At 40.4% G+C, this 144179-nt stretch overlaps 9 protein-coding genes, 1 long non-coding RNA gene and 2 pseudogenes across 10 annotated transcripts; all 12 read left to right on the forward strand.

Annotated features, from left to right (window-relative positions):
* Window positions 1–4688: 4688 nt before the first annotated feature.
* LOC101835760 (olfactory receptor 10) lies at window positions 4689–5624 on the forward strand. Its single transcript, XM_005071884.2, has one exon. It carries the CDS (start codon window positions 4689–4691, stop codon window positions 5622–5624), a length of 936 nt encoding a protein of 311 aa, XP_005071941.1.
* A 10817-nt stretch (window positions 5625–16441) lies between these two features.
* LOC101835499 (olfactory receptor 10-like) lies at window positions 16442–17377 on the forward strand. Its single transcript, XM_005071883.1, has one exon. It carries the CDS (start codon window positions 16442–16444, stop codon window positions 17375–17377), a length of 936 nt encoding a protein of 311 aa, XP_005071940.1.
* A 15819-nt stretch (window positions 17378–33196) lies between these two features.
* On the forward strand, window positions 33197–35288 carry LOC101835238 (olfactory receptor 10-like). Its single transcript, XM_005071882.2, has one exon. The coding sequence runs from the start codon at window positions 33232–33234 to the stop codon at window positions 34165–34167; it is 936 nt and encodes a 311-aa protein (XP_005071939.1). The 5' UTR covers window positions 33197–33231; the 3' UTR covers window positions 34168–35288.
* An 8793-nt stretch (window positions 35289–44081) lies between these two features.
* On the forward strand, window positions 44082–44837 carry LOC106021294 (annotated as a pseudogene).
* A 16601-nt stretch (window positions 44838–61438) lies between these two features.
* On the forward strand, window positions 61439–62374 carry LOC101834978 (olfactory receptor 2Y1-like). Its single transcript, XM_005071881.4, has one exon. The coding sequence runs from the start codon at window positions 61439–61441 to the stop codon at window positions 62372–62374; it is 936 nt and encodes a 311-aa protein (XP_005071938.1).
* A 14-nt stretch (window positions 62375–62388) lies between these two features.
* Window positions 62389–84995, forward strand: LOC121141313. The gene is made up of 6 exons (XR_005878186.1): window positions 62389–63111; window positions 69096–69174; window positions 72222–72350; window positions 81858–82003; window positions 84397–84458; window positions 84904–84995. It is a non-coding gene; the product is annotated as an uncharacterized LOC121141313 (long non-coding RNA).
* Window positions 73874–75160, forward strand: LOC101834718 (olfactory receptor 10-like). The gene has a single exon (XM_005071880.2). The coding sequence runs from the start codon at window positions 74135–74137 to the stop codon at window positions 75158–75160; it is 1026 nt and encodes a 341-aa protein (XP_005071937.2). The 5' UTR covers window positions 73874–74134.
* A 395-nt stretch (window positions 84996–85390) lies between the features above and the next one.
* Window positions 85391–86892, forward strand: LOC101834453 (olfactory receptor 10-like). The gene has a single exon (XM_005071879.3). It carries the CDS (start codon window positions 85391–85393, stop codon window positions 86324–86326), a length of 936 nt encoding a protein of 311 aa, XP_005071936.2. The 3' UTR covers window positions 86327–86892.
* A 3345-nt stretch (window positions 86893–90237) lies between these two features.
* LOC101836106 lies at window positions 90238–101805 on the forward strand (annotated as a pseudogene).
* A 12271-nt stretch (window positions 101806–114076) lies between these two features.
* LOC101834180 (olfactory receptor 10-like) lies at window positions 114077–115012 on the forward strand. The gene has a single exon (XM_040747978.1). It carries the CDS (start codon window positions 114077–114079, stop codon window positions 115010–115012), a length of 936 nt encoding a protein of 311 aa, XP_040603912.1.
* Window positions 115013–130119: 15107 nt separating this feature from the next.
* Window positions 130120–131399, forward strand: LOC121141128 (olfactory receptor 10-like). Its single transcript, XM_040747979.1, has one exon. The coding sequence runs from the start codon at window positions 130120–130122 to the stop codon at window positions 131047–131049; it is 930 nt and encodes a 309-aa protein (XP_040603913.1). The 3' UTR covers window positions 131050–131399.
* A 6145-nt stretch (window positions 131400–137544) lies between these two features.
* LOC121141129 (olfactory receptor 10-like) lies at window positions 137545–138824 on the forward strand. Its single transcript, XM_040747980.1, has one exon. It carries the CDS (start codon window positions 137545–137547, stop codon window positions 138472–138474), a length of 930 nt encoding a protein of 309 aa, XP_040603914.1. The 3' UTR covers window positions 138475–138824.
* The last annotated feature ends 5355 nt before the right edge of the window (window positions 138825–144179 follow it).

Genomic DNA, 144179 nt, shown 5'->3' on the forward strand with positions numbered 1-144179 from the left:
TTTCTGAGGAAGCTGGAATGAACAAATTCTATTTTATCTCTCTGTTGAAAGCAGCTACAAGTTGCAGACAGAAAATGCAAAATTTTTATTTGCATGCCTGAAATTCTAAGTAGTCAGGTCAGGGGGAACCATACCTTACGATGAACAAACCGGCAATGATTCTAGCATGTCCTCCCTTTTGTATCCACTTGCCTCAGTGCAAACGTGGTTTGGAACCTGTAAGTGGACACTGGTTAAACATAGACTGCTCCAGGAGAAACTTGTAGCTCTGCCTCAAGGATGAAAGGGGAATTCTGTATACTCTGGGAGACTACGGAGCAACCCATTTTCTCAGTCTTTTGTGCCCAAGGACCCCAAACAAAGTGTTCGGTGAAAACAATGCTGAAGGGGAGGGAGCCTGCTGCAGAACCCACAGAATCAATATCTCGTGAGACTGGAACATTCTCCAATCCACAAAACCCTAGTGCTTTCCCGTTCTCTTTTCTCCGATTTTCTACCTCTTAGCTCCAGTCACAGCCACAGAATGGAAGTGCATAGGAGAGAATTATAAAAAACGACCATATGTCTGTCTGGAGAGCTATGTGTAAACAGGTCTTTTTTGAACCACCAGCTCCCGAATAATGACACGGAGACTTCTTATTAAGTATGAAAGCTTGGCCTTAGCTTAGACTTGTTCCCAACTAGCCCTTAAAACTTAAATCAACCCATTTATATTAATCTACATTCTGCCATGTGGCTCATTACCATTCCTCAGTACCACACATCTGACTTCCTCTGCATCAGGCTGGTGAATCTCCCACCTCAGATTCTTTCCCAGAGTTCCTATCTCTGCCTGGAAGTCCTGCCTGTCCTCTCCTGCCTACCTTTTGGCTATCCAGATTTTTATTAAACAATTCAGAAAGTGCCTTAGGCAGGTGAAGAATGACAGAGACACATCTTCATAGGCTGTACAAAAAGTTTATTCCAACATCTCCCCTTTCTAGTCCAATAAAAAAGGCTCTGTCTCTAACATCAATAAACTATAGACAATAAAAACAATTATCAGGTAAGAATTATGTTCACAATATCCAGTCAATCTGTATTTGGCAATTTTGGAGAAAGTACTGAATTATCTATCCTATCTTGGTGAGTCCAAAGGTTTGTACCTAAATCACTTTCTGTCATATCTTGATTACCAACCTGAAAATATGTTTTTAGACCTTAAAAGATTTTCTTAGATAAACAACCTATGCTTTTATGTCTTCCAACCTTTATAAACTTTACATCTCTTTTGTGAGTTTCTTTTCTGAATTTGGTAACAAAGAAAACTGTATAACTCTAACTATCTAGTCTTCAAACCCATCAGAGACCTGAGAAGGATAAGTATTACCAGAGTAAACAGGAAGTGCACAGCAAGCAACTTGCAAAACTATAAAAACGACAGAGATAGTTGGCTGCCTGGACAGTCACCCAAGGTTCCTATGCATCATTGGAGAATTGATCTTTGGCCAATAGGCCTAGAATATCTGACAGACTTTCCTGTGAGGCAGAAATTTTAAAGAACTGGTCTACCTTGTCTTAGAAAAGTTCAGCAGTCAACTTCCTTTGTGTTCTGCTTGTCCAATTTGGACAACATACTGTCAGCAGTTGAGGCAAGGGAAATTTCTTGCTCAGTGGCTAGTTTTGCTGCATTTGAAGCAAACTCTGGAACTTTTCTCAGCTTTTCTGGTCCTATGCTTTGATATATGTGCCTCCATGTTTGATGCTTTGGATCACCAGCTCCCAGATAGTGACATGGAGACATAGTAAGTATAAAAGCTTGACCTTAGCTTAAGCTTGTTCCCTACTAGTTCTCAAAACTTAAATTAACCCACTTATGCTAATCTATGTTCTGCCCCATGGCTTGTTACCTCTTCTCAGTACTGTATGATAACCTTCCTCACATTAGGCTGACAAATTTCCTGCACCTCAGATTCTTTCCCAGAGTTCCTGTCTCTTTCTGGAAGTCCACCCTATCCTCTCCTGCCTAGTTATCGGCCATTTAGCTATTGATTAAACCAATCAGAAGTTGACTTAGGCAGGTGAGGAAGGACAAAGACACATCTTCACACAGTATATAAATAGATTATCCCAATAGCTATGTTTTCATAAGACTATGTTAGTACTCACAATTATGTTTTGATATTCTGAAACTGGACAATTCCAAATGGAGACCAAGAAAGAAAATAACTAGCCATACAACAAAAAGAAAATATTTAGACATTAACTTCACCCAGGAAGTAAACGATCAGCATATGAAAATCTATAAAATGGCAGCAAAAGAAATTAAAGCAAATGGAGATTCCATGACCATGAATTGGAAACCTAAATATTGTTAAGATGACAACAGTATTCCAAAGGACTCTACAGATTTAATTCAATTCCCACAAAAATGGCAAAAATCATCTTTATTGCAAAAAAGAAAGATGCCTAGCCTAAAATTCATATGGAATTTAAAGAGCTCCTGAATAGTCAAACTTCCTCAAAGGAATAAATACTTAGTTGGATCAGTGGCATATGTAATTAAGAACATAAAGATTTGATTAGAATTCTATAGAAACAAGACACCTGGATTATGGTGAGCATTGTAGGCTTGTATGAGACAGAATATGACCTAATTTTAGGACTAGCAGGACCTGGGTCAAGTTTGAGATATGCGAGCAATCTTTTATGAACCAAGTGAACTGGTATGTTCTAAGGATTCTGAATAGATTAAGTTAGACTGGGAAGTATGTGGGGACTAAAGGAGCTGGCATGGGGTTAGTGTGTGGGGAATTGGGGAGCTGAGACTGAGCAGTGTGTAGGGAATAGAGGAGGTGACACTGGGCAGCGTGTGGGAAATAGTAGGAGCTGAGGACAGCAAAAACATTCTGGAGAACCAGCCAGTCAGTTATAATTGCTGCATTGGGGCCTAGAGGTCTCAAAGGCCACAGTTGATAAATAATTCTGTTTCCACTGCTGTTAAAGAGGTATAGGCAATGTCCAGAGGGGAAAGGGTGGTTTAATAACACACCAGGTCTAGCTACTCTTGGTTAGGGTAAGTGAGCCAGAGTGCCTTGAAGAACACTTCCTTCTTCATAGTTGTGTGCCTGGGCAGTTTAGACTGTTAAGGAAGGGTCATACATGTAAAAAAGACTTATCTAGGATCACAGCAGGACTCCAAGTCCTCAACATCAGAGAGGTCAGGACCAAAGGGGAACAGGTCTCACATGATCTTCCAGATAGAACTAAGGGAGGTAAGCACAACTGTTTTCTTTCCCAGAACTCAGTAAGTACAGAGTTGATAGGCTATGCAGGTTTTACAGTCCCTTCCAAAACTCAAAATTTCTGAGATGCCTACTATCTAAAATGCAAAGCAAATCGAAGACATCAGGTCCAGGAGACAGAAAACAGAACAATGGCCAAAGTTGTGGAAACTAGATGAAGAACAATTTATTAGAGGGCCAAAGACAGATGAGGATTCTTCTTAATGAGGCAAAGTATTGTGTGGGAGGTCAGTGTTTAAAGAGCAATGTATTCCTTCAGACATTGAATTTAAACTGAGTAGACTGTACTCCTTTTATTCTACGGCCTTATGCTACAGAATGTTGGTGAGTTATTATTAAATATTTCATAACAGAGTTTCCACATTACCATAAATATTTACAAAAATGAATAAATGTGGTGTGATTTCTCTAGAGCAGGTGATGTGTTGCCATGAGAGAATGAGTCAGAGAAAATAAAGACTGATGCAGAGTGAGTGAGTACAGGATGATTTAGTGTCTGCTCTTCTTTCATTGAGAGTTCAGTTCTCCAGGGGCTAACGAGAAGCTTGCATATGCAAGCATAACAAGGGGAAATTGGGTTAGATAGAATATATTTTTATACATTTAAATTATCTTTTAATGACATAGTGTTGATCTAACTCCTTTTATCAGATGTCAAGTACTTAGGCACTGGCAAATCTGATCCTGCTGACACTCTATATCACAAAGACCAGTGAGTGTCTATGTTCATCTCTCTGTGTGTTTGTGAAAACCTCTGTATATGAATGGTCTCCGTAAACAATGACATATGTTTGCAGCTCTGATAATAAATCCATCACTTCCCCCAAAACTAGGCAGTTCCTGTACCACCTCTATGTCCAAGCCAGTAATGAAGTAATTGGATGAGAGTCTAGATACTGTCTTCATGCTGTCACAGTTGATGATGTGGCCCTATGATAAAGAAGACATGTTTGAGTCTGATAACCCACTGATGTTTCTGAGAAGAGGAAGGGGTTGTGGATGTTGGGGGTCTAAACTCCAGTCCTCACTTGCATGGACGTGCTATAAATCTGTGCCTTTGCCACAACTAATTTCACACCATTTTTAAAGCAATTTCCATGGTACTGGGTGGGACCAAATCTCATTGTAATGAGAACAGGACCTAGAGGCCTAGTGAAGTCTAGGAACAAAGAGGCAGCAGAGATATGGTTCAAACACAGATGATATCATTCCTAACCTAGAGGTATTCTGCCTAAAGTAGAAAAGACTAAGACTAGAGGCCTGGAGGGATGCCAACTGAGTAGCAGAACAGATAACAAAACTCATGATATGGGAGACCTTAAGCAACCCTGTAAACACTGTATGAACCTTGTTTTTCATAGGACACACTGATTTACCTTCTTGTACTTGTTCATGTCAAAGGCTATGGGAAGCTTCAACACCAGCTTGGGAGGAGGCTTCATTTTGCTGGGCTTCTCAGACTGGCCTCAACTAGAACTCATCTTCTTTATTTATATTTTGATTTTCTACTCCTTAACTCTCTTTGGCAACACTGCCATCATTGCTCTGTCCCGAATGGACCTTCGATTACACACTCCCATGTACTTCTTCCTCTCGCACCTCTCCTTCCTGGACCTCTGCTACACCACCAGCACTGTGCCCCAGCTCCTGATCAACCTCCAGGGATATGACAGGACCATCAGCTATGGTGGGTGTGTGACCCAGATGTTCGTATTTCTTGCCCTGGGCTCCACAGAGAGTGTGCTCCTGGTGGTGATGGCGTTTGACCGCTATGCTGCTGTGTGTCGTCCCCTGCACTATACAACCATCATGCACCCCGTTCTATGCCAGACACTGGCTATTGTCTCCTGGGGGGGAGGCTTCATAAACTCTCTGATCCAGACAAGCCTCATGATGGCCATGCCACTGTGTGGCCATCAACTGAATCACTTCTTCTGTGAGATGCCTGTTCTCCTGAAGTTGGCCTGTGAGGACACGGGAGGGACAGAGGCCAAGATGTTTGTGGTCAGAGTGGTGATTGTTGCTTTTCCAGCCATGCTCATTCTAGGCTCCTATGCACAGATTGCCAGGGAAGTGCTGAAGATCAAGTCAGTGGCTGCACGCAGAAAGGCTACTGGGACTTGTGGATCCCATCTCGTGGTTGTTTGTCTGTTTTATGGTTCAGCCACCTACACATACTTACAGCCCAAGGACAGCTATTCAGAGAGCAATGGAAAGTTCATTGCTCTTTTTTACAGCATCATCACACCAATGCTCAACCCTCTGATTTATACCCTGAGGAACAAGGATGTGAAGGGGGCTCTGTGGAGGGTGCTAGGGAGAGGCATAGACTCAAGGTAGGAAGGGAAAGCTGATCAATAAAACTTTTTTTTGTATTTTTTTGAGACGGGGTTTCTCTGTGGTTTTGGATGCTGTCCTGGAACTAGCTCTTGTATACCAGGCTGTCTGGAAATCACAGAGATCCACCTGCTTCTGCCTCTGCCTCTGCCTCCCAAGTGCTGGGATTAAAGGTGTGTGCCACCACCACCCTGCTCAATGTCCTGTGAGTCCAGAGGGTTTCAGTGGGACAGGGCAGTTGGGTGTCAAAGACATTACAATTAATTTTGTACGTTAATGAGACCCTCAAAGCACATAAAATTAGAAAAACAAAAAGAAAACCTGTTCTGGGCTGGCAACATGGCTCAGCAGATAAAGACACCTGCTGCAAAGCCAGAGGATCTGAGTTTGATGACTGAATTCCACATGGTGGAAGGAGATATTCACGTCCTCAGATTTCCATACTGGTAGGTGTGTGTGTTTACAATAAATAAATAGATATAATAAAAATTAAAACAAAAGTGTCCTTAGGAGACATTGGGACCTTAGTGCTGTCCTTGTTGAGAAGTTGGAGTGGGCATCTGCTCTCTGGGTTACTGTCTGTCATCACTGCTCAGCAGGATAAATGTGGACTCAGACACAAATCCCATAGAAGGAGACTGGGAGAGGTTTATTGTGAGCACTTGTGGAATGGGTTCTGGGCATGGAAGAGTGCCTGGTAAGCACTTGTGGGAATGGGATTAGTTCTTGGCAAGTCTGAGTGTCAGAGAGTTTTAAATTGTGAATTGCAACACTCAGAGTCAGATCCCCTATGTTGTGTCATACAGGCAGAGGTCAGAGTTCTCTCTGATTTTCTAGCCATTTTGTATTTTCATATCCATACATTCATATGCTGCATTTTGATCAAACCCACGCATAGTTCCTTCTCCCAGTTTCTGCCCTTTCCCTCAACACCACTTTTCTCTCCCATCTTCATGTCTTTTAAAAAATTTATAACTCAGTCTGTCCACGTAGGGCCACCTGCATGCGCATGGGTGTGGAGCATCAGGTCTAACTGGGGCCTCAATATCACCCCATTTTCAGTCATAAATCAGGGTCTTTTTTTGAAGGCCTCTTCTGTTAGTTCTTATCATTCTTTGCTTGGAATAAGTAATGTAGCATGTGAGTTTCTGACATGGGTTCATTTACCCTCTTGGAGAAAAAGGCGAAATCATTTATTACACACTCTGCAGCTAAGTAAGGCAAGAAAAATCTCCTAACAGGACTGCGAGTATCTGTTATGCCAACTGGCAATATTCCTGTCCTGTTAGATAGAGAAAAGGGAAAAGGATTATACAAACAATAAACTAAGAGAAATTTCAAAGAACTCCATAATTTATGTATGTACAGATGCAAACTTTCATACAGAATAAAAAAATCTATATTTGTAAGAAAATTAGTAATGGAAATTAAAAAGAAGTAAAAAAGAGGCTATTGTTTATCATTTGACCAGACATATGAAAGTTGTTTTGGGTCCCCATTTCACTTCTCTTTATCTCTGTTTTATTTGATTACCAGACTTCCATCAGTATCATTTATTGCCATGTATTTACATGGTGGTTTTATGTTTAAATGTGCAGGTATCTTTGCTGATAGACTTTTGTAAGCATGATAAATTTTGTATTGACTGAATCATGTTTTATTATAATGATTTCCACCAATTCTGCTTATGTTTGGAAATCATTTTCCACACAATGTCCTTTATCCTTTCTCAGCACTGCCAATTTTGTTATATTTATGTTTTGTTGTAATCTTGATTGATGCCTACATACAGTTTTCACCTCAAAGGGTGCTTTGTAAATTTTCATGGGTAGATGTGCACAAGCGTCTACTAGTCTAAGACAGAGCAACCATGACAAACCAAAGAAGTGTTTCACCCAATGCTAGCTTAGCAAACCAGTGAATCTTATGGGGCTACTTATAGAAGTGTGGATGGCTCCAAGGTGTCTGCATTACCAAAAAGCCCACCCCAGCATAGGTGATGACTCAGGAAAACTACCTTTCTGGACTTGCCTGCCCAACTTGCAGGAGTCTCAGCCAGTCGACAGAGTCTCTTCTCCCAGCAGTTTCTCTGCTTGTGTAAACTCGGGGAAGACTGTTGTCAATCTCGTTAGTTTCAGGAACTTCTTGAGACTTGTTACTTTCCTTTACTTCTGAACCTTAAGGAACCTCCCTCTGCCTACAAGGAGAAAAGTTTCAGCACAGAGGCAAGAGCTAAAGAAGACTACACCTCTTTTTGTGGTGTTTACATTCTTTCTGCACCCTCTTCTGTTACTGTCCCTGAACCTTGATACAGATGTTTGGAAGTTTTTCTCTACCTACACCTTAGTATTGGATCACTATGTAAGCAACAGCCATTTCATCTCAGACGCATGGGCAGTTGTGAATCTGCTTTGTACTTGTTGGGAAAGAGAAGTCTCCCTCCTTGAACAATTGAGGCTAATATTAGTAATGATCTACACACACACACACACACACACACACACACACACACACACACACAAGCTTGGAATGTAATTTGGCTGGTACTTTATAGTCACTTAAGAAAATAATAGTAGTAGCTTCCTCACTTGTACCTCTGACCTCTCCCTTTTGGCTTATATTACCATTTGAGTTCATTGCTGAGGAACTAACCTCAAATCCAACTGAAATGCACTTTACACATAACTGTTGTGTCTCTATTACATCCGTGTACACAGCTTGCCTGGTATATTGGTAATGTTGTACATGGGGTCAGTCATTGAATAGCACTACAGAAGGCAACTGAAAGGGAGGGAGCTACCAGTTTAGTCCTAGCTTCATTTCCCATGGCTGATAGCCATACCATATGATATCTTCAGTACTAAAGATGAAGAGTCTAGAGCTAGCATCCACTAACTCCATCAGCAATAGTGTCATAACTTATGGGGCCTCAAGGATCTTCCCTGGACAACAACTCAAGAAAGGTAGCCCATTCTTCTTATTGGAATTTTTACCCAACAACCTTAAGGTTTCTGGGAGTGTCTTTTCTCAGTCATGTGTAGTGTTTTTGTCTAGCTCTTTAAATGGTATCTGTATAGTTCTTACAGATGCTTTTACATATCAGTGAAATGTTCATAGTTTAGCAACATGTAATGAAACTTTTTTTACAGAGAGTGGGCAGGATCTCTGAAGACCTACTATCATGCATTTCAAGTAAGTTCAAGTTGATGTTGAGCATCTAGTGAGATATTTAAAGAGAAATATTAGCAAAGTGCAGTAAAGTACCCATGGGTCTCATCACTTCTACTGATCATATAGTTATTGGGGGCAGCAGTATGGATAGAAGACACCACCTCTCAAACCATCCCCATCATGGGGTACCTTGCTGACATAAGACCACTTCACATCACGCTTCTCCCAATGGTCTTGATGGTCTTGGAAGGGCTGGCTTGTGATGCTCAGGCTGGCTCAGGCCTGAGGGCTGCATTCTGACCTGTGTACCAGCTTGTTGAGCTGATCCTGCAGATCTGTCAGACCACATGCTAACACTGTGACCCTTTGTTTCCATTGGCTGCTAATGGGCCCTAGGCTGGACAAACAATCTATGACCTCCATTTCCTATGTACCATGTACTCTGGGGAGATCTGTTCATCTAAGACAGGCTTAGTATTATCTCCTGTGAACTATTGTTAGGCTTTCCATTTCCCCAGAAGCTTGCTAGCATAGCACTGGGCTCCCTGTCAACTTTCACCTTGGTATTCCAGTTGACACACAGTGATAATAAAAATCAATATTCTTAATTTTTAGCTTTGTTATGGGCAAAACCAGGGTATAAAATAGTAACCAGTAATTTTGGAGTAGAAGCTATGTGAGAGCAATGTAAAACATCAGAATTTCTTTGAACAAATTATCTACTTTCATGATAATGAACTTAAGACTGAAATTCTGTGGAAAGAAGGTATTTGGATAATGGTGACCTTGGATGGGTTATTTGAGACATGGAATATGGTCTGATGGAAAGACTGATTAGATTTGGCTCAAAGTAGGGAAAGTATGAGGAGTATAATAACACATATTTTCACAAGTCATATAAAAAGTTGTATTTAGATGTCCTGAATGGGTCACTTTGGATTGTGCAGTATATGAGGGATAAATAGAACTGAGAATATCAGATAGATCCTGGAGAACCTGCCAGTTAATTGTAATTGGTTAGGGAGTCACAGAGGTATCCAAGACCACACATGATTAATCAGTTATGTTTCCACTTCTATTAAGGAGGCCCCAACATTGTCCCAAGGGTGGGCATGGTACAGTGTGCCTTAAGGTCAGGTTGTATGATATAGCAGCTCCTGTGTAGGGTCAGTTGGAAACCAGTACAATATATTCCCTCCCCCTTACTCATGGGCCTCAGCAGGTGAGCCTGCTGGGGGACGTGGCTTAAAGTGAGAGTGATTTCTCCAGGCCCAGAGTTATGATTGAGCCTGCCATACTACAGATGCAGGTCTTTCTCAAAAACCTCTAGATGACATTGATGTGGAATGGGTTTCAAATTATCTCGGAGACAGCAGGATTGAGGGATATAAAACACAACTTTCCTCCCCAGGACTGTGGTGAGTACAGACTGGGTGAGATACCCTGGGTTCATAATCCTTCTAAAACTCAATTATTTGGTGGCTAGAATCTAAGTTACATACACAGGTGTAGCAGGAGTAAGATAATTGAGCTCAAGTTAAAAGGTGCTTTTGTAATGATGGTGATTAGCGAGAAATATTCCAGACTTTTCCTATCTTCAGACATAGGGTTCTGTTTGTTTTGTTTTTGTTTTTCTCAAATGTAGTTTTCCTACAGTCAGACATCCCTGCAGTCAGAAAGTATCAGCAACTCAGTGTATTGGCATGAAGGATGTCTTTTGTCATTTCTGATATCAAGTACTGTACTACTGACAGTGTAGATTGGTGGTAGAAACTATTCCAAGTGTGTGAGGAGCCTGCAAACTTTTTTATCATTTATGGGAGCCATGAACACACACACACACACACACACACACACACACACACACACACACACACACACCTACACATCCAGTCATATGCACCATAAAAGAAACACAAGCTCTTGGTGATCTCAGTCAAGACCAACATAAGTATCAAACATGCAAATATAAAGGATTTTTGTGGTTCTTAAAGAGATTATGAATAGGGTTTGCATTTTAAAAGATAATTTAAAAGTAGAAAAATGTGCACTTTGGGACTGCTATTCTTAGTATTTCTCAGGGTTTTTTTATGCCACTGTTTGATCTTTGTTACATTTCAGGCATCAGTCCTCATTCTGCCCTGTGGAACGGTCATCACCTTTTCTATATGAGAGATATTTAATCTTGAATATAAACCATAATATCTATTATTATGCATCCTGGCTTTTAATCTAAAATGTGCAATAAAGACATCCAGTTCCTATCCAGAATGCTTTTATATGGTTGGTTGGTGTTACAGTCCTTTAACCAGCACAGAAACATTGGATAGCATCCTTTAAAACAGATTTGAAAATACAGAGGGATCCTCTGTAAATTTTAAATGGCAGCTCAGGAGCCACCAGGAGCCAGTCATACCAGCCTGACCTAATTTTCTCCTTTTGCTGGAATGAGATATGGGAAATTCTCAATGAGATGGTCACTTTGAAACTTCCACCTCTACTGGAGGACCATGGGATCTGCTAAAGTTTACATGTTTTTTCCTTCAGTGCCGGAGGGCTGTCATTTTTTTAGGAGGGAGCCTTGTGATTATTGCGAATGAACCCATCAGGAGAACTTTCTCACCCTTCTCAGCTGTGTGCACTGGAGCTATTTACATGAAGCCTAACTGTGCGCATTTGCTCACTCATTTTGTCTAGAGCGGAGGCCACTGGGGGGCTCACACTCCTGGCTTGTGAGATGTAGGTTTCACTGTGTGGAACTTACCAGAGGCCCAACTCCATACAAATGAGGAGTAATGTACAACTGTTCCAGAAAGGTGAAAGACTTCAAAGGGAATTAATTGGTTAAGCTGAGGTCTTTGCGTGAGCAGTAGAAGTGGACGAGACATTCCAAGCCAGGGGAAGGGTGGAGAAACACTCTATGAGGCATAAATAACATGCCATAAATGCCACGACTGGTTCCTAAGCAGTAAAAGGGGGTCAAGTGCAGGCAGCGTGTGGTCACCTGCCTGTGTGGACACAGGGTGTCCTTGACATCAGTCTTTTGAGGGCTTTAAGATACTTCAGCTAATCTTGGATAGTTCTGAAGAGTCTCCTGTTCTCCAATTCTGACTTGTTTCTCTTGCAGTATCTCTCAGTTGCCCCGATGATGTTCCAAGTGGTGGGATCTGCTTTTGTCATTGCTGAACTGAGTTTTGTGAAGGGTGTTTGATAGTTGCAATCTTATCATTTGCTTGTGGGAGTATAGTTCTTCCAGCACTGCTTATGAAAGAGCTTATTCTTTATTCTTTGTGTCCTCCTGGTGTCCTTAGGAAATATCAGAAATCTGTTTCTGGCCTCTCTCATCCATTTCGGTGGCCTATGTGTTCTTTATAGTTCTTAAAACTACTGTTGCTTTGTAATGTACTTCAAAGTGTGACATATCCAACTTTGTTTGTCTTTCTAATGTTTTCCACATTAGAGTTAATGCAGCTATTAGGGGTTGTCATCTACATTCTTGTGAACTAGTCGGAAGTTTTGCAATTTTGGTATCCCCCATTATACAATTGCCCAACTATGACTGAGATAGATAAGATGATCCAGCTGTGTGTGGGTATTTGTCCAAGAGTAAAGTGCTGTTAATGCTAATAATAAATCTTTATTGTAAACACACTTAAAACTGCTTTCTTCTTTCAATTTAAATTTTCATTTGTGAGATTTTCATTCATTAGTAATGTATTTATATCATTTCTGTCTCTTCTCCCCCTCCAAAATCTTCTATGCGCCTCATTCCCTCTCAAATTCATGACCTCTTATCCTTTAATTATTGTTGTTTAACATACACACAGTACACTCTACTGGGTCTATTTAGTGTTCTTTGTATATATGTGGTAAACTTTTTCATGTTTTTTTGCTTTAAATAAGCAAGATATTGGATGCTGGAGAAATTAAAATCCCTAGTAGAGAGCTATTAGACCCTTTCCTAGATCCTAGCTTCCTTGAGCAGAGGACAATCAGCCGAGCTGTCACTCAATGGCAGCAGGTAAGACTTCTGTCAGGGCCGCTCAGCTGTTCTGAACGAACCACAGATGTTTTGAGGAAGCTACACTACCAATCCTGCTGCTTATTCCAGCTACAACTCCTTAAAGAACTTTAAGCTAGATTTTGGATTTTTTGTCATCATAAGCTTTGGAAAAAAATCTAGCAATCACTTTCACTCATGGTAGAAGGGAAGAACTTTCCTTGGTCACCCCTAAGAAGGGCAGCTCCAGCCTGATGCTGCCTCCCATTGCTGCTCACTAGTGCTGGAAGCCAAGGATTACATAGGCATGAAGTGCCAGGGACATTGTTAAAGCCCAGAGCACCAACCTTCCAATCATAGGATCTATAGACACAAGGTTGGATTCTTTTTCCATCCTTTATATTAGAAATAGGTTTTTTCTCACATAATATATCCTGATTATAATTTCCCATCCTTCTGCTCCTCCCAGTTGCTCCCCACCTCCCCTGCCATCCAGATCTACTGTACCCTTTCTGTCTCCCATTAGAAAACAAACAGGCTTCTCAGGGATAATAATATAATATAATATAGTATAATAAGATAAAACAAAACCTAACACATCAGAATAGGACAAAAAGATACATCAAAGAAAAGAGTGCAAGAAATGTAGACACAGAAACCCATTCGTTTGTACCCTCATGAATCCCATAAAAACACTAATCTGGAAATATATATATATATATACATATACATATATGTATATATATGACCTGTAGGGTAAAAAGATAGAAACATATATCCATGAAATAAAAAATAAGATTTTTAAAATTGCTCTGACATGACATTGGGTGTCAAAGAACCTCCAAAGATGCTGTTGAATTTGTTTTCTGTTAGACATCTACTGTTGGATGTGCAGCCAGCCTACCCTTAAGAGCAGTTTGTTTCCCTAGTGAGACTCCCTTGGAGAAAACTAAATTTTCACTTGCATGTGGTTACCAATTGGAGATAGCTTTTAAGTTTCCCCCAGCTCTAACCCAGAAGCCATAAGGTTGGCTTCTAAAGTCCGGAGTCCTTAGTTCTTAGGGTTTGGAGCTATATGCTTTTGTGTCTGTCCATTTAGTTCCTGGCTTCTCCTGGGTGTTTCCAGCCCTGAGTAGAGCATCTGGCTGCCAGCAACAAGTATTGAAAACTAAATTTAATGCCTCTGCTTCAAAATTATCCAAGCTTTTTATTTATTAAAATGATCATTACTGGCATAAGGCTCTGAGTTTCATCATATTGAAATACCTTGTATCATTGTTCATTTGTTTATCTTATTAGAATTGTAGCACTAAGCTTTATTGATTGAAAATATATTAATTGAGGGCTGGAGAGACGGCTTGGTGGTTAAACGCACTTGTTAATAGCTACTTTTCCAGAGGACCTGGGTTCAATTTCCAACACCCACAGTCGTCTGCAATTCCGGGTCTAGGAGATTCAATGCCCTCTTCTGGACTCTGTGGGCACCAGTCATACACAACATGCATACAGAAATGCATGCAGACAAAACACCCATACACACAAAATTAAAAAATGAATAGTACAATTCATTTCTATATTCCATGATATAAAATCATTGTAGAAGTATACAATAGGAGTGAATAAGATCCCTGTACCACTAAGTGAGGAATAGTGCACATTTGTGTACATCAGATGTGGTGCCAGGGTTAAAATGCATTCATTCATTTATTCATTCATCCATCCAGTTAGTCAGTCAGTCAATAATATTGTTTGTTATTTTCCAGCCACTGCAATAAGAGCTGGACATACAATGCTCAGTGAATTATGCAGCCTAATTTGCATGAGTTAATTGTTAATTATGAAGGCAAAATAGTATTAGCAGTGAGAACAAATTTTCATATTATACATAATATATTATTTCATATAACCACACCCTAAATTGCTTGAAGCAAGCTATTTTCTTTGTTTTACAGGTTAACTAAGTTGAGACTAACAGAAGCACATATTTCAGAGCAGAAGGCTCAGCTGGCCCATGATAGAGTTGATATTTGGGGCCATGATACAGACTTAAAGGCGTTGAATTCAGCATTGACCCATTGGTGACAATATTCCAGCTTACCTATCACACCTCCATCATTTATTGGTGTGTTAGCAGTTAATCTGTAGGCTTAGAGGAAATTAATTTTCATGAGCTCTAAAAAGGTAAAAGTATATGTTGCATTGAGGCAAGTTTATTCGATAGCCATGGTGTATCTTGAATGGAAGTAACATTCATTTGGCGCCCTCAGTGCCATAGAGTCAGGTGGAAATGTTTATTTGTTACTTATTATTTCTGTGATAAACACTAATGCTTATTTTTAAGAGAAGCTCCTAGTGAGACAAAGATGTGTGGCATGAATGTCATCAAGTGAACAGGAAGAGCTGGAAGGAAATAGTTTAAAGAGAGCTTGGATAGAGGGGAGTAAATAGCTTCTTCTGTGGAGTTGAGTTATGGGCATTTTTAGTTGAAGAAGCAGGGTCAAGGGGGCCCATCCTTCCTACTCACTACATTTCTTTGTACCCCCCACCAGAGAAATGAAACTACTTTTCAGTCTTCTGTGACAGTGGCAGATACTGTGAGTGGGTCTTCTATCCATAGTACAGAAGGAGGCAGATGAGGACCCAAGGGTTAAAATTGTGATTGCCACCTGGCTGAGCCTGGGTTCAAATTTGAAATGAGTTAACAAATAGACAAAAAGAAGGAACCAAAGATAACAACATAGATAGTCGTCAAGCTCATTATCAGGGAAGGGCATTTAAGGTAGCCTTCCCATCCAGTGGCTTACGGAAGCAGAGGCAGACACCCACAGCTAAACACTGAACTGAACTCCTGGAACCCAGTGGCAGGAGGAGTGATGAGCAAAGGGGTCAAGATTGGGCTGGTTTAACCCACAGAGACAGCTCACCTGAACAAGGGGGAGTTCTTGGACCCCAGACTGATGGCTGAGAGGCCAGCATGAAACTGTTCCAGACTCCTGAATGTGGGTGTCAGTGAGGAGGCCTAGGCAATATATTGGGCCTTGGGTAGTAGATCAGCATATATCCCTGGCATACAAATGGAATTGGGAGCCCATCTCACAATGAGGGATGCTGTCTCAGCCTGGACACATGGGGGAAGGCGTAGGCCCTGCCATGGATGAAATGACAGACTCTGGATATCTCCCATAGAGGGTCTCACCCTCTCTGGGGAGCAGAGTGGGGATTGGGAGGGACTGGGGGATTGGTGGGAGTGGAGGGGAGGAGGGGAGGGAGCTGAGATTGACATGTGAAGCAAGCTTGTTTCTAATTTCAATATTAAAAAGATAACAACACAGGACACTTACGGTATGTACGGTATGTACATAGACCTTAGATTTTTCAAAGCACTTCTTTACTTTTGAATAAGAAAGATTGGATCCATAAGTGTAAAGGACCAGGCTAAAGTCTTGGAACAATGGTGACATCCTTCCTAATCCAAAGAGGTTCAGTTTATAGAAAAGAAAAGTAGGAATAAAATACTGGATAAAATAGTGTTGAACAGTAAGACAGATGATTTAGTATTACTTGAAGAACACCATGAACAATGTTTAAACACATTTTTTCCCCGACAGATGCACTGAATTGTCTTCTGCTACTGTGCAGGTCAAAGGCTATGGGAAGCTTCAATGCCAGTTTGGGCAAAGGCTTCATTTTGGTGGGCTTCTCAGACTGGCCTCAACTAGAACTCGTTCTTTTCATCTACATTTTGATTTTCTACTCCTTAACTCTCTTTGGCAACACCACCATCATTGCTCTGTCACAAGTAGACCTCCGACTGCACACACCTATGTACTTTTTTCTCTCTCACCTCTCTTTCCTGGACCTCTGCTACACCACTAGCACCGTGCCCCAGCTCCTGATCAATATTGAGGGACACGACCACACCATCACATATGGAAGGTGTGTGGCCCAGCTCTTCAGTGTGCTTGCCCTGGGCTCCACAGAAAGTGTGCTTCTGGTGGTGATGGCCTTTGACCGCTACGCTGCTGTGTGCCGTCCACTCGTCTATACAACTGTTATGCGTCCACTTCTGTGCCAGGCATTGGCTGTCTCATCGTGGGTAGCAGGTCTCGTGAACTCTCTGATTCAGACAAGCCTCATGATGGCCATGCCTCTCTGTGGCTATCGACTGAATCACTTCTTCTGCGAGATGCCTGTGTTCCTCAAGTTGGCTTGCAAGGACACAGCTGGAACAGAGGCCAAGATGTTTGTGACCAGGGCCGTAATCTTGGTTTTCCCTGCGACACTGATTCTAGGATCCTATGCACACATTGCCAGGGCAGTGTTGAAGGTCAAGTCAATATCTGGCCGCAGAAAAGCTTTTGGGACGTGTGGATCACATCTCCTGGTTGTTTCTATGTTTTACGGCTCAACCATCTACACATACTTGCAACCAAATGACAGCTATTCTGAGAATGAGGGAAAGTTTGTTGCCCTTTTTTATACCATAGTCACCCCCATGCTCAACCCTCTGATTTATACCCTGAGGAACAAGGATGTGAAGGGAGCTCTGTGGAAGGTGCTAGGGAGAGGCATAGAATCAAGGTAGTAAAAGCCATTCTTTTTCTGTAATGGCTCCAAGATAATTGAGCCCATTGGTCTCTAGAAAACAATCCTTATGGGCTGTGGAGAATAAAAACTTCATTGTAAAAGAGGGAGGTGAAAGAAGATAACATGAGGTAAAAAGTGATCAAAATTCAGTGTATACATTCATGAAGTTGTCAAAAATAAAATACATTATGAGTAGGCACCAGGACTTAGTTGCTTTCCTTGTGGGAGGTTGGAAGTGAGGAGCTCCTGTGGTGTTTTTAAGGTCACTCTCTGGTCATTGCTCAGCAGTGGGTAAGTACTGTTGGTATCACAGTTTTCCAGAACAAAACCCAAAAACACAAGGTTGAGAAGAATACACTGTGAGACATTATGGAGAGATGGGTTGAGAGTGAGAGAATTAATTCTGAATGACTTTGCAAAATCAGATTCTAACATGTTGGCAGTATGATCCAAGACAGAGTTTACTGTTTTTTGTTTGTTTCTCATTTTAATGATCCTGTCAAATTCTTGTTGTATTAGAGCCCATTTCAAAGGTCTCTTGCAGGGTTTACTTTTCTGTGGTACTTGGAGAAAATGATTAGTTCAGGAGCAGAGCTGTTTTACAGACCATTTGACTTTCAGATGGGCTCATTTACTTAGGTGGAGAAACTTCAAAGCCTTCCTACAATAAGGCCACACCCCCTAATCCTTCACAAACAGTTCCATCAAACTGGAGACCGCATATTCAAACATATGGACCTATCGGGGCCTTTCTCATTTGAACCACCACACCTTCCCATTGATGGTTTTGTTATGTGTGCCCAGGGCTTTGCTATCACATATACATAAGTTAACACCTCACTGGACCTCTGAGTAGTCAAAGCATCTGCCTTACCTTAGTCTTGGTTTTCTTTTCTGTAAAATGAGCATGATATCAATCATTTATTCAGCATCTGATGTGTAGTGTATGTGCAATAAATGTTAATTCCCATTTCCTGTCCTTGTTGAAGGGAAGATAAGAGCCTAGAATGTCTTCTCTCTCTCTCTCTCTCTCTCTCTCTCACACACACACACACACACACACAAACATGAGTAGATAAAGTGAGTGTGATCATATTATATCATACACATGTTTGGAACTGTTAATAATTAAATTGAGTAATAAACATATTTAATATTTAAGTAACATTAAATTGAATAATCAAACAATAATTAACTAGAAATTCATAATAAATTATATTATAAAGTGATTATTCATACATTATATAATATAGCATTATTACATAAGATGTAATAATAATTTATAACAATAAACCAAATAGACCTAGAATTGGTAATTGAATGTCTTTTATTCTGGCCAATTCCAACTGAATTTCATCACATTTTCAAGAAACAAAACAGTTATTCTATTCCAATCCTTTTAGAGACTAGAAACTGAAAATTACCCAATCCACTTTCTCATGAATTTATAATCTCAATACAAAAAAATTAAGGGTACTAGTTACCAAAATGTAGATCAATTTATTTTTTCAATATAGAAGACTACTAACCAGAATGTAGGTCAATCTATTTTCAATAGAAGCAAGTGCCTAAATAAGATGTTAGTAAATTGAATCAGATGGATATAAACCAATTTTTAAAACATAGTTAATGTGTGATTTAAGCTTTAGTAGTGTTCCTTTAAAAATGTGACTGACCATGTATTTTGATTTTTCCTGTGATGAATATGAAATGTCCTTCTCTATCTATTTTGATTAATATTAGTCTGGGGTCTATTTTGTTAGATAGTAATAGCTACAAGAGCTTGTTTCTTAGCTCTATTTGATTGGAAAATCTTTTACCAGCTCTTTGCTCTGAGGTAATGTTTGTCTTTGAAGTTGAGGTGTGTTTCTTGTATGTATCAGAAGGATGGATTCTGTTTTCATATCCATTCTGTTAACCTGTGATTTCCTTTCTTTTTTTAAAAATATAAATTAGAAACAAGCTTGGTTTACATGTCAATCCCAGCTCCCTCTCCCTCCCTTCCTCTTCCCCCAACACCCACCCCCCATTCCCCGCTCCACTCCCCAGGGATGATGATGCCTTCCATGGGGAATTTTCCAAGTTTGTCACATCATCTGGGGCAGGGCCTAGGCCTTTCCCCATGTGTCAAGGCTGAGAGAGCATCCCTCCATGTGGAATGTGCTCCCAAAGTCTATTTGTATGCCAGGGATAAATACTGATCTACTATTTGAGGCCCTATAGATTGCCGAGGCCTCCTCACTGACACCCACTTTCAGGGGATCTGGATCAGTCCCATGCTGGCCTCTCAGTCATCAGTCTGGGGTCCATGAGCTCCCCCTTGCTCAGATCAGCTGCCTTTATGGGTTTCACCAGCCGGGTCTTGACTCCTTTTCTCATCACTCCTTCCTCTTTGCTACTGGGTTCCATGAGTTCAGTTCAGCGTTTAACTGTGCGTTTCTGCCTCTGCTTCCATCCAGCCACTGGATGAAGGCCATAGGAAGGCATATAAGATAGTCATTGATCTCATTATTGCGGGAGGGGATTTAAGGCAGTCTGATCTCTGAAAATCTCACTAGTGCCAGATCACTCCTCAAACGTATAATGACTCCCTCTATTATGGTAACTCTCAACCTGCTCTCCTCTATTCTTTCCCTGACACAACTTTTCTGCTCCCCATGTCATCTTCTCCTCTCTTCTTTTCCCTCTCTCTTTCTCCCAGCTCCCTCTCTTCTCCCCTCCCCCCTGCTCCCAATACCCTCAGGAGATCCCATCTCATTCCCATTCTCTGGAGTACCATGCATATCTCTCTTAGGGTCTTCCCTGTTTCCCAGACTCACTGTCAGTGGGATTGTAGGCTGGCACTCCCCTGCTCATGTCTAAAATCCATATATGAGTGATTACATACCATATTTGTCTTTTTGTGACTGGGTTACCTCACTCAGGATGGTTTCTTCTAGTGTCATCCATTTGCCTGCAAATCTCAGGATTCCATTGTTTTTTTTTCTGCTGAATAGTACTCCATTGTGTAAGTGTGCCACATTTTCTCTATCCACTCTTCAGTTGAAGGAAATCTAGGTTACTTCCAAGTCCTGGCTATTACAAATAATGTTGCTATGAACATAGTTGAGGAGATGTCCTTATTACATGAATGTGCATCTTTTGGGTATATGCCTAAGAGTGGATTTGCTGGATCTTGTGGTAGACTGATTTCCATTTTCCTGAGGAATCTCCATACTGATCTCCAAAGTGGCTGTACAAGTTGGCACTCCCACAATCAGTGGAGGAGTTTTCCCCCTTTCTCCACATCCTCTCCAGCATAAACTGTCATAGGTGTTTTTTATTTTAGCCATTCTGACAGGAGTCAGATGGTATCTCAGAGTTGTTTTGATTTGCATATCCCTGATGGCCAAGGATGTTGAGCACTTTCTCAAGTGTCTATCAGTCATTTTAGACTTCTCTATTGAGAATTCTCTATTTAGTTCTGTACCCCACTTTCAATTACATCATTTGGTGTTTTGGAAACTTGCTTCTTCAGTTCTTTGTGAATTTTGGAGATCAACCCTTTGTCAGATGTGGGGTTGGTGAATATCCTTTCCCATTCTATGGGCTGCCTTTTTGTCTTATTGACTGTATCATTTGCCTTGCAGAAGCTTGTGCTACTGGTGTTATGTTCAGGAATCGGTCTCCTGTACCATTCATTCAAGGGTACCTTCCTCTTTCTCTTCTAACAGGTTCAGTGTGGCTAGATTTATGTTGAGGTCTTTGATCCATTTGGACTTAAGTTTTGTGTATGGTGATAGACACAGACTTCTGCAGTCTTCTACATGTCAGCCTCCAGTTATGCCAGCACCATTTGTTGAAGATGCTTTTTTTCCATTGTGTAATTTTAGCTTCTTTGTCAAAATTCAGGTGTTTGTACGTGTGTGGGTTAATATCAGGGTGTTCAATTCAATTCCATTGGTCTACCTGTCTATTTTTGTGCTAAATACCAAGCTGTTTTCAGGAATATGGCTCTCTAATAACTCTTGAAGTCAGGGATGGTGATGCCTCCGGAAGTTCCTTTATTGTATAGGGTTGTTGTGGTTTTCCTGGGTCTTTTGTTTTTCCATTTTATGTTGAGACTTGTTCTTTCAAGGTCTGTGAAGAATTGTGCTGGGATTTTGATGGAGATTACATTGAATCTGTAGATTGCTTTTGTCAAGATTGTCATTTTTACCACGTTGATCCTACCTATCAAAGAGCATGGGAGATCTTTCCATTTTTTTGGTATCTTCTTCAATTTCTTTCTTTAAAGACTCCAAGTTCTTGTCATACAGGTATTCACTTGTTTGGTTAGTGTTACACCAAAGTATTTTATGTTGTTTGTGGCAATTATCTGATTTTTTTCTCAGCCCTTTTATTGTCTATATATAGTAGGGCCACTGATTTTTTTTAATTGATCTTGTATCCTGCCACTTTGCTGAAGGTGTTTATCAGCTGTAAGAGTTCCCTGGTTGAGTTTTTCAGGTCACCTATGTAAACTATCACATCATCTGCAAATAGTGAAAGTTTGACTTCTTCTTTTCCAATTTGTATCCCCTTGATCTCCTTTTGTTGTCTTATTATTCTAGCTAGAACTTCAAGTACAATATTGAACAGGTATGAAGAGAGTGGACAACCTTGTCTTGTTCCTGGTTTTAGAGCAATTGCATTGTAGAAACTCTTTCTTATAAGCATTGGAATTGTATGCAGACATGTTCCCTGTTATGTTGTCTGAAAAGGAACAATATAAGAAGTGATCCAGGGATTCTATCTCAGAACACAATGGTTAAACTCCAGAATTTTGATGCCATGAAATCCTATGCAGCAATTATCAAGAGAACTATCTCAGGGGACAGTCACTTTTGCTTACTGCTCCTTTCTCTTATTTTATCTGCATTTGTAGATATTTTTAGGAGTGAGTGGGAAAGATTTTCATGCTCAGAACAGAAGGTATCTCATTTTAATCATGGCTTGTCCTACTTACTAATTTCTTGATCACAGACAACTTAGAACATGAGCCTGTGCTTAAGAATCTAAAGTGTTTTGCCTGCATTCATGTCTGTGTGAGGGTGTTGGATCCCCCTGGAACTGTAGTTACAGACAGAGACAGTCAGATCTTTGTGAGTTCTAAGCCAGCCTGGTCTACAGAGTGAGTTCCAGGACAGACTCCAAAGCAACCCTGTCTGGAAAAACCAAACCAATCAACCAACCAAACAACAACAGCAAACAAACAACCCCCCCCCAAAAACGAAACCAAACAACCTAAAAGGGTTGTTAGGTCTCTCTCTCTCTCTCTCTCTCTCTCTCTCTCTCTCTCTCTCTCTCTCTCTCTCTCTCTCCTCTGTGTCTGTCTGTCTGTCTGTCTCTGAGACAAAGTCTTCTGTGTAGGGCCCCAGACTCACAGAGATACTTCTGCCTCTGCCTCTGCCTCCCAAACACTGAGTCATATGTTGCTAGGATTTTATACTGTGAGGCTTGCTCATCTTGAGCAAGGAAAAGGTTAGGGTATAATATGGGAAGATAAGTTTGATTTAATGTATTCATTAATGATTACGATCTATGAGCATTTCTTGGTAAGCCTATACTTTAGTGCCTGAACCATATCTCTAGCCTAATTTATGACCATTTTTATTTAAAATTTTCATACAATGTATTTTGATCATATTCTTTCCCCTCACCCAATGTATCCCAGGTTCTCCCCACCCCCCTGCTCACCCAACTTCATGTTCTTTGTCACTCTGAGGAAAAAATGCTCAAATCAAATCACTTAACCAACCAAACCAATGGCAAAAATACTTAAATAAAACAAAAAGTGTGTTCACCACCCCAAAACATCCCATGGAGTCTGTTTTATATTGGCAAACTACTCTTGGTCATGGGCCCTGGCCTGGAGTGTGGTTGATATGCCCAGTGACACCCCATTGGAGAAAACTGATTTCCCCTTTCTCAGGGGACATTCATTGCAAATAGCTTCTTGGTTAAGGTAGGACTTTGGACTGATGCACATATGAACTCAGAGACTGTGACAGCATACATAGGACCTGCACAGGTTCAAACCAGCCAAAGTCCCAGCACTGACAAGGGGAAGTAGACACAGAGTCCCACCCCTAACCAAGAAGCTATGAGCACCTTTTGATCAATGTCCTTTTTACTTCTTTTCAATCCAAATATGAAAATAATGAAAGATAATGCAGTATTTCTTCTTGGAAAAGACAGATTTTCCAAGATAACTAAATGTTATTCAGTAGCAATTATGCACAGGTGAGAATGTATCTCACAGTACCAAACTGTACATTAGGATCAGCCAGCTTCCCAGCCAGTGTCCAGCTCCCATTTATCCACAAAAGAGTATTCCTCAAAGTGCACTGAGTCAGTTTCCCTCAGGTGACCTGAGAGATTTCCAGAATACAAACACTTTTGTCCCCATTAGACACTTCAAAAGACTGCTGCATTAGAGCACTTTCTACTGTACTAGAGCTCTTCACTGTGTTTGTCATCAAGCTCACAAGTATGTACCCCAGATACAAATCAGATGGAATAAAACATGATAAGCACCAAGAGTTTAGCAGAGAAAGAGGGTCGTGGATTTACAGGTTGTGCCAGAGCTGGGATTGTCAACTGTTCAAATCCTAGCAAGCAATCTGTAGTCAACACAGTTTTTCACTCTGTTCCTGATGGGTTAGTGCACAGCCCTAAACAAAATGACCTTGCTATACTCAGTTCAGGGGACACTTTGTTAGTGTCTGCATGGGTGGCATTGTGTATGGAAGATTCATGGATTGTAAACAGCAATAACAGAGATCGCTGCTCTCCAATCCCGGGAGTCACTTACAGAATCATCTTTATGAGATAACTCTATGACACTTTCATTACTTTTGTGGGGCTTGCACACAGTTTTTGTTTTATTGAAAACAGATTTTTCCTGATCATTGTCTCCCTTCCCTCTACTCTTCTCAGCTCTTCCTACCTCCCCTCCCATTCAGATATACTCCCTTCAAAATGGATACCTACTCCTACACACACTCAGGAATCCCATGAAAACACTAAACCGGAAAAGCGTGTGCGTGCGCGCACGCGCGCGCACACACACACACACACACACACACAGGATCTGTGAGTCAAAGAGAAGAAATATATACATATATGGTATGTATATATAAAATAGATTAAAGTTAAAATATGAAGTGTCCTGATATGACATTATGAGACAAAGAACCTCCAAAGATGCCACTGAGTTTGTTTTCTGTTGGCCATCAAATTCTGGGCATGCAGCCTACCCTTAAGAGTAGTTTTTTTTCCCCAGTGAGACTTCCTTGGAGGAAATTAAATTTTCATTTGCAAGTGGTTATCAACTGGAGATCGCTTCTGGGTTAGAGATGGGGCATGTGTTCATTTCTCCTTTCAGCTCTAGACCCCAACTGGTGCAGACTGTGCATGCCGCCTCAGTCTCTGAGAGCTCATATGTGTGTGATCATGCTGCCATAAAGGGCCTTTTTCCTTGGTGCTCTCCATTGCTTCTGGCTCTTGCACTCTTTCTGCCTCCTCTTCTTCAGAGTTCCCTGAGTCCTGAAGGGAGGGCTTTGCTGGAGACAGCCTGTTTAGGGCTTGAAGGCACACGAATGTATGTAAATGTACCAGCTCTAGATAGAATGAATGCGATTTTACAAATCCTGATTTTGTTGTCAGTCTGTCTGTGGGTACATAGGATTCTGTCCCCACCTACTGAACTTTTTTTTAAAACATAAATTTATTTATATGGATGCTAGAGCAGGTTTTAGAATTGGCCTTGGAGGTACACCGTTGTCAACCCATCTTCCTACTGTTCATTGTCTCTGTTGGACAAATGTGACATACTTCATCCCAGCACTGTTGCTGTAATGCTTTAGTTTCTTACCCAAATGACACAAGCTTTGTCTTCAAAACATGGCGAGAACTGAACTAAGAACCAACTAGGAACCGAAGAAGGGGAAAGGGACAAGATCTCCTGAGCTAATTGGGAGCATGGTGGAGAGAAGAGGGAGTTAGGAGAAAGAGAAAGGGAGAAGAGGAGGGGAGTGGAGGACATGAGAGAGCAGAAAGATTTGAGTCAGGGGAAGAATAGAGGAGAGCAAGAAGAGAAATACCATAATAGAGGGAGTCATTATAGATTTAAAGAGAGATCTGACACTAGGGAAGTGTCCAGGGATCTACAAGGATGACACCAACTAACAATCTAAGCAATAGTTGAGAGGCTACCTTACATGTCCTTCCCAGATAATGAGATTGATGACTGTCTTATATGCCATCCTAGATCTTTCATCCAGTAGCTGATGGAAGCAGAAGCAGACACCCACAGTTAAACACTGAACTGAACTCCTGGAATCCAGTTGCAGAGAGGGAGTAATAATGAGCAAAGGAGTCAAGACCAGGCTGGAGAAGCCCACAGAAACAGCTAACCTGAACAAGGGGGAGCTCATGGACCCCAGACTGATAGCTGGGACACTAGCATAGGACTGTTCCACACCCCCTGAATGTGAATATCAGTTTGGAGGTCTGGGCAATTTGGTAATGGATCAGCACTTATTCCTAGTACAGGAATGGACTTTTGGGAGCCCAGTCCACATAGAGGGATACTCTATCAGCCTAGACACATGGGGGAGGGTCTAGGCTCTGCTCTAAATGATATGACAAACTTTTAAGATGCCCCATGGAAGGCCTCACCCTTCCTGGGGAGCAGAAAGGGGATGGGTTACAGGGTTGGTGGGGGGCAGGGGAGGAGAGGAGGGAGAGGGAACTTGGATTGACATGTAAAACAAGCTTATTTCTAATTTAAATTAAAAAAGAAACTTTAGCTTGGGACTGGAGAGATGGCTGGGGGTTAAGAGCACTAGCTGTTTTTCCAAAGGACATGAGTTCAATTCCCAGCACCCACATGGCATCTCACACCTGTCTGTAACTCCTGTTCAGAGGATCTGGCACCCTCACACAAACGTACATGCAGGCAGAACACCAATGCACATAAAATACAAATAACTTATTTTTAAAAATTTAAGCCCACAGGACACATACGCAAAATGTCTACATTATTTTATACATATATTATACTATATGAAGTTGAATTTTTAAAAACATCATGACTTCAATATTTGAGAAGCAGCTATGTATGTGAAGATTAGTTTCCTTGTGATACTGAAGGTAAAAATGAATGTGAGTATTGAAGATTTTGTGAATTTTAAAGGGGGCAACACGCCCAGGACAGAATCAAAAGGCTCAGTTTTAGGGACAATAGTTGACATGGCGGTATAACCACTTCCTGGTGTTTTGACATAGGCAGAGTGAGGGAGTGTTGTGAAGGTGACGGCTACTCACCCTGAGTTATATATAAGTCTCAACAACCTCCATTGTTGGTGGCAGAAACCACTTATTATCACAGCTTATAAAGGAAGAGCTGAAAATTACATAAGAGAGTGGTTCTTTCCCCTAAGACATTAGAGCAGACTGCACGGCAACATTTGTATACAGATTCAGAGGAGTTCTGTGAGTTGGACAAGAACGTCAACATTTGCTTCCAGCTCTCCTATGTTGCCCTAGATTTTCCGGTCTTTCTTGTGTGTCCTCTTCTTAAGAACCCAGGATAGGGAGCAGAGGATAAATGTGTTTGCATCCAAACCTTATGTGAGTTCAATCCCTGAGACCCACATGGTAGAAGGAGAGAACCCTCTCCTGTGAGTTGTCTTTTGAACAGTAGACACACACACACACACACACACACACACACACACACACACACACACACAAAGTAAAAAGAAAAAGAAAGAAATACAGTAAATAATTTAAAATCTTAGGATTGAAAATCAGAATGCCTACAGATGGAAATTTGTGTATCCAAAATGAGGCATGGTTCTGTGGAGACATAGCATGCTCTCCCCAAGGCTGTTCAGCTCCCATTTATTTAAGTGAGGCAATTTGGGCCTAGTATGTCCTGATCTTTGGGGTCTGAGCATTGAAGATACTGAATAGTAATTAGTTATATTTGAGCAGTACATGGGGAATAGGGAAAACCAAGGCCTGTAATTCAGTTCTTGGGGAACCCATAGGCTGATTTTAATTGCCTCATCAGGGCCTCCAGACCTCCAGGGACTTAACTCATAAACAACTCCCTTTTGTGAATTTTAAAGGGGGCAATGTCCCCAGGACAGAATTGAAGGGCTCCATTTTAGGGACAATAGCTGACTTAGGCTGAATGACGAAGAGCTGTGGAGGTGACGGCTCCTTACACCAAGTTATGAATATCAGCAGCCCCCACTGCTGATAGGAGAGAGCACTTATTATCACAAGCTCTCCAGGACAGTCTCTCTCTCTCAAGCTCTCTGCCGTACAGATGAAGTGAGGTCCGAAGTAACAAGTGGCTTTCCCTGGCTCCTGGGTAACACTGCCATGTGGGCCTCACCTCACCTTTGATGCCAGTAGAACGGAGAGGTAAGTGCAGTGGTTTTCTTCTGTCGGGTTGTGGGTGAGTAATGACTGGGAGGTATTTCAGCACCCACAGACAAAACCAGAAAACAATAGGCATTGCATTAGTCAGTTGTGCAAGGTTCTGTTGTGCCCCTGGCTTAAGTGTAGAAACATGGAACTCGGGCAAGAAGATATTTTAGCACTAGTTGAGTCTTTCCTTTTCTGTCCTCCCACTCAAGTATACACAGCAGGTTGCAACATACTTTTCACTAGCTTTCCAGTTACATAAAAATTAGGAAACTCATTAAACATCTATAGAACATTTGGTTTTCTCAATAAGTGTGAAGATTGGCTTAATAGTGTTTTGCAGAGTTTACCTTCTGTGATGCCAAGGCAATAGCATGTAAAATGAAGTACATACATCATAACTAGGAGACAGACTAGAGGCAAAGCCAGAGCTGTTGACATATCAAGGAAGACTTCTTGGAGTGGACAAGGACGGAGATATGAGAAAAGACAAAGTTCTACATGAGGAATCGGTGTGAAAACACAGTGTGGATTTGTTCATTCATCTTTTGGATGTCAAATGAGCGGACTCCATTCTAGAAAATGTCGATTGCTCCTGTCAGAAATGTGATGGAATCCTGAAACTCACATAAGAAAGATCTGGGATAGAATGAGATATTGGGTGATTTTAGCATGCCAAGGAGGGCTGAGTAAGCAACAATTGAGTCTATGGAGGAGGAGGCTATGGTGGAGAATGGGTAGAAGAATGCACTGGTGCTTAATTAAAGTTCCATGGTAAGAAGAGTCTTCTGTAAGCTAAGGAAAAATTGTCCATTCAGATAAAAAGAGACAGAGAAATATATATCACAATAATAATCAGAGAAGACGCTGTCAATTTGAGAATGTGGCAGACACTATATGAGTTGGGAGAAGGATTTGGGAGGGTCTTGAGGGGGTAAAGAACAGGTGAAAATAATACAATCATATCTTAATTTAAAATGTATTAAAAACACACCATGAGGAAACACTTTTGAAAGGACATAAAAGGTGAGAACCCATGCTACTAAAAACTGATTTATTTAAGGACGATTCTTGAAGACAATGAGGATGATTTAGAATCTCCTATGCCAGTCATTTCTGACTTGGATGTGGCTCCATTTAGTTAAAAATCAGTGATGTATTACAATGGCATGAAGAAATTGTAAAAAAATTAAAAATGGGGACTTTTGCTCTCAAGAATTTTATTAATTATAGAGATCATAAATAGTCCTATACACATATACATGCATACAGTCAGCAGTCAACTGTGTCAAATATGTAAACATAAAACTAGTCAAGGGGATTACAAGCATGCTAAGTTTTGAAAAGATAGTTTAAAAGGAGAAAATCTGGAGTGTCACACCTGTGTACAATGCTACCCTAACTTGCTGAGAGAATGCTGCAACATTTTACAATATAATGAAAGTTAAAGTTTCAGACTCTGGATGAGCAGGAAGCTTTGGAGTAGGCAGAAGCCAGGTTCCTTTCCAGGCAGTCTATCTTTAGTCTGTTTTCCTTTCTCCTGCATGCTCTTGTGTTCTGCTTTACCCCTGGTAGTCCAAGTTTTAGCTTTGGAGAAGAACAGAGGGAAGTTTCTCATAGCACAGTGACTAAAAACCATCAAGCCTATGCATTTGGACTTGGTTTTAGAATCTAAAAATGTAATTTAAAACGCCTGTTTCTCACAAAGGACATTCTCACATCTTTGTTCTAAGAACAAGACAGACATGGTCCTGTTGCTCACAAACCCTGGCATGATGCAACTAAAGGTCACAAATTAATGTCAAGGATGGTAAGCAATATGTGAGAAGATGAAGTGTCCATATGGCCATACAGCAAGGAGTTTTCAGTTCACACAAACATAGAAAAGAATTCTCCCAAGAAGTGAGACATTACCTTCACGTAATGGGGACTTGGTAATTCGTGTGTCTGTGGTAGTGATGATGGGCTATGTGCAAAAGGCACAGCACCACTCCTGGCCTCAGCAAGCAACAGAAATGTTTGGACACATCAGGGAATCTTCCTAAATAGATGGCTTCATCTCTTATCGAGAAATGTTATTGTAGATGAAGTGGTGCGCAGAGTGTGCTCAAAGAAAGTGTCAGTGTGGAGGCTGGTGACTAAATTTCTGGTCAGGTGACCAGGATAGCTAGGATGTGCTTCCCTGAGATGAGGCACACAGCAAAAGAAGCATTTATAAGCATCAAGGATGAGTTGCGTGTTGAATGTGCTGGTGTCCAGAGGGCTTCCAAGTGAAAATGATGGGCAAGGAGGTGTCAACTAACACAAAGGCTTTGCTATCGTTCATGCAAAGTGAGACTTCTGTTAAGGAGATAACTGGAATTTGATCAGTAGCTCATTGCTTAACAGTTCTCAAAAGGAAGAGGCATAGGGCATTTGGGTCCTCATAGTGAAATTCCAGAGCTTGTTAGAAAAAAGGAAAGTTGAAAAAAATACAGACAAAGCCACAGACTACAAGGCTGTGTACAAATACTGTGTTTTATAAAAACAATTTCAGCATGCTTTATGATATGACTAATTTTCTGGTCTTGTGTTAGAGAGGGTAGAAGCTGCCATGTTAGACCCCAGCAAAGGAACTACAAGGAATGTTGACTCTAGACCGGTGGTTTTCATGAGATGTTTCTTACAAGAAAGTGCTTTGCTTTCTGCGAGAATTTCTGTACCTAAAAGGGGAAGTCCCTTTATGGTCAATCAGACCCCAAACTATCAAAACATCAGGAATACATAAAAAGATTGAACTAGAAGAAGTGTGGAAGTCTTAAAAGCAGACAACAGATAGGATGGAGACATACTTGGGTGTTACCAACTCAAGTGTGACTCAAGCCCTGAAATGGGTGAATTTTAAAGAAATAGTTTATAGCATGGTATTAGAAGAGGATCAGCAATGTATAGGTAGAGGAGACCATGATGGGGGATGCAGGGAAGGAAGAAGGCATCCAGGAAGGGAGGGGAAAAGATTCAACAGAAAAGCACAGTTACTCGGCATGTTGAATGCTATAAGGATGAGACCCAGAAGAGGGTGATAACAGGAACTGGAGGGAGAAAGGTTATTTTAAAAATTGTACAGACTTGATAATAGATAATTTCTGTAGACAACTAGCCAGATGAGAAGGAGAGGTAAGACATATATTAGCAAGAATATGAATTTTTAGTAGTGTTGCTTAAGGCACTTGAATTATTTTTTTCTTCAGAATTTATCAGCCTGATTTTAGTGATGGAAAATATAAAAATTCCATTCATACAGAATCGGGTAGATCACTTTAATAGGTTTAAGGATATTAATAAGAAAATGATTGAAACAACGGGCCAAGGAATAGATGCATCAAGAGAAGCAGGGAACTCATGGCCTCGTAGGAACAAAAGGCTACAGATGATGACAAGTGGAGAGAGGTTGCCATCACTTAAGTAGTGGTTTGAGAGTCTCTGCCAGAGAATCAAGGAACAGATGACACCAGAGGCTGAGGAAATGACTTCCAGGTTTCCATATACCTGTAAAAGGAGGCACTGATGAGATTTTTGTTCAGTCTGAGCTTCCATTTGCTAAAATTCAGCAGTCAGAGGGCACTGCTGGCCTGTGTTGAGTCTCTGGTAGATATATTCCCAGGCCATCTAGTTTTTTAATACATAAACTTCAGGTTTTCAAGTTGAGTCTTTTGTTTCAAGATTTGAAGCTAGGTTCAATTTTTACTGTTTAATATTATCTTAAGCCAAATCATCACTTTACTGGGTTTCTAAACTTTGATTCATTTATAAACATATCAATATCACGGTAGCTATAATTATGTACAACATTGTTGATAACATATGAATAGGAATAGTTAAAACAGCAAAATTTTATTCCACCCACTTAGAAACAATGTGTGTTTATTCCCTTTGTGTCATACTGGAAACAAACATTTATATGACACGTATGTCTTCTAATGGAGGAGAATTCATTAATTAACTCATTTAACAATACTTGTTGACTTCTGTTCATTCTCTAGGCACTGTGTTTGTAAATGGGACCCTGTTGCATGGCCAAGATTAGTGATGTAGATACACAAATACTATAGGACCAGAAAGACAAGAGTTTCATGGTCTTTTTCATGTAGAATGCTGGTCACTAGAGTTTGGGAAGGTATAATATGGATGGGGAGAGGCTGGGTTCTGTAAATTGATAAGGGAGGTGGATTCTGTGAGTGTACACTCTGTGTATGTGTTGAATTATTTCATAGGCCCCAGTTATGTATACAATTTATATATGCCAATAAAATTAAGTAATTTAAAAATATTTCAAAAACTTCATGTAGCATATTCTTAATAGATTGCAGAATAGATGATACTCTTCAAACTTTTTAACATCGTGTTTCATCTATTTCATGATAGTTAAACTGAGACTCACAGAAGTGAGTGGAGTGAACATGTCTGAACAGGTGGTTCAGCTGGTCAGCGGTAGAGTTGATCCACAGGGACCTGGTAAGGATTCTAAATAAACCATACCATTCTAAGATGATGGACTTACACAGGCCAATTTTGACATTATACATTTGTAAGTATACATAAAAATATAACCAAAAAATATAACAATGACACCTTTGATATCATCACAAAGATATAATAAATGTGTTTAAGAAAGAGTTTTGACTTATTAATTTATCTACATTTGAATTAATACTTTATGTTTCATTCACATTTCCCCATCTTTTCCACAACAGCATCAAAGATGGTGTCTAAATGGCTTCCCAGCATCATTGGTCCAGTGCTGACTCATTAACCTTCTAGTTCAACAGACTTAAAAGAGAAAATATCAACAGCTGGTGACGATCAGGGCTTCTGGCTTTGTAGTGCTGGTCACAGTCACTGAGGAAATGGCACAATAGGGACAAAAGTGTGGTCTCATCCTGGTTAGTCCTGGGTCTTCGTCTACATGAAACACTCTGCCAATTGGACTGAAGAGGAGCCAAAGAGACCAAGAGAGAATAATAATGCTGAATTTGACTCTTTATATTTTTCAAAGAAACTCTGGTATTACCTGTTACTGGGTTAGATGTTAACATTATGATGGGAAGGTAGGAAAGATGCCATTTCTGCTATCAGACAGTGATGTATCCATGGTTTTGAGGGAGCTGAAGTTCAGGACACATACGGAGCAGGGTTATAGGTCAAACAAAAGATAATACTACTGCTCCCATGATTTCCAGTCTGAAGAGGAAACGAGTAAGAACTGAACTGGATAAAACTGAAGTAGCAAAATAGAGAACAAAAAGCTTGATTTTGGAATGTTTAAGGACTGGCTGGAATGATGTTCTAATCCATGCTTTTCATAGCAGATACTGAATTGTCTCCTGTTATTTGGGCACATGAAAGGCTATGGGCAGTTTCAACACCAGTTTTAGACAGGATTTTGTCTTGGTGGGCTTCTCTGATTTTCCTCAACTAGAACTCATTCTTTCTGTCTTCATTTCCATTTTCTACTCCCTAACTCTCTTTGGAAATTCTACCATCATTATCCTTTCACAACTGGATGTTTGCCTTCAAACACCAATGTATTTCTTCCTCTGCCACCTCTCCTTCCTGGATCTCTGCTACACAACCAGCATTGTGCCCCAGCTTCTGGTCAACCTCCAGGGATATGACAGAACCATCAGCTATGGAGGGTGTGTGGCCCAGCTCTTCCTTTTCCTTGCCCTGGCCTCCACAGAGAGTGTGCTCCTGGTGGTGATGGCCTTTGACCGCTATGCTGCTGTGTGTCGTCCCCTGCACTACACGACCATCATGAACCCCCTTCTCTGCCTCTCACTAGCTATTACTTCCTGGGTAGGAGGCTTCATGAACTCTCTGATTCAGACAAGCCTGATGATGACGATGCCTCTCTGTGGACACCAGCTGAACCACTTCTTCTGTGAGATGCCTATTCTCTTGAAGTTGGCCTGTGAGGACACAGAAGGAACAGAAGCCAAAATGTTTGTGGCCCGTGTTGTAATATTGATATTTCCTGTAACACTAATTCTGGGCTCCTATGCAAACATTGCTCATGCAGTGCTGAAGACCAAGTCAATGGCAGGATGCAAAAAGGCTCTGGGGACTTGTGGGTCCCACCTTGTGGTTGTGTCTATGTTTTATGGTGCAGCCATCTACACATACTTACAACCCAAGGGCAGCTATTCTGAGAGCAAGGGGAAGTTTGTGGCCCTTTTTTATACTATCATCACTCCCATGCTCAACCCTCTGATTTATACCCTGAGGAACAAGGATGTGAAGGGGGCTCTGTGGAAGGTGCTAGGGAGAGGCAAGGACTCAGAATAGAAGAGCAAAGGATAATCAGTACAATTTAGTTTAACAGCTCTTGGGTTACAGTCTCTTCCTGTCCTTGCAAAGTAATTGGTTAGTACAAAATAAGCTTCAACAGACCCTGTGGGTTTGATGCTTCCCTGTTTGAAGTTGGAAGTGGGAGCATCTTTTGAAAAGTTTTGTGGTTAAGTGTCTATAATCCATATGCCAAAGGGAGTAAGAACTGGTTTGTACCATGGTACTTAGGAAATGGGATATTGTCTCCTCTTGTGCAAAGTGGAGACTGTTTCTAAGTAAGCCTGGGGACAAGGAAACATTGTTCTTGTGGCAGCGTCTTCCAGATTTCTAGGATGGGGCTATGCAGACTTCCCTATGACAAAGTCTTGTAGCAATGCCTATGTTTCTAATCCCCATTACCCTGCCTATGTCCCTTCATATCACAGCACCTCTTTTTAAAGTCTACTGAAGTGGATGTCCTATGATATCTGGAGAACATAAGAAAATAATGATTAGTGCTATATTATGAAGTGTTGCAGAGGCCAGATATGAAAGTTGCTTTTCTACTTCAAGTCACATACAAACAAACACTAGGGAGGCATTCTGCAAGTTGGGGTGAGGGGCATTTCTTCTTCCTCAGCTGTACAGTGCAACTCAGAAATGATGCTTGGTGCTGGGAAGATGATAATGTTCATGAAAGAGAAGAAATTGGAGAGGAAATCAAACATGAGCTTAATTAGTATCCACCACTGTTTTGTCTGACTGATTCTTCCCAAAGTTCTACATTCTTCTTAATTACCTATTCTTAGGTAAAAGACCAAATAGTATGCTTTACAGAGTTAACTAATCTTTAACTGTTCTTGTTTCTATAACTCCTAACATAACTCAAGGCCTGTGCTTACAGAACATTCTGTGTTACTACATTTAATTATCTCAGTGTGGAATATAGGCAAATTCTCCCTTCATATTAGCTATACTTACCAAGAGACCAAATACTAGATCATTATTTTGTATTGTTATTTTCAGGTTGCCCAGATACTAAACATAAATTTATTATTTGACTATGTCCTATTTTGCTACAAATCTTATACAGCTAGCTGCTACCTAAGATTCTGTATTTTATATTTATTCACTTGAGGCACTAGCCAATATTGTAACAAAGAAATGTATTTTTCTCGTGTTTTGTTTATCAAGGCCTATATAATTCAAGTGTTTGTACAATCTATAGAAAAAAGCATTTATTTGGACACAGAATAGAATTCAATAAAATTGTTTTGTGGTTATTATATTTTATTATTTATCTTGCAGAGAACATAGCAATTCAATTGTATTAGTGGAAGCATATTTCATGTTCTAGAAAACTGAAGAAGCCACTAGTATATCTGGGCACACAGCCATTCATGGCTTTGCACAAATCTTGTCTTGTGAGAAGGAAATTGTATCTCCATGGAAACCTAAACCCCTCAGGATCTTCTCATTCAGGACAGTAGCTAATTGGTCATCAGAGAGCATGGATCCCTAAGCCACTCCAGAGTTAGTTAGAGATTCCCAAGTCTCTCTACTGTGATAGAGTAGTTAGGGGTGACTTTTTCCACAAGCAATGAATATCAACTTAACCTTTCCCTTTTCTTTTTCTAGTTTTGTTTTATATTTAGTTTGTTAGCTTTTAAAATAAAAATAATTGCATATGTTTAAGGTTTATCAAAGGACAGTATGGGTTCCATGGGTGAAGTAAGGCCACCAGTACCTGAAGCAAATTAACTTATCTGTTATCTTACATGATGCTTTTAATCTCTTTTTGGATTAAAGAAGATCTACTTCTTAATGATTACTTAATGAGGAAATGTTAAGCTACACAAAATAGGAATGTCCTGTGATATTTTATTGAGGGAGAAATCACTTACATGAGAAGCCAAGAAAGTCGAGAACCAAAGGTCCGCATGCTGCTCTCCGGCCCACAACCAGAACCCAAAGAGAGAGCGTCTCCTCCCACTAGCTCTTTTATCCCCTGTACATTCTACATACCTGTGAGTACACCTATATGGGTGTGGTCAGTGCTACGGGTATGTAGATTTCTCCCTACAATTACTTACTGAACACAAGTATTTCATACAATAAAATTTCATTAACTGTATTTTGTAATTGGATATCTAGACTTGTCCAGCTTAGATAGCAACAATGTTGTATTCTTTAAATCCACATCTCCCCATTTCTTCTCAGTTCACTACACATCATAGGCTTTATTTTGTTTTCTACATATTTAATAATTGTGTGAACTTTTCCTTGTAAGCCTATTTCTATTTGCCTCCACAAAGAAATCAATGATAAACCAAAGAAGAATTCTATCCAAGTCTAACTTAGTGAACCAGTAGTTTTGTTGGAGTTAATTATAAAAGTATGGGTGACTCCAGGGGAACTGCATCATTGGAGAGTCTCACTCAAGCATGCTTGTCAACTGATAAGAGTTATACTCTTGGAGTCCCCTGTGTAATATGTAGGCATATATACGACTGAAAAGTCTCCTTTTCCTGAGAAATTGCTGTTTCTTCAATCTTGGACAGTGGACTTATGAGTCATATAAGTTTCATGAGCCTCTGAGTCCTAAGAGCTTTATAAGTTCAGTGAGCTTTCCATTTTTGTCCAATAAGGAATCTTACAATTAACAAGAAACAACTACACAGCATTAACTTTAAAAATTATGAATAAACAGTTAATGTAATATTTTTCTTTCTAATTTATTTCACTTACTATGATGCACTTATAGCTTATCATACAATAGGATACAGCAATGTCTTTTTTCTGAGACTCAGTCATTACACATACACATAACAATTTCTTTATCCACTAGACCAGACCATTGGTGGGTATTAGGCTTGTGTTGACTATGATGAACTAAATACAGAGAACATGATTGTAGACATCTTGAGATGTTGGTAATTTCATCAAACCCAGAAGTTATGTATTCTCTCTCTCTCTCTCTCTCTCTCTCTCTCTCTCTCTCTCTCTCTCTCTCTCTCTCTCTTTCTGTGTGTGTGTGTGTGTATGTGTTTTAAGTTAAAGTGATTCTTTCCAAATATATATATATATTAATGTTTTGTCTGCATGTATGTCTGTGTACCATGTATGTGCCTAGTGCCCATAGAGGACAAAAGAAGGCATCACATACTCTAGAACTGGAATTACAGATGCTTGTGGGTCACTATGTAGGTGATGGAAATCAAACCCAGGCCCTCTGGAAGAGTAGCAAGTGCTCTTAACCACTAAGCCATCTCTCCAGCCTCATTTTGTATTTCTTAAGGAATCACTCTATTATTATGCCTCATGTCTATACCAATCTACAATCCCAGTTACAGGGTAGTTGTTTCCACTTTTCCATACTATCAATAACACTTACCTTTTCATAAACATCCATCCTATAGAATCTAGCTAATACCAAAGAGTGGTTTCAATATGTGTATTTCCAAGTGATTATTAACAGTGAACAGATTTCATATGTTTGCTGGAAAATGTCTAAAGTTTTCTATGGAGTAATGACTTTTGTCTATTTTTAAGAGTTAGTCATACATTTGGGACATTACCTTTCCATTAGTTGCATGGTTTTCAAGTAAATGTCCTAGTCTGTAGGAGGCTGTTTAGGTTTGTTAATTATTTATTTTTTCATTTCAGAAGTTTTTTTCTGATGTAATACCATTTAAAAATACTCATTTACTTGTTTTATAATCCCAAGATTTCATATGCTAACCCAAAACACACTGTCAATGTTCAGGAGATTTCCCTCTGTGATCTCCAGGGTTTTATAGTTGTGATCTTACCTTTAGGACTTCCATTTAGTTTAAATTGACTTTACATATACCATAATATATCAATACACACACACACACACACATACACACACGTGTGTGAACGCACACACTTAGGGCAAGTTTAAGAACCATCATTTTTGAGGCTGGGGAGAAATTTCAGCTGTAAAGAGCTCTTCCTGACAACCTGGGTTTGATTCTCAGCATCTATGAGGAGGCTTACAAGCAATTGGAGCTCCAGTTCCAGAGAATCTGATGCTCTCTTCTGGTCTCCATGGGCACTGTATATATGTAGCACACAAACATACATGCAGGCAAAAAATCCATATATACATATGTATATGTATAAAATGAAAAAGATTATTATATTCTATAAAGCTCAGTAAATATCAAGAGAGATGTTGTGGAGAGATTGCAAGAATTAGAGGAATAGTGAGATAGTGTCTTCTAGAGGTGACAGGGATGCTGCATCCATTAAAACTCAACAATATGGTTGACTGAATAAGGCCTGCATAATGACAACAATAATTGACATACAAATGTACATGAAAGAAATTTCACAATTTCATGGGATAACTTTAGCCAAGCAAGTGAAAGTTTTGCGTAATAAAAACTTTGAGAAACTGAGGAAAGGAATTGAAGAAGACATCAGAAATTAGAAAGATTTCCCATGCTAATGGATCAGCTGAATTAATATTCTATAAATAGCCTTTCTACTAATAGCAGTCTACAGATTCAGTGCAATCCCGATCATAATTCCAACATAATTCTTCACAGAAATTGAAAAACAATCTTCAATTTCACATAGAAATACAAAATTCAGAATGGCTAAAACAATTCTGAATAATAAAATAATTGTCAGAGAAACCACCATCTCTAATTTCAAGTTGTATTACAGAGCTGTAATAACAAAAACAGCATTGTGTCAGCATGAAAACAGATACATTGATCAATGGAATTGACTTGATGACCCAGGCATACTTTCACACAGCTACGGATACCTGACTTTTGACAAAGAAGAAAGGGCAGCATCTTCAACAAATGGTCCTGGTCAAACTGGAGACTACATTCAGAAGAATGAAAATAGACCCATATCTGAAGGCATGGATGTAAATATATCACTAGACCCAAGATAAATGATAAATGGGTGTTTACTGGGGACAATTACACAGAAAAAATACAAAGAACCACTGGAGTGTTTCCCTGCTCTTCCTACCAGATCTGCTGACCCAACAGAAAGAGCACGCAAAGGAAAGCCATGTCTCAAGCTCCACTCTTTCTGCTTCCATCTCCTGAAGCCACACCAGTGTGGCTTCCGTTTCAGGTCCACAGACCAGATGCCTACTATTCCCCCTTTTAGTCTAAAGAAGGTCAAGTATACTCCAAGAAAAGGAAAAATAAACATACACAAATTAAAACCTACTATCGGCAAGAGCAACAATGAACAATAGATACATAAGTACCATGAGAATGGCATATAATTCTGCCTTTTGTAGAGAGTTATAAGGGCTTTGAACCATTTTACTTATTTCTCCTGACTATATCCTGCCTTATCTGATTTGTTTGCATCAGTGTAGAATGTAGGGACTCCAGAGATTGATGTTTTCCTTACAAAGCGTGAGGTGATCCTAAGGTTTTCTTTATGAATTTTATTCTCTCATTTTGGGGATAATTGTTGCTAATCATTCCCAAAAAGTTACTGCAAGCTCATTGCCAATATTCATTTTCTTTCCATAAGGAGGAAATTAACTCATTAGTTAAAGGTACTATGATTTCTGCTGAGTCCATTCCTGTCAGTTGATGAAGCCTTAATTTTCCTTTTAATATTATATCAGGAATCATTTCTATATACATTTTTCTAATTTTCTATTCTGTTTATGTGGTAGAAATATCCATTCTAATACGGTATCTTTCCTCTGCATCAAAATCCCTGAAGGGTATTCCCTAGATGATAATATTAGCAGAATACAATTTAGCCTTGGATCCACATGGTCCACATGTGCCTCTAGTATTCTTTTTTCTACCCATTTTAATTCCTTCTCAGCTTCAGATGATAATATTCTTGGACTATTTAAGTCCCTGTCTACTTTTAGTGTCTTCTTTAGATTTTTTTCAATCATGACCTTCTACTCCAATAATAGTCTATAGCTGGGAAATCTCTCCTAGCAATTTTTGAAGATGATTAAGAGTCTGATATTGATCTCACCGATCTGTACTTTTTTTTGTTTTATGAGACAGGGTTTCTCTGTATTGTTTTGGAGGCTGTCAGTCCAGCCCAGCCTCGAACTCACAGATATCCGCCTGCCTCTGCCTCCTGAGTGCTGGGATTAAAGGTGTGCGCCACCCCCGCCGGCCGATCTGTACTTTTTGTGGTTTAATTTTCTGTAGATCTATTTTATATCCCAAATAATTGATAGAATCTCCTCTTTGCATTTTTTCAGGAGCAATTTGTAATCCCCAGCAAGGCAAAACTTCCTTTACTTCCTCAAACATTTTTTCTAACGTCTTTGCCTTAGAGTCGGCTAATAATATACCATCCATATAGTGGTAAATTATAGATTGTAGAAACTGTTTACAAATATTTACAATGGTTTTTGCATGAAATATTGGCACAGAGTGGGGCTGTTTAACATTTCCTGTGGCAAGACCTTCTATTGATATCTTTTGACTGGCTGAAAATTATTGTAATTAGACACCATGAAGTCAAATTTTTCCTTGTCTCTTTCTTGTAAAGGTATACTAAAGAAACAATCTTTTAAATCAATAACTATAATAGGCCATTCTTTAGGTATCAGAGAAGGTACGTGCATTTCAGGCTGTAGAGAATCTATTGGCTGAGTTATTTTATTGATAGTTCTCAAGCCTGTATGCATTCTCCATTTTCCAGATTTCTTTTTAATAATAAGTACAGAAGAATTCCAAGGGTTTGTAGATTCTGCAATATGTCCAGCATTTGGTTGTTCTTGAACCAGCTTTTCTAGAGCCTCTAGTATCTCAGAGGTCATAGGCCATTGCCTCACCCAGACAGGTTCATCAGTTAGCTACCTTAAGGGTACGGCTTGTGGTTCCTCTGTTAGTTTGGCAGTTGTATTCTATTTTTGTATGGCCAGAATAATTGGTATCTGTTTTCTATAATGCCTTACAATATTTTTCCACAACCATGAGTTTGTTTATGGTTCATATCTGATACTGTAGGAAAGTTAATCTGAGTATAAAATTGCTGCAATAGATCATGACCCCGTAGATTTATTGCTATATCAGTCATGTGACCTCAGCCTTCCTCTTTGTCCTTCTGGCCCTATAAATTCAACCCATCTTGTTCTCTGTTTTACCTGAGATAGGATTCTAATCCCTAAGAACTGAATGTTTACCTCCTGCAGAGGCCATGTTGGAGGCCAAAATTCTTGAGTTATAATAGTAACATCTGTTCACCAAGCCTATTAGCATAGTGCTATTTGCTTGTACTCCTTTTTATTTAACTTTTTACACATTACTCTCAGTTCCCTCTCCCTCCCCCCTCCTCCTGACATCCCAATCCTCCCATCCTCCCACCCCACTCCATCCTCCCTCCACTCCCCAGGGAGGGTAAGGGCTTCCATGAGGGATTTTCAGAATCTGTCATATCCTCCTGGGCAGGGCCTAGGTCCTCCCCCATGTGTCCAGGTTGAGAGAGCATCCCTTCATGTGGAATGGGCTCCCAGAGTCTATTTGTATGTCAGGAATAAATACTGCTCTACTCTCCAAGGTCCCATAGATTGCCGATACCCAGCAATCTTTGACACTCACGTTCGGGGTGTGTGTGTGGGGGGATCAGTCACATGCTGGCCTTTCAGTCGTCAGTCTGGAGTCTATGCGTTCCCCCTTGTTTAGGTCAGCTGCCTCTGTGGGTTTTGCCACACTGATCTTGATTCCTTTGGTCATCACTCCTCTTTAAACTAGGAGTTCAATTCGTTTTTTAGCTGTGGGTGTCTGCCTCTGCTCTTGTCAGCCATGGAATGAGGGTTCTAGGATGGCATATAAGGTAGTCATCAATCTCATTATCATGGGAGGGCATTATTATTTGTACTCTTAATTTCAGTCTGTTATCATTTATAGAAGTCTGCCAAAATATGTTTTTCTGTTTCCTCCATGCATGTTTGGCTCATCCTCCAAAGCTAATCTACCATCCAGAGCAGTATGAGTTTTTACAATAGGCATTGGGTTTTTTAATTGTTCTGGGGAGGATTGTTCTCCACAGTGACTGAGAATGACTGGACCACTTTCAACACAGGGGCCTTTGAGAGCCCCCCAACCCCCAAGGAGTTTCTCAATGGTAAAGGGTTTCCTTGCTTGTCCCTGGTTGATCTACATTCATTGATCCTGTGTCAGCCTTTGCCACATATTCTATATAATCCAGAAGGTTGGAACCTTCTGTTTGAGTTATTCTTATAAGGCATTATTCCTAGAAATGCCTTGTCTACAATTTTTTCTCTGATGTCCTATTCTATCACAATTAAAGCATTTGGTATTTTGATGTCTTGTGATACCTTTGGAGAGACCTTCTTCTACCCAAGCCTCAATGTCATAATCATTAGACTCAATATTGGCTGTGTGCAGGATCCATTCATCCAATGGTGCTGATCTGATCTTTAAGGGCCAAAGCACCTTTTTGAATAGTGAATTAGCATTCTCGAGAGATTCTATGAGTATGTGCCTAGCTTCTGGGTCTGCTACCCCTATTTGAATTGCTCTAGTCAATCTTTGCAAAAATGCACTATAACATTTCTTTGGGTCTTATAACACTTTAGTATAGGACTTAATTCTTTCCCCTAGTTCTTGAATCTTATACTAAGTATTTAGAGCTGCTCTATAGCAGATGGACAATATGTGTTCATCATATGCAGCTTAAAGACCCTCACCAAGAATTTATCTTGGGGAATCTTATAACCTTTCTTTTGGCTCTGAAGTTCAAGTGCTTTGCCTCTTCCCTCCATAAACCCCACCATTCAACTTGAGATGCAGGTTCAATGACAGCTGAGATTAATTGGCCCCAATCCTTAAGGGTCACCCTATTTCTTGTTGCCTATGGCTCTACTAATTGCTTCATGTATGGTGATTGCATGCCATAAGAGGCTACTGCTTCTTTTATGCCTTTTAAAACTTTCATAAGTATTGGCTCCCAATGGCATTCAGCAAATCCTTTTGGGTGCTTTTTAGTTGCTGATTTTTCAGTGACAATAACAGGGTAAACCATACGGGATGACTTAATGACCTTTGTTAGGTCATTCCCTTACTCTAAAAGACACTGCTAATGTTGAATCATTTTCATTATCTATGATTTGTACATCCGCTTCTGGTGTATCAGCCTGAAGGTGTTCTATGGCCTAAAATCTAGTCACCATTGTTTCTTTGAGTGTTTGAATCTCCTGGACAGTATAAGTTTCTAGGGATTCATTAAATCAGTCAGTTTCTTGTTCTCTTCATTTACATATGATTCTAAAGATTTAATATTCTCATCCTTAGAGATTATCTGAATGGCATGTAAATTACCTGACAAAAATAATGTTTTGTCTGCTAGCTTGTCATTAGTCTTAGACGAGGAACAAATTTTTTCTGTTAGTATTTCAATCTTTTTTAATTTAAATTAGAAACAAGTTTGCTTCACATGTCAATCGAACAAAGGGTTTTGTTTATTTATTTGTTTGCTTGTTTTTGTAGAATTATAGGAATTCATTATACATTCTGAATAGTACTCTATTGTCTGATATATGATTGAAGTTTTTTTTCTCCCAACTGTTGGGGGTATAGAGACCAGTGGCAGAGCACTAAATCAGCATGTATAAGGTATATTTATGTGTTGTGTTACATGTAATGATTTGTGTATATTAGATCAACCTTGCCTTCCTGGGATGAAACCAGTGTGGTCTTGATGTATGGTACTCAGTTTGCAGGAATTTTCATCTTTTTCATTAATCAATACTTTTATCTATGCTCATCAGAGAAATTGGTCAATAGTTTTGTGTTGTTTCGTTTTGTTATGTCCTTGTCTGATTTTTTGTATAAGCTAATACTAGCATTGTAGAATGAGTTTGGTAATGGTTCTTCCCTTTCTATTTTGTGAAACAATATAAGAAGGCAGTGGGCTGCATGAGCATGAAGCTGAATATCTCTTTCCCTGCCCCTGGCTGTCAGAAACTCATCAAAGGGGACGATGAACACAAGCTTCGGGCATTTTTGAGAAGTGCATGGCCACAGAAGTAGCTGCTGATGTTCTGGTGAAGAGTGGAAGGGTCATGTGGTCAGAATCAGTGGTAGGAATGGCAAACAAGGCTTTCCCATGCAGCAAGGCATCTTGACTCGTGGTAGAGTGTGCCTGCTGTTGAGTAAGGGATAGTTCTGTTATAGACCAAAAACTAAGCTGGAGAGGGGAAGTGTAAGTCTGTTTGTGGATGCATTGTGGATGCCAAGATGAGTGTTCTTAACTTGGTTATTGTAAAAAAAAAAACCAACGGAGAAAAGGATATGCCTGGACTGACAAATACTACCGTACCTCGTTGGTAGAGACCTAAAAGAGCTAGAAGAATCTGAGAGTGTTTTAGTTTCTAAAGAAGGTGATGTCTGCCATTCTTTGTCAGAAGGCCCTTAAACAAAGAAGGTAAGAAGCCCAGGGCCAAAGCGCCCAAGATTCAGCGTCATGTTACTCCTCATGTCCTGCAACACAAACTCTGATATACTGCCCTGAAGAATCAACGAACAAAGAAAAACAAGAAGGAGGCTACAGAGTATTCTAAATTTCTGGCCAAGAGAGTGAAGGAAATCAAAGAAAAGCTCCAGGAACAGATTGCCAAGAGATGTAGGCTGTCCTCGCTGAGAGCTTCTACTTCTTAGTCAGAGTCCAGGCAAAAGTAAGTCTTTAAGGGTAACAAATAAATAATCATAGCTTGAAAAAGGAGAATTAATGTTAGCCATTTCCTTAAAATTTGATAGGGGCTGGAGAAATTGTTCTCCTAGTGAAGTGCCTGCTGCATAAACATGAGGACTTGAGTTCAGATCTCTGGAAGCCACAAAGCTAGGGACTGTGCATGCATCTGTAACCCTGGTACTGAGAGAGCAGAGAAAGACAGATCTCTGGAGTTGGCCAGGCTAGCCAATTGGTGAGCTCCAAGATGAGTGAGAGACCCTTGATGCATGAACTCACAGAGGTAGTAAAAACCAATTTATTAAGGGATACAATAGAAAGATAAAACTCATGAATACAGAACAAAGCAGATGTCATTGATTCTGCATCAGCTCTGCCCTGGAATCTGACTACTCCAAGCAGGAGCCAGAGCAAGAGACAGAGCACACTTCCTCTTTCAGCCTTTTCTGTCCTCACATAGCATCCCAGGCCATGCCCCAAGGCTGGTACCCCAAAGCTATTTCTTGAAAGAATTCCCACGACAGACCCTGTCTTAAATATAAAATGGAGGATGACAGAAGAAGACAACTAACATGGACTACCCCGACACATAGGCACTCACACCCACATGCACACACACACACACACACACACACACACAAATGCACACTCATGCACATATGCATGACCCTGAGCTTCTCTCTGCAGGCAGACTTAATTACTGCTTCAATAGAATTGCTTGTTTAGGGAAACTATTTAAGTTACTTATATCTTCATGGCTTAATTTGGTAAATTGTGTATATTAAGAATGTATTCATTCAACCAGTTGTTCCGGCAGGACTTGGTACAACAAGCCCTGCATGCAGGCCTGTGTTCCAGTGCCTGGAGATCGCCTGGGAACTGCACAGAGCTTCCAATCCCAGCGGGAGCCACCACCCCAGACTCCAGGACTTCTCTACCACCAATGAGACCAGGAAACTAGCAGATCCAGGGAGACCAGGGGACCAGCTGTTCCATCAGGACTCGGTACAACAAGCCCTACATAGGGACCTGTGTTCCAGTGTCTGGGGATTGCCTGGGGACTGCACAGAGCTTCCAATCCCAGCGGGAGCCAAATACCCCAGGCTCCAGATCTTCTCTCTCACCAACAAAACCAGGAAATCAGCTGATCCAGCAAAAGGTCCAGGGGACCAGGTAGGAGGCTAAGCACCCCAGATTCCTGGTCTTCTTCTCCACCCACGGGACCAGAAGGACGACAAGGAATAGAAGAACTACCAGATTATTGGACTTGCTAGCACCCACCAAAAGGGAGCTCTGGTCCCCTAACCACCAGATCAGTAAGGGGCTCTTTCTGCACCCACTAGAAGAAGAGATGGGAAAGAGTCAATACAAAAATACACTCAGCAACAGAAAAACAAATATGATACCACCAGATTCTAGGGTCTCCACACCAGCAAGACTCCAACATTCCAATGCAAATGAAGCAGAAGAGAATGACCTTAAAACCACTTTCATGAAAATGATAGAGGCCCTAAAAGAGGATATAGGAAAATCCCTCAAAGAAATGGATGAAAAAACAAACCAATAAATGCAAGAAATGGAAGAAAAAACAAACCAAAAAATGCAAGATATGGAAGAAAAAGCAAACCAAAAAAGGCAGGAAATGGAAGAAAAAAAAACAAACCAAAAAATACAAGAACTGGAAGAAAAAGCAAACCAAAAAATGCAAGAAATGGAAGAAAAAGCAAACCAAAAAATGCAAGAAATGGAAGAAAGAACAAACCAAAAAATTCATAAAAGGCAACAAATGGACGAAAAGATAAACAGAAAATTGCAAGAAACAATGCAAGCAGTGCAAGGCTTAAAAACTGAAATAGAGACAATACAAAAAACCCAATCTGAAGAAAGGCAGGAAATAGAAAAGCTGGGCAAATGGTAAGGTACTACAGATACAAGCATTACCAACGGAATACAAGAGATGGAAGAGAGAATCTCAGGTGTTGAAGATACACTAGGAGAAATGGATTCATCAACCAAAGAAAATCTTAAGTCCAACTAATCCTTAACACAAAACATCCAGGAAATATGGGACACCATGAAAAGACCAAACCTAAGAATAATAGGTATAGAAGAAGGAGAAGAAAACCACCTCAAAGGGGCAGAAAATATATTCAACAAAATCATAGAAGAAAACTTTCCCAACCTTAAGAAAGACATGCCAATGAAGGTACAAGAAACTTACAGAACACCAAATAGAGTGGATCACAAAAAAGTCCTCTCGCCACATAATAATCAAGACCCCAAATATACAGAATAAAGAAAGAATATTAAGAGCAGCTAAGGAAAAAGGCCAAGTAACATATAAAGGAGGACCTATCAGAATTACACCTGACTTCCCCATGGAAACTCTGAAAGCCAGAAGGTCCTGGATAGATATTCTACCAACACTATGAGACCATGGATGCCAGCTTAGACTACTATACCCCGCAAAGCTCTCAATCACTGTAGATGGAGAAAACAAGATATTCCATGATAAAACTAGATTCAAGCAATACATATCCACTAACCCAGCCCTACAGATAGTTTTGAAAGGAAAAATCCAACCCAAGGAGGTTAGCTACAACCAGAAAAACATAGGCATTAGAGAATCCCTCTCTACCAACAGCCAAAAGAACAAAGGGGTGAAATTCCACACATAATTCCACCAACAACAACCATTCCAAATCAAAGAAGAATGAGCGATCAATGGTCATTAATATCCCTCAACATTAATGGCCTTAACTCACCCATAAAAAGACACAGGCTAGCAGAATGGATTTGAAGACAGAACCCATCCTTCTGCTGCATACAAGAAACACACCTCACCCTCAAAGACAGACATTACCTGAGAGTTAAAGGTTGGGAAAAATTTTTCCAATCAAATGGGCCCAAGAAACAAGCAGGGGTAGCAATCCTAATATCTAACAAATTAGACTTTAAAATAAAAATAATCAAAAGAGATGAAGGAGGTCATTACATACTCATCACAGGCGAAATCCACCAAGATGAAGTGTCTATCCTGAACATCTATGCCCCAAATACAAAGGCATCCACATTCGTAAAAGAAACATTACTAAAACTTAAATCACATATAAAGCACCACACACTTATAGTGGGAGATTTCAACACAACACTCTCACCACTAGACAGGAATACCAGACAGAAACTCAACAAAGAAGCAAAGGCTCTAATAGAAGTAATGGCCCAACTGGGATTAACAGACATCTATAAAACATTTCATCCACATAAAAAAGAATATACCTTCTTCTCACTACCACATGGAACCTTCTCAAAAATTGACTACATACTTGGCAACATATCCAACCTCAGCAGCTTCAAAAAAATTGGAATAACTCCATGCATCTTATCAGACCACCATGCTTTAAAATTAGAATTCAACAACAACACAAATTGCAGAAAACCTGCAAACTCATGGAAACTGAATAATGCACAGGTGTTGAAGATACACTAGGAACTGCACCATTCCTGGGTCAAAGAAGAAATAAAAAAAGAAATTAAAAACTTCCTAGCATTCAATGAGAATGAAGACACAACATACCCAAACCTATGGGACACTTTGAAAGCTGTGCTATGGGGGAAGTTCATAGCACTTAGTGCCCACATGAAGAAACTGGAGAATAGTTATACTAGAGAATTAACATCACAGCTGAAAGCTCTAGAACACAAAGAAGCAAACTCCTCCAGGAGGAGTAGACACCAGGAAATAATCAAATTGAGGGCTGAAATCAATAAAGTAGAACCTAGGGAAACAATACAAAGAATCAATGCAACGAAGAGTTGGTTCTTTGAGAAAATCAACAAGATAGACAAACCCTTGTCCAAACTTACCAAACAGCAGAGAGTGAACATGCAAATTAACAAAATCAGAAATGAAAAGAGGGACATAACAACGGACTCCAAGGAAATTCAGAGAATCATCAGGTCATACTTTGAAAACTTGTACTCCACAAAATTCGAAAATTTAAAGGAAATGGATGACTTCCTGGATAGCTATCACTTGCCAAAATTAAATCAAGAACAGATAAGCAATTTAAATAGACCTATATCCCCTATGGAAATAGAAGCAGTCATCAAAAGTCTCGCAACCAAAAAAAAAAAAAAAAAGCCCAGGTCCAGATGGCCTCAGTGCAGAATTCTACCGGAAATTCAAAGAAAAGCTTACACCAATTCTTCTCAAAGTACTCCATGCAATAGAAGCAGAAGGGTCTTTGCCAAACTCTTTCTACGAGGCTTCAATAACCTTGATCCCCAAGCCACACAAAGACACAACTAAGAAAGAGAACTTCAGACCAATATCCCTCATGAGCACTGATGCAAAAATAATAAAATACTGGCAAATCAGATCCAGGAACACATCAAAACAATCATTCACCACGATCAAGTAGGTTTCATACCAGGGATGCAGGGATGGTTCAACATAGAAAAATCCATAAACGTAATCCACCATATAAACAAGCTGAAAAACAAAAATCACATGAGCATCTCACTAGATGCTGAAAAAGCCTTTGACAAAATCCAACACCCCTTCATGATAAAGGTCTTGGAGAGATCTGGGATAACAAAAACATACTTAAACATAATAAAAGATATATACAGTAAACCAAGAGCCAACATCAAACTAAATGGACAGAAACTCAACACAATTCCTCTAAAATCAGGAACATGACAAGGATGTCCACTCTCTCCATACCTTTTCAACATTGTACTTGAAGTTCTAGCCATTGCCATATGACAGCAAAAGGGGATCAAGGGGATACAAATTGGGAAGGAAGAGGTCAAACTTTCACTGTTTGCAGATGATATTATGATAGTTTACATAAATGACCCAAAGAACTCTACCAGGGAACTCTTACAGCTGATTAACACCTTCAGCAAAGTGGCAGGCTACAAAATCAACTCAAGAAAATCAGTAGCCCTACTATATACAGACGATAAAAGGGCTGAGAAAGAAATTAGAGAAACATCACCCTTTACAATTGCCACAAACAACATAAAATACCTTGGGGTAATGCTAACCAAACAAGTGAAAGACCTGTATCGCAAGAACTTTGACTCTTTAAAGAAAGAAATTAAAGAAGCCCTCAGAAAATGGAAAGATCTCCCATGCTCTTGGATATATAGGATCAATGTAGTAAAAATGGCAATCCTGCCAAAAGCAAACTACAGATTCAATGCAATCCCCATTAAAATCCCAGCACAATTCTTCACAGACCTTGAAAGAACAATAATCAATTTTGTATGGAAAAACAAAAGACCTAGGATAGCCAAAACAACCCTGTTCAACAAGGCAACGTCAGGAGGCATTACCATCCCTGACTTCAAGCTCTATTATAGAGCTATAGTCCTGAAAACAGCTTGGTATTGGCACAAAAATAGACAGGTAGACCAATGGAATCGAATTGAAAACCGTGATATTAACCCACACACGTATGAACATCTGATCTTTGACAAAGAAGCTAAAAATATACAATGGAATAAAGAAAGCATCTTCAATAAATGGTGCTGGCATAACTGGAGGCTGGCATGTAGAAGAATGCGGATCGATCCATGTTTATCACCATGCACAAAACTTAAGTCCAAATGGATCAAAGACCTCAACATAAATCCAGCCTCACTGAATCTCTTAGAAGAGAAAGTGGGTGGTACCCTTGAACAAATTGGTACAGGAGACAGCTTCCTGAACATAACACCAGTAGCACAGACAGTGAGATCAACAATTAATAAATGGGACCTCCTGAAACTGAGAAGCTTCTGTAAGGCAAAGGACACAGTCAGCAAGACAAAAAGGCAGCCCACAGAATGGGAAAAAATATTCACTAATCCCACATCTGACAGAGGGTTGATCTCCAAAATTTACAAAGAACTCAAGAAGCAAATGTCCAAAACACCAAAGGATCCAATTAAAAAGTGGGATGCAGAACTAAATAGAGAATTTTTAATAGAGGAGTCTAAGATGGCTGAGAGGCACTTGAGAAAGTGCTCAACATCCTTAGCCATTCGGAAAATACAAATCAAAACAACTCTGAGATACCATCTCACTCCTGTCAGAATGGCTAAAATCAAAAACACCAATGACAATTTATGCTGGAGAGGATGTGGTGAAAGGGGAACACTCCTCCATTGCTGGTGGGAGTGCCAACTGGTTCAGCCACTTTGGAAATCAGTATGGAGATTCCTCAGAAAAATGGGAATAAACCTACCACAAGACCCAGCAACTCCACTCTTAGGCATATATCCAAAAGATACCCATTCAAACAACAAGGATGTCTGTTCCACTATGTTCATAGCAGCATTATTTGTAATAGCCAGAACTTGGAAGAAACCTAGATGCCCCTCAACCAAAGAGTGGATAGAGAAAATGTGGTACATTTACACAATGGAGTACTATTCAGCAGAAAAAAACAATGGAATCCTGAGATTTGCAGGCAAATGGATGACACTAGAAGAAACCATCCTGAGTGAGGTAACGCAGTCACAAAAAGAGAAACATGGCATGTACTCTCTCATATATGGATTTTAGACATAGATCTGGGGAGTGCCAGCCTATAAACCCATGGCCAGAGAATCTGGGAAACAGAACCTTCATTCAGCGGCTGATGGAAGAAGAGGCAGACTTCCACGGCTAAGAACTGAGCTGAACTCAAGAAAACCAGTGACAGAGAGGGAGGACTGATGACCAAAGGGATTAAGACTGGGCTGGTTTAACCCCCAGAAACAGCTGACCTGACAAGGGTTAACTCTTGAATCCCAGGCTGATCCCTGGGAATCCAGCATGGGACTGATCAAGACCCCCTGAATGTGGGTGTCAGTGACAAGGCCTAGGTAATCTATTGAGCCTTGGGCAGTAGATCAGTATTCATCCCGAATATACACATGGACTTTGGACTCCCATCCAACAATGTGAGATGCACTCTCACCCTGAACTCTTGAGGGAGTGTCTAGGCCCTGCCCTGGATGAAATGACAGACTGTGGACACCCCCATGGAGGGCCTCACCCTCCCTGGGAAAATGAGGGGATATTGGGGGGTTTGGGGGGAGGGCACGGGAGGAGGGGAGGGAAAGGGAGAGGGACCTGGAACTGACTTGTGAAGCAACCTTGTTTCTAATCTAAATTTAAACTTAAAAATAAATAATAAAAAATCAAAAAAGAAAGAAAGAAAACAATCTGAAAAAGATACATACTGAATAATGTCCAACCACAAGATGTTTGAAAAAATAAAAGTTATGGGCATGAATGTCAAAGCAAAGGGTTTTAGGACAATGATATTACTGTGTGATAGTGTATTATCAATAACAGTATCTCTCCATATAAAAAAGAATGTATTCATTTCTTTGGATTTTCAAGCTTTTGGAAATACAACTGCTTTTAATTAGTATGTTGATTGCCATCCTTTGACTCAACATGTTGTTGCCAGTAAGTTCTATTTCTTAGAGATAACAGAACTCTCTTACCATTGCATGCACTTTTCTATCTTCTTTATGTCTTAAATGGGTTTTCTTATTTCATTCATGTGCATATTTAAATGCTTTATGGACTTGTTGTATAAAGTAAGACTCTGAAATGTCTTGCTGGCATTTCCACTGTCTCATTATCTTTGGTTTTTGCTACTGGAGATGTATGAGCTCATGGGTTGGTTGTAATAGCTTTTCTTCCCACATCTTTTGTGTGTCTTTGTTGTGTTTCGTTATCTGTTGGGGTGCATTGTCTTCCTGTTTCTCCCACTTTCCCCCACTGTTTGTGTTTGTTTTGCATATGTCCCATTGAGCTATCTCCACTTGACTTTATGTTCCCCACTACCACTTAGGGGGAAGCTGACTATAGTAACAGACACAATGATTTGACAGCAGTCTCTGTGTTGACTTGGATTGGAAAACAGAATGTATTTCACTAGTGTCCCTGAACACTTCCAGAAACAATGCCATGGGGTGCTGCTTTCGGAAAATGTATTTTTATACATTTTTAGGCATCAATAAAGAGATAGTAAAAGGAAGAAAATGTGTGTGGGGAAGTAAAGTGTGGATGTTCAGTGAAGAATATGGGCTAGAGGTAACAGAAATAACAGAGAAAGTGTTGTACAGTAGAGTCAAAGAAAGAAAGGACAATCATAAGGGCTACTCAGGTGAGATGCAGAATAAAATATAATGAACAATACAGGCACAAAGAATGTAGAAAAATGTAATAAATTAAATGAAAGTGTATTCGCTATTTTTTCTGGGTGCTGTGATAACATACCGTGACGTCTATTTAAAAGAGGAAGGTTTTATTTTGGGCCATAGTATGAGGGTATAATCCATCATGGTGGCAGGAGCATAAGGTGGTTGGTAAAACTCCATCTACCGTCAAGGAACAGGGAGTGATAAATGCCAGTAATTGAGTTTGCTTTTGACATTGTTTTATCACAGGGTCTGATGCATGTTAGCACCATCTGAGGTTCAGCTGCTATTTTTCTTCCATAAGTCAGTAAAAGTCTCTTCTTGCTCATATAAACACTCTTATAACTGCAAGTATTTTGTGCCATTTACACTGTTGCCCAGCAAGCAAGATCCAGTAGAGCAATAATATTTCAACTACTTCGAATGCTTCCCTTCATGGCTTTATGCTCTTTGGGTGACAGGAATGATCATTGCACTTGTCATCTTGATTCTAGTGATCTCAGATGATGCCTGTCTTCTTAGACTGTGAGCCTCCTTGGAGTCAGACACTGTATTTCCCACTGAATAGATGTTGATGGTTCAATAACAGTATGGGCCCTGGAACAAATATCAGTCTCACATTACACACCCCAAATGCATTGCTACTAACCTTCAAACAGCGGTACATTATAGTTCCCACTAACATTATTTTACTGGTGAGGAAGCCAAGGCTGACACATGTCAAGAAAGCTTCTGAGTACTGAGAAGTTTGTAATAGGATATCAAATTTTCTCAGTGGTTGCAGATTAATGTTAATTGTTAGTTTTATTCCCACACTGTGTAAAACAGCTTAACTGTTCAATAAATACCTCTGGAATACACTGAAAAAATAAACTTTAAAAAACTTACAGGGATTAAAGTAAGATAAAATAAACACTAAAACATTAAGCATTATATGAGACCTAAATACAAATCATCAACCTTTACAAGTAACTAGATAATTGGATCAATGATAAACACACATGAGAACATAAGCATTGTGTGAATATTCCAGTAAGGGAAAAAACTCTCAGTGTGTGTTATAGGTGAGCCTGACTGCTGAAGACCTAGCTGTCAAGATGGGGATTGGAACAGAGAAATCATGAAAAACCCAAGCAGAGTCATAGAAGCAATTACAGAATTGTGTTCTGGAGATTCTGACTCCATCAGCTTGATTTGGTCAGTGTGTGGGGAGCAGAGAAAACTAAGGACTGTGAGGCAGATCTTGGGGACCCAGACAGTCAGTGATAATCACCACATTGGAACTCACAGGTCTCCACAGTCACACTTAGAAAATAATTCTTAGATAGGAGCCCCTTGATTCATTATAATTGCCATATTGAGGCTCAGAGATCTCCAAGGCCACACTTGATAAACATTTTTCTCCCATGGAACTTCTCAGTGGATTATAATTGCCACAACAGGGCCCAAAGGTCTCTAGAGCCACACTTTGCAAACAACAATTTTATGTTGCTATTATAGTGTAGGCAACATCCTCAGGGAATGTTGTGCCAAATCTTAAGTGTGGTGAGGTGGCTTGACAACATGGCAGCTCCTTCCTGTTCTCAGTAGGTTATGGCAGGTATAGGGTATACAGGGAGATTGCTGCTACCTTCTAAGTCAAGACTCCCAGTAACCTTTCTGCTGAGATAGAAGGTATGTGATCAGGATTTCTCACAGGAACAAAAGAAATCAGGACCAAGAAAGACACATCTTCCTTGAACATCTCTAGTTATAGACAGTACCAATTTGGTCCTCCTATTGACGTTGAAGCCAATAGAGTCAAGGGTGGTAATGGAGTAGTTATCTTTCCTGGTGCTGTGGGTTAGTGCTAACTGAATAGGCTCCTTTATCTTCAAAGTAAAAAACTAGAAAATCAATATTCTGTTATGCAGTTTGGCATTGGTTCTACTGTTGTTAGTTACTTCATTGATGCATAGAAGAGTAAAGATTTGCAAAATGTTTTGCTACTGATATTTTTTTCTATCATCCACACATCTGTCCACCTACCCAATGATACACATCACATCCAAAACATTCTCACTCACATCTCTTTGTCTACAACTGTATAAGGTTAGGAGAAGAAATATCCCTTAATAAAGTATGAATGCTGATTCAGAATCCTTTTTAACTCCTTTTTGAAATTCAACTCCAGAATAGCCACTAATATGCAAAGTAAAACTGTAGACTCAGAGCTAGGAGACAAAGACTAGAGGTGTGGTCACAGGTGCTGATGATAAATCAGCACTGACTTGTAGCAAGAATGTGCTGTGGAAGTAAACCCATTCTAGATTGTGTGGATGTTCCCTGTGTAGCGTTCCGGGGAAACAGGCACCTTGTTAAGTAATTCAGACTTTGAATGCCCACTGAAGTGAGTTGTTCCAAACCTTGGTTATCTTGATTTTATATTAAAAATGTTGTGCATTTTGGCTGCTTAGGAATCTTGAGAATAATACTCAAAGCTTGTGGGATAGATTAGGGTAACTGTCTGATGGGAGGGATGGTACCCATAGCAGAGGAAGAGTGAGTCAGTAGAAATGGTAGAGATGGAAAATGCATATGAGAATGCTTGGGTGCCTGGGAGGTTTGATAGGGAGGGAGTTCATCTCCCAAAAACTGAGAGAGCTACATATGTATGCTTAATGAACCGAAGTGAAGTTAGATCAAATTTTATGATACATAATAAATCAATGAATACGACTAGAAGGAACTTAATGATCTCTCTGTCTTTGCTCAAATGAAATATGCTATTATCTCTTAAACATTGTTCCACTATGGCCTGATGACATAATTAAGTTAGTGGAGTAATGTAGAAAATGAAAGATTAAATGTTATTGGACAGATTTAAACATGCTTTCTGATGAAGAGAGTTGTTAGGGAGATCATGCATGGACAGATGCTTGCACAATTCAGGAAGAAACTCAGACCTGAGCACAGATGGTCATCAACAGGTATCAAAATGTTTTATGTTTTCCAAAGAGGTCAGGGGTAGGGAATAAGCTTTCAACGTTAACCTATGTTAGGGAAATAGATATGGAAAAGGTCTAGTGTATGCTTCTAAACATTATACTTAATTCAACCATGTTTTTTACACCATCCCTAAATTTCGCCTTCCATGCTCATTAAGAACCCACTTGAAATATTGAAAGAATGAATGAAATGAATGTTTGGGGCATTAGAAAAGGGAGTGGAAATTGCCCATGTGTCATCTTCTCTTGTGGAATATGGGTCCCACTAGTACTTTCATGCCCTGATCTTTTTCCTAAGAAGGTCTGTGTTCACCTGTGTGCACTTTCATGGGGCATTCCCACACCTCACATGTATGTGTTCCAGGTTCTCTGCATTTCCTAATCCCTGAGCCAGCGTGACTGGGGTCAAAGCCTACCTGGGTATGGCATGTAAGATTAAGAATAATGTGTGGGGCTTCCCAGATGCCCATTCTTGGACTCACACACAGAAGAACTTTCTGTTGTTCTTAAAGATAGAAAGAGCTCCCAGGAGAGTTTCCATTTTGAATTCCCGGATGTGAGCATGTAGAAACAGTCTCAGTAACTGCCCTGAGAAAGAGTGGAAGAAAGTTCTTTGAGGGATGAGGGAGGTCCCATAACCACATTCGATGGTATATAAGTTATAGATTCGAGTACAGTGCATGGACAAGAAGGTAACTTGTGCTAAACATAGTTACTACCATCAGTGTTGGGACAGTATTAATGTGACACTTCAGGTGGATATAGCTGTTTGGTTATGTAGATTGACCTGTTGTCAACAGAGCCATAGGGTTTATGAAGCAGCACACATCCGTAAAGGAAGTGGCTCACTTAAAGCATTGAAGTAGGGAATTAAAGGTCTTCATTAGGCAGATGAAAGTCAATATGACAAAGTAGAATGGAAGAAGACATGGCCTTTGATGCTACACAGGATCTCTTCAAACACCAGATCACAAAGGAGAAAAAGATCAGTTCCCAGGAGTAAGGAATCCTTCCTCATCAAACATTCTGGACAAGACAGAAATTACTGCACAGTTCTGTACCATCCTAAGGACCTGTTAATGTACTTAAGCAGGTGAGTGACTCCAGTCTCAGAAGTATGCTGAGAGCAATTATATTAGGCACTAAAACCGCAAACCTGAATAAGAGAAATCAGTTTACTAATGTGATTTTAGCCAGGGAAACCATAGACTTTACAATTCTCCAGAATATGGTGCATGGGACGGAGTGAAATTAAATTAAGGGCATTAGCAAGAAAATGATGTAGATGAGGGGTAGTGGAGTAAAAAAATAGAAGTCCCCATTAGTAGAACTGGGGAGTAAGAGGTGGGGTGATTAAAACACAGAAAGGCTGTGGTTTGAGGTTCTGTATAGAGGAGTTATGGAAATGATAAAGCATACGAATAGCTTCTTTTTGGGTTCTTTAACTTGAGACTCTGACTTCAGCCTTGACCACAGAATCCAGGAGAGTGTCAAGTTAAAGAGCCCAGGAAGAAACCGTGCTGGTGCTGAGTGCGACACTATGAAAAGCAGTTGTCTGCTGTGGCTGTGCTCGCTTAGAAGCTATACCTAATTGTGTGAAATGATCAGATGTTGATCACACTTAGTTTTGTGGCTTGTGGACTGAACAAGTTCTTCTCATTTGCTCCGGAAACCCTATATCTCAATGTGTTTACCCAGAAGTGCCTACTGCTTCACTGAGATACACATTGTAGGAACGAAAAACATAGGGGACCTGGAACTTTGCAGAGCAGTGTTACTGATTCCAGGTCTTGCTCAGTAGGGAACCATGCTATGAGAGGGAGGAGACTGCAGAAATAAATGCCTAGATCTGAGTTCAAAGTTCTCAACCCCGTTGCTAGCAAACCACATGGAGCAGGTAGGGCATTCTAGAAGCTGGGCTAACAAACTCCACAGTCATGCCCACATGATGAGGCATGAATGCTTCTTGCCACAGTGATGAGGCCATTAGCCACCGTGCCTGCACAAACCAAACTGTGGTCAAAATTTCTTGATGTTTCTGTGTCCAACTCCCATCCCCTCTCCATGATTGCCTCTCGATGCTGTCTTCTACCTAGATACCTGTGGGATTCTCTGACTTCCAATTGTTTAGTATTTTTAGGCCCTCAAAGCAGCTCAATCTCACATAGGTCCCTTCTAACGACAGTGCTTGCTTAAAGTACTCTGAGATTGAGAGTGATCAAATGGACTTGGTTTCTAGTGCTAGCTTGCTATCCACGAGCAGTCGTTATCATCACACCTCCCACCCACCCCGTGCATTTGCTAAGAGGAACTAAGAGGTTTTCCTCTGGCTAAAACCAAGAGCATGTTTTCACCAGAGCTAGCTGGCTTGCCTGCTACATGAGACCTTCTCTACCATCACCAACACACCCTTTCCCTGCACTGCCACTAGGCGGCACTAGAGCAGTGGGATGTTCTGTACTTTGCACTGTGTGGTTTTTGTTTGTTTGTTTCTTTACATCTTAGCTTCTCTGTTGGCTTACATGACTCCTAATGGTTTTCCTACATCTCTCATTGGAATCAAGACAGTTCTTCAGTATTCTAACTCTTCAGATTCCTGACCACATAGAGAATTTACAAACCACTGTCTCACCTTTTTCTACTTATTAAATAAGTGACTATCAAAATTTCATTGTTCCCTCTAGTCCATATTTGGACAATGCAGTAGTAAGACTAAATTTGGTTTTCCCTCTTCAACACACTTATTGACAATGGTAGCCACTAATTGACCTATGATCCAAGTTTCATTATATTCAGGTCCTTTTGAGTTATGATTTCAGAATTTTTCATGTTCTTGAGTTTTCATTCATTTGAAAATCATCAGTGTGCCTGAATGTTGTTTATAAATAGCAATAAAAGTATAAACCATTGATTGCTAAAAATTCTTGTGTGACTAAACTCTGTGTGGGACAGTTGTATCACTTATTTCCTGTCTCATTAAAAAAATGAACATTTCTGGGCAACTTACATATACCAGACTTGGAGTCATGGTATATAATGGATCTATTACTTGATTTAATAACTTTTGTTGGGAGCCTTCCATGCCTTGGGAACAGTGCTGGACCATGGATGAGACACTGAAAAAAAAAAGTAGATCCAGTTGGATAGTACTTCCAGAAGAGTAGAATTGTCAGAGAGTGTTTAAAGTGTAACATGTTTTTGTCATTTAAGAATGTGACAGAGATAATATTTTTACTTATTCAGGGATATATCCCTTCCTATTTTTAGAAGTTATGGAACTATATAAATTATATGACTTTAAAGTAAAAAAATGCCTGAATCTGGAGGCTGCTTGGAGAATAATAATTTTTCTTTTTACATTTCATTCTGGATATCTTATAATGACCAAACAAAGATGTCTGTAATTTTCTGTAGATTCCATTCTATTTATCTACGACCTAGAATGACAAAAGAGCTTGCATAACCACCACACCACTATGATTATTTCAAAAGCAGGGAAGAACTTTCCAGATCCTAACTTTGCTTTCTAGTGTGCACAAATCTTAATATCCATTCCAAGTTTCAATTTGACTTTTGTATCAGTTTAAGGCACAGATCGTCTTGTGTGAGATGTGTCATGCCATGTGAAAGAAAGACAAGCAGTCATCAGGTTGCACTTTGAAGGGGAAAGACAGTATGCAATCTTAGCTTCACCCCAAAATGAATTATAATGATGCAGACTCAACAGTCATTGGATTAAAGTAATAGGTTTCAGCATGGGGAAAAAAGAATGTATCAGAAAAATTAACCTCCATCGAGATCTTGTGAACAAGATTTTTGTTGGTTAAGTGATCTGAGATTCCTGGAACAGGTGACAGATAAGTGACAAAGGCAACACACAGGGTCTGACTACAGAGTTTGTTACATATGTGTGTCAAAGGTGGCCATTCAAATCCATCTTAGGTATGCTCACTAAGCTACCTGTCCACTAACATTTGTCTTTATCATTCACCTTTGAAGCATGGAACCTGGATACCTTCCTGGAAACATTGACTCAGCACTGTGGCATTGATGACCTCCCACTGCAGCAGACCTAACACAGAGGGAAACATGCCAGCATCCCCACACTGTTCACAGTGTACACAGGTGAAACTCCAGTTGACTTCCATGTTCTTGTCTTAGCTCCCGATTAACTTTCTTATGTCTTATTTTGATTTTTACCACAGAAATATCAACACTGAAAGCAACTGTTAAGCATTTCCTAAGGCTACAATTTACTAAATGCATTTGTAGTGTAATCTCCTGAGTTCTTAGTTGACCTGGATTTTTAAGAGATTGAAATGAAGGGTCAAAATTTTAACTTTGACATCTACTGCAAGCCATGAATGAAAATAATATTAATTTGACAACCTCTTACATACCAAAAAGAAGAACATTAGTATTTGAAAACTCACTGTGTCTTCTGTCACCCAGCATCTCGCAGCTCAGAGAGAGGCACAGGTAGAAAAAAGACTCGTCTTGCATGACAAACACTAGAGCACAATCATATGAAGAGTTTCGTCTAGAGAAGAGAAAATAACTCTTCTTGGGAAGGCCAGGGATGGGTTTACGAGTTGGATTTTTTAAGTGAAACATATTTGATAAATAGTGACTTGCAATAAAAAATTGTTGTGAAACATTCTCCCCCAAATGACTCTGAAATTTTCTCAGTCCTTTGCAACAGATGCTGCTGATGGTGGGAGCCTTCCAGGGCTGGCACGCTGACAGCTCCCGGAGCTGAAGGAAACAGATGAGTGCTCAGAGGATGAACTTATGATACCAGCCTTGTTAGTCCTGGGTCCCAATCTGCAGCAATACTCCACCTTCTAGGAAAAGAAGAGGAACAACCAAAACCAACAAAAGAAGCAGAAACATGAATGCTACACTTTGCACACTCTGTTTTATCGCTTTGTTTTTAGCTTTTGGAGAACAATGAGGGAAGTTGAATCTAGCAAATTGCACATGCTAGATAAATGCTGTATTAGTCAGCCGCACCCTGAGGTCCACAATAGATCCTAAAGGCAGTCTCTGTGTTATTGCATGTGGACATTAACCTCATGCTGTAAGGGAGGTGATGGATACCTGGGCTTTTAAAGTTTAGACAAGGAAGCCTGGCCAATGACGCCAAAGGAATCCTTCAAAATGCTTGAGCAGTAAGAATAAAATCAGAGAACATCTAAAATGAGAGTTCAAACACAACCCACTCTACCCTAACCTAGTGATATCCTATATAAAGAAGAAAGGAGAAATAGTACTGGAAAAGTTGAATTGGGTAGTAAAACAGAGAATGTGATACATAATTCTGGAGTGTTGAGGGAATTGTGGGGATGTTTTAACACAAACTGCTCGTAGGAGGCTCTGCATGAATGTTCACTCTGTCCAACTGAAAGGCGATGGGAGTTTTCAATGCCAGTTTAGGGAAGGACTTCATATTGGTAGGTTTCTCAGATTTCCCCCAACTGGAGGTTTTCCTCTTTGTTTTTATTCTAGTCTTTTATTTACTAACTCTCTTTGGCAACACCACCATCATTGTTCTCTCAAGGCTGGACCTCAGATTGCACACACCCATGTACTTTTTCCTCTCTCACCTCTCTTTCCTGGACCTCTGCTATACTACAAGCACCGTGCCTCAACTTCTCATTAACCTCTGTGGGTTGGACAGGACCATCAGCTATGGAGGGTGTGTGGCTCAGCTCCTCATTTTCCTGGCCTTGGTCTCCACTGAGTGTCTGCTCTTGGGGGTCATGGCCTTCGACCGCTACGCTGCTGTGTGCCGTCCACTCCACTATACCGCCATCATGCACCCTCAGCTGTGTCAGACACTGGCCATCTCCTCCTGGGTATCTGGCCTTGTGAACTCTGTGATCCAGACAGGACTGGTTATGGCCATGCCCCTCTGTAGCCATCGACTGAATCACTTCTTCTGTGAGATGCCCATATTCCTGAAGCTGGCTTGTGAAGACACTAATGGAACAGAGGTCAAGATGTTTGTGGCTCGGACAATAATCCTGATATTCCCTGCAGCACTGATTTTAGGCTCCTATGGACACATTGCTAGGGCAATCCTGAGAATCAAGTCAATGGCTGGACGCAGAAAGGCTTTTGGGACATGTGGGTCCCACCTCATTGTGGTCTCTCTGTTTTATGGCTCAGGCATATACACATACCTCCAACCCATTCACCGGTATTCAGAGAACGAGGGAAAATTTGTTGCCGTGTTTTATACTATCCTCACCCCCATTCTCAACCCTTTAATATACACTCTGAGGAACAAGGATGTGAAAGGGGCTCTGTGGAAGGTACTTGGGAAAGGCACAGATGTAGTGTAAGAGGAGAAGAAGGACAACTACAGTTATAATCTGAAACCCATTGCTACTGGTCCCTAGTGACAAACTGCCTTTGAGATTCCAGAACTGTTCTTTGGGAACTCTGGAAGTGTGTGGGGTTCTCTTTCAGTGCTCTCTATGTTAGTATCTATGCAAGAGAGGAGACACTGATTTATATAATGACTTTTCACATGAATATCAGGAAGAGCTTGCATTTAAGCTGTACATGGAGAGTAGAGATGGATCACAGGCATTTCTGAGAGTGAAGGAAGACTTAAATATGACATCACCTTATCCAAGGTCATTGATTTCCAGTGTGATGTCATATAGATGACCCTTTACTCAAAGGCATAGGACATGAATTCACCATTGGATTTCCAAATAATTGCCATTCTAGCCACAGTCTCACACACCTTAGATTCTGTTTCTACATTCCCTGGTAATAGTTACATGGAGAGATAAGGAGGCCATGGCCAGTGGTAGAGCTGTATGAAAGGCAATGCCATTAGGATAGCTATACACAAAGCACCATATTCTCTCCCACTGCTCCTGGAAATCAACAGGAGACCGAATGCCATGAAGAGGAAAGAGACTAGAGAAGACAAGAGCATACATAGAACGATCCATGTGCGAGTGGTATGCAAAAGAAGAAAACAGAACCGGAAAGTTCCTGAAATAGGTAGATGTACGAACTTAGACACAAGGGGCTCTTGACATTCTACCATTGACACCTCCCCCAGGTATTTAGCCATTTGTTTTACATTTATATATTGATTTGTGTGTGTTTGTGGAACAGAGAATAGCTTGCAGGGGTCAGTTCTTCTATTGCACTGTGAGGATCCCTGGCAATCTCACCAGCCCTTTTTTCATGTATTTAAAGATTGAATTGCTAACATGGTGTATATGTCCTTCTAAATAAGCTTCTAAATTCCATTCCCAGATACTATACTGACTCAAGGCAGATCTTAAAACTTTAAGATCATATAGGATACTATGGCATATGGCCTTATCTAGGGGGTAGTTTATATTTTTAATTTAAAAATGCATAATAAGTATCCATAAGAAAGGAAGAGTTCCTAATATTTTTTGGTTATTTAACTGAGTATAGTATACAAATTAATAAAAGACAGACTGACAAGAGAAATCCCATGGACATTTTAATAAATTACTATATACACTGAGATCTTCAAAAAACAATAAAATCCTAAGAAAATCATAGGCAAAAATGCTTTCATATGTTTTTTAAACAAAGAATAAATAATACATGAAGGAAAGATAAAACAAGGGCATCTCTCATACAGACTAGGGATGTCCCTAAGAGACATACTAGGGGGTAGGCTCAAATCTAATGTATGAGAATTATTACTTCAAATAATTTATGCATTTGGATACATCAAAGTCTTATCTTCGACTACCTTGTGATTAAGGCTATTTTCCGATATTAGGGGAGTGATGCCAACACCCCCAAAGATTCTCTAGAATTTATCTTTTGTAGGAAAAGACTGTCTAAATGACTCTTGATGAAATTTTGTTTTCTTTAATGCTTTCAACTTGAAATAAACAAAATTCCTAGTCAGCATTTTTTTTTGCATAGCCCAACCTCAACTCCTTCAATATTTACAAAGCCCGTGGCAATATTGCAATACACAGACGTCTGTAATGGTTAGATCTGAGTTACTGGCATATCTATAACCTCAAACATGTACCATTTCTTTGTTTTGTCAGCATTCAAAATCCTCTCTACTCACTATTTTGAAGGAGGCAAAGGGAAACCAAAGTTAAGTTTCCATGTAGGGAGATGTTATTTCTGCCACCCAGGTAAACCCTAGTATCTATTAACCATCTTCTCTCCTTTCTCCCAGAGATATAGTTTGCAGTTGTAGTTCTAATTGTGAGTCCTCAAAACATGAAGAATGGATTAGGATTAGAGGCATGAATGAGTTCTCTCTCTCCCTCTCTCTCAATAATATAAAACGAACAAGATAGAGATGAGGAATGACAATGTGCACAATCAGTGTCCTAAAACTTTCAGAAAAGTACAATTATCTTAATATTATTGAAAAAAAACCATGAGCAGGTAATTAAAGAAGAAAATGAAATGGAAAATAAACCATGCAAAAAGATGTTCTCATCTCTGTATAATCAACGAAATGTAAATTAGCAGGACAATGAGATAGTTTCATACCGTCTCATTAGCAAGCACATAAGAATATATTTTTGGTGGTCCTGGGAACTGACATGCTAGATGCACTAATGCTGAGATACAGTCTCACCCCTTAAAGTGTTTTTAAGATGAAGTAAGGAGGTACATGCAAGCAATTAAAAAAGATATATTTTTTAAAAATCTAAGATCTGATTATTCATAATGGACTCTTAATATTTTGTCAACTTTTCAATCTCTTTTATATGCACCATTACGCACCAAGAGATACATCTAATTTTTTATTAAAATTTACTTTTTTCCAATCATTGTATAAATTATTTTTTCAAATTTGTTTTGGTTTTGGCTAACATTAATTTTACATGTTAATATGATATTTCAACACATGACTATAAATGAATTTATAAGCCAGGCAGTGGTGGCACACGCCTTTAATCCCATCACTTGGGAGGCAGAGGCAGGCTGATCTCTGTAAGTTCAAAGTCAGTCTGGTTTACAGAGTGAGTTCCAGGGCAGCCAGGACTTTTACACACAGAAACTCTGTCTCAAAAAAACAACAAAAAATGAACTTATAAAATCCTGCTTCCATCAATCCCCACCTCCACTTTTTTGTTTGTTTTTTTTGAGACAGGGTTTCTCTGTATTGTTTTAGAGGCTGTCCTGGAACTCGCTCTGTAGACCAGGCTAGCCTCGAACTCACAGAGATCCACCTGCCTCTGCCTCTTGAGTGCTGGGATTAAAGGCGTGTGCCACCAACGACCGGCTCCCACCTCCATTTTTTAGCCTACTTTAGTAATCACTAATATCCATTCAGGCTGATATTTTTAGCATCAACATATGAGACAATATGTGGTGCTTGTCTTTCTATGTCTGGCTTACCTAATACAGTACCATTCAATTCATCTATTCCACTCAAATGACAGAGTATCATCCATCTTTATGACTGAATTGCATTATATTATACATATATGGAGCATTTTCCTATCCATCCATCTACTGGTTTGGTATGTAGAGTGATTCTGCATTTTGACTACTGTCAACAGCGTCATAACAAACATAGTAAGTGTGTATCTTTTTGGAATGCTGATTCAGTTTCATTGGATATACACCCAGAAGTAGGACTCCTGGATTGTATGATATATCTGTTAGAAATCCAGTCTTTAGAAGAACACGCACATCATTCAGCCTAATGTCTGTACTAATTTGCATTCCTACCAATGGTCAGATTTCTCTTTTCTCTGTGTCTTCACCAGTATTTGATATGTTTAACTTGTTTGGTAATGTCACTAAAACTAGGGTGAGAGGGTGTCTCATTATGGTTTTGATTCAAATTTTCCTTGTACATAACGAAACCAAACTTTTTAAAACATATTTAACCTATTGTATATTTATCACTACAGAACATGTTCACCACCTCTCAAAATAAAACCTAAAGTAATAAATAAACAACCCAGGGAAAAAACTAAACACCGTTGAATTGTAGACTTTAATATTTGCATTTTACAATGGTCATGTCAAAATACCTTATCTTTGCCGGGCGGTGGTGGCGCACGCCTTTAATCCCAGCACTTGGGAGGCAGAGGCAGGCAGATCTCTGTGAGTTCGAGGCCGGGCTGGACCGATAGCCTCCGAAACAATACAGAGAAACCCTGTCTCATAAAAACCAAAAAAAACAAAACAAAACAAAACAAAAATACCTTATCTTTGAATGATTTTTATTTGTGTGTATGCTAATAGGTGTGTGTGTGTTTATACCACATATATGTATATCTGTGGGGGTCATAAGACTGTGTCAAATCCCCTGCAGCTAGAGTTACAGGTAGTTGTGAACTGCCCAGCATGAATGCTGGGAATGGTCCTCTGCAAGACCAGCAAGTGCTCTTAACAGCTGAAGGGGCTCAGGATGAAAGTGCAGGTTATTTTACTTCCTACCTTGGGGCAATTATCTCACAGGAGGTCTGAATCTCACTAGATTATTACTATCTTTGGAACTGGAGATAATATTTTCTGCACACTGCAGGCAAAAATGCACCACATTTTATTATTAGAATAACACTAACTACCACTGAAAAAGTATTAACTAAATACAAAAGTCACCTCCCATATGCTGCCATCAATTTATAAACAATATAGGTAAGCCACACTAAATTATTTACTAATGGGGAATCTGAGGCACACACGTGTCAAGAAAATGTTATATGGTTGGAAATTTTGCAATGATAGATAATTTTCTCTGTCTTATACTATGATTCCTTAAGTGAATACAGAACTTTTGATTTTTACATAATTAATACATAATTTTAGGATGCATTGGCAAATATTTTTTCAGTTTTGTTGGGAGTGAAAATAAATATTCACATAGCAATCATTGTAACAGTGATTAAAGCATCGAATCGTCATCAAGGAAATAGTTATTCATATCGATGATTCCTATAAATAGAATACATGAGTACTATATGAAGAACCCAGAGAAGGAAAAGATTTAAGTGAGGGACAGCCTATAGTCTCTCCCAAGTGAGTCATGGAACGTGTTCTGATGGGTCAAGGCTGATAGGACTTTTGCCAAAGTAGGGAAAGCATGAGGAATCTCAGAAGGCATAGTCACGTAAAAAGAGGCACACTGAGGATGCTGAATGCAATTATTTCATTTAGGCAGTTTATGAAGAACAGAGGGAACTGATGACTGAAGGTGGATCACAGAAAGCCCACCAGTTAAGTATAATTGCCTCAACGGGGCCCACAGGTCTCCAAGGCCACACTTGCAAATAATTCTTTCTTTGTTGCTACTGTGGAGACCTTGGCAATGTCCCCAGGGCATTTGTGGTGCACTAAAAAACCTCAGCATCATGGGGTGAATTGGTAATACACAAGACCCTTGCAAGTCTCAGCTAACCAACCAAAGGGAGCATGGAGGCCACTGCAAGGATGCTGTCACTCCCTGGGCTATGAGCATCGCAATCTCTTTTCTTGTGCGGGGCTATGTGAAATGGTGGTCTCTAGGACAGAAGCTCTTATCCAAGCCCTCTACTGCAGGAAAGAATTCAGGGCTACAAAGGGACATATCCACCTTGAACATCTCTATGTGTAGACAGTCCCAAGTGGGCTTCACAGTGCCTTTGAAGCCAGTAGAATTCAGGCTTTTAACAGGATGGTTTCCCTTCAAGATACTTGGGTAAGTACTGAGTTACTGTAGCTTCACAGGTAGAAATCAGGATATAAACATCCCATTGCACAAGCAACACTGGGCTCCACACTGATGGCCAAGTGACGTGGACATTGAAGTTATGTTTTATTGCTAATAGTCTTTCTTTGTCTATCACCCATCTACTTACTTCACTAGACACAGGATGCCAAATATTCTCATTTGTGTGTATTTATCCCAACTGCACACAGTTAAAGTAGAAAGTAATAAGTATTTTAATACAAAGAAATGTCCATTTAAAATAATTTTAAAATCTTTGATAAAACTCACATCTGAAACATCCAAGACTTTATTATGCGAAATAAATTGTACATATCAGAAGCAGGAGATGAAGAGCAGAGGTGTGGCAGCTGGCAATACAGCAAGGATGATTTGTTGTAAGAATTCACTGGGAATGTACTATAAAACAAACCATGTTATGTATATCTGATACAAGTTAAAACAATTGCTTTATTAACTTAGTCTTCGCATGTCTAATAGTCTACCTGGATTCAAACTCTGCTTGGCTAATATTTCTCTGGAAGTAGTTGTGATATTTTGAGTGTTCAGGAGTTTCGAAGATCACTGTTAAAGCCTGTAGTATAGAATGGACTACTGTGTGGTTTCTAGTGTGAATGAGTTATGGTTCAGATGACAGAATGACTCAGTTTACATATGAGCATATAGATGGTGATAGAGAACCAGTAGAGGAAAGCTTTGGTGGCTGGTAAGGTTTAATAGTGAGTTAGCTTCCCAGCCTTTAGTGAGAAAGTCACAGTACAGGTTCAAAAGGAAGATGTAAATTAGATTTAAATTATAAAATGTATCATCTTAACACTGAAGATAATTAGGGAATAATTTCTGGAACTTATGTTTAAGTATAAAATAACTGTTTTTTACTTGAATGTGATTCCAATAGCTACACATTAAATTCATGGGCAAATGAAGGATATAGTTCTGTGTGGTCTGGGGAAATAAACATGGTTCTGATCGGTGAATTCATTATTTACAGAGATCATGAGCAGACACATAGACACACACACACACACACACACACAGAGAAAGAGAGAGAGAGGGGTGGGGAGGGAGAGGGAGAGAGAGCATAGACTTGACCACAGGTAATCACTGACATTTGCATTATATAAAATCAAGTATGCAAGTGTCAAAATGTCTTATACTTGTCAGGAAATTAAAGAATAGGGATGAAATATTAAAGAATGTTTTGTGTCAATTAAAAACAAACTTTCAGATAGGTGGAATGCTCCAAAACATTACAGCCAACAATTTGGTTAATGTAAAAATATTTTTTTCTGAAACATGTATTTTAATCTAATTGGATATTATCAAATGTGTGCAGTAAACATCTGAAACATGTATTTTAGGCTTAACCTTGAAGTTTCTGACTTGCAAGCAATAACAAAACATCAAGAAGAGGAAATTAAAGAATTCCAGACAAATCAAGTAAGTCTATATTTACAAAGCCTATTTTGTATTAATTTCTGAAAGAGTGAGAAGAAAATTTCCTGATTCTAGCAGTAGTATACAATCACTCTTTAGGAGATATGAATATTCTCCCTAGTCATATATTTGATATATCCATATGTAACTGTTTTTAAATACTAGTTTAAATTTTCTGAGCTTGCAGAAGTTCTTTGAATTTGTAAAATTCATTACTCTGGGAATATGATTTGTTTTTTGAGACAGGGACTATGTAGTCTAGGCTCATACCAAATTCATGCTGTGATTTAGTTTACTTCCAGACTTCTGGGATTAAAACAAAAATATAAGCTACCATGTCCTACCTGTGTTACGCGATTAATGATAAATACTGTGATTATCTACAATCAATAGTTCGTATTTACCATAGTTGGCTTACCCAATTGCCCTTTGATGGACTCTTAATGTAAAAATATTTTTGACTCATCCTGAGACATCAGTTTATGGTCTCTGAGTCAGAAGGCAGAGCTGCTAGTTAGATAGAGCTCCAGTTCAGACAACTTCATTTTCAAATTTACTCCTGAATGACTCATAATCTCTTCTCTTGTAAACTTTAGTCTGAGTTTTGGCTTTTTGCAAAGAAGTAAACAAACTGGGCATCTTTGCCATGTGGCAGGTCTTTAAACATGAGCAAAAGTTATCATGGTTGTGTGATGTCGTTTTCTAATCTAGAGAACTCAATTTAAAAAACTTGCGTCTCAAGCCAGACTCTTGCCAATTGTTGATTGGATTGCTCTTTAATCCTTTAAGTGTGGATTTGTAAGGAGATAATTCATAAACACGTAATGACACCTGAGATGAAAAGCTGAGCCATAAGGACTTAGATATATGCACCTATCATACTTTCATTTCACGAAGATAAAAGATTTGGATAGTAATAAAGTGAAGACTTCCAAGGTGTCTCTGCATTGAGGAATATAGAGCTTGGTAATTTTCACACTTAGTGATCACTGTGCTCAGTATGTGTAGGACTGCCAACTGAAGGTCTATATCCACTAATGGGGCATACCCACTTCTCACCCTCATACACTAGACCCCCATGGGAAGGCTTAGTGCGGTCCAATATCTTGCCCAGCGTGGCCATGTCAAAGCCCAAGAGTGATATGAAATATCCATTAGATACAATGTGTGGGATAAGCCAGATTTCAATCATTAATTTTACATGTGAATGAACTCTCACAAGTGCTCTTGACACTCAAAGATTTACTTTCACAATGCCCAGATATGGACACAGTGAGGCAGAGCATGTCACCAAAGCTAATAAAAGAGTAGAGAAAACATCTATGAGGGATTAGAGAGGTATCATAAGCATAACTCTGTTTCTGATGATAGACATGTGGGAAGTCTAGAGAGGTGAACACCGAGACTCATTAACATCTTCAATTTAGGAGAGCCAGATGGGTGTTGCAGTTTTGTAGATCAGCCCAATCTTTACGTGAACCAGGAGTCTGGAGTACATAGTCCCCAAAGAATGACTTGTAATGTGGCATGTAAGCGTCATTGTCTTGATTAGTTGGGAGAAAATGGATATGATCATTATACTACGTTTTTGTTAAATTGCAAACATTTCAAGCATTTTTTAAGAAAATGCATTAACAAAGGCATAAAGCAGGAATGCTGACAATCTTTGTGCTACTAAATGATAAACAACACATATGAGAACATTTAATTCTGTTGCACAGAAACTAAGTGTGAGTTACTTCCTATCCACTAGGCATGTTGCCTGGGTACAGAATGCATTCACTAATCCATTCATTGGTTCCTGTGGAAAGACCAATCTTTCCTTGGTGTAACGTGCATTCTTCTCACCAGTTGCCTAGATCCTGCCACTGTCTCAGCCTCCAAAGAACATACAAGACACTATATTAATTATGAAGCTGTTGGCCATTTGCTATGGTTTCTTAATGGCTAACTCTGACAATTATTAAGCCACAATTACTAATATATATTTTTATAAGGTCTTACCTTACCGAGGATGCCAGACTTAAACCTTCTCCCCCTGGGAATCACATGGTGATCCTCTACTCTTGACTACATTTCCCAGAATCCTCCTTGACTCCTAGTCCCACCTATATTGCTTCCCTATTGGCCAATAGTGCTTTATTTATCAACCAATACCCATTGGGGAACTCACAATCTCCTGTAAATCCAAAACATTCTTCGGGGCTTCTTGGGTAACTACACTTACATGCACATGCCCTACACACACATAAGTAAAATATATATAGATCTTTTTAAAAGAATGGAAGTAGAGATAGACAACTGCTGAAAGTATATGTTATATACTCTTGTCCTTTCACGATTTATAAAACCATCCAGTGTCAATCAAGATCTAAAGATCTAGTGAAAAGGTATTTTTTATCTTATATCTAAGACTCACAGAAGCAATCCTTAAGAACAGGTGACATGGTAAATGACAAAAGGAATCTAACTGTGGACTTTATAAACTGATGTGTGCCTACCACTTTGTCACTATGAGTCACATCTTCCCATATTTCTTCAAAGGGCTTCAAGTAAAATACACAAACACTATCCTAAAACCACAATGGAACATGGAGGACCTTCTAGTAAATGATGAGAAAAAGATGCAAATTTGGACAATTTTCTCATATTGAACAGAGGTGTAATTTCCATTAATTAATTATTTTTAGTCTTATCTGATAAACTTTCTCATGTTTTATTTTTAATGGCTTATTTATTTTCAAGCCGTGTGTGTGTGTGTGTGTGTGTGTGTGTGTGTGTGTGTGTGTGTGTGTGTGTGTGTGTATAGCCACTGGTGCTAGTGGAGGCCAGAGGTATAGCTATCCCTGAATCTGAACTTATGGTTAGTTATAACCAACCTAACATAGATGCTGGGAACCAAACTCCAGTATTGCAAGAGCAATTAGCCTCTGATCCATCTCTCCATTTACAATTGTGATTTCTACTATGAGAAATCACAACCTTGAAAGAAAACAAACTTTTATGTGTATCCCACTGACATGTTAAAGTATGTTCCTGTTAATTCTCAGGGTTCCTCATGGAAATGGATTTTTGTGAGATTTGAAGGAGAATTATATGTTTCCATCAACGAAAATTACATAAGATCTACTAAATGTTATTAATGGAAGTAACACTGAGTGTTTCTTATATTCCATAAGGTAAGACACTACTTATTTTAGAAGACTGAAATTTATTTGACATGTTTGTGCCTACATGCCAAGAACTTGTATACAGTTAGTATTTCTGTGTATTGTCCCTTGACAAATAACTGCAAGTAATTAAGGTCTTAGAGAAGTCATAAATGTTTGTACTGGAGCTTTTTAAAAATCAATGATGGAGAAGATACATCTACAAAACTACTCCGATACCTAAGGCTCAGGGAACGTTGTGGTGGAACAGAGAGCAAAAAGAATATAAGAGCCAGATTTTTTGGTGCCCATTCCCTATGGTGGGATACCTTGCTCAGTATTGATATGGGGGTGGGGGGGAGCTTGGTCCTGCCACAACTTGGTATGTCAGACTTTGTGGACTCTCCAAGGAAGGCCTTACTCCCTATGAGGAGTGGATGGTGGTGGGAAGGAGGGGGACAGGAAAAGGGAAAGGAAGGAGAACTGGGATTGGTATATAAAATGGAAAATAAATTTTAATCTAAAAACAGAGTATAACAGCCAGAGAATGAGGGATTTTCCTGTGAGACTGTCAGAAGTTACACCCTAAAAGTCTCCTTAAACCTGAGATAAACGAGGACAACAATATACAAACATGGATTGGGGAAACCCCATGAGGCCTCAATCCTTCACAAAGAACCAGGAAACTCATGAATGATGACAGTGGAAGAAATAGTATTTTCTGGGGAAAAAATACTGATTGGTTATTCAACACCAAATGGTCAGTCCTGAAAACATACATGCAGGTAACATTATACAGATGAAGCAGGTTATGTTTAAGAATATATGCAGGCATACATATATTCATGTAAGAGCAATTAATGAAAAAGAAGCCATGAATTTGAATGAGAGCAAGGAGGGGATATATGTGAAGGTTTAAGGGAAGGAAAGGAATGATGTAATTATATTGTAATATCAAAAATAAAAGAAATACTCAAAAAAGAAATTCTAAAATGAAGACTGATTCACCAAGTTTTAAAAAGTTGATGGTAGGTCCTTCATTTTTAAAACCTATTGTGCTCTATCCCACCCAAGACCTCACTGGACAATGGCATGGAAGGTGTTCACAGAGTGTGAAAATTTCTGGAGAGAAAGTGTGCAAAGAAGTTTTGGCTTGAGGAGAGAAAACAGCTCTTCCTGGTATTTTCAGGAATGAATTAATCAGATGTGGAGAAATAGAGTGTGTCCTGCCGTACTGATTCGTGACATGGGACACAGGTAATAAAAGTGATCATTTCTTTTAAAGAGATCTACACTCTCCATCCTCTGTGGCAGATGGAAGCTGTGTGAGTCCAGAGCAGGTGCGACGGCAGTGCTCACTGTGCAGGAGGAAGCAAATGAAAATTTGTGATCTCGGCCTGGTTATTCGTGAGTCTTCAGCTACTGAAAGTCCCTGGCACATAGACCAAGATGATGAGGGTGTCCATATTAGATTTATTAATTAATAGTATTTTTCAGATCTCAAGCTCAGGGAGCTGCATATACTAGACAAGCATTTCACCTGTGAACTGCATCTCCAGTCCCATATTGGATTTTAAAAGCAGCTTCCCTGCATTTGGACCCATGCATCAGAGTTGTGACATTGGCAATACATCATTTCTCTTTCCATTGATCCACAGGGTTGAGTGGCTTCAATAAAATCATGACACAAACGATCAGAACTAGAACTCAAGCAAAGGAGACATCATCTTAACAGGGATGCCTCATATCTAAAGATGAGAAGAGAAAGATAACTGGATAGGTGGAACTTAATAGCAAAATGGAAAATACAATCTATGAATTTATACCATTTAGGATATAATGTTCAAACACCCCCTCCTCGCTGGAAACACTGGATCGTTTCCTGTTTGTGCTGGACAAAGGTTATGGGAACCTTCAACTCCAGTTCAGACAAGCCCTTCTTTTTGGTGGGCTTCTCAGATTGGCCTCATCTGGAACTTGTCTTTTTTGTCATAATTTCAATCTTCTACTCCTTAACTCTCTTTGGTAACACCTCCATCATTGCTCTCTCACGACTCGACCTTCGACTGCAAACACCCATGTACTTCTTCCTCTCGCACCTCTCCTTCCTGGACCTCTGCTACACCACCAGCACTGTGCCCCAGCTCCTGATCAACCTTCGTGGTCTAGACAGGACCATAAGCTATGGAAGGTGTGTGGCCCAGCTCCTTATTTTTCTTGCTTTGGCTTCCACGGAGTGTGTGCTATTGGGGGTAATGGCCTTTGACCGCTATTCTGCTGTGTGCCATCCACTACACTATACTACCATTATGCATCCTCAGCTATGTCAGGCACTGGCCATTTCCTCCTGGGTAGTGGGCCTTGTGAACTCTCTGATTCAGACAGGCCTCATGATGGCCATGCCTCTCTGTGGCCATCGACTTAATCACTTCTTCTGTGAGATGCCCATATTCCTAAAGTTAGCTTGTGAGGAAACAAAAAGAACAGAGGTCAAGATGTTTGTGGCTCGAACAATAATCTTGGTCTTCCCTGCAGCACTTATCCTGGGTTCCTACGCTCACATTGCCAGGGCAGTACTGAAAGTCAAGTCAACAGCTGGGCGCAGAAAAGCTTTTGGGACTTGTGGATCCCACATTCTGGTGGTGTCTCTGTTTTACGGCTCAGCCATTTATACGTACCTTCAACCCACTCACACGTATTCTGAGAGTACAGGGAAGTTTGTTGCTCTTTTCTATACTATCATCACCCCCATGCTCAACCCTCTGATATATACCCTGAGGAACAAGGATGTGAAGGGGGCTCTGTGGAAGATGCTAGGGAGAGGCACAGGCTCAGAGTAACATGGGAAGAAGGACCCGCTCATTTTTCTGTTATAGCTGTCATATTCTGTTCTAGGACCATTGTTCACTCGTAATCAGCCCTCAGCAGACATCAGTGTCTCTATTGTCTTCCTATTGGAGAGGTTGCCATCTTTTGAAGTTCTTTCTATGTCAGTGTCAGAGAATGAAAGTTGGCTTATATGACAACATTCTAGAGACTTGGGGAGATGAGATGTTCTAGCTTCATTATGAGAGTGTGTGGATGGTGGGCATCTCAGACTGAGGAGAGGCTCAGTAAATGTGTCATCTCCTTTTCCAAAATATGTCTTACTCAACAAGGTGCCACAAAGGGACACTGAGTCTTAATGCAAGGTACACAAGTTCACTGCTATGTATTTTAGTGGAAAATATGAAAAGAAAATTTCATACTCGGATTCTAAAGAATTATCTCTTAGTTTGACCTTTCCTAGGTACTCATTCCTTGAGCATGGATAATTTATTACACATTTGTGATTGATTCTACTGTCCCTAAGAGTGTGGTAAAAAGCATGACAAGAAAGTTACACAAACTCGACCCCCAAGCAGTGGAAATGTTTCACTGAGTCTAGGTGGATGGTGACATATAAAAAATTTGATTTATGATGATAATCTGTCAGTAACATTTGATCAATGTATCCATATGTCAGTTATTTTGTCATTGCTATGATCAAATTATCAGAAAACTCAAAACAAAGATTTATTTTGAACATGCCTTCAGGAGGTTCAGTCTCTTTTATGCAGAAGACATAAAAGAGAAAAGCAGCTTCACATCATGGGTGGCCAGAAAGCAGAGAGAGGGAAAATACAGGCACTGAGCTGGCTTTCTCCTTTTTCCCTTTTATTCTCTCCAACCTGCCAAGTCCATGGATCTTGTCACATGCACTCTCCTCAGGTAAACACATTCACAGAAACATCCAAAGGTGTCTCTCAAATTTGATTGCTTGCTGATTCTAGATCTAGTCAAATTGTCAAAGAAGGTGGATCATAGTAAGTCTACCCATGATCAATGTGAAAACTCTAGCATATATTCATCCTGTCTCCATGAGTCCCATTAATCTTACAATTCTAGAGTTGTTCAAAAGATCCATTTAAAATTCTCCAGTGAGACTCAAAGCAAACTCTTGCCTATGAGCCACTGTAAACATTGAAATAGAATTTATAGCCAGGAGATGGTTCCACATTCCTTCAATCCCAGAACTTGGAGACAGGGCTGGTGGATCTCTGTGAGGTCAAAGCCACCATATTCTACAGAGTGAGTTTCCAGACAGCTAAAAGCTATACAGAGAAACCCTGTCTCAATAAAAAGCTTTTATACAGTTCCAACATACAATAGCAAAGAATGAACATTCTTGTTCCAAAATGGAGATACGGAGCACAGAGGGGAGAGATGGGACCAAACCAAGACTGGAACCTAGCAGGGCACACATTAAAACCTGTAACAAGGTGTCAGCATCCTGGTCACATAGTGCATGATATGAATTCCAATGGGCATGGATTTTGACAACAGACGCTCAAAATTCTCTTGGGAATAAAGTTTCTTTTTAATTGTAATTTTTCTAACTCTCCCTTCCCACCTCACACAGAGGCAGCCTCTAGTCTGCTGTCTTACCCTAAAGTCCTCCTCCTAGTGAATTTCTACCATACCCAGGCATCTGCCCCCATTTTCATTAATCCCCAAACAGCATTATAGGACAGGACACATAATCATCTTCCCAATGGAGTAAATGAGTCTTAAATATGTTAAGAAAGATTCTCAGGATTAAAAAGCTTGTAATTGATAGCTGTTGCCTACAATGTATCATGATTTCCTTAAGTGTTTACAGATAATTTTGATTATTAAAATTTTAACTCCCCTAGGGATCTGGGGTGGGAAGAATTTACTGTGAGTCACTTGACGTTTCTAGGCCTGGCAGGCTGTGGAGGACAAAACCAGCTCCATCCCAGGCCTAGAGATCTAAAATTCAAGCATAAGCCTTCCAGGCACCTCTGGTGCTGGGCAGTCAGTCACCATTATGGTGAGTACAGGGTGCAAAAATGAGAGAGAGAGAGAGAGAGAGAGAGAGAGAGAGAGAGAGAGAGAGAGAGAGAGAGAGAGAGAGAGAATTATTCGTGTGCCTGGAAGAGAGGCAAATCTGAAGAGATGGTTAGAAACCAGCTCAGGTGTATCCCCTGCTTGACACCCAGGGCCATGGCCATGTCTCTGTCTGGGCTGCTACCAAAGACTTGGTCTATGGCCCGATGCAGCTGTGGAAGTCTATGTTGATGTCCATAGCTCCTGTTACCACCGAGGGTCCTATGGATGTCTGGAGTATGGGCCCCCTACCTGTGACCATGTTGTTGTCTGGGTCTGTGGTTCTGCCTCAGTCAGGGTGTACAGTGATTGATGTCTTAGTAACCTATTGACATGGAAGGCCATGTGAATGCCTGGAATCTGGCCCCCCTCCCTTGCTGTCTGTTATATTGGATCAGTTAACTGGGGCAGTCCAGAGAGCTCCCCTTGATGGTGATATGAGGGAAAGCAGATGAGCTGACAGACCGAACTACTACCCAGGCCCAGATCCAGGACTACGAGGTAGCCCATCCCAACCTCCACCTCATCTGTGAACTGCTGGAGCATGTGAACGGGCTGGGCCTGCAGATCCAAAACTACAGGATCTCCATGGCACCAGGCAACAATAGGATATCCAAGAGGGGTTCCAGTGAGGGCCCAGGATCAAGAATGTAGCAGAAGCCAGAGGCCTTCTACCAGACCAATGACTCCTTGCAATGAAAACTTGAAAGTAAAGATAAATGAACTAAAGGGTATACCGTGTGACTCACTGGACCACACTACAGCTTGCACACCAAGATTATTTTGTTTGCTTGTTTAGTTTGGTTTTACTTTTACATTTTGTTGAGTGGGGTACAGGGAGGTTGCAAAGGCAGAAGAGAAGGGACAGGAGATGAATGGAATCTGGATGCATGATGTGAAATCCATAAAGAATCAATAAAAAGTTTCTTCAAAGTTATTCATCTTGTTAGATATGTGTAAAAGATTATTTTAGACACAAAGAAATCCTCGTTTAGCCAGGTGGTGGTGGCGCACTCCTTGAATCCCAGCACTTGGAAGGCAGAGGCCAGCCTGTTCTACAGAGTGAATTCCAGGAAGGGCTCCAAAGCTATACAGAGGAAACCTGTCTCGAAACACACACACACACACACACACACACACACACACACACACACACACACACACACACAGGCTATCCCATTTTAGATTAAATGTATACAAGAAGTCATGGTTATAAAATTTAAGTACTTAGTGAAATATTGAAGTTTATTGAAAAATGAAAAGAAAATGACTCTCTACACTGTGTGGAACCATGTTAATTTTTTGGTACATAAACTGGGATATATTGATGAAATCTTATTTTTAAATTTATTATTAATGAAACCAAACAATAGGAAAACATAATTGTGCTTGTTGTGGTGCTTGTTTTGTTTTTGTCAACCTGACACAAGCTACAGTCATCTGGGAAGAGAAAACATCAATTGAAGAATTGGCTCCATCATATTGGCCTGTAGGAAAGACTGTGGGGGCGTTTTCTGGATTGGTGATTGATGTAGGAGGGTCCAGCACTGTGGGCAGTACCCCCGCCCCAGGCAGGTGGTCCTGGGTGGGATAAACAGCAAACTAAGCAAAACATGGGAAACGGGCTAGTAACTGGCATCTTTCCATGGCCTCTGCTTTAGTTCTTGCTTCCAGGTTCCTGCCTTGAGTTCCTTCTCTGACTTCCCTCAGTTTTGTTCTATAACCTGGACATTGTAAGATGAAATAAATTCCTTCCTTCCTAGGTTCCTTTTGACCACAGTGTTTTTCCACAGCTGTAGGAAGTAACCAAGGGCAATAGTGATTCATTATATTTGTGTGTGAAAGAGATACAAAACAAACTTTCCACAAGTAAACACTCAATTAAGTCCATGATGCATATAAACAAAAGCATGAGAAAATGGTGAGGTGTGGTCACCACAGTACACTTCTGATGGAACAGGAAATTTGGCCTGATTGGTCAAGAACATAAAGAAATAGATGGAAGGGAATGAAGTCTGAGGAATCTCAGATAGTAAATTCATCAGTGCAAAAGGGCTCAATAAGGGGGTACTAACCAGAATTTGATTTGGGCAGTGTGTCTGGAATATAGAGAACTGAGGACTGCATTTGACATCTCAGGGAGCCCATTCGTTAGCTATAATTGCCGCACTGGGACTCAAACATCTCTAAGGCCATCCTTGCCAAACAATTTTTCTTTGCTGCTACTAAGGAGTCTTTGACAATTTCCCCAGGGCATGTGGGATGCACTAAACTAAGAGAAGGTTGATAACATATCAGATCCTTCCATATCTCCCTGGTAAGGGGGACTATAGGGTACATTGTAAAGATGCTGCCATCCCTTAGATTATGATCACCAGTGAGAAAACTCTTCCCTGGAAAAGGAGTCATGAATAATCATAAAAATAAGTAAGCTCTCCAAAGAAGAGCTTTCATCCAAGGCCAGCATCCTACATGATAAATCAATTCTCCTTAGATCATCTCTACTTGCAGATGGGAGACACATCACCTTTGAAGCCAAGAAAATTGAAGATGGTAATGTAACAGTTTCTGCTCCTTGAGCTCTGAGTGAGTATTGGTGAGCTTTACAATTTAAAATCAGAATAAAAAATATTCCATTATATTGTTGACACCAGATTCCACTCTTGGTTTGAGAATATCAAATTAAAACAAGAACATTTTATCACTAATCATCTTCATCTAAGACCCATTTACTATCCACTTGTTTGACTACTCACAACATGTAAAAATGTTCTCAAAGTTAGAAGATAAAAAATTAAGGGTGTAGTCAAAAGTGATTTAAATGAATGAAGGGACAACTTGGAAGAGTAGAGAAACAGCAAAGAGTTGACCTTAGATAGAGCTGAAGTTTTGTATCAGGAGTCACTGTGAAAACAACTGTATGTAGTCATTGTCTACTAAATTGTCTGGACTCAAACCTTGGTGATCTGGTATTATACTAGGAAATTTCATAGCTACATTTGTGGTGTTTAAGATAATAAAGATCAAATCCAGGCATTGATGGCACACTTTTAATCCCAGCACTTAGGAGGCAGAGGCAGACAGGATCTCTATGAGTTCAAGGCCAGCCTGGTCTAGAGAGTGAGTTCCAGGACAGGTTCCAAAGCAATACAAAGAAACCCTGTCTCAAAAAAACCAAAACAACAACAACAAAAAGATAATTCTGGAATTGGAAGAGATGCTGCATAATTCTTAGTGTGGAAGGAATATGGTCCAGACCAGAAAATAACAGTTTATAGAAAAGTAGATGGTAATGGAGAGGTGCTAATAGGCCACTTTGGTGGCTAGAAAGGTTTGAAGGGAAGTTAACTTCTCAAATGGGAACAAAAGAGCCAAACATTCTTGTATAACAGGTGTAAGTGAAATCAGATTAAAAGTTAAGAAAACAGGGTTGAACAATACAGGTGTGGGAAGAAATGTGTGACACATTCTTTGTTGCTAGGTAGACTGAATGTCAGCACTTGAATGTCATTCTATTGTATTCTGAAAATGTCATGCAATTAGTTGGCAGCAAACTGGCAATGGTGGCACACGTCTATAATCCTAACACTTGGGAGAAAAGACAGGAGGATGTGAGGGCAAGGTCTGTCTTGACTACACAGTGAGTCCCTATTCTTTAAAAGGCAGGCTCACTGCGCAGGATGGATCATGAACCATGTTTCTGGCGGCTGATCATAAATGTTATTTATGGAGCTTATGCATAGGCACACAGACGTGTGCACATGCTCAGACATATACAAATTTTAACATAGATGACTACTGACTATTATACTTCAGAAAGTAAATACATAAATGTCAAAATACCTTATGTGTCCCAAGGAGATTAGGAGTGGGGAAATTCAACCTTTAAACACTTAAGATCAGAAAAATGAGGAAAATCACAGCTGAGCAGGAGGGTCCAACCCATCCCAATTATTCAGTTAATACAGAGATATTTTGATAACACCCTGAAAGGTTCAGCTTTCAGAATTTGATATAGAAGTTTTGGCTTTTGAGAATATAAAATTTTTCTAGGTAGTCTATTTTTATACTACTTTACTTTAAGAATGTCTTCACATTGAGTCAAAAAAGTGTAAAGTTATAGCAGGATAATTTTTTGAACAACTAGTGGGTGACTGAGATGAAATCATTAATAATTAGGATCTTTTTCGTTGGTTAGTATTTCATTCTTTACTGGGTGAAATATATATATACAATATAAAAGGAAATATAAATTGTTGAAATGTTTCTCTACATGTACACAGAATCCAGTAAAACTTGAAGGTCATTATTTTCCTATGTGTATGTAGGTTAGCCAACTGGAAAAGATCTATGTCTATATATGTGTACCCTAACAATTAGCCCCATCTTCACCTACAAGTACTGGGCTCACACAGGAAGGTTCAGTGCTGTCCATTCCCTGAGCCAGTGTGACAGAGGTCAAAATCAGACTGAGTTATGAGATGCGCAACTAGGAATGGTGTGTGACTTCCGCCAGAGGCCCATCATTGGATTCATGTGAGGAGTAGTTTAGAGGTGTTCTTTAAAGTTGCAAAAGGCTTCCAAGAAATTTTCTTTTCATGATTTCAGAACCTGTATATAATCAAGAAGACCCCAATTAACAGACTAAAAAAAAGGATGAAGAAAAAATTCTGTGAGCAACTGGTACCTGAGTGATAGATACACGAGTTGTATGCAGACAAGGGGAGCTGTGAATTGATGGCATCAGTCTCAAGGTAAACGGGACACTTCAGGTAAACATGGGTATTGTGGTTGGGCAGATCAGCGTGTCTTCTGCAGAACTCTAGGGATTAGAAAGCAGTACATATCCCCAAAGGTGGATCACATATAAGCAAGGTCTTGCTTATACAGAAGAACGTCAATAGAGAATGGGGTGGGAAAGCCTTCACCTATTGAATTACCTGGCATTGGGAATCTCACCTTGTACACTAGATTTCCAAATAGAAGAACAGCTCTCAAGAATATAGGATACTGTCACAGCCCACTTTTTAAGGAATACTTGAATTGCTGTAAGGATTCATGTTCTCCTAAGGAACTATTGAAGAGCTGGTATAAGGGAGTACTTCAGGGTCAATGACCTATGGAAGACTTTCTAGGCACTGACAGTAAAAAACTGAATAAGATAAATCAACATTTGGATCTAATTTCAGACAGGGTGACTATGCTGAATTACATTTTTCCAGAACTGGTTGCATGAGGTAGAGTGAGAATCAATGAAGGATTTTAGCCAGACAAAGTAGAAATGATAGACTGAGGAGTCAAAAATAAATTGCCCATAAATATGGCAGGAATAACTAAGCACATAGTGGGGAAACACGTAAGGCTGAGGAAATGCACACGGGTTTTATGGAGAAATCCTGGGTGGAAGAATGTGTACAGGTGTGGGAGGTGCACCATATGGAGCATCTGTGGAAATAATGACTTTCAGGTTCACCTCTAAACCAAAGATGTCACAGCTTTGTGTTATTTTTTTAATCTAGCCTGGATTTGCATTTGATAAATTAATCCATAGTTAAGTCAGCACGGCTGGTTTTTATTTACCTTTTGGTCAATACATTCAGGTTATTTTCATTTTCTACTTTTTAAATATCTGACTTAAAAGCTTTCAATTTAATCTCTTCCATTCTGTTTCTGTCCATCTGAAAATTTGCAGGTGAAGTGAATTCTGCCTTCCTTATGTGGTAGGAGCTTAGCCTTAGATATGTGTCAACCACTTAATCTATAGCACATACTTTTGTTTTGCTGAGATCCTTAGGAATTACGATTCCAGCACGTTTTTAAAAGTCAATCTAGTCATGCACTACAAGCATATTAAGCTGTCTACATATCATTATAGACATTATTGGTAGGATGGAGACAATTAAAATCCTTGTGCTACTAATTGAGGATGAAGATGAAAGCGTTAATTCTTTCCTACTTCAAGAAAACAACTATTCTGAAATAGTTATGATATCAGGCATGGTACCATATGTGGAATGTACTCATTAATACACCCAGCATCTGTTGGGAGCCCATTTGCCCCAAGCAATGAAATGAGTGGATAATGGAGAAGGCCCAAACACATGACACGTAGAGCTTAGCTGTGTAGACAGACCACTGATAGAAGTACATACTGTCAGTTTTTATCATTTCAGAATGTCTTATAGCACTTAATCCCCACCTAAATGTTGCAAAATTGATTATTTTATACTTATGTGAAACAAGTCTCCATAAAATGTGATAAAGTCCATATGTAGAGGTGTGACTGTAACCTTCACACACAGCTGTACTCAGCTGTCAGATTCATTCAAAACCCTTTTAGGTACCCTGGTTACACTGTGTATATTCACACTTTTTTTTCACAATTCACCCTTTGTTCATATTTCCCACAGGGGCTTCAAGCACCTTCCTGGAGTCATTATTCCAGCTAAGACACTGGTGATGACTTCCAGGATAGTAGACTCAGCGAAAAGAATACTGTGTTAATTTGCCAGAATTGCTTGTATGGAGCATAGGTGAAGGGTCTATTGGATATTGGCATCTTTTCCTGCTTTTGTATATTCTATTCAGATTTTTAAACTGTTATAAATGTTCACTTATAAGGGAAAGTAACTTTTATCCACATCCTGCTAATACAGTTTGTTAAAGTGCATTCATAGTTAATTCTCAAAGTTGCTAGAAGACGTGGATTTTAGTGAGATTTGGAAGGAGAGGCAAATGTTTCCCTCAAATTACTTAATATCTTCTACATGGCATAAGTGAAAGTATCATTAACTTAATGCCTTTCATATACTGTAATATAAGACACTACCTTTCTGCCCCCACCCCCTGTGTTTCTAAGTGCCTAGGAGCATCTCAGCTTGGAAGAGGACAAAGAAGTGTAAAATAATTTAGTGAGTTCATTATACGTACCATTGATGGAGCAGGAGAGTTAAAATCTTGTGCAACTAACTGAAAGGCAGTATGAGAGTACAGGTAGAAAGTACACAAAGAAATTTTGGCTTGAGAGGAGAATACATCTTTTCCTGAGATGTTCAGAGCTGGTTTGATAGTGGGATGAGATTAGGCACATGTTCCAAGACATATGGCAAGCCATGTATTTATCACAAGCCATTTTGTTTCCCTGCAGAGACAGATGGATGCTCTTCATGGTCATTCTGTCAGGAGACTGCTGCCATGAACCAGCCTTCTGTGAGTACTGCATGGGTCATGGACACTCAGCAATGGGAAGCAAATAAGCAAATAGGGGAGATCTGTGATTTTAACCTTGCTAATTCAAGATCTTCATCTCCTACTTGCAGAATTCTGCCTCATAAACCAAAAAGAGGAACAAATGAGAACAGTACTAAGCTATCTTTTTTTTCTTTAAGTTCTTGCTACCTATGTATATATTTTAGCTTTCTCGGGTGCTGAGGGTTAGATAAAGGATCTCACACATACTAGACGATTTCTTTATCAGTCATCTACACTACAAAACATACTTCAAATTTTAAACAATATTTTTATTAATGCTTTGAGAATTTCATACACTGTACTTTCTGCGTATTCACACCTCCCCTACACCACCCATAGCCACCTTCTCTACAGTCCATTTAACTTTAAGATTTTCTTTTATATTTTTCTTTCCCCCATCCAGGCCAGTTTGTGTTGCTGATCAAGTCTTGAGAGTGAGGCCTGCCCTTGTGTGTGGTTAACCTATCAGGGGTAACATCATTAAATAAAACTGATTCTACCTCTCCCAACAGCTATCAAAGGCCAACATTACATGTTTTAAATGCTGTTTTCCATGTGGCTGCATTTGGATTTGCATCTCAGTGCTAACAAGGAAGCATTATAGAATGTCTACCTTCAGACAAAGAAGCATTGAACCCAAATATTGAGTTGTCTGGAAAACTCCAGGCAGCAAGATTGAAGTTCTAACAAGGGCCACAACACCTTAATACAGATATTGCCTATGTGTAAAACAGAATAGAAAGAAGACTATACCTATGGGATAGAGTAGCAAATTAGAAGATGGCAAGCATAGTTTTGAGTATTTGTAGAATACTGAGAGCAGTGTTCTAACCCATACTCCTTATAGGAAACCACGGGGTGAGTTTTAGTATTTGTGCAGGTGAAAGGCTATGGGAAATTTCAATACCACTTCACAAGAGAGTTTCATTTTGGTGGGCTTCTCAGATTGGCCTCAACTACAAGTCTTCCTTTTTGTCATTATTTTGATTTTCTACTCCCTAACTATCTTTGGCAATACAACCATCATCGCTCTTGCAAGACTGGACCTTCGACTGCACACTCCCATGTACTTCTTCCTCTCCAATCTCTCCTTCCTGGACCTCTGCTACACCACCAGCACTGTGCCCCAGCTCCTGATCAACCTCCATGGACTTGACAGGACCATCAGCTATGGTGGGTGTGTGGCCCAGCTATACATATTTCTTGCCCTGGGCTCCACTGAGTGTGTGCTCCTGGTGGTGATGGCCTTTGACCGCTATGCTGCTGTGTGTCGTCCCCTGCACTACACGACCATCATGAACCCCTTTCTCTGCCAGACATTGGCTATTGTCTCCTGGGGGGGAGGCTTCATAAACTCTCTGATCCAGACAAGCCTCATGATGGCCATGCCCCTCTGTGGCCATCAACTGAATCACTTCTTCTGTGAGCTGCCTGTTCTCCTGAAGTTGGCCTGTGAGGACACTGGAGGGACAGAGGCCAAGATGTTTGTGGCCAGAGTGGTGGTTGTTGCTTTTCCAGCAATGCTCATTCTAGGCTCCTATGCACAGATTGCCAGGGCAGTGCTGAAGATCAAGTCAATGACTGGACGCAGAAAAGCTTTTGGGACATGTGGGTCCCACCTCCTGGTGGTTTCTCTGTTTTATGGCTCAGCCATCTACACATACTTACAGCCCAAGGGCAGCTATTCTGAGAGTGAGGGGAAGTTTGTTGCTCTTTTCTATACTATTATCACCCCCTTGCTCAACCCTCTGATTTATACCCTGAGGAACAAGGATGTGAAGGGGGCTCTCTGGAAGGTGCTAGGGAGAGGCACAGACTCAGAGTAACATGGGAAAAAGGACCCGCTCATTTTTCTATTATAGCTGTCATATTCTGTTCTAGGACCATTGTTCACTCATAAACAGCCCTCAGCAGACCTCAGAGTTTTAGTGTCTTCCACTGGAGATGTTGGGGATCTCTTGAAGTTCTTTCTACATCAGTGTCAGAGAATGAAAGTTGGCTTATATGACAACATTCTAGAGAAGGTTTGGGAAGATGGGATGTCCTAGAACTTGATGAGAGTATACCGATGATAGACATCTAAGAGTGAGAAAAGACTTAGTAAATGTGTCATCTCCTTTTCCAAAATGTCTCTGAATCCCAGTAGGGTCCCCCAGAGGAGGTACTGAGACTTACTGCAAAATACATGAGTTCACTGTTACGTATTTTAGTGGGAAATATGAAAAGAAAATTTTATACTCAGGTTCTAAAGAATTATCTCTTGATTTGGCCTTCCCTAGTTACTCATCTCTTAATCATGGATTATTTCTTATTACACATCTGTGACTTTATTGTGTCCCTAAGAGTGTGATAAAACAGCATGACAGGAAAGTTACACAATCGCTACTGCAAACAATGGAAATGTTTCACTGAGTCTAGAGGGATGGTGAAAAATAAAATAATTTGATATAATGATAATAATCTGTCAGTAACACTTGATCAATGTCTCTGTCAGTTACTTTTTCATTGTTGTGACCAAATTATCAGAACACTTGCATTGAAGATTGATTTTGCACATGGCTTCAGGAGGTTCAGTCTCTTTTATGCAGAAGACATAAAAGAGAAAAGCAGCTTCACATCATGGTTGGCCAGGAAGCAGAGAGAGGGAAAATACAGGCACTGAGCTGGCTTTCTCCTTTTCCCCTTTTATTCTCTCCAACCCGCCAAGTCCATGGATCTTGTCACATGCACTCTCCTCAGGTAAACACATTCACAGAAACATCCAAAGATGTCTCTCAAATTTGATTGCTTGGTGATTCTAGATCTAGTCAAATTGTCAAAGAAGGTGGATCATAGTAAGTCTACCCATGATCAATGTGAAAACTCTAGCATATATTCATCCTGTCTCCATGAGTCCCATTAATCTTAACAATTCCAAAATTGTCCAAAATGTCCAGTTAAAATTCTTCGGTGAGACTCAAAGCAAACTCTTGCCTATGAGCCACTATAAACATTGAATAGAATTTATAACCAGGAGGTGGTCCTACATTCCTTTAATCCCAGCACTTGGAGACAGGGCTGGTGGATCTCTGTGAGTTGAAGACCACCATGGTCTACAGAGTGAGCTCCCAGACAACTAAAAGCTATACAGAGGGCACTTTGAGGAGGGCCTGGCCCCTCCCTGGAATGAAATTACAGACTCTAGAGATCCCCCATGGAGGGCCTTACCTCCCTGCGGAATGGAGTGGAGATTGGGTAGAGGGCTGGGAGGGGAGTGGGTGTGGAGGGGAGGGAGAGGGAGCTGGGACTGACATGGGAAGCAAGCTTATTTCTAATTTAAATATATAATAAAAAAGTGTAAAAACAAAGGGACAATCCTAGCTTAGTTCTGAAGCCTAAAAAAAAGCTATACAGAGAAACCTTGTCTCAAAAAGAAAAAAGCTTTTATACAGTTCCAATATATAATAGCAAAGAATGAACATTCTTGTTCCAAAATGGAGATGTGGGAGCATAGAAAGGAGAGATAGGAAAAAACCAAGACTGAAACCCAGCAGGGCACACATTAAAACCTGTAGCAAGGTGTCAACATCCTGGTCACATAGTGGCATGATATGAATTCCAATGGGCATGGAGTTTTGACAAAAGTTGCTCGAAATTCTCTTGGGGATAAAGTTTCTTTTTAAACGGAATTTATTGTAACTCTCCTTTACCACCTCACACAGAGGCAGCCTATAGTTTGCCATCTTACCCTGAAGTCTTCCCCGTAGTGAATTTCTACCATACACAGGCATCTGCATACATTTTCATTTAATCCTCAGTATTAAAAAGCTTCTGATTGATAGCTGTTTCCTACAATGCGTTATAATTTCCTTAAGTGCTTACAGTTATTTTTTCTTTATTAAAATTTTAACTTCCCCTGATACCTGGGACAGGAAGAATTCACCCATGAGTCATTTGGCCTTCCTAGGCCTGGCCAACAAACTTCTGCCCCAGGGTTAGAGACCTAGAATTCTCCCTTAAGCAGGCCAGGCACCTCTGGTGCTGGGCAGTCAGTCACCATTATGGTAAGTGAGTACAGGGTGCCAAAATGAGAGAGAGAGAGAGAGAGAGAGAGAGACAGAGACAGAGACAGAGACAGAGACAGAGGAGAGACAGAGACAGAGAGACAGAGAGAGAAAGCGCACACATTATTTGTGTGCCTGGAAGAGAGGAAATCTGAAGAGGGTTAGAAACCAGCTGAGGTGGGCGCCCTGTTTGTCACCCTTGGCCATGTCTCTGTCTGGGCTGCCATCAAGGACTTGATCTATGGCCCTAATGTAGCTGTATGAGTCTGTGTTGATATCCATAGCTCATGTTATCATTGAGGTCCGTGTGGATGTCTGAAGTCTGGGCCCACACCTGTGACCATGTTGATATCTGGGTCTGTGGGCCTGACTCAGCCAGGATCTGCACTGATGTTTGAGGATCCTGTTGCCATTGAAGGCCATGTGGATGATCGGAATCTGGGCCCTCACCTGAGCCCATATGGGTTTCAATAATGGTGCTGTCGTTAGGGTCATGCTGGTCCAAGTGTCAATCACTGCCAGCCAGGACCATGATGACATGGCTTCTGTCAAGGGCCATGTCTGGGTCAATGGTCCAACCACAGCTGGGGTCTGTATTAATGTCAATGGCCCTTAGTGCCACCAAGGGCCAAGAGCATGTCAAGGGCCTGGGCGTCATCTAGGGTCAGGTTAGTATCAGAGGGGTGAACCTCTGCCAGGGCCATGTAGATCTGAGTAGCCTGCTGTAACTTATATTCTTTCCTGCCAGCTGGTCCCAGGGCCGTGTCAATCCCAAATAACACACGGAGACTCTATTAGCTACAACGCTGTTGGCCAATGTCCAGGGCTTCTCATTGGCTAGTTCTGTCTTAAGTATTAACCCATGACTACTAATATATATTTCTATAAGGATGACTCTCCACTCTTGACTACATTTCCCAGAATCCTCCTCGACTCCTAGTCCCACCTATCTTGCTTCCCTATTGGCCAACAGTGCTTTATTCATTAGCCAATAAGAGAGACATATACACAGAAGGACTTCCGCTGTCAGCCTGCAGAGCCACCCAGGGCTATGGTATCATCCAGGCCTAGGCTGATGCCAGGGGTCATGTCTGGGTCAGTGGCCCTTTCAGCAGCCTCATGTCAAGGGCTCCTGTTACCACAGAAACCAATAAGGATAGGGCAACACAGAGGTGACTCCATCCCTCACTTGCTGCAGCACTAGGGAGAGCTGGCCCTGCCTGCCCCTCACCAACTGCAGTACTCTGAGAGTGGTTCTGCACCTAGCTCAGGCAGCACAGTAGATCTGACCACATTGATGCGGCGCAAGAGAAAGTACATCGGAGATCTGACTCCACCCTTCAACTGTCATATGGTAGAACGGGGGAGGGAGAGATGACCTCCCTCATCCCTCGCCCGTTGCCACGGATAGGGCTTGTGAGCTGGCCGTGGGGTCATTAGAGTGGGAGGATTGGCACTGCCCCCATCAGCAGCAGTGCTCACAAGAGCAGGCCCTGCACCTTACCTGGGCAGCACACTAGAGCTGACTCTGTAGTCAGGGACGCAGAGGAGCTGGTCCAGGGCCATGAGAGTAGGAGGCATTCCCTCCCTTCACCCCTTGCCACCTGCAGCAGGTGAGAGCGCTGGCCCCAGGGCCACTGAGAGTGGGAGAGTTGGCCCTAACCTCATCAGCTGTAGCACATCAAAGAGAAGACATGAGACCTTGCCGGGGCAGCACACCAGAGCTGATCCTGTTGGCTGTTTCACAGGTGAGCCAGGCCTGAGGGTGTGAGGGCAGTAGAGCTGCCCCTGCTCGAAATATGTATTCCCTGCTTTGCTGGACTCAGGGGCGTAATAATGGAAGAGCTGGCTATGCCTCTCAAGAAAAGCAACAGTCTGGAGAGCTGGCTCTGCGCCTTGCCTGGGCAGTAGAGTAGAGTTGGCCCTGATGGTATGAGTGTGGAGAACCAGACCTAAGGGTATGAGAGCAGAACTGGTCCCAGTCTCCTCCTGTCTGCTACAGTGGGTAAGTTATCTGGGGCAATGCCAGACAGCTCCCCCTGGTGGTGAGATGAGGGAAAGCAGACGAGCTGACCAACCCAGTTATTACCCAGGCCCAGAACCAAGACTACAAGGTAGCCCACCCAACCTCCACATCATCTATGAACTGCTGGAGCATGTGAAGGAGCTGGGCCTGCAGATCCAAAGCTGCAGGATCTCCATGGCACAAGGGAGAAATAGGATATCAAGAGTGTAGGAGAAACCGGAGGCCCCATACCAGACTTAATGATTCATTGCAATGAACACTTGCAAATAAAGATATATGGACTAAAGGTTATACTGTGTGGTATACTGGTCACACTACACCTTCCGCCACAAGATTTTTTAAAATTGTTTTTGTTTGGTTGGAGGGTTTGGTTTGCTTTTGTGGTGTTTTTTTGTTTTGTTTTGTTTTACTTTTAAATTTTGTTTCAGAGGGGATGTTGCAAGAGCAGAGGGCAGAAGGGAGGGGACAGGGAGGTGAACAGGATCAGGATGAATGACTGATTCACAAATAATCAATAAAAAGTTAAAACAAAAGGTAATTCATCTCCTTAGATATATGTAAAAGATTATTTTAGACACAAAGAAATCCTTTTCTAGATTAATTACATACAAGAAATCAGGACTGTAAATTTTAAGTAATTGGTGAAACATTAAATTTTATTGAAAAATGAAAATAATGAACTCCTTACATTGTGTAGAACCATGCTAATTTTTTGGTACATAAACTGGGATATATTGATGAAATTAATTTTGAGTTTGTTGTTAATGAAACCACACAACAGGAAAACATAATTGTGCTGGTTGTGGTGCTTGTTTTGTTTTTGTCAACCTGACACAAGCTACAGTCATCTGGGAAGAGAAAACATCAATTGAAGAATTGGCTCCATCATATTGGCCTGTAGGAAAGACTGTGGGGGCGTTTTCTGGATTGGTGATTGATGTAGGAGGGTCCAGCACTGTGGGCAGTACCCCCGCCCCAGGCAGGTGGTCCTGGGTGAGATAAAAAGCAAACTAAGCAAAACATGGGAAACAGGCTAGTACGTACCATCTTTCCATGGCCTCTGCTTTAGTTCTTGCTTCCAGGTTCCTGCCTTGAATTCCTGTTCTGACTTCCCACAGTGTTGAACTATAACCTGGACATTGTAAGATGAAATAAACTCTTCTTCCTAAGTTGATTTGATCAAAGTGCTTTACTATAGCCATAGGAAGTAACCTAGGACAATAGTGATACGTTATGTCTGTGTGTGAGAAAGATAGAAAACAAACTTCTATAAGTAAACACTCAATTAGGTCAACAATGCATATAAACAAGGCCGTGAAAAAATTTGAGGTGTGGTCAATACAGTACTCTTCAGACGAGACAGGGAATTTGACCTGATTGGTCAAGGACAAGAAATGAAATGAAAGTAAATACAGTATGATGAATCTCAGATAGTAAATTCATAAGGGCAAAAAGTCATTTTAGGGGTATACTAAATACAATTTGATTTGGGAAGCACGTTGGGAATATAGAGAACTGAAGACAGCATTTGACATCTTAGAGAGCCCATCCGTTAGTTATAGTTGCCACACCGGGACTCAAACATCTCCAAGGCCATCCTTGCCAAACAATTTTTCTTTGCTGCTACTAAGGAGTCTTGAACAATTTCCCCAGGGCATGTGGGATGCACTAAGCTAAGAGGAGGTTTGATAACATATCAGATCCTTCCATATCTCACTGGAAAGGGGGACTACAGGCTACATTGTGAAGACGCTGCCATCCCTTAGGTTATGAGCACCAGTGAGAAAACTCTTCCTTGAAACAGGAGTCATAAACAATCATAAAAATAAGCAAGTTCTTCAGAAAAGAGCTCTCATCCAAGGCCAGCATCCTATATGATAACTCAATTCTACCTAGAACATCTCTACTTACAGATAGAACACACATCACCCTTGAAACCAAGAAAATTAAATAAGGTAATGCAACAGTTTTCCTTCCTGGAGCTCTGAGTGAGTAATGACCATGTGAGCTACACCAGCCTCACAATTTAAAACCAGAATAAAAAAATTCCATTATATAATTAACACCAGATTTCACTCTGTTGGTTACCTGGTGGTTGGAGGATAGATAAATGTCAAATTAAAATAAGAGCATTTTACCACCAATCATCTCCATCTAAGACACATTCAGCTATCCATCATTTGACTACCCAAACATGTAAAAAAATTCTCAAAGTTAGAAGATAAAAAATTAGGGGTATAGGCAACAATTACTGAAGTGAAATCAAGGAAGACTTGTTTGAAGATTAGACAGCAAGAAGGAGTTGATCTCAGAGTTGACATTTTGTATCAGGAGTCACTGTTAAAACAATCAACTCAAAGCAGTCATTGTCTTTTTTTATACATATATTTTATTTTTAAATTAAATTAGAAAATTAGAAACAAGGTTGCTTCACATGTCAATTCCAGGTCCCTCTCCCTTTCCCTCCCCTCCTCCCATGCACTCCCACCAACCCCCCCCAATTTCCCCTCATTTCCCCAGGGAGGGTGAGGCCCTCCATGGGGGTGTCCATAGTCTGTCATTTCATCCAGGGCAGGGCCTAGACCCTCCCCCCAAGAGTCCATCTCACATTGTTGGATGGAAGTCCAAAGTCCATTTGTATACCCAGGATAAATACTGATCTACTACCCAAGGCTCAATAGATTACCTAGGCCTCCTCACTGACACCCACCTTCAGGAGGTCTTGATCAGTCCCATGCTGGATTCCCAGGCATCAGTCTGGGATTCAGGAGCTAACCCTTGTCAGGTCAGCTGTTTCTGGGGGTTAAGCCAGCCCAGTCTTAACCGCTTTAGTCATCAGTCCTCCCTCTCTGTCACTGGATTTCTTGAGTTCAGCTCAGTGCTTAGCCGTGGGAGTCTGCCTCTGCTTCCATCAGCCACTGAATGAAGGTTCTGTTTCCCAGACTCTCTGGCCATGGGATTGTAGGTTGGGACTCCTCAGATCTATGTCTAAAATCTATATATGAGGGAGTACATGCCATGTTTCTCTTTTTGTGCCTGGGTTACCTCACTCAGGATGGTCTATTAAACTGTCTGAACTCAATCCTTGGTTATCTGGTATTATACTAGAAAATTTTGTAGTTACATTTGGGGTCTTTAAGATAATGGAGATCACACTAAAAAAACTTCTAGAATTGGAAGAGATGCTGTTTAATTTTTAGTGTGGGAGCAATATGGCCCAAACCAAAAAATAACAGTTTAAATAAAAGTAGATGGTAATGGGAGAGTAGGATAATTGGTGACTAGAATGGCTTGCAAGGAAGTTAACTTCTCAAACAGGAACCAAAGAGCCAAACAGGCAGGCATAACAGGTGGAAGTGAAATCAAATTAAAAGTTAAGAATACAAGGTTGAAAAATACAGGTGTGGAAAGAAATGTATGACTTCAAGTAGTGATGTTGAACATCATTTCTTGAGTTGACTCTCTTGTATTATGAAAATTCCATACAATTAGTTTACAGCAAGTTGCTCATGGTGGCAAAATCCTATAATACCAACTCTTGGGAGGAAAAGGAAGGAGAATATAAGGTCATGATCTGTCTAGACTACACGGTGGGTCCCAATATTTTAAAGGGTAGGCTCACTGTGAAAGATGTTGCATAAACACTCTTTCTGATGGCTGACCATAAATATGTGCACATGTTCAGACATAAACACATATTTTAATATGGATGACTAGTGACTACTATATTTCAGAAAGCAGGAACAGCTCTCAAGGATATAGGATACTGTCACAGCCCAGTTTTTAAGCAATACTTGAATTGCTGTAAGGATTCATGTTCTCCTAAGGAACCATTGAAGAGCTGGTGTAAGGAGTACTTCAGAGTCAATGACCTATGGAAGACTTTCATGTACCAGTCATTATTCTAGGCACTGAAAGTAAAAAACTGAATGAGATAAATCAACATTTGTATCTAATTTCAGACAACATTTGTATCTAATTTCAGACAGGGTGACTATGCTGAATTACATTTTTCCAGAACTGGTTGCATGAAGTAGAGTGAAAGTAAATGAATGATTTTAGTCAGAAAAAAATAAAAATGATAGATCAATGACTCAAAGAGATAACTACCCATAAATATAGCTGGTATCCCTGAAGGATATAGTAGGGAAACACGTAAGGCTGAGGAAATGCACACGGGTTTTATGGAGAAATCCTGGGTGGAAGAATGTGTACAGGTGTGGGAGGTGCACCATATGGAGCATCTGTGGAAAGAATGACTTTCAGGTTCACCTCTAAACCAAAGATGTCACAGCTTTGTGTTGTTGTTGTTTTCTTTTTAATCTAGGCTTGACTTGCATTTCTTAAAATCCATAGTTAAGTCAGCACGGCTGGTTTTTATTTACCTTTTGGTCTTTTTCATTTTCTACTTTTTAAATATGTGACTTAAAAGCTTTCAATTTAACTTAATTTAGTCTCTTCCATTCTGTTCCTGTCAAGCCTAAAATTTGCAGGTAAAGTGAATTTTGCCTTCCTTATGTGGTAGGAGCTTACCCTTAGATATGTGTCAGCCACTTAATGGTCTACAGCATCTTCTTTAGTTATGCTGAGATCCTTTGGGGTTCCAACTCCAGCATCTTTCAGATAGTCAATATAATTGTGTACTGAAAGTATATTAAGCTGTCTACATATCATTATAGACATTATGGATAGGATGGAGACAATTAAAATCCTTGTGCTACTAATTGAGGAGCAAGGTGAAAGCGTTAACTCTTTCCTACTTCAAGAAAACAAGTATTTCTGACATTTTCAAATACCTTCCTGGAGTCATTGTTTCAGCTATGGTACTGGTGATGACTTCCAGGATAGTAGACTCAGTGAAAAGAATACTGTGTTAATTTGCCAGAATTGCTTGTATGGAGCATAGGTGAAGGGTCTATTGGATATTGGCATCTTTTCCTGCTTTTGTATATTCTATTCAGATTTTTAAGTTGTTATAAATGTTCACTTATAAGGGAAAGTAACTTTTATCCACATCCTGCTAATACAGTTTGTTAAAGTGCATTCATAGTTAATTTTCAGAGTTGCTAGAAGATGTGGATTTTAGTGAGATTTGGAAGGAGAATCAAATGTTTCACTCAAGTTATTTAAGAGCTACTACATGCCATAAGTGAAATTAACATTAATTTAATGCCTCCTATATGCTGCAAGAAAAGACATTACTTTTTTATATGTGTTCCTAAGTGTCTAGGAGCATCTCAGCTTGTAGAGGGCAAGGAAGTGTAAAATAATTTAGTGAGTTCATTATAAGCATCATAGACAGGGCTGAGACAGGTAAAAGCCTTGTGCTACTAATTAAGAAGCAGTCTGAAAGCACAGATCGAAACCATAGGGGAAAATTTTGACTTGAGAAGAGAAGTCACTTTTCCCTGAGATGTTCAGAGATGGTTTTATCACTGAGATGAAATTGGGCACTTGTTCCAGGCATGGTGATGCATGGGAAGCCATATACTTATCACAAACTGATATGGACTGCAGAATTATGCAGTGAGAGTTCCGCACATACTCAGGTGTCATCCACTAAAGATGCATATCTCTTGAAGGATAAAACCTCATTTAGCAAGGTGATAAGGAATATTATCACCAGAGATGCACATTTGATGGAGATACCTTATCTGTAAGGTAATAAGGAATATTGTCTTCTAAATGTGTTAGCTGTCACCGTTGCATATTTCTTATGTGAAGAGCTCCTTCCCTCATATTACAGCTTGGGGATTTCTCCCACAGCACTACACTGTGGTAATCATTTACTGGTCACATTTTTCCAAATGCATTGTTATATTGGGTGACTCCCTCCAACAGGGCATGATTCTGGGAAGAAAGTAATCACAGTCAATACCCTTACTCTCTCAACCAGGTCTTTGTATAGACATAGAAGTCTGCCCCCTTGCAGTTACCTTCCTTGGCAGACACTTAGTGTTGGTGTCCAGACAAAGAGACCTCAATTGAGACATCCACAGATTCCCAAGGATAAGAATTACAGCATGTCTAAAGTTGTTGAGCCACAGCTCTCAGAGAGTTAGAGAACAAGAGTGTCCTAGATTCTCTCTGGCAGCAGATAGGACAGTGCTGTCCCAAGTTAACCTCACATTAACCTTAAAGCATGCCTATTCTTTCCTTGCCAGTGTTAACTAAACACCTACGTCTCAAAGCCTATCTCACTCTACCCCCTGCCCTCTGGTCACAATCTCATTCCTGGAACCCTAGACCCTTACGTTGACATGACAATGGCTTTGCCTTTATTGCTCAGCCTAGGAATGTGCTTCCGACCAATGAAAAAGCTGACTCAGTAACTCTTACCTTTTACCTCAAGCCTCTGGTGGAAAAGAGATTTTTGGAGAGAGGGAGAAGCTGGTAGAAGTTAGCAGATCTGTAAAAAGATAAGAATGTAGGAAAAGTAAATATGTAGGAAGAAGGAGGAGAAGGAATAAAACAGGGTTAGAATTGGAGTTATAATTGAGACATAGAATTAGAGCTAAGAAATTATAGACAATTTGGACAAATGAATTACATTGCAGACAAAGGAAAAATCGAGAACAATAAAGAGCACATGTAGAGAAAGAACGTGTTGTGAGAAGATTCTTTTTCTATAGCCCTCAAACTGAGATCCAATACTTATTGTAGTGTTTCTGAACCTTGATTGAAGACTTTTAAGGTAAGACCTTGAAAGCTTCAATAACAAGCCATATTGTTTCCCTACAGAGACAGATCTTCTCAGTCCTTCTGACAGAGGACTGCTGCCATGACTGAGCCTTCTGTGAGTGCTGCATGGTCACATGCTCTTCTGAAAGACACAAATAAACACTGAGGAGGGCAGATTTGTGATCTTAACCTGCTTAATTCTGGATCTTTAGCTGCTTGCAGAATTCTGCCTCATGAACCAAAAAGAGGAACAAATGAGACCAGCACTAAAGCTATCTTTTTGTACGATTTATGTTATCCATATATTTATTTTAGCTTTCTTCTGTGCTGGGTGTTGAATATAGGATCTTACACAAGCTAGACAACTTCTTTATCAGTCATCTACTCTACAAAACCTACATTATATTTTTAACAATATTTTATCAATTCTTTGAGAATTCCATTCACTGTACATTCAGCGTATTCACACCACCCCTCTGCCACCCATAACCACCTTCTCTACAGTCCATCCAATGTTGAGATTTCCTTTTCTTTCCTATTTTTCTTTCCCCCATCCAGTCTAGTTTGTGTTGCTGATCAAGTCTTGAGAGTGAGGCCTGCTCTTGTGTGTGGTCAACCTATCAGGGGTAACATCATTAAATAAAACTGATTCTCCCTCTCCCAACAGCTATCGAAGGCCAACATTACATTTTTTTACACTTTTTTATTATATATTTAAATTAGAAACAAGCTTGCTTCCCATGTCAGTCCCAGCTCCCTCTCCCTCCCCTCCATGCCCACTACCTCTCCCCAGATCCCCCCTCCACAATTCCCACTCCATTCCCCAGGGAGAGTAAGGCCCTCCATGGGGGAATCTCCAGAGTCTGTCATTTTGTTCCAGGAAGGGCCCAGACCTTCCCCAAAGTGTCCAGATTGAGAGAGCATCCCTCATTGTGGGATGGGTCCCCAATGGCCATTTGTGTGCCAGGGATAAATACTGATCTACTACCCAAAAACCCCATAGATTTCCCGAGTCTCCTCACTGACATCCACATTCAGGGGGTCTGTATGAGTCCCATGCTGGCCTTTCAGCCATTAGTCTGGGTTCCAAGATCTCCCCCTTGTTCAGGCCAGCTGTTTCTCTCGGATTCACTAGCCCAGTCTTGACCCCTTTACTCATCACTCCTCCCTCCTTGTCACTAGGTTCCAGGAGTTCAGTTCAGGGTTTAGCTGTGGGTGTCTGCCTCTGCTGTCTGTCTGTCACTGGATGGAGGTTCTAGGATGGTATGTAAGACAGTCATCAAAATCATTATCAGGGAGGGGCATTTAAAGTAGTCTCTCCACTACTGCTTAGTTTGCCAGGTGGTGTCATCCTTGTATATCTATGGAGTTCTCACTAGTGCCAGATCTACCCTCAAACCTAGAATGGCTCCCTCTATTATGGTATCTCCTTTCCTGCTCTCCTCTATTCTTCCCCCAACTCAACTTTCCTGCTCCCCCATGTCCTCCTCTCCCTTCCTCTTCTCTCCCTCTCTTTTTCCTGGCTCCCTTCCCCTCCCCCACCTTGTGATCCCAATCTGCTCAGGAGATCTTGCCTCCTTCTGCCTTCTCTGGGGTACCATGCATATCTCTCTTAGGTTCTTTCCTGTTTCCCTGCCTCTCAGGCAGTGGGATTGTAGACTGGCACTCCTCTGATTCATGTCTAAAATCCATACATGAGTGAGTACATACCATGTTTGGTTTTTTGTGACTGGGTTACCTCACTCAGGATGGTTTCTTCTAGTGCCATCCATTTGCCTGAAAATTTCAAGATTCCATTGTTTTTTCTGCTGAATTCCATTGTGTAAATGTACCACATTTTCTCTATCCACTCTTCAGTTGAGAAGCATCTAGGTTGCTTCCAGGTTCTGGCTATTACAAATAGTGCTACAATAAACATAGTGGAACAGATGTCCTTGTTGTATGAATGTGCATCTTTCGGGCATATGCCTAACAAGGGAATTGCTGGGTCTTGTGGTAAGCTGATTCCCAATTTCCTGAGGAATCTCCATACTGATTTCCATACTGGCTGTAAGAGTTGGCATTCCCACCAGCAGAGGAGGAGTGTTCCCCTTTTTCCACATCCTCTCCAGCATAAACTATCATTGAAGTTTTTATTTTAGCCATTCTGACAGGAGTAAGATGATATCTCAGAGTTATTTTGATTTGCATTTCCCTGATGGCTACAGATGTTGAGCACTTTCTTAAGTGTCTCTCAGCCATTTTAGTCTCTATTTAGTTCTGTAGCCTACCTTTTAATTGGATCCTTTGGTGCTTTGGAGACTTGCTTCTTGAGTTCTTTGTAGATTTTGGAGATCAGCCCTCTGTCAGATGTGGGGTTAGTGAATATCTTTTCCCAATCTGTGGGTTGCCTTTTTGTCTTGTTGACTATGTCCTCTGCCTTGCAGAAGCTTCTCAGTTTCAGGAGGTCCCATTTATTAATTGTCAATCTCAGTGTCTGGGCTACTGGTGTTATGTTCAGGAAGCAGTCTCCTGTACCAATTAGTTCAAGGATACCTCCTACTTTCTCTTATTTTTTTTTTTGGTTTTATGAGACAGTGTTTCTCTGTATTGTTTTGGAGGCTATCGGTCCAGCCTCGCCTCGAACTCACAGAGATCCGCCTGCCTCTGCCTCCCAAGTGCTGGGATTAAAGGCGTGTGCCACCACCGCCCGGCTCCTACTTTCTCTTCTAACAGGTTCAGTGCGACTGGATTCATGTTGAGGTCTTTAATCCATTTGGACTTAAGTTTTGTGCATGGCGATAAACATGGATCTATCCGCAGTCTTCTACATGCCAGCATCCAGTTATGCCGGTACCATTTATTGAAGATACCTTCTTTTTTTATTGTATAATCTTAGCTTCTTTGTCATAAACCAAGTGTTTATATGTGTGTGGGTTAATATCAGGGTTTTCTACTTGATTCCATTGGTCTACCTGTCTATTTTTGTGCCAATACCAAGCTGTTTTCAGGATTATAGTTCTAAAATAGAGCTTGAAGTCAGGGATGGTGATGCCTCCGGACGTTGCCTTATTGAACAGGGTGGTTTTGGCTATCCTGGGTCTTTTGTTTTTCCATATAAAGTTGAGAATTGTTCTTTCAAGGTCTATGAAGAATTGTGTAGGGATTTCAATGGGGATAGCATTGAATCTGTAGATTGCTTTTGGCAAGATTGCCATTTTTACTATGTTGATCCTACCTATCCAAGAGCATGGGAGATTTCTCCATTTTCTTCTTTAATTTCTTTCTTTTTTAATGCTGTTTCCATGTGGCTGCATTTGGATTTGTATCTCAGTGCTGACATGGAAGCAATTTAGAATTTCTACCTTCAGACAAAGAAGCATTGAACCCAAAGACTGAGTTGTCTGGAAAAATCCAGACAGCAAGATTGAGGTTCTAACAAGGGCCACAACACCTTAATACAGAGATTTCTAATGTGAACAACAGAATAGAAAGAAGACTGAACCTACGGATGGAATAGCAAATGAAAAGATGACAAGAATAGTTTTGAGTATTTGTAGAATACTGAGAGCAGTGTTTTAACCCATACTCCTTATAGGAAATCATGAGGTGAGTTTTAGTATTTGTGCAGGTGAAAGGCTGTGGGAAATTTCAATACCACTTCACAAGAGAGTTTCATTTTGGTGGGCATCTCAGATTCGCCTCAACTACAAGTCTTCCTTTTTGTCATTATTTTGATTTTCTACTCCCTATCTGTCTTTGATAAAATAACCATCATCGCTCTTGCAAGACTGGACCTTTGACTGCACACACCCATGTACTTCTTCCTCTCCAATCTCTCCTTCCTGGACCTCTGCTACACCACCAGCACTGTGCCCCAGCTCCTGATCAACCTCCATGGACTTGACAGGACCATCAGCTACGGTGGGTGTGTGGCCCAGCTCTTCATTTTCCTTGTTCTGGCCTCCTAAGAATGTTTGATTTTGGTGGTAATGGCCCTCAACCGCTATGTTTCTGTGTGCCGTCCACTACACTACACCACCATTATGCACCCCCTTCTCTGCAGGGCACTGGCCATCTCCTCCTGGATAGGAGGCCTTATGAACCCTCTTATTCAGACAGGACTTGTGTCCGCCATGAGACTCTGTGGCCATCAAATCAATCACTTCTTCTGTGAAATACCCATATTCCTGAAACTGGCCTGTGAGGACACAAAAGGAAGAGAGGCTAAGATGTTTGTGGTTCTAACTGTAGTCATAGTGTGTCTAGCAGTTCTGATTCTAGTCTCCTATGTTCACATTGCTCGGGCTGTACTAAAAGTCAAGTAATGGCTGGACGCAGAAAGGCTTTTGGGACATGTGGGTCTCACCTCATAGTGGGGTCTCTGTTTTATGGCCCAGGTATTTATACGTATCTTCAACCAGTTCACAGATATTCTGAAAGCAAGGGAAAGTTTGCTGCCCCTTTTTATACTATTGTTTCCCCCATGTTCAATCCCCTGATCTATACCCTGAGAAACAAAGAAGTAAAGGGGGCTCTGTGGAAGGTACTAAGGAGAGTAACAGACTCAGGGTAGGAGGTGAGAAGAAAAGGTTGTAAAATTTCTGTGGTGCTTCTCATATATAGAATCCCATCTTGATCTTTTGTTGGTAGCACAAAACAGTCCAGTAGTTTCAGGACTTTAAGGCCTTCCCTTTGAGTACATTATAAAAGGCTATTTGTTGAGGTGCTTTGTTGGTCAGTATCTATGGTATTCATGCAAAAGAGAGTAAGATTTACTTATATCTCAATTTTCCACACTGGAAAGTAGTAATGAGCCATAGATATTTGGGTCAGTGATGGGGGAAATAATTAAATGTGACATACTTTTTTATCATGTCAGTAACTGCCAACACAGATGACACTGGGCCTAAATATGTAAGTCATTAGTTCACCTATTCTAAGTAATCTGGGCCCTGGTCACACCCTCCTAAGATCTTAAGGCCCGTTTCTAATTTTCCTGACATTCGTGACCCTTCTAGTTTTCTCATGATTTCTTTTCCTTAGAAAATAAGGAAATAATGGTCTGAGACACTTCACTCAGCACATAGAGCTTTGAATCTTATGTAGGTGTCCTCCTGAGGAATCCTTGACAGCCTTGTTCCAATATCACAAATAGATTGAAGGCACTAATATAAAAAAGTAAGAGGATTGAGCTTCCAAGTCCCATTCTCCACCCACAGGACAGGTGAGGTAAGCATGGGTCTGTCTCCACCCTGCTTTACAGTGGCTTGAACAGAAACACCAGAGACCTGAGTTCTGTGCACAGCAGATCCAGATCCCAGCCCGATGGGATTCAGCCCACACAGAGACTGCCAGCTTTCAAGTCCTATTTTACACCCATGGGACAGGCAAGATGAGGGTCCAGCCTACCCAGAGTTTGCCAAAGTACTGATACTAGGGCAGCCTCCATCCATGCAAGAGGAAAGTTAACAGGGTATTGTACCTGCTCCCACCCACTGGAAAGGAACCGTGGTCACATACCCACCAAGGGAGGAAGAGACTCCTTCTGCACCCACAGGAAGAAATGATGTGAAGGAGACAGTATAAAAACATGTCCACCAACAAAAAAACCAATATGACACCACCAAAAACTAGAGAATCTCCACGCGCAAGACCTGAACAGTCCATTGCGGAAGAAGCAGATGAGAAAGACCTTAAAAATAACTTCATGAAAATGATAGAGGCCCTCAAAGAAGATATAAGAAAGTTCCTTAAAGACATGGAAGAAAAACAAACCAAACAGTACAAGAAATGGAGGAAAAAAACAATAAAAAATGCAAGAAATGGAAGAAAGACAAACCAAAAAATTCAACAAATGCAAGAAAGAGAGGAAAAGGCAAAGCAAAAATCACAAGAAACAATTCAAACAGTGCAAGGGTTGAAAGCTGAAATAAAGACAATTAAAAAAACACAGTCTGAAGGAAAGTTGGAAATAGAAAAGCTGAGCAAATGGTTAGATAAGTCCAACAAATCCCTAACACAAAATATCCAGGAAATAAGTGACACTGTGAAAAGACCAAACCTAAGAATAATAGGTATAGAAGAAGGTGAAGAAATCCGCCTCAAAGGGGCAGAAAACATATTCAACAAAATCATAGAAGAAAACTTTCCCAACTTAATGAAAGACATGCCAATGAAAGTACAAGAAGCCTACAGAACACCAAATAGAGCGGGCCACAAAAGGAAATCCCCTTGCCACATAATAGAATAAAGAAAGAATATTAAGAGCAGCAAAGGAAAAAGGCCAAGTAACATACAAAGAATCACACCTGACTTCTCCATGAAAACTCTGAAAGCCAGAAGGTCCTGGATAGATATTCTACCAACACTAAGAGACCACGGATGCCAGCCCAGACTGCTATACCCAGCAAAACTTTCAATCACTATAGATGGAGAAAACAAGATATTCCATGACAAAACCAGATTTAAACAATATATATCCATTAACCCAGCTCTACAGAAAGTTCTGGAAAGAAAACTCCAACCCAAGGGAGTCAACTACAACCAGAAACACATAGGCAATAGATAACCCCACCTTACCAACAGCCAAAAGAGAAGATGTGGAAATACACACATAATTCCACCACCATCAACTATTCCAAAACAAACAAGAGTGAGCAATCAATGGTCATTAATATCCCTCAATATTAATGATCTTAACTTGCCTATAAAGAGATACAGGCTAACAAAATAGATTCGAAGACAGAACCCATCCTTCTGCTGCATGCAAGAAACACATCTCAACCTCAAAGACAGACATTATCTCAGAATTAAGGGTTAGGAAAAGATTTTCCAATTCAAATGAAACCAAAAAACAAGCTGGGGTAGTAATCCTAATATCTAAGAAATTAGATTTTAAAATAAAATCAATCAAAAGAGATGAGGGAGGGCACTTCATACTCATCACAAGAGAAATCCACCAGGATGAACTTTCAATTTTGGACATCAATGCCCCAAATACAAAGGCATCCACATTCATAAAAGAAGCATTACTAAAACTCAAATTACATATAAAGCCCCACACACTTATAGTGGGAGACTTCAACACCCCACTCTCACCTCCAGACAGGACTACCAGACAGAAAATTAACAAAGAAGCAAAGGAATTAATAGAAGTTATGACTCAATTGGGATTAACAGACATCTACAGAACATTCTGCCCAAATAAAAAGAATATACTTTCTTCTCAGTGCCACATGGAACATTCTCAAAAATCAACCACATGCTTGGCAACATATCAAACCTCAATAGTTACAAACAATGGAATAACTCCATGCACCTTATCAGACCACCATGTGTTAAAATTAGAATTCAACAACAGCACAAATTGCAGAAACCTTACAAACTCATGGAAGTTGAATGATGCACAATTGCACCATTCCTTGATCAAAGAAGAAATAAAAAAGAAATTAAAGACAACATACCTAAACTTATGGGATACTTTGAAAGCTGTGCTAAGAGGGAAGGTCATAGCACTAAGTACCCACATGAAGAAACATGAGAATAGTTACACTAGAAAATTAACAGTACAACTGAAAGCTCTAAACAAAAAGGAGGAAAATCACCCTGGAGGAGTAAATGCCAGGAAGTAATCAAATTGAGGGCTGAAATAAAAAATGTAGAAACTAGGAAAACAATAAAAAGAATAAATGTAATGAAGAGTTGGTTCTTTGAGAAAATCAACAAGATAGACAAATCTTTATCCAGATTTACCAAATGACAGAGTATGAACGTGCAAATTAACAAAATCAGAAATGAAAAGGGGGACATAACAACGGACACTGAAGAAATCCAGAGAATCATCAGGTCATACTTTGAAAACCTGTACTCCATACAATTTTAAAATCTAAAAGAAATGGACAACTCTGGATAGCTATCACTTGCCAAAATTAAATCATGAACAGATAAGCAATTTAAATAGACCTATAACACCTACAGAAACAGAAGTAGTCATCAAAAGTCTCCCAACCCCCCCCCAAAAAACCCAGCACCAGATGGTCTCAGTGCAGAATTCTACCAGAAATTCAAATAACAGCTTATACCAATTCTTCTCAAAGTATTCCACACAATAGAAGCAGAAGGATCTTTGCCAAACTCTTTCTATGAGGCTTCAATAACCTGGATCCCCAAGCCACACAAAGACACAACTAAGAAAGAGAACTTCAGACCAATATCCTTCATGAACATTGATGCAAAACTACTCAATAAAATACTGGCAAATATGATCCAAGAACACATCAGAAAACTCATCCACCATGATCAAGTAGGCTTCATCCCAGCCATGCAGGGTTGATTCAACATATGAAAATCCATCAACGTAATCCACCATATAAACAAGCTGAAAAACAAAAATCACATGTTCATCTCACTGGATGATGAAAAAGCCTTTGAAAAAATCCAACACCCCTTCATGATAAAGGTCTTGGAGAGATCTGGGATAACAGGAACTTACCTCAACATAATAAAAGCTATATACAGCAAACCAACAGCCAACATCAAACTAAATGAACAGAAACTCAAGGCAATTCCTCTCAGAACAGGAACAAGACAAGACTTCTACTCTCTCCATACCTCTTCAGTATTGTACTTGAAGTTCTAGCTAGAGCAATATGACAACAAAAGGAGATCAAGGGGATAGAAATTGGAAAGGAAGAGGTCAAACTTTCACTATTTGCAGATGATATGAGAGTTTATATAAGTGATCCAAAAACTCTACCAGGGAACTCCTGCAGCTAATAAATACTTTCAGCAAAGTGGCAGGCTACAAGATCAACTCAAAAAATTCAGTAGCCCTATTATATACAGATGATAAGAGGGATGAGAAAGAAATCAGAGAAACATTGCCTTTACAATAGCCACAAACAACATAAAATATCGTGGGGTAACGCTAACCAAACAAATGAAAGATATGTATAGCAAGAACCTTGAGTCTTTAAATAAAGAAATTAAAGAAGACACCAGAAGATGGAAAGATCTCCCATGCTCTTGGATAAGTAGTATTAACATAGTAAAAATGGCAGTCTTGCCGAAAGCAATCTACAGATTTAATGCAACCCCCATTAAACCCCCAGCACAATTCTTCACAGACCTTGAAAGAACAATAATCAACTTTATATGGAAAAACAAAAGACCCAGGATAGCCAAAACAACCCTGTTCAATAAGGCAACATGTAGAGGCATCACCATCCCTGACTTCAAGCTCTAGTACAGAACTATAGTCCTGAAAACAGCTTGGTATTGGCACAAAAATAGACAGATAGACCAATGGAATCAAATTGAACACCCAACATTAACCCATACACTTATGAACACCTGATCTTTGACAAAGAAGCTAAAATTATACAATGGAAAAAGAAGGCATCTTCAACAATTGGTGCTGGCATAACTGGATATTGGCATGTAGAAGACTGCAGATAGATCCATCTCTATTGCCATGCACAAAACTTAAGTCCAAATGGATCAAAGAGAATGTGGGAGGTACCCTTGAACGAATTGGTATAGGAGACCACTTCCTGAACGTAACTCCAGTAGCACAGACATTAAGATCAACAATTATTAAATGGGACCTCCTGAAACTGAGAAGCTTCTGTAAGGCAAAGGACATAGTCAACAAGACTAAAAGGCAACCCACAGATTGGGAAAAGATATTCACTAACCCCACATCTGACAGAGGGCTGATCTCCAAAATTTACAAAGAACTCAGGAAGCAAGTCTCCAAAACACCAAAGGATCCAATCAAAAAGAGGGGTACAGAGCAACATAGAGAATTCTCAGTAGAGGAGTCTAAGATGGCGGAGAGATACTTAAGAATGTGCTCAATATCCCTAACCATCCTGGAAATGTAAATCAAAACAACTCTGAGATATCATCTCACTTCTGTCAGAATGGCTAGAATCAAAAACTCCAACAACAGTTCATGCTGGAGAGAACGTGGAGAAAGGGGATTACTTCTCCACTGCTGGTAGGAGTGATGATTCATACAGCCACTTTGGGAATCAATATGGAGATTCCGCAGGAAAATGGGAATCAGTCTACCACAAGACCCAGCAATTCCACTCTTAGGCAAAAAATGCCCATTCATACAAGGATGTCCGATCTACTATGTTCATAGCAGCATTATTTATAATAGCTGGAACCTGGAGGCAACCTAGATGCCCCTCAACTGAAGATTGGATAGAGAAAATGTGGTACTTTTACGTAATGGAATAATTTATTCAATGGAAAAAACAATGGAATCTTGAAATTTGCAGGCAAATGGACGGCACTAGAAGAAACAATCCTGAGTGAGGTAACGCAGTCACAAAAAGAGAAACATGGTATGTACTCACTCATTTATGGATTTTAGACAGGAATCAGGGGAGTGCCAGCATACAATCTCACTGCCATAGAGTCTGGGAAACAGAACCTTCATCCAGAGACTGATGAAAGCAGAGCCAGATACCCTCAGACAAACACTGAACTGAACTCCTGGAATACAGTGTCAGAAAGAGAGAACTGATGGGCAAAGGAGTTAAGACTGGGCTGGTTTAACCCACAGAAACAGTTGACCTGAACAAGGGAGAGCTCTTGGACTCCAGATGACTGTGTGGAAAGCATGGGACTGACCCAGACCCCCTGAAGGTGGGTGTCAGTGAGGAGGCCTAGGTATTCTATGGGGCCTTGGGTAGTATTTATCCCTGGTGTACAAATAGATTTTGAGTGCCCATGCCACAATATGGGAGACTCTCTCAGCCTGGAATCTTGTGGGAGGGCCCAGGCCCTGCCCTGGATGAAATGACAGTCACTAGAGATCCACCATGGAGGGCCTCAACCCTCCCTGGGGATCAGAGTGGAGATTGGGTGGGGGACTGGATGACCTGGTGGGGAGGGCAGGGGAGGAGGGGAGGGAGAGGGAACTGGGATTGACATGTGAAACAAGCTTGTTTCTAACTTAAATAAAAAAAGAATTCTTCGAGAGAAGACCCGCTGCAGGTGGAAAAGCCACACTAAACGTAGGCAGCGCCATCCCATGGGCAAGGGGCCGCTTCTGTCTTCATGCCTTCCCCACTTTGATGGACTTAATCCATGAGCTAAGGAGAAAAGATTTTTCTCCTTAAAAAAAAGTAAGAGTATTAAATTTTCAGAAGATCATATGGGGGATTATGTTGTGGCTTTATCTTGAAGATCAGTTTTGATTTTAGGTAAGTTAGTCTTCAAGGGCAGTTGTTAGTAGAGCTGAAGTCCTGTCTTCCCTTTAGAGGGAATGACTATTCCACTTTTGTGATTTTCCTCTTTACAGAGACAGCAAAATCTTGGTTGCTTAGAACCTGTTGAGGGCAGTTTTTTTACAGTGCCCTGGTTTTCCACAGTGGTAGCAAACATGTGATTCCTTAGAATCTCTCTCTCTTTTTTTTTTGCCTCAGTCTGTATTATCAAAGAAAATACTAATTTTTAGGTTTATTGTGGATAAAACAGGATAAAAATAAGAAATTATGATGTATAAAATATTGCCTGTCACATACATGAACACCTCAAGCTTTTTAGCAAGGAAACAAATGTTTGGTTAGATCACTTTCACACATAGGGGAGAATGATAGTGTTGTCTGAAGAGTCCATTGAGAGAAATGAATTCAGATGTGTGGTACAATTCCAAAGGAGATGTGGAATTTGGTCTGACTGATGACAGGACTTGGCCAAAGAAGAGTAAATATGAGGAATCTCATTATGTAGTCTCAGGAGTAAGTATAGTAAGTACGGGTAAGTTGTGAAGACACTGAATAGATCTGTTTGGTTCGGTCTCAGCATAGATATTAGATGGAACTTAAGCCTGTAGAGCAGCTCTTTGAAAGTCTGCCAATTGGTTATAATTGCCACATTGGGGCACAGAGGTCTCCAAGGCCATACTTGATGAACAATTTCTTGTCAGGAGGAATCGATAATGCCCCCAGGACAGAAGTGAGTGAGGTGTTCACACCCTGGGGGTCTGAGATGTCTAGATATCCCTAAAGTCCAGAGGTACCTCAGTAAAACACAGGCCCTACTAGGTCTCGGTTGGTTAGGATACACATCGGCTGCACAGTGGGGGGGGGAGTGCCTCTACCTTCTTGGCTATGAGGCTCACTTACTTCTCTTCTGGTCAGAACCATGTGTGATCATGCCTTCTCCAGGATGGGGGAGCCTATCCTAAGATCTCTATACCACATAAAATGGATCAGTACCTCCAAGAAACAAGCCTACCTTGAACTTCTCTAGATACAATCTCTGATGTGTCTCACAAGCTAACATAATTGAGGGTGGTGAATGAAGTGGTTTCTCCTGGAGCTCTGGGTGAGTAACAATTGAGTGAGATGCTCAGGATTACAGTCTAAACTCAGAAGATGATACGATTCCACTAGGCAGTTGGCACTGGCTTCCAATCTGCTGGTGGCCTGGTTTGAGCGCATAGAAATGTTAAAGTTGTGAAAAAGCATATTGGCATCTATCCTCTCACCTGAACATGTAAAAAATACTAAAATTTCAAATTTCAAAACTAGAAACATAGACAATGAGAGGGAACTCATCCTAAGACAGAGACAAAAATTAAGCAATTTGTCAATTTAGTCTTTCATGTCAAAAAAGAAAGCTAGCTGGATTGAAACCATGATTTTGTAGCACTGTACCGACAATGACATCATGTTGTTTGGAGTACTTATCAGTATTGAATATACCCCTAAAAAACTGTGGGATAATGGGATGCTGTACGGTTCTGATGTGAAGGGACACTATCTAGATCAGAAAATTATTGAGCATGGATGGCAGGAGGCTGCCTTGGTGCCTGGTTTGATAGTGAATTCATATACCAGACACTAATGAGAAAGTTTCCTGTGTGGCATAATAGGAAGAAGAAGTGAACTTACATTAGATTTTAAAATTCACAGTTCACAGTGATGATAATTAGGAATGAATTCTTGTGAAATCCCCACCCCTTGCCCACACAGAAAATGAAATGTAATGGTTTTAATAGGGTTACATGGCAGTCTGACAATATTAAATTAGTGGACCAGCTTGTAATGGTTTGAATAGGGTTACACTGCAGTCTGACAATATTAAATTAGTGGACTAGCATGAAGGATTAGATAACATGTGCACCAGTCCTGACCAAGAAATTAATTACTGAGATTATGCACAGATACACTGGCCCATGCACACACTAAAGGCACACAAACACACAGAAAGCTAACCTCAGGCCATCATCGACTTTTCTACAGTTAGAAACAAAACACAAACATCAAAAGTGCTTTGTGTGGCCCAAAGACTTGGTACAAGAAATAAACTTTTACATAGAGCCTTCATCCAGTAACTGATGGAAGCAGGTGCAGTGACCCACAGCCAAGCACTGGGCTGAGCTCCTGGAGTTCAGTTGAAGAGAGGGAGGACGGATCATATGAACAAGAGGGGGTCAAGACCATGATGGGGAAAACCACAGAGACAACCGACCTGTGCTAGTGGCACTATTTTCTTTTATATTTGGACATGTTTTGATTGAATGAAATCCATTATCCATGTGTTTCCCACCTCTCATCCACAGGCACTGGACTCCCACAGGAAGCCTCAGCACTGCTCAATCCCTTAAACTAGTGCAACCAGAGTCGTATCTTTGCCTGGGCTGTGAGATTCAGAACTCTAAATAATGTGAAGGACCTGCCAGCAGCCACGCACTGAGTTCATATTGAAGAAACTTGAATCTCATTCTGAAAGATAGAAAAGGCTTCCCAGATAGTTTCATTTTGTGACTTCCCAGTATGGATACAACAAGGCTGACCTCCACTTCTCAGCCCAGAAAAGAGTAGAGGAATGCTCTGTGAGAGATGAGAAGTTGTCATAACTACAAAAAGTGGTACCTAAGTGATAGGCTGGACACAGACAGTCAGTAGCATCAGTTTCAGAAGATACTTAGAATTAAACTTCATGGTAGCTGTTGCTGTGAAGATCAGGCCATTCTCTGCAGAGCCCTGAGGAATAGAATGGCAGACCCATTCTCCCAGAGAAGTGACCCACAAGCAGACGTGAATCTCCATGTGGCAGATGAACGTCAATACAGGGGAGCCGAGGCAGCAGAAAATTTAGCTTACAGTCAGTATAGTTGAGTCTCATTGCATATTAGATTCCAGATACAAAGAGCAGATTCCAAAGAAGTAGGGCTACCACTACACCCTGCTGTCTACACTGAAACAACGGCAGTTGTTGATGCCTAAGGACCTGCTCAAAACTGGAATAATCTGAGCCTGCAGGCTCAGGAGTAGATCAAGCACTCTAATGCATCTGCCATCATGCAGGGTACTAAAATTTAAAATCTGGATAAGGTTAATTTCCTAATCTGATTTTGTTAGGGAGACTACAAAAACTTGCATTTTTCATAATTGGATTCATAGGAAAGTGGAAGACTAAAGACATTTTCCAGAAAATAGTTGACGAGATAAATCAATGTGTCAAAGAAAGAAGCCCATGAAGACATACGTGGGAAACGATCCGTGGAGAGGGTAGCAAAGCAGTGTGCTGTGGATGATGAAAGCCCAGGGCTTCATGTAGCAAGTGATTTGAGAATCTGCACATGAAATTACCTTTGAGCTTCCTCCCAAACCGTTTTTTAAAAGGTTCTATACCATCATTTTTAAAATCAGATCTTAGTTTGCATTTGTTAAATATCCAATAGTCAAGTGAGCACTACTTCCTCACACTGAGTCTTTAGCCATTGTACTCCTTGGTCACTTTCTGGTCTACTTTTAAAATAAATTATTGGCAAACAGTCTTCTCAGTTCTGTATGTGCCCAGCTGAGGTTCTGAAGCTCAGTTTAAATTTTGCCTGTTCAGTATTGTTTTATAGACTGTAGTAGCCACTTAATGTCAGATAGCTCTTGGTTACACTGTGTTAAAATCTTTGGGGATTGGGATTTTAGGAATTTTCATATAATAATTCTTCTGATATTTTGTTGAGTTGTAGGTATGTTAAGAATGTCTACATGACAGTATGAATATAATTGAGATTGAAATATACACCATGAATGACAAGCATCTAGCATATCACTAATTAAGAACAGAACAGTGTTGATTCTTATTATTGCACAGAAAATAAACATGTCTGAGATATTTAGGTGTATCGTATGCAGTACCAGGGTGTGGAACATATTCATTAATTCACCCAACCATTTTCACTGAAAGACTTACATCCATCCAAATGCTGTACTATGAGATGAGGGTACAATGATAAATAAATCCAACAGATCCAGTTGGATGATCTTTAAAGAATATTGGTAGGACACACCAGTGTTAAAAGTTAAAATGACACATCCTTCATAATTTAAGAATGTAGAAGTACTCAATCCCCATCAAAAACTATCTTGCATGTACTGGTTAAAGAAACATACGTATATTAATACTTTGTCTTTATAATTCACATTTTCTCTGTCTTTTCCAAAAGGGCACTAGTGTGATACTCAAATGCATTCCTTGCAGCACTGCTCCAGCATGGTGCCATCACTGACCTAATGCATATTTAATGAGAAGGCAATATGAAGTTTCCGTACTTTCCCATATTAAACAGGGTTGAAATTTCTGTTAACCACTTATTTCTTTCTTTGTGATAAACTTTTTCATATACTTTTGTATTTTTACCACAACTAATATTAACCTTTAAATGCAAGCAGTTTTATGGATATCCCACTTTCATAATTCATTAAAGTGTGTTCATGGTTAATTCTTAGGTTTCCTGAAGGAATATTTCATGGGACTTGAAGAGCAAATCAAATGTTTCACACACAAGAAAGGTATTTAACATCTTCTACATGCCCTCGATGAACGTAACGGTATTTAGTACTTGTCAATGCTAGTAATGTTAATATGCTTAAGGGAAGACATGTCTTTTAAAACTCACTGTGTTGTTTGGCACCCAGGAACTCTGAGGTTTTGAGGAACAAAGAGATGTGAAAGATTGTCATAGAATACAACAGATTCTTGAAAATATTGATGCAAAGAACTTTGGGTTTGAGAGATGAGAACAACTCCTCTTGGGAAACCCAAAGGTGGATTGATAAGGTGATTGAAAAGGTACTGTATACCCCAAGCATAATGACTCATAAAGTGAAACAAATTTGTTATAAATAACATCCCCTTAAAAGGATAGAGTTCCATTCTTCTTAATCTTTCACATCAGATGGCAGTGTATGAGTGGCTTCCCAGATTGGTGCACTGACCATTTACACTGAGTAGAAGGTCACAGATATGCAAGCGGAGACAAACATGTGGTCTCAGCCTGGTTAGAGCAGAGTCTTAATAGGCAGAAACACTGTGCCTCATAGACTACAGAGGGCAAAAGAGAAGACCATAGAGCACTATGTGCATTTTTGCACAGTCAATAATTTTCATTTGTTTTGCTTGACTTTAGAAGGTCTTGGAATCAAAACCAAATTCTCTACCACCAAGATGAACGCTAGTTCTGCATTCAGTTTTCAAATGCAGTTTCCAGGTTAGTGCAAAAGGATCCAAATGTCAGTCCTATTAGGGAGGCAAGACATCACCCACACTTTCAGATTCAAGGATTGACAAACTTGTCTAAAGTTCTGGAACACACAGTCAACAGGACTAACGTTCAAACAAACGCCCTGTCATCCTAATGCACTTATCCCTATACTAATAAGAAAAGGACTACTCGGTAGATGGAACTGAGCAGTAAGATGAAAATCAAAGTACCTCGTTTAGGAAAAGTTAGGGAATGCTGGGAATGTTTTTTAGATACATGTTCTTTGTAGTGAGCATAAATTGCCCCCTGATGTTTGTGCACATAAAAGGCTATGGACAGTTTCAATGATAGTTTAGGAGGTAGCTTCATTTTGGTGGGTTTCTCAGATTGGCCTCAGCTGGAACTCATTCTTTTTGTCTTTATTTCAATTTTCTACTCCTTAACTCTCTTTGGCAACACTGCCATCATTGCTCTGTCCCGAATGGACCTTCGATTACACACTCCCATGTACTTCTTCCTCTCCCACCTCTCCTTCCTGGACCTCTGCTACACCACCAGCACTGTGCCCCAGCTCCTGATCAACCTCCATGGACTTGACAGGACCATCAGCTATGGAGGGTGTGTGGCCCAGCTGCTCATATCTCTTGCTTTGGGCTCCACTGAGTGTGTGCTCCTGGTGGTGATGGCCTTTGACCGCTATGCTGCTGTGTGTCGTCCCCTGCACTACACAACCATCATGCACCCCCTTCTCTGCCAGACACTGGCTATTGCTTCATGGGTAGGAGGCTTCTTGAACTCTCTGATTCAAACAGGCCTCATGATGGCGATGCCACTGTGTGGCCATCAACTGAATCACTTCTTCTGTGAGATGCCTGTTCTCCTGAAGTTGGCCTGTGAGGACACTGGAGGGACAGAGGCCAAGATGTTTGTGGCCAGAGCTATCATTTTGGTTTTCCCTGCAGCACTAATTCTTGGATCCTATGCACAGATTTCCAGGGCAGTGCTGAAGATCAAGTCAATGACTGGACGCAGAAAAGCTTTTGGGACATGTGGGTCCCACCTCCTGGTGGTTTCTCTGTTTTACGGCTCAGCCATCTACACATACTTACAGCCCAAGGGCAGCTATTCTGAGAGTGAGGGGAAGTTTGTTGCTCTTTTCTATACTATCATCACCCCTATGCTCAACCCTCTGATTTATACCCTGAGGAACAAGGATGTGAAGGGGGCTCTCTGGAAGGTGCTAGGGAGAGGCACAGACTCAGGGTAGGGGGAGAAAATAGGGCCACTGCAACTTTCTGTGGTAGGTCTCATGTCCTTAAGTCCATCTGTGTTTGCTGAATAAGAAATAACCTTCAGCAAGCCTCAAAAAATTGTTGCTTTTTTCTTTTGGAGTTGAAAGTCAAGATCTCTTTAGCTTCTCTCTGTTAGTGTCTATAGTCCTTTTAAAAAGGGGGTCAACTGAACCAGACCCCCTGAATGTGGGTGTCAGTGAGGAGGTCTAGGCAATCTATGGGGCCTCGGGTAGTAGATCAGTATTTGTTCCTGGCATACAAATGGACTTTGGGTGCCCATCGCACAATGAGAGATGCTCTCTCAGCCTGGACTCTTGGGGGAGGGCCTAGGCCCTGCCTGGGATGAAATGACAGACTATGGATATCCCCCATGGAGGGCCTCACCTTCCCTGGGGAAAGGAGTGGGGATTGGGAGAGGAGAGATGGAGGGTTTGGTGGGAGGGCATGGGAGGGGGAAGGGAGAGGGAGAGGGACCTGGGATTGACAGGTGAAGCAATCTTGTTTCTAATTTAAATTTAAAAGTAAAAAAGTCATAAAAAAGCTGATTTATCTCAAACATTGCACAAGAATGTGTGAGAAGATGATCTGTTTTCTACAGGCATCTAGGAATTTCTGGTTATGAGGGAAGGCTTAATTTAATGTGATACCCCTTTTCCAAAGCAAATGATTTCAATCATATGTTATGTAGATGGCACTTTGCACATACGTATAGAACACTGTTCACCACTGGTTTTTTAAGTACTTGGCTGCATCTTCTCATACTTCAGGGTTTAGGTTCTCAAGTCACCCCTGCCTTTCTAGTTTTTTAGTGCCCACTGTTAATAGAGAGAAAAAAGGAGACTGGTTAGAAATACATCATCACGATAGAGTTTTAGACGTAATGTCATTTCACCAATACTTAAGGAAAATAACAAAATTGGAGAAACACCATCTAAATCTTCTCAGATGGGCCACGGGTTTGTTTGCTGCCATGGTGAAGGTACTTCCATTGAAGAGAGAAAAGAATAGAAATGATTATTAAAACAATAAGCATTGTGAAAGTGGTATAACAAAAAGAAAGAGTAAAAGAGAGTGACACTAGTGAATGTAAAGAGTGGAGAGTTAGTGTAGGGAGGAGGGATGGAGACAGTGGATTCTACCACAGCTGTTTCTTTTCATGTACTTAAACAATGGTTTCAGATCAAAGTACAGATATCCTTGTAAATAGGCTTTGAAATTTTAATAACTTTCAGGTTGGATAAAAATCTTAATTCTAATAGCAATCACTACTTACATACTCTTGAAAATATTTCTATTTAAATAATTATGAGAAACAAATATAATCTCTAGTAATTCTCGATTAAACTAAGATTCAAAGATTTTGAGTTACTTATCTGTGTTATGAACCTAAGACACTTTTTGTAACCTTAATGCAACCCATATCATTGTATTTTATAATTCTTTTTCTGAGAAAGGATTGTCCTCCTCATCACACTTTTTCCCAAGGTCTTGGCTGTCAAAACTAGTGAGTCACCATGCTAGAAAATCAGTGTCGCTGAGCTGTCCAGACAGCCTTAAGAGTGAAATTTTGATAGTAAAGGAGTGGGCTTGGAAAGTTGGAAGGGAAACTAAATGTGAGTGGAAAGTGTATCACAAATTCCCCTTGTTCTGTTCTGACCTGTGTTCTGTATTCTTCCTAATTTTGAACATTTTTCCATGAGTGTGCATGTTTTTTCTTTATATAAAGCAAATGTATGTGATCATTGTTCCCATTTCTTGAATTTTTGTGTCAAGAATCCATGCTGAAGAATATACTACATTGTTATACTTAATACCTCAACATTTTAAATAGATATACCCCCCCGACTGCATTAGTTTTTTATTATTATGGCACTAATGTTTAAATAATTTTTGCATGACTTACTTCAAGTTAGCTAAGCATTAAAAGAAGAGTCAGCATTTGAACTTGGCTTATTATATTTTCTATCCTACTTCCTTAGCTACTACTCAGCCTTCCATACCATTACACCTCTTTAGCCCAAGATAATCACTAACCATATGTATGAAACAAATGCTTTCTCTTGCATCCTTTCACACTGTTTAAACAATTATGACATATACACATACTTGGTAGACAAAGGAAAACTAAAAATTTGTGACTAATGCATTACTCTTGTAATTGGCATTCAGTAAAAAAAAAGATGATCATTTAAAGATAGCATAATCCCAGTGAAACATTTGGTAGAGCTGGGCACATACAGCCATTGCTTTTTCAATTTATGTCTTATGGGATGCAGATGCCATCTCCATAGAAACCTCTAACCCTTGGGTATCCATGGACTTCTCATTTATGACAGTGGCTAAATGACTTTTACCACAAAAAGCAAAGCCATATCATTTGTAGAAGAAAATGAACCATACGAAGAGAATTAAGCCAATCTTAGACAAATATGTGTGTGTGTATATACATACATATATACATTTGTCTTATATATGATCATGCATATATAGTAATAATCAACAAAATGTAAAACTGGCTGTTAAAAAAGAACAAACACTCGTGTGGCAGTTTGAATGTACTTGGCCCCCGTAAGCTCATAGGAAGCAGTACTATTAGGAGGTGTGGCTTTGTTGAAATAGGTGTGGTCTTATTGAAGGAAATATGTTACTGTGGGGGCAGGCTTTGAGGTCTCCTTTTCTTAAGTTTTTCTCAGTGTCACAGACCACTTCCTGTTGCCTTCTGATCAAGATATAGCCAGTACAGTGTCTACCTGCATGCCGCCATGACCCCCACCATGATGATAACCGACTGTAAGCCCCCTCTGAACTTTAAGCCTCCCCAATTAAAAGTTTTTTCCTTTGTAAGAGTTACCACGGTCATGGTGTCTCTTCATAGCAATAGGAACACTAATGAAGACACCTTGACTAGAACAAAAAGAAAGATAAGACTGATCAAGAGACCTCTGGAAATCTCTCTGAGAAACCGGAAACCAATGAGTTCGATGACATATACAAAATGGACAAGTTCTTGGATACAATCAGCTTAGCAAGACTGAATCATAAAGAAATGTAAAGCTTCAGCAGAAACAAGATCAAATAAGTAATTCTAAAATATCTCACCAAAGAAATACCCAGTACCAGATTATTCCGCTGTTGAATACTACCAAACTTTTAACAAAGCACTATCGAAATTTTCTTGATTATTCCAGAAAAAAATGAAAAGCAAAAAATTCTTCCAGATTCATTCTGTAAGGCCAGAATTATCCTGATAGCAAAACTAGATAAGCACACACAAACAAAAACAAAAACCACAGGCCAATATCCCCAGTGAATATATGTGTAAACATTTTCAATACAATATCAGCAATCAAATCCAATGATAGATTAAAATGTCTATTCACCATGGCAAAATGTTATTCCCCCAAATACAAGAAAGCGTCAATACACACCAATCGATACAATGACGCACGCCAACATAACAAACAACAACAACAAAATGATGATCTCTGTATTGAGTTGTCTTGTCCAGCCTGGATATGAGGGCTTTTGCCTTGTCTTATCATACTTTTTGTCAATTTTGGTTGTTTCTTCTTGGAGGACTGCTCTTTTCTGAAGGGAAATGGAAGGGGAGTGGATCTGGGGGAGAGAGGAGCGAGAAGGGGAGCAGTGAATAGTGGAGGGAAGAGAAACTGTGGTTGGGATTTATTGTATGACAAAAGAATCTATTTTCAATCCAAAAATTTAAAATAAAAAACATGATAATCTCAATGGTTAGAAAAAATTTTGATAAAAATTCGCCAGTTCTCTAAGACAACATCTGTGAATAAATCAGCTACAGAAATGCAGCACAATGTAATAAAGTCATACATATTAAGTACTGAATAGGAAAACAACTGAAACTTTCATCTCTGAGATCTAAACCAAGACAACGATGAGTCCTTTTTTAATTTAAATTAGAAACAAGCTTGCTTCACCTGTCAATCTCAACTCACTCTCCCTCCCCTCCTCCCCCGCACCCCGCCAAGCTCCCCAAACCCTCCCCCCATCCCCCTTCTCCTCCCCAGGGAGGGTGAGGCCCTCCATAGAGGATCTCCAAAGTCTGTCATATCATCCCGGGCAGGTCTAGGCCCTCTCCCATGTGTCCAGACTGAGAGAGCATCCCTCCATGTGGAGTAGACTCCCTAAGTCAATGATGGCTCCTTTTACAACTTTTAACCCAACCCGGTCAGTACTAGAGATCTTAGTGAGACCAATCAAGCAAGAGAAATAAGTTAAAGCACATAAGCCAAATTGTTACTGTGGGAAGATGATACAACTTTCTATAGGTAAAGCTTTTAAAATTCACCAAAAGATCTAATAAACGAATCCCCCAGAGTCACAGGATACAAAGTCAATGTAAGTGGAGAGAGTGGTGCACATCTTATTAGCTAAGCCCTTCTCGTGTGTTCTTTCTTATCTCTGTAGAGTCGTTTCTCAGGCCTGAGCCCCCAAAGAGAAGTGTCTACCAGAGGTTGAAACAATGGTCACAGCTCCACCTGGCGGCTTCCTCATGCCTTGAATCTGTGAACTGACAGTTAAAGACTATTGCTACGTCTGGAAAGATGACAAAAGTTGAGAGCACTGGCTGCTCTTCCAGTCTACCTGGGTTTGATTGTCAGTACCCACATGGCAACTCCCAGCCATCTGTAACTCTAATTCTAGTGAGTTCGATGCCCTCTTCTGATCTCTGCTGGCATTGTACACACATGGCACACAAACAAATATACAGGCAAAACACCTATACCCACCAAATAACATTAAATAAGTAAATTATTTTAAAAGAATATTAATTAACTCTATTCTGCAGTCTGAGCTATACCCCCTTAACTCTATTCTGAATTGCATACTTCACATGTATGTAATTCTTTGATAGATGAATTATTCTGTGTGCACGGTGTTCAATGAGGGAGTTGGTGTAATCATGGTCAACCCAATGTTGAGTTTTACATGCGTATAAATTCTATGATTTCAAAGAAAAGCAAATAAAATACTTCGGTGAAATACTTCAGTGTGTGGTACCTATGGTGTATATGTGCATGTATGAATGTTCCTAGATACGTGGGCACACATGTGTTTGTGCAAGTACTCATGCGTGTGTGTGTGTGTGTGTGTGTGTGTCTGTGTGTATGCAAAGGCTTAAAGATGGGATTGGGTATATTCTTCAATTTCTGTCTACTTTTGTTTGTTTATAAAGGTTTGTTTTATCTTCATTTCTATATGTTTGTATGTATCTGTATATGTATGTACATGTTATGGCCTGGTACCTGAGGCCAGAAGGTGAATTTGGATCTCTTGGAGATGGAGTTATGGGTGGTTATGAGCCACCCGTTGTGGGTGTTAGGAATTCAACTCAGATTCTCTCTGTAGCAGGACCCCAGATCTTACCACAACTCACTCAATGATGGAAGCACCATTCAGGATGTAAAACTCAGCACATAGACGGTACCACCACCCAAATAAAAACAAAGACCTGATCCCATCAACATCGATACAATTCTGGAAAATTCTCACAATGTAATAAGTTTCTATTTTAGCTTCTGTAGTTCCACGTCTGGCTAACTGATCTTGTTACTTCAAGTATGCCAACCCAGAACATGATGGGTTTTGTGCTTAAAAACTCATCCTGAGAAATTCTCACGGCTATGATGGGATCCAAACACCCATTGTAGTCACTGACTGGCTAATAAAGAATTTCCACTGGGATAATTCCATGTGCCTTAAGGGTTAGGTTTTTTTTCTTTCTTTCTTTCTTTATTTTTTAAATTTATTTTTCAGTTTAAATTTAGATAAGAAACAAGGTTGATTCACAAGTCAGTTCCAGGTCCCTCTCCCTTTCCCTCCCCTCCTCCCGTGCCCTCCCCCCAACCCCCCCATTACCCCTCATTTCCCCAGGGAGGGTAAAGCCCTCCATGGGGGTGTCCATAGTCTGTCATTTCATATAGGGCAGGGCTTAGACCCTTCCCCAAAAGTTCAGGGTGAGAGTGCACCTCACATTGTTGGGTGGGAGTCCAAAGTACTCGGGATGGGCACTGATCTGCTGCCCAAGGCTCAATAGATTACCTAGGCCTCCTCATTGACACTCACATTCAGGGGTTCTTGATCAGTCCCATCAGCCTGGGATTCAAGAGTTAACCTTTGTCAGGTCAGCTGTTTCTGGGGGTTAAACCAGCCCAGTCTTAATCCCTTTGGTCATCAGTCCTCCCTCTCTGATACTGGCTTTCTTGAGTTCAGCTCAGTACTTAACCGAGGGACTCTGCCTCTTCTTCCATCAGCCACTGACTGAAGGTTCTGTTTCCCAGACTCTCTGGCCATGGGATTGTAGGCTGGCCCTCCCCAGATCTATGTCTAAAATCCATATATGAGAGAGTACATGCCATGTTTCTCTTTTTGTGACTGGGTTACCTCACTCAGGATGGTTTCTTCTAGTGTCATCCATTTGCCTGCGAATCTCATGATTCCATTATTTTTTTCTGCTGAATAGTACTCCATTGTGTAGATGTACCACATTTTCTCTATCCACTCTTCGGGTGAGGGACATCTAGGTTGCTTCCAAGTTCTGGCTATTACAAATAATGCTGCTATGAACATAGTGGAACAGACATCTTTGTTGTATGAATGGGCATCTTTTGGATATATGCCTAAGAGTGGAGTTGCTGGGTCTTGTGGTAGGTTTATTCCCATTTTTTTGAGGAATCTCCATACTGATTTCTAAAGTGGCTGTACAAGTTGGCACTCTCACCAGCAATGGAGGAGTGTTCCCCTTTCACCACATCCTCTCCAGCATAAATTGTTGTTGGTGTTTTTTATTTTAGCCATTCTGACAGGAGTGAGATGGTATCTCAGAGTTGTTTTGATTTGCATTTCACAGATGGCTAAGGATGTTGAGCACTTTCTCAAGTGCCTCTCAGCCATTTTAGACTCCTCTATTGAAAATTCTCTATTTAGTTCTGTACCCCACTTTTTAATTGGATCCTTTCATGTTTTGGAGACTTGCTTCTTGAGTTCTTTGTAAATTTTGGAGATCAGCCCTCTGTCAGATGTGGGGTTAGTGAATATTTTTCCCATTCTGTGGGCTGCCTTTTTGTCTTCCTGACTGTGTCCTTTGCCTTACAGAAGCTTCTCAGGAGGACCCATTTATTAATTGTTGATCTCACTGTCTGTGCTACTGATAGTTATGTTGTAAACAAAACTCTGATGTATTTTTTAAAAAAATTTATCAGTCTCTCCAAAACCTCCTATTATGCATAACTAATAAAAAGCAGTCATATTCTACCCAGGGAAATTTTTCTATAGCATTTTAAAAGCTTGTTCAGTAGTTGTGAATCTTGATTGTCACCTTGGTTGGATAGAGAAACACATGGGAGACTTGTAAAGCTGTATCTGTGTCTATTATAATCAGTCCTGAATGTGGGAAGCACCAACTGCAGGCTGGCAGCCCAGAAATGATAAAATGAGTAAAAAAGAGAGACTTCTACAAGAACAAACAGCTGTGGAGGAGAACTCTGACCAGCCACTGTGTAGAGAAGAGGTCCTAGGACCTGTGGAGCTGATGCAAGCTATGAAGAGTGCTCCAGGGTTGAGCTTTCACAAGGCTTCACCCTTGCTGGTGTGGATTTCTCAGTTATTCAGTTGATTTTGAATCACCCCTGCTCCTGTACGTATGTCCTCATCCATAAACTCCTGTTTGAGGCCCCCATAAAAACCCACTGGTTCATCAAAAAGAATGCCTAGCATATACTTTTTCCTGTTTCCTAGATGACACATGTGAGCTTCTCTTTTCCTTTGATTTTGAACTTCCTTGGAATCAAAGGTCATATTTTTGATCTCCTTTCAGTCAATATGAAGGCCTAAAACTTGATATTACACTAATAGTATCAGTGAATGGCTGTCTGCCATATACCAGGAATCCACAAACAGTGGAACAAAACAGGTCATGATAACATCATCTGACAGGTGGGGAAACTAAGGCTCAAGCATGTCAGGTCACAAGCCTAGTAATGGCAAAACTATTTCCTTAAGTCATATTGTGGCTTTTTAAGTGAATATAGGTAACTCTGTGTGTTAACTCCTTTATTTCCCATAGTATGAAAGTGTATTATTCAGTACATTATTTTAAGTGAATGTGTGAATTTTTAAGTTTATTAGAAATAAAAACCAGACACAAAACAATGAATATTAATATGTTATACATTTTTTCAGAAAAATTAAAAGTATTATACTCCCCAAAACATAAATACTAGTTGGATCCATTCCTATTTGTAAACATATCTGGAAATATATGAGCACTACATGAATGGTACAGAAACAAATCTGAAGTGTTGTGAACATGGCAGGCCTCATGTGAAACACAGTATTTGGTCTGATTGGTGAAAGTCTAGTAGGATTGGGGTCAAAATAGGGAGGTAGAATGTATCTCAGGCCACAGAGTCCCATGATCAAGTAAGAAGTTGTATTTTGAAAATAATTAGTATAGAAAATTAGTCTGGCAGAGAGCATGGGGAATAGAGAGAACTGAGGATCTGCAGGGCCAATATTACAGGACCATTCTATTAATTATAAGTCATGCAATGGGTCCCAGCAGTCTCCAGCAATTCCACTCTTAGGCATATATCCAAATGAGGCAAGTTCATACAACAAGGGCATCTGCTCCACTATGTTCATAGCAGCATTATTTGTAATAGCCAGAACCTGGAAGCAATCTAGATGCCCCTCAACTGAAGAGTGGATAGAGAAAATGTGGTACATTTACACAATGGAGTATTCCTCAGCAGAAAAAAACAATGGAATCTTGAAATTCGCAGGTAAATGGATAGCACTGGAAGAAACCATCCTGAGTGAGGTAACCCAGTCGAAAAAAGACAAACATGGTATGTACTCACTCATATATGGATTTTAGATATGGATCAGGATAGTGCCAGTCTGCACTTCCACTGATAGAGAGTCTGGGAAACAGGAAAGAACCCAAAAGATATGCATATATGCATAGTACCCAAGAGAAGAAGATTGAGACAAGATCCTCTGAATGGATGGGGAACACGGCGAGGGGTGGGGGGGAGTGGGAAGAAGAGAGGGGGTGAAGAGGAAGAGAGTTGGTCATGGGGGAACAGGAAGTTGAGGGGGTGAGGGTAGAATAGGGGGAAGAGGGAATCATAGGATCGAATACAGATCAGGCACCAGAGTGACCTCGAGTGATCTAAAGGGATAACACCAATTGGCAAGCTAAGCAATAGTGGAGAGACCACCTCGAATGCCCATTCCTGATAATGAACTTGATATCTATAACCATCCGGGAGCCTTCATCCTGTGACTGATGGAAGCAGAGGCAAACACACAATTAATCACTGAACTGAACCCAAGGAACCCAGTGACAGAGAGAGAGAGGAGTGATGAGCAAATTGGCAAAGAATGGGCTGGCAAAACCAGCAGAGACAGCTGATCTGAACAGGGGAGAGCTCTTGGACCCCAGACCGACAGTTGGGAGGCCAGCATGGGACTGATCTGGACCCCCCCAAATGTGAGTGTCAGCGAGAAGGCCTGGGCAACCTATGGGGCCCTGAGCTGTGGATCAGTGTCTATCCCTGGAATACAAACAGTCTTCGTGTGCCTATAGCACAAAGAGGGATGCTCTCTCAGCCTGGACTCTTAGGGGAGTGCCGGGAACCTACCCAGAGTGAAATGACAGACTCTAGATATCCCCTATGTGGAAGGATTTGGCAATAGGGTGGGAGGGTGGGGGGAAGGGGAGTGCGGGAGGAGGGGAGGGAGAGGGAACTGAGATTGACATGTAAAACAAGCTGTTTAAAATTAAAATAAAAAATGATAAAAAACAAAAAAAAAAAGAATCACAAATACAGACAGAAGGAGAGGAAGTATGACGACATTCGACTCCCAAACAAAGTCAAACAACAAAGTTGGTTGAAGAAATTTGTGGAACCACATTTGTTCAGAGAAAAGAAGAAATTTCATAGCTAGATAGCAGTCCCAATATAGTTGAACAAAATCATTTAATTGGTACAACTGGCTGAAAGGTATAGAACTGCATTCTGTAAGAAAATAATTTAAAGCTATTTGTTGTCCAAAAAGTTTGCTATTTTTAAAGATCATGTATAGGTGCATTGAAAATACATTTGTGCCTAATCTTGCTGTATCTGGTTATGCTATGTTTGGTTGATATCTCTGGGAGGCCTTTCCGAACGGAAATGGAAAAGGAATGGATCTGGGGGAGAGGAAGGAGGGGTTACTGGAATGAGTGGAAGGGGGGAAACTATGGTCAGGATGTATTGTATGAGAAAAGAATAATAAAAAGAAAGAAATAAGGAAGGAAGGGAGGGAGGGGAAAGGGAGGAAGGGAACGAGGAAAACTACAGGGATTTCAACACAGGTAATCACTGTCTTTTGTAATATAACTCAGAAATCTGTGCACAAAATAAGTCAATAGTAGCATATAAAATTTCAAAATATAAGTAAAAGTATAAAAGTGGAGACCACCAGTTCTGATGGGAACACACCAAACCACCAACAAAATCTTTGATCCATGCAGAAACGTTTTATCATATCCTGGACAGGCAACTTGCACCCTTTGAGACGGCAGAAGCTTTAAAGTTGCCTGAATATCACTTCCTTTCCAGGCAAGTTGCTTTTAGAAAACTTCATTCTTTTTCAAGTGTTCTTGGTGAGTGACATTTTCCTTCCTGTAAATGTGGTTAGCTGTTCTTGGCTGTGCCTGCAGGAAAAAAAGCAAGGCAAATTCATGGCTTTTCCATAAGACACATCTTTAAACTCTGCTACAAATGATTACAGTTATCACTAGACATTCTTTTTTTAGGTTCTAATGTTCAATTAGGAACACCTGTTTCCCAGGAAAGGCATTTAAAGATGGATTCTCAGTTTCACTATCCTTTGATTCTAGATGTTTAGTCAATGTTCTACTCCAATTCTACGGTCAAGAACTTGTATAATAGTTGATATTCTATCTGATGTGTTCATACAATCCACTAAATAATAACTTGTAACATCTGGTGATGGCTAGGGTTAACACACACATTATTTGGAGTTGGTTACATCCATTTTCCTCAATGCTTGGAGACTCATCAGCTTGAAGGAGAACTTAGTATCTCTGTGTGCTTTCTAATGTGTCCTCCCCACCACCACTCACCCACATGCACTGGACTTCCTTAGGGAGGCTCAGTTCTGCCCAGTCCCTGAACCAGTATGACCACAGTCAAAACATAGCTGGTTTACACTATAGAATTAGAAAGAATGTTGGACAACTGAGTACAGCTCATATAAATGCACAGAGATTGAAACAGCAATCGCAGGGCCTACATAGGGCTGCATCAGGTCCTCTGCATATATACTATAGCTTTCCGTTAGTTTTCCTGAGTGTGTAAATGAGTGGGTCTCTGATTCTTGTGCCTTCTCTTGGGGCTCTTTTATTTTTCTGTTGGCTTGTCTTGTCTAACTTCAATATGATGGTTTTGTTTTATCTTACTATTTTTTTATGTTTTGTTGTTATCTCTTAGAAGCCTATCCTTTTCTAATGAGATACAGGGTGGAGGTCTGGATGGGAAAGGAAGTAGGGAGGAAAGAGAGGGGAAACTGTATTCTGGTTATATTATATGAGAAAAGAATCTATGATTTATAAAAGGGGGGAAAAGAAATAATGCTTGAGATATACTAGAGGCCAAATTTGTGTCCATGTGATCAGTAAATTGCAGTTACTGTTCAAATTAGAAATGTTTCTAGGGATTCGTTTTATTTACTCCTTTGATTATCTTGATTATTAAATGTGAACATGCATTAGACCCTGGTTACTGAGAAAGGGAGAGAGGGGGCAATATTTGAAAGACTGGGAAGGTGTTATAAGTCCCAAATGAATTCCTCCCAAATTCACTCATCCTATGTTTCTGTTCAGAAAAGGTCAGGGCCTCTGCAAGTATCAACAAGGCATGGAATATCAAGTTTCAGTAGACTAGGCTCCTCTCCTTGTATTAAGGCTGGGCAACATAACCCAGTATGGGGAATAGGTTCCTAAAAGCCAGCCAAAGCGTTAGGGACAGCCCACAAGTAGATCAAGCTACACAATTGTCACATATACGTAAAGGGTCTTGGTCAGTCTCATGCAGACTCCCTGGTTGTTGGGTCAGATTTTGTGAGCACCATGAGCCACGGTTAGTTGTTTTTGTGGGTTTCTTGTGACATCCTTAACTCCTCTCTGTCATACAATCCCTCCTGTCTCTCTTCAGCAGGATTTCCTGAGCTCAGCCAATGTTTGGCTGTGGTTCTCCTCATCTGTTTCCATCAGTTACTAGATGAAGGCTCTCTGATGACAATTGGGATAGCCACCAGTCTCTGAGTATAGCAGAATATAATTAGGCATCATTACGTTGATATTTTTTTCTTCAATCATGTTTGGTTCTATCCTAGGTCTCTGAACCATCCAGCCTCTGGGGTCCTGGCACTGCAGGCAACGCCAGGGGTGGACTCACTCTCATGGTATGGGTCTGAGGCTGGACCAGTCATTGCTTAGCCACTCCCACAGACTCTATGCCACTTTTACCCCCAACACACACACACACACACACAGAGGCAGGATCTTCATGTAGATTCAAGTTGGACATCTGCTTCATTTTGCTTTTCTCCAAACAACTTCTGCTGCTATTTCGTACAAGGTTAATTATTCAGAAGCAAGTTGTCTTTATTTATTGTTTAGCATAGAAAAATTGTTTACATATTTATTTCTTGTATATTTTTTCTTACTTAAATGTTAATTTTTCCTTTAACTGTTAAAGTAGATATTATTTTAGAGCAGTTTCACTCACAGCAGTGTTGTATGGAAATTGCCCATTTATTCTCTGTGTGTCACACACCCCCACTTGCATAGCCTCTCAGATGATCAACCACCTGAACCAGACTGCCCACAACTAAACACTGTACCTGGAAACACCATTATTTTCCACATTCCACAGTGTGTTTCACTGTCATTTGGTTCTGTGTTTGCTGTCATTCATAAATATTTGTCAGCCGGGTGGTGATGGTGCACAAGCCAGGCTGTGGTAACACATGCACTTGGGAGGCAGAGACAGGTGGTTCTCTGAGTTCAAGGCCAGCCTGATCTACAGAGTGAGTTCCAGTACATCCAGATCTCTTACACAGAGAAACCCTGTCTTGAAAACCTGACAAAAAATTCCCAAGACCAACATCAAAGTTCCCTATGTTCAGTTAATATTTACATGTGCTGTGGGCTATGGGTCTCTTTCTATCCTTCTGCATGTGCATATCCAGTTTCCGCAGGACAGAGAATAAAAGCAACCGCTGCTTTTGAGAGGCATGATAACATGAACAGAATACCCTGAAAACACAAAAGCAGCAGCAGAAAGAGACAGAAATGATGAAAGAACTGATGCAGCTTACAAGATACAACACACACAAAAAGAAACTGCGTCTCCAGATTCATTCAGCTATCAGGAGAAAGAATAACACCACTGTTCCGTGCAGTAAAAGGACAAAGTATCTTGGGATAAAAATCAAATGAGCAAGTGAGAAACCTGTATGCAGATACCATAAAACCTTACAATTATGTTTAGAATTTCACCTCAGCAAATAACCTTTTAAAAGAATCAAATTTTAGTACTTTTCCTCCCTTTTAACGTGTGAAAGTGTGCAGCTAATCTAGTTTCTCAGAGAAAAATTAATTTCTATTGATTTTGTGGTGAGAGTCTAATGTTTTGCTCAACAAATTGTATTTAAAATCGCCATGGCATGAAAGAAAGTGATATGTATGCATCATCCCTTTATTAGACAGTAAGAGAAGCCACTGATATCTGCCTCTACATTCACTGCATTCTCTACTGATGAAGAGTCCCAGTATAAAGAGGCACGAGGCGTATTTAACAGAACTCTGATGAGTATAAGAAGAGAGAGAAAGAAACCGTATAATGAAGACAGGTCTGGTGAGAAGGAACCATCTCATCACAGGGGAGAGGGGGGAAAAGTGGAAAGATATTCATGGTAGGGAGACTCATCATAGGAGACATATTTGTGATTGTATTTTTCCTACGATGTAGCTATAGGTTCTCAGTCCTTTGTGACAGATGACAATGGGTCATGGGCAGGACCTCAGAGACTGTTGTACTATCCATATACAGTGAGTTGCGTGAAAATGAGCAGCCAGGGCCAAACCAGTGAACAGAACCTGGGTACTCCTTCCTCCTACTCTACTGACTGCTCAAGACTAAGAAAAGAAGTAAGTGAAAGAAAAGGGGGTGGCAATGAGAATATAACAGCAGATTCCACATTGGTGCTCTTGCATCCTCAAGTCAAGACTATGAGGAAGGCAATATGATCCCTACAGGGTTGAAAATATACTATCTAGAGCATTGGTGGCCTGAATTAAGTCACAAAACAGACAGGTGGAAGGAATGTGATTCAAGCAAAGGCCACATGACTACTGCTCCAATCATCTCTTCACTGGGTAAAAACAGAATGAAGAATAGGCCCAGAGAGTACAGCTGAGTTGAGTAGCTAAATATAATATGGAGACTATGGTTCGGGAAAGTATATAGAATACTATGGAATAATGTTTTAATTCATGTTCTTTGCAGTGTAGTGGGTTTTGCTTTTTTACTTCCAAAGCCCTAATCCCATCAGCACCAATAGCTACACTCAGCTGGTGTGTATCTCAGATCTTTATAGCACTATTGCTGTTTGCTCCTTGTGGTTTTCATCACCACAGTGTTCACCACCGATAACAGGAAATCCTATCAGACGATGTGATACACAATGTAGACAATTCATTGTAGATAACTGGGTGATAATCTGTCCTTCTTGTAGGTCCTGCTGTTCCTGGAATCCAACCTGACTGCAGGTATAGAAGAAGGGCTCTCTGTATCTTCAGGCTGTGCCACCACAGCAGAGTCAAGAGTCACCAGGAGACAGACCAGAAAGAAGGCAAAGAGCCAGGCTTCATTCAGCTTTGGGTTACTCTGTGGGTTCAAGTGACTTCAATGTGCCCTCTGTGATACCAAGCATTGAGTTGTCTTCTGTTTTGTGAGTGTGAAGGGCTATGGACAGCTTCAACACCAGTTTAGAAGGTGGCTTCGTTTTGATGGGCTTCTCAGATTGGCCTCAACTGGAACATGTCTTTTTTATCTTCATTTCAATTTTCTACTTCCTTACCATCCTTGGCAACTCCACCATCATCACAGTCTCACGAATGGATCGTCGACTACAAACGCCAATGTACTTCTTTCTCAACAACCTCTCCTTCCTGGACCTCTGCTACACCACCAGCACTGTACCTCAGCTTCTTGTCAGTATTTCTGGAATTGACAAGACCATAAGCTATGCTGGGTGTATGACCCAGTTCTTCACAGTGCTCTTGCTGGGTGGAACTGAGTGTGTGCTCCTTGTGGTGATGGCTTTTGACCGCTATGCTGCTGTGTGCCGTCCACTACACTACACTACCATTATGCACCCTCTTCTCTGCCAGGCATTGGCCATCTCCTCCTGGGTGGGAGGCCTCGTGAACTCCCTGACTCAGACAGTCCTCATCACGACCATACCTCTCTGTGGTCATCACCTGGACCACTTCTTCTGTGATATGCTTGTGCTCCTGAAGCTGGCTTGTGAGGACACAGAGAGAATAGAGGACAACGTGTTTGTGGCTGGAGCCATAATTTTGGTTTGTCCTGTAACACTGATTCTAGGGACCTATGTACTCATTGTTCATGCAGTGCTGAAGATCAAGTCAATGGCTGGGCGCAGGAAGGCTCTGGGGACTTGTGGGTCCCACCTCATGGTGGTTTTCCTTTTCTATGGCTCAGCCATGTACACTTATCTCCAACCTGTCCGTGGATATTCTGAGAGTGAAGGGAAGTTTGTTGCCCTCTTTTATACCATAGTTACTCCTATGCTGAACCCTCTGATTTATACCCTGAGAAACAAGGATGTAAAAAGTACTCTGTGGAAGGTGTTTGGGAAAGGAATAGACTAGGAATAAGAGAAGAAAGGTGTGTGGATAAAATACTGTATAACATCTCTCACACTGTCAAGAATTCTGTGCCCACCATACTTCCCATTAGAAGTGAGACATAATATTTTCTGGGGTGGGGGCAAGTCTGACTGAATATATTTCCCTAGGGATTTCTGTTATAATCTATGCAAACTTGGCTCTACCTCTTGGGAACCTGGCACCCATGGCAGGCAGTACCCTAGCTCTGTACGCAGGTGCAAAGGTCCTGCCTACTTTCCCTCTGTCTCTGCTGTTTCCAGGGAATCGTGGGTACGGACATGGCCCGTGTCCATTGTCCTGGCCAATGTTAAATAAAGCTTGCTTTAAATAAACAATCATGGATTTGTTCTTTCTCCTTGAACTTTTTAGGGCTAACAACATGAACACCCTAAAATACTGAGACATCAAAATAATAAAATCCTGAGGTCTTTTGACAGCATGGATGAACAGGAATGCCATTCTTCTGAGTGAAATAAGCCATGTATACATAGACAGTGCATAAACACACTCACATGGAATCTAAAAACTGTTCTCATAACATGGTAAGTTGGACCAGTGAGATGACTCAGTGGACAAGGACATCTGCTGCCAAGCCTGATCACCAGAACTTGATTCTGAGAGTCACATGGTGAGAGCAGAGAACCAATTCCCTCAAGTTGTCCTCTGAACTCCACACTCACAGCGTGGCATGCATATGCACTCACATACATGCACATACATGTACACACACATACACAAATTAGTAATTTTTATATTAAAAAAACTTTAAGTTAGCGGTTAAATGGTGGTTACCAGAAAGAGTGGAATGTAGAGGGAAAGGGTGGGAAATAGACACTAATCAGTTGATAAACAGTTGCGGTTAGATTGGAGTAAGAAGTTGTAGTGTGTTATTACATAATAGTGTAAGTATAGTTAATCATAATGTACTATATCAAAAAGCTCGAAGGGGGCTGGTGAGATGACTCTGTGGGTAAAGATGCTTGCTGACAAGCCTGATGACCTGAGCTCAATCCGAGGATTTACATGATGAAAGGAGAGAACAACTCCTGAACGTTGTCCTTTGATCTTCACACATATGTAGTGACATGGCAGGCATGCATAAACACACACACACAATAAATGTAGTAGAAAATTTTAAAGCTATAAAAAGAGATTTTTTAAAGTTATCAGGAAGAATAATAAATGTTTGAGGGAATACACGTACTTAACCTGATTTAGATATTATGTAATGTACACTTGTACAAAAACATTATACAACATACCCCTAATATGTATAATTCAAGCTTTATTCTTTATGTATTATACAAATTGTCATATATATTCTAAGTGTTTGTTTGCCAAACCTTCATAATGACAGTCACATATATTCTAGATGTGTGTTTGCCAAACCTTCATGATTATGGGCAGTAGTTTTCTATCAAAACCTTGAGGGGAGCTTTAAAAACTTCTCTTTCCTCTGTATCCTCAGCTAAATAATAACTAGACCTATTCTGTGACTTGAATGTATATCGAACCCATCTTCTGCTCATCCTTTTGGACCCTAGCATCCTTTGATAAGCCTCCCTCTCAAGCACACCATAGTGCCCCAAGTTGTACTCACAGTTACCTTTTCTATAGACTAACGTATAAGATGCAATAATAGAACCTTACAGGCTGGTGGACTACTGTTCTCCAATTAGTCCTAGACCCCCTCATTCCCCTACTTGTAATCTGTGCTCTCTTCCTTGACTGATTCAGCCTCAGCTTTGTTAAGGAAAGATCATGCCCATGGCAAGATCCAGAATACATTCAAAGCAGCTCTGCTGCATGAAATGTGAGATATTAAATATCCACCTAGCAATGTTGCAGGAATATCTCTGAAAAGGTCTAACAAATGAATCAATCATATGCCATTCTGGGCCCCTAATGCAAAGACACATCCCTTTCTGCTTACCAGATACAAATATCACATTGCTAATGGACTCTGGTAGACACTTGATGCATAATCAAGGGACACTGATTGTGTCACCTAACCTGCCTGTCACAAATGATACTATCTTAGGCATATGTGGGCATAAGTGAGGACTGTATGAAGAGTCCAGAAAAGGAGCAAATTTGAGATGTGAAGAATGTGGTAGTCTCTTAAGTGAGACACGGAATTTGTCTGATTGAGGAAGGGCTGGTTAGGATTGAGATCAAACTAGGGAAGTGCAAGGAATCTCAGGCTGCAGAGTCCCATGGGAAAATAAGAAGTTGTGTTCTGAGGCAACTGTAAATACCTCAAATTGGTCTGGCAGAGCATGGGGAGAAGAAAACTGAGGGCTGCAGGGCAGATCGTAAAGGACCAATCATTGGATCATGATTTGCCACAATGGGCCCAGTAGTCTCCAAGGCTGTGCTTATTAATTAACTCACCCTCCACTACTTTATAGAGTCCTTTAGAAGAAGTGTATTGAGGCCTTAGGTCAGAAAATGCGGGTGATACACCAGCTAAGTCTTGGGGTCAGAAGGAGGCAAAGGAGTTGGAGTTAAGAAAGCAGAGGTTGGGTCAGAAAGATGCCTGGCTTTGGCATCAGCAATCTCTGCTCTTGGTAAGAAATTGGACCACATGCTGTGGTAATTTCTCTAAGATAGTAACTCAGGGTAAAGATGGCATCAGGAGCCAAGTAGAAATATCTGTTTTATCACAAGTGGCTCCCACCAGTGTATAGTAGATCTCATCTATCCTTGACGCCAATAGAATTGGAGAAGAGAGCAACTGTTTTCTGTCCTTGAGCTCCAGGTAAGTGCAGAATGGGTGGCTAGTCAGTCTTGACTTTAAAAATCTAGGAAATGAGAAATAGTCCACAAGGTAACTAGCACTTAGCTCCATCACACTGGATTCACACAGTTAACGTCCATCAAAAAGCATGTTGTATCACTCATAGACTAACTGGATTTCCATCACTTGTTCACGCCCTCTCTATTCTGTACAAGGCATCAAAAACATTCCCTGCATCATTTTCAGTTTTAAACTTTATCAGTTGTATAAAGTTTTTTAAAATATAAAGTATAAGTCTTGATATAAAATTGTTTTGAACTCCCTTTCAAAACTCCAATGCTACAATGCCAAAGCTCAAGTAAATCAGAAGCATCACAGTCAGGAGATAAAGGAAAGAAGCATTGGAGGAGTTTTTGGAATACAACAGGAAGAACTTACTAGAAAGGGCACCTAAACGGAAATCTATCACAAATGGAGACAATGTTGCGTGTGGAGAGTCACAGTAAAAACAAGACATTTTAAATTCACTCTCAGTGTCAAATGCACACACTATAGTCAATCTCTGGTTTTATGAATTATATTTGAAAATGGAGGAGTCATTTTTGGGTATTTGATGAGTCTTATAGAATACCTCAAGTCTACTGGGCTAAAAGGGGACACTGGGTAGTTTCTAATGTGGAACGGATGGGGTCCAGATCAGAAATCAACTAGATCTGTAATAATGGAGATGGGTAGAAGGATTGGCTCATGTCTAGTAAGATTTTATATCATGGTCTTTCTCTGAAACATTAATGCGGGATCTATGTGCACACACATCCATACATCCATACATACTTAAAGGCGATGAAACCAGTTTTAGTATCAAGAAAACATGGTCTGAGTGTTCCAAAGTCTGTCATTCTTTGCACAGTGTCAAGTTGTGCCTCGGCCTTCTTTTTTTAATGTAAATTCCTTTATTAGGTTATGTAACACTCTGTTTGCCTAAGGAACCAGCAACTACAAATATTTTGGCAGTGACATGTACAACCACAGAAAGTACAGTTTTGTATGGACACTAATGGCAGAGAAGCAGTAACAAAACCAGCAATTCTCTCTTTTATTGAGTAACCACTGTGTCTCTTGTGTTACTTCTTGTCTCCCTCTGGCTTATAGCAATCTCTTCAAAACTAGGCTATCTAGTTTTCCTAAACTTTCTAAATATTTTGTACTTTCTAATGAGTGGGCCTCGTCTTTCTTAACATCACCTTGGAGGTTAGATTTCACATTATGAACTGTGTGACCAAGGACCACATCAGACCAAGAGGAAATAGCTTGTTTGCTTTCCTGTAAGGATTCAATGATATCCAATGTTCACGTTATTGCACTACTGCTGCCAAATTCCTTGAAACTATTACCTACTGAAGTGATACTGCTGTATATTAGTTATTGTTCCTTTTTTCTACAAACAGCATCATTTATAAAGCAATATCTGTATGTTGTGTCTATCATTTCTGTGGCTATTCATTTTATAAAACTGCTTTCAACTTGTATTTTTCCAGTAAATGATTATCAGAACACACACACACACTCCAAACCCATAACCAGGAATCATGATATGAGAAAAAAATCTACAAAACATAGCATTTAGTTTGTTTAGTATTGGGTCTTCTTATGAGGCATGAGGTTGTATTAAGTATGGCTTATATATGCAGTGAAATTCAATTGGAGAAAAGTAATTTTTCCTTCTTAAGCGGTTATCAGTTGACGATGTCCTCTCAATTAGGAATAGGAGCTTTCTTTCTACTCCCCCTTTCAGATCTGGTACCAGCCTGACTTGAACCTGTGCAGGCCCCATGCATGCTGCCAAAGTTTCTGTGAATTCATGCATGAGTCAGTCGTAGTCTGTCGGGAAGGCCCTGTTCCCTCGGTGTCGTCCATCCTCTCGACTCTTACAATCTTTCCTCCTCATCTTTCCCTTATTTTCCCTGAACCTTGAGGGGAGGGGTTTGATGAGGACATCCCACCAGGGGGGAGGGAGGACACCGCGTGAGCAAGGCCCTCTAAATCAACAGAGCAAAGTGCATTGCATATGAGTTCATGAAGCCTGAAGCAGCAAGCACAGGGTCTGCGTGGGTTTGTACCGGGTTTGTACCAGGTCCGCTGCGTATGTATTATGGCTGCTGGTTTAGTGCTTTTATGAGACCCCCAAGAGAGGGAATGAGTGACTCTCTGATTCTTGTGTCCTCTCTTGGTCTCTTTTCCTTCTGTATGTTTGCCTTGTCCAACTGCAATTTTTAATTTTATCATATTACATTATATATTTTATGTTTTGTTATCTTAGAAGCCAGTTCTTTTCTAATGAGAGACAGACATTAGTGGATGTGAGAGGCGGTGGGGAAGAACTGGGAGGAGTAGACAGAGGGGAAACTGTAATAAGGATATATTATACAGGAAAAGACTATATTTTAAATAAAAGAGTGGAGAGTGTGAGTGTGTGAGAGAGAGACAGAAGAGACAGAGACATGGAGAGAACATTACTTGCCTTGGATTTCCCAGGTAATCAACTTTTGCAACCTAAGCTAATGAGCAGCTTATGGTCCCTTCCATGCCCTGACCCAGAGTAACTGTGTGTGTGTGTGTGTGTGTGTGTGTGTGTGTGTGTGTGTTTCACGTGCTTGTAGTTTTATTTGTCTGTTTTTTTAAGGAGAGAAAGTAGTATGGAGTTGGATGGATGGGGAGATTGGGAGGAGCTGGAAAGAGATGGGGAAGGAAAAACTGTGATCCAAATATATTATATACTAAAAATTATTTTCAATAAATAAATGAAAGAAATACATGGTTTAAGTAAGAAGTTAATTTGTAAGGAAAAAAGAAACTCCTCATTTTCTCCAGAAAAATCAACTGTTTGATTTGTTTCATTATGTTCTGACAATATCATTAAATTAGTGGGTGAACTGAAGGGTACCAAAAGAATGTTTAATATGAATGATTGCTGACCAAGTTTATTGTTTGCTATGTGCATTTTTGACTGTTACTGTAAGCATATCTGGGACATTTAGGCCCTTAGTGGAAACACCTAGTCTTCAAACATTTAAAAGTGCACAATGGATCACCAAGATGACCCAGAAGATAAAGGAACTTGATGCCAGCCCTGACAACCTCAGTTCACACTCAGCAGAAGGAGACAATCAGCTCTCGTAGATGTCCTCTGACCTCCACAGTCATGTCATGGCACACATCAGCATTCACATACACACAATGAATAAAACATATAACATGGTGCAAAGGAATGATTAACACAAGACATTTGAAGGACTGTGCAATGGCTGCATTCAGGGAACAAAAACCTGTACTAGGACATGGTTAAGGTATGGTCCTACACATCATCATCTCAGCTATGGTGCTGAAGTTGCTGGTGTGTTCATCACTGAAAGCAGGAAACCAATCTGGTTCCCATCAGATGATGTGATACACAATATAGACAATTCATTGTAGATAACTGGGTGATAATCTGTCCTTCTTGTAGGTCCTGCTGTTCCTGGAATCCAACCTGACTGCAGGTATAGAAGAAGGGCTCTCTGTATCTTCAGGCTGTGCCACCACAGCAGAGTCAAGAGTCACCAGGAGACAGACCAGAAAGAAGGCAAAGAGCCAGGCTTCATTCAGCTTTGGGTTACTCTGTGGGTTCAAGTGACTTCAATGTGCCCTCTGTGATACCAAGCATTGAGTTGTCTTCTGTTTTGTGAGTGTGAAGGGCTATGGACAGCTTCAACACCAGTTTAGAAGGTGGCTTCGTTTTGATGGGCTTCTCAGATTGGCCTCAACTGGAACATGTCTTTTTTATCTTCATTTCAATTTTCTACTTCCTTACCATCCTTGGCAACTCCACCATCATCACAGTCTCACGAATGGATCGTCGACTACAAACGCCAATGTACTTCTTTCTCAACAACCTCTCCTTCCTGGACCTCTGCTACACCACCAGCACTGTACCTCAGCTTCTTGTCAGTATTTCTGGAATTGACAAGACCATAAGCTATGCTGGGTGTATGACCCAGTTCTTCACAGTGCTCTTGCTGGGTGGAACTGAGTGTGTGCTCCTTGTGATGATGGCTTTTGACCGCTATGCTGCTGTGTGCCGTCCACTACACTACACTACCATTATGCACCCTCTTCTCTGCCAGGCATTGGCCATCTCCTCCTGGGTGGGAGGCCTCGTGAACTCCCTGACTCAGACAGTCCTCATCACGACCATACCTCTCTGTGGTCATCACCTGGACCACTTCTTCTGTGATATGCTTGTGCTCCTGAAGCTGGCTTGTGAGGACACAGAGAGAATAGAGGACAACGTGTTTGTGGCTGGAGCCATAATTTTGGTTTGTCCTGTAACACTGATTCTAGGGACCTATGTACTCATTGTTCATGCAGTGCTGAAGATCAAGTCAATGGCTGGGCGCAGGAAGGCTCTGGGGACTTGTGGGTCCCACCTCATGGTGGTTTTCCTTTTCTATGGCTCAGCCATGTACACTTATCTCCAACCTGTCCGTGGATATTCTGAGAGTGAAGGGAAGTTTGTTGCCCTCTTTTATACCATAGTTACTCCTATGCTGAACCCTCTGATTTATACCCTGAGAAACAAGGATGTAAAAAGTACTCTGTGGAAGGTGTTTGGGAAAGGAATAGACTAGGAATAAGAGAAGAAAGGTGTGTGGATAAAATACTGTATAACATCTCTCACACTGTCAAGAATTCTGTGCCCACCATACTTCCCATTAGAAGTGAGACATAATATTTTCTGGGGTGGGGGCAAGTCTGACTGAATATATTTCCCTAGGGATTTCTGTTATAATCTATGCAAACTTGGCTCTACCTCTTGGGAACCTGGCACCCATGGCAGGCAGTACCCTAGCTCTGTACGCAGGTGCAAAGGTCCTGCCTACTTTCCCTCTGTCTCTGCTGTTTCCAGGGAATCGTGGGTACGGACATGGCCCGTGTCCATTGTCCTGGCCAATGTTAAATAAAGCTTGCTTTAAATAAACAATCATGGATTTGTTCTTTCTCCTTGAACTTTTTAGGGCTAACAACATGAACACCCTAAAATACTGAGACATCAAAATAATAAAATCCTGAGGTCTTTTGACAGCATGGATGAACAGGAATGCCATTCTTCTGAGTGAAATAAGCCATGTATACATAGACAGTGCATAAACACACTCACATGGAATCTAAAAACTGTTCTCATAACATGGTAAGTTGGACCAGTGAGATGACTCAGTGGACAAGGACATCTGCTGCCAAGCCTGATCACCAGAACTTGATTCTGAGAGTCACATGGTGAGAGCAGAGAACCAATTCCCTCAAGTTGTCCTCTGAACCCCACACTCACAGCGTGGCATGCATATGCACTCACATACATGCACATACATGTACACACACATACACAAATTAGTAATTTTTATATTAAAAAAACTTTAAGTTAGCGGTTAAATGGTGGTTACCAGAAAGAGTGGAATGTAGAGGGAAAGGGTGGGAAATAGACACTAATCAGTTGATAAACAGTTGCGGTTAGGTTGGAGTAAGAAGTTGTAGTGTGTTATTACATAATAGTGTAAGTATAGTTAATCATAATGTACTATATCAAAAAGCTCGAAGGGGGCTGGTGAGATGACTCTGTGGGTAAAGGTGCTTGCTGACAAGCCTGATGACCTGAGCTCAATCCGAGGATTTACATGATGAAAGGAGAGAACAACTCCTGAACGTTGTCCTTTGATCTTCACACATATGTAGTGGCATGGCAGGCATACATAAACACACACACACACACACACACACACACACACACAAAATAAATGTAGTAGAAATTTTTAAAGCTATAAAAAGAGATTTTTAAAGTTATCAGGAAGAATAATAAATGTTTGAGGGAATACACGTACTTAACCTGATTTAGATATTATGTAATGTATACTTGTACAAAAACATTATGCAACATACCCCTAATATGTATAATTCAAGCTTTATTCTTTATGTATTATACAAATTGTCATATATATTCTAAGTGTTTGTTTGCCAAACCTTCATAATGATAGTCACATATATTCTAGATGTGTGTTTGCCAAACCTTCGTGATTATGGGCAGTAGTTTTCTATCAAAACCTTGAGGGGAGCTTTAAAAACTTCTCTTTCCTCTGTATCCTCAGCTAAATAATAACTAGACCTATTCTGTGACTTGAATGTATATCGAACCCATCTTCTGCTCATCCTTTTGGACCCTAGCATCCTTTGATAAGCCTCCCTCTCAAGCACACCATAGTGCCCCAAGTTGTACTCACAGTTACCTTTTCTATAGACTAACGTATAAGATGCAATAATAGAACCTTACAGGCTGGTGGACTACTGTTCTCCAATTAGTCCTAGACCCCCTCATTCCCCTACTTGTAATCTGTGCTCTCTTCCTTGACTGATTCAGCCTCAGCTTTGTTAAGGAAAGATCATGCCCATGGCAAGATCCAGAATACATTCAAAGCAGCTCTGCTGCATGAAATGTGAGATATTAAATATCCACCTAGCAATGTTGCAGGAATATCTCTGAAAAGGTCTAACAAATGAATCAATCATATGCCATTCTGGGCCCCTAATGCAAAGACACATCCCTTTCTGCTTACCAGATACAAATATCACATTGCTAATGGACTCTGGTAGACACTTGATGCATAATCAAGGGACACTGATTGTGTCACCTAACCTGCCTGTCATAAATGATACTATCTTAGGCATATGTGGGCATAAGTGAGGACTGTATGAAGAGTCCAGAAAAGGAGCAAATTTGAGATGTGAAGAATGTGGTAGTCTCTTAAGTGAGACACGGAATTTGTCTGATTGAGGAAGGGCTGGTTAGGATTGAGATCAAACTAGGGAAGTGCAAGGAATCTCAGGCTGCAGAGTCCCATGGGAAAATAAGAAGTTGTGTTCTGAGGCAACTGTAAATACCTCAAATTGGTCTGGCAGAGCATGGGGAGAAGAAAACTGAGGGCTGCAGGGCAGATCGTAAAGGACCAATCATTGGATCATGATTTGCCACAATGGGCCCAGTAGTCTCCAAGGCTGTGCTTATTAATTAACTCACCCTCCACTACTTTATAGAGTCCTTTAGAAGTGTATTGAGGCCTTAGGTCAGAAAATGCGGGTGATACACCAGCTAAGTCTTGGGGTCAGAAGGAGGCAAAGGAGTTGGAGTTAAGAAAGCAGAGGTTGGGTCAGAAAGGTGCCCCCATCTCCTGCTTTGGCATCAGCAATCTCTGCTCTTGGTAAGAAATTGGACCACATGCTGTGGTAATTTCTCTAAGATAGTAACTCAGGGTAAAGATGGCATCAGGAGCCAAGTAGAAATATCTGTTTTATCACAAGTGGCTCCCACCAGTGTATAGTAGATCTCATCTATCCTTGACGCCAATAGAATTGGAGAAGAGAGCAACTGTTTTCTGTCCTTGAGCTCCAGGTAAGTGCAGAATGGGTGGCTAGTCAGTCTTGACTTTAAAAATCTAGGAAATGAGAAATAGTCCACAAGGTAACTAGCACTTAGCTCCATCACACTGGATTCACACAGTTAATGTCCATCAAAAAACATGTTGTATCACTCATAGACTAACTGGATTTCCATCACTTGTTCACGCCCTCTCTATTCTGTACAAGGCATCAAAAATATTCCCTGCATCATTTTCAGTTTTAAACTTTATCAGTTGTATAAAGTTTTTTAAAATATAAAGTATAAGTCTTGATATAAAATTGTTTTGAACTCCCTTTCAAAACTCCAATGCTACAATGCCAAAGCTCAAGTAAATCAGAAGCATCACAGTCAGGAGATAAAGGAAAGAAGCATTGGAGGAGTTTTTGGAATACAACAGGAAGAACTTACTAGAAAGGGCACCTAAACGGAAATCTATCACAAATGGAGACAATGTTGCGTGTGGAGAGTCACAGTAAAAACAAGACATTTTAAATTCACTCTCAGTGTCAAATGCACACACTATAGTCAATCTCTGGTTTTATGAATTATATTTGAAAATGGAGGAGTCATTTTTGGGTATTTGATGAGTCTTATAGAATACCTCAAGTCTACTGGGCTAAAAGGGGACACTGGGTAGTTTCTAATGTGAAACGGATGGGGTCCAGATCAGAAATCAACTAGATCTGTAATAATGGAGATGGGTAGAAGGATTGGCTCATGTCTAGTAAGATTTTATATCATGGTCTTTCTCTGAAACATTAATGCGGGATCTATGTGCACACACATCCATACATCCATACATACTTAAAGGCGATGAAACCAGTTTTAGTATCAAGAAAACATGGTCTGAGTGTTCCAAAGTCTGTCATTCTTTGCACAGTGTCAAGTTGTGCCTCGGCCTTCTTTTTTTAATGTAAATTCCTTTATTAGGTTATGTAACACTCTGTTTGCCTAAGGAACCAGCAACTACAAATATTTTGGCAGTGACATGTACAACCACAGAAAGTACAGTTTTGTATGGACACTAATGGCAGAGAAGCAGTAACAAAACCAGCAATTCTCTCTTTTATTGAGTAACCACTGTGTCTCTTGTGTTACTTCTTGTCTCCCTCTGGCTTACAGCAATCTCTTCGAAACTAGGCTATCTAGTTTTCCTAAACTTTCTAAATATTTTGTACTTTCTAATGAGTGGGCCTCGTCTTTCTTAACATCACCTTGGAGGTTAGATTTCACCTTATGAACTGTGTGACCAAGGACCACATCAGACCAAGAGAAAATAGCTTGTTTGCTTTCCTGTAAGGATTCAATGATATCCAATGTTCACGTTATTGCACTACTGCTGCCAAATTCCTTGAAACTATTACCTACTGAAGTGATACTGCTGTATATTAGTTATTGTTCCTTTTTTCTACAAACAGCATCATTTATAAAGCAATATCTGTATGTTGTGTCTATCATTTCTGTGGCTATTCATTTTATAAAACTGCTTTCAACTTGTATTTTTCCAGTAAATGATTATCAGAACACACACACACACTCCAAACCCATAACCAGGAATCATGATATGAGAAAAAAATCTACAAAACATAGCATTTAGTTTGTTTAGTATTGGGTCTTCTTATGAGGCATGAGGTTGTATTAAGTATGGCTTATATATGCAGTGAAATTCAATTGGAGAAAAGTAATTTTTCCTTCTTAAGCGGTTATCAGTTGACGATGTCCTCTCAATTAGGAATAGGAGCTTTCTTTCTACTCCCCCTTTCAGATCTGGTACCAGCCTGACTTGAACCTGTGCAGGCCCCATGCATGCTGCCAAAGTTTCTGTGAATTCATGCATGAGTCAGTCGTAGTCTGTCGGGAAGGCCCTGTTCCCTCGGTGTCGTCCATCCTCTCGACTCTTACAATCTTTCCTCCTCATCTTTCCCTTATTTTCCCTGAACCTTGAGGGGAGGGGTTTGATGAGGACATCCCACCAGGGGGGAGGGAGGACACCGCGTGAGCAAGGCCCTCTAAATCAACAGAGCAAAGTGCATTGCATATGAGTTCATGAAGCCTGAAGCAGCAAGCACAGGGTCTGCGTGGGTTTGTACCGGGTTTGTACCAGGTCCGCTGCGTATGTATTGTGGCTGCTGGTTTAGTGTTTTTATGAGACCCCCAAGAGAGGGAATGAGTGACTCTCTGATTCTTGTGTCCTCTCTTGGTCTCTTTTCCTTCTGTATGTTTGCCTTGTCCAACTGCAATTTTTAATTTTATCATATTACATTATATATTTTATGTTTTGTTATCTTAGAAGCCAGTTCTTTTCTAATGAGAGACAGACATTAGTGGATGTGAGAGGCGGTGGGGAAGAACTGGGAGGAGTAGACAGAGGGGAAACTGTAATAAGGATATATTATACAGGAAAAGACTATATTTTAAATAAAAGAGTGGAGAGTGTGAGTGTGTGAGAGAGAGACAGAAGAGACAGAGACATGGAGAGAACATTACTTGCCTTGGATTTCCCAGGTAATCAACTTTTGCAACCTAAGCTAATGAGCAGCTTATGGTCCCTTCCATGCCCTGACCCAGAGTAACTGTGTGTGTGTGTGTGTGTGTGTGTGTGTGTGTGTGTTTCACGTGCTTGTAGTTTTATTTGTCTGTTTTTTTAAGGAGAGAAAGTAGTATGGAGTTGGATGGATGGGGAGATTGGGAGGAGCTGGAAAGAGATGGGGAAGGAAAAACTGTGATCCAAATATATTATATACTAAAAATTATTTTCAATAAATAAATGAAAGAAATACATGGTTTAAGTAAGAAGTTAATTTGTAAGGAAAAAGAAACTCCTCATTTTCTCCAGAAAAATCAACTGTTTGATTTGTTTCATTATGTTCTGACAATATCATTAAATTA

Source organism: Mesocricetus auratus, unplaced genomic scaffold, assembly GCF_017639785.1.
Source record: "Mesocricetus auratus isolate SY011 unplaced genomic scaffold, BCM_Maur_2.0 Super-Scaffold_100007, whole genome shotgun sequence".
In the NCBI taxonomy this organism is placed as follows: domain Eukaryota; kingdom Metazoa; phylum Chordata; class Mammalia; order Rodentia; family Cricetidae; genus Mesocricetus; species Mesocricetus auratus.

Coding starts and splice junctions, on each gene's coding strand:
- LOC101834180 (XM_040747978.1), top strand. CDS start 114,077: ATGGACAGTTTCAATGATAGTTTAGGAGGTAGCTTCATTTTGGTGGGT.
- LOC121141129 (XM_040747980.1), top strand. CDS start 137,545: ATGGACAGCTTCAACACCAGTTTAGAAGGTGGCTTCGTTTTGATGGGC.
- LOC101835499 (XM_005071883.1), top strand. CDS start 16,442: ATGGGAAGCTTCAATGCCAGTTTGGGCAAAGGCTTCATTTTGGTGGGC.
- LOC101835760 (XM_005071884.2), top strand. CDS start 4,689: ATGGGAAGCTTCAACACCAGCTTGGGAGGAGGCTTCATTTTGCTGGGC.
- LOC101834453 (XM_005071879.3), top strand. CDS start 85,391: ATGGGAAATTTCAATACCACTTCACAAGAGAGTTTCATTTTGGTGGGC.
- LOC121141128 (XM_040747979.1), top strand. CDS start 130,120: ATGGACAGCTTCAACACCAGTTTAGAAGGTGGCTTCGTTTTGATGGGC.
- LOC101835238 (XM_005071882.2), top strand. CDS start 33,232: ATGGGCAGTTTCAACACCAGTTTTAGACAGGATTTTGTCTTGGTGGGC.
- LOC101834978 (XM_005071881.4), top strand. CDS start 61,439: ATGGGAGTTTTCAATGCCAGTTTAGGGAAGGACTTCATATTGGTAGGT.
- LOC101834718 (XM_005071880.2), top strand. CDS start 74,135: ATGAATTTATACCATTTAGGATATAATGTTCAAACACCCCCTCCTCGC.